The following is a 143,884-nucleotide window of genomic DNA, read 5'->3' as shown; positions in this document are numbered from 1 at the left end:
ACACTCAGGGTGGGCTGCAAGCTGGCCAAGGGACCATGCACTCTGGGGGCACAGCTGGAGCAGAGCACCACTGGATGGCCCCCCAGCACACCTGATAGAAGGGGCTGCAGGAGCAAGAAAAAGCAAACCTCACAGCCGACCAGGGAGAGGCCCCGTCCCGTCAGTGTCCCTCCAGCGCCCTCTACTGGCACAGTTTAACATGGTGCACAGGTCCAGTCCATAAACCAGGAGGAGTGACTCAAGGGGAACATGGACCTGAGAGGCAAGAATAAATCGGGTCGGCAACCTCCTGCCCACAGTTCACATCTGACCTCTCACCCGTTTTCATATGGCCTGTGAGCCAAGAATGGTTTTGACATTTTTAAAATGCGTGCAAAAAACAAGAGAAAATTTCATGACATGAATATTTCATCAGGAATATTTCATGGTGTGAACATTATATAACATTCAAATTCCTGTGTCATAAATAAGTTTTAAATTGTGTCATTTAAAAGATTTTGGAGACTTTTTTCCTCTCTGCTTGCACTAATACCTATATTGTATCCTTGATTTACCTCTTGGCCCACCAATCCTAAAATATTTAGTATCTGGCCTCTACAGAAATCATCTGGCAACTCTGGCAATGACTTGGTAGCTGCCTGGCTCCCTGGTCACCATGAATTGCGCCCCCTGCCGCCCCCTGGCCTGGAGAAGCCTGCGGACAGCTGAAGGCCAGGAGGTGGAAGAGGAGCCCAACCGGCACTTTCACACAGACACCAGGGGCTGGGAAATCCAGGATCCGGGGTGGAGAAAGGGCGCCGTCTTCTCTGAAGGAACAGCCCTCTTCTGGGGAGTTCTCCCCGTGAGAGAGATGACTGCCCCCCTTGGAAGGCTTTTGGAGGAGGAGGTTAAATGGATCAGGTGCTACTGATGTGCCTCAAGTGACAGGTGAGACCAGCTCTCTCTGCCCAGGTCTGAGCCCTACTCCAGGTACTGGGGACTAGAGGCCCCGGTTCCTGGACGACAGAGCCCCCTGGTGGCAGCCCCTCCAAACCAGCCCCACCATCTTTAAAACACACCACCCTAAAACCTAAAATGCCCTTCACACTCAGCTGGTCCTATCTCTGGGCCCATTTCACAGATGGGAAACCGAAGCCCAAAGAGAGCCACCAGATGGCAGCAAAGTGAGAGTAGGAACAGTGGAAAAGAAAGGCCTGCTTTCCAATTCCAGCTCCAACTCCCATGCCTTAGGCAAGACCTGTGTGTCTCTGAGCCTCCTTCGACACCTGTACAATGGCCACAACCTGCCCTCTCTGCGCCCAGCCCAGTGCCTTGCATCTGTCTGCTCTAGTTCCTCCTTCTGACAAATGGGTCTGTAAAACAATGTGGATGTGAAGTTTAAGTTAGAAAGTCCATGTAAAACCCCCAGCACATAGTAAGTGCCCAAGAAATAGTAGCTCAACAGAAGATCGAGTCCACCCTGACCCAGACCTCCAGGGATCACGGCCCCTCCCAAAGCCACCGTGCCTAATGCTGCCCAGGCTGCAGGGACCAAGCCTCCCAGCTATGAGGCAGTTCTGAAGAGGAGGGAGAAGCGCTCCTGAGCAGCTCCTATCACCCCGCATGTTAATTGAGTTTGTATCTGGAACAGATGGGGTGGTGGGTCTTTTCTTTTTCCTTGTTTTTCCAAGAGCTTTGGTCCCAGAGATAAGTGTGTAATTAAACAAGACAATGCAAACAATCCTCTTAGAAGGACCTCACATCTTCTCTACTTATAAATCTATTAATGAACTGTAATTGCAAAGATTAAACCCTGACTGAAACCTGGTAACCAGTTCACCATGGTGCCGAAAGATTGCCGTCCAAGACTTAAAGAGGGAAAGAAAAATATATTAATTAGCTCAGCTCTGTTTATCTATGCCAAAATGAAAGAAATACACATATACAGCTTGCATAGTAATGTGACATTTGCCAGTAGCCCGGCTGCCCCAGAGACGAGACACCGGTTTTCCTTCTATCTAGAGCTTGTTTATAACCTTCTGTTAATCAAAGCGAAAGCTGAACAAGATTTGGAGTTCGGTCTCCTAAGAGCAGATGTGGGAAGAATTGAGATGAGTGAATGCAGGAGTCTGGGTTTGAGATGCTGCTGCCCGCTGGCTTCCTGGGGGTGGAATGGGGGGCCTGGCAGGGAGAACAAATGCCCCCAGGCAAGGAAGGAGATGGGAAGGAGGAGCCTACAGAGGGCAGGCGTGAGGGTGTGGGCTCCAAGGGAGCTGTGAGCAGCCAACACTCATGGCAGGTGGGGGAGGGATGCCCTGACCCGGCGATGGGCACCTTCATCCTGCCCCCACCAACTATTAGCCCACCGGTCGTGGCATGTGATGGCTCTGCCTACCTGGCCTCATTTCCCTTGGGAGTGAGCCACTGCCCAGCCTTCTCATTGTTCTGGAAGAACTCATCCCCCACCTCAGGTTCAGGGGTGTGCAGAGAGCCCCAGACCTGCTTCCCCAGGACACAGATCGCCTGTGGGGTCAGAGATCGGGGTGGCAGCTGAAGTAGATGCTGACTCTTGTGCAAACAGTTTAACAAGGGAATGCCTGGGGAGAACCCTGAAAGAAATGGGCATTTGGGTTGTTTCCATTTTGGGACTTATACAAATAAACACGCACACACATTCCCAGAATAGACTTTTTTGAGGACATATGTTTTCTCTGGGGAATTAAGGAAGGTGGAACCACTAAGTCATAGATTAGGTGTATGTTTATAAGAGGCTGCCAGATTGTTTCCCGAAGTCCCATTCCCCCGGCATCCCCAGCAGCGGCGCCGAGAGCCCCAGCGTCCCCACTCCTCACCAGCACTTGGCATGCTCGGTGTGCTCACTCCAGCCATCCCAGCAGGAGTAGTGTCTGTCGTGGAGTAACTAGATGTGGGAAGGTTGGGGGCTCTCCATCCTCACCCTCTTCTGGGACCATCATTGTCATCATCTGCAAGGGGTAACTGAGGCTGACGCCCTGGCCCACGCACCAGGGGACCACAGAGGTCTGGCGGGCATAGAGGAGCAGGGGCTGGGGACCCATGGGGAAGCTTCCTGTTGACTGGGTGTGTTGGGGGTGTGCCACCAGCCCCCACCCTGAGGGTCCCTTCTAGCCCTGGCGCCAGGCCTGCAGCTGAAGCCTGTGGTGGGAGGGCTGAGACTGTGCAAACAGAGAGTCCTGGCCAGAGCCCAGGCCTGCAGGGAGGAGGCGTCCCCGTGCAGGGAAGGGCGAGTAGCAGCGAGGCTGTCCCAGCGGGAAGTGTGTCTGCGAGGGCTGCATGTCCTGGTGCACTTGGCAGTGGGCAGCAGGAATCCCAGCACATCTTAGAACCCAGAGCTCAGAAACATGGAGTTTTGGAGTTTCATAGACCCAGGGTTTGAGTTTCTAACAATCTCGGAATTGAGAATTATAGAGGCTCAGAACCCAAAAAGTGAGAGCTGCCAGGTAGTTCAAGGACATCTAGTATAGTGGGTTTCAAATCTTTTTAAAGTAACAGAACCTATTTTCAAAACACCAAATAAACCTTCCCGGGGAGCCCAGTACATGGAGCAGCTGACACTGAGCCTCTCATTGGAGCCTGATGGGAGTTTCTGAGACCCCTCTACTTGCTGCCCACCTTCCTTATTCCTCACCAGGTAGCTCTAAGATACTCAGGTTCACACCCCTTAACTGAAGGATGGAGATGCTGAGGCCCAGAGGGGGTATGGACCTGCCCAAGGTCACCCAGGGAACCAGAGGCAGAGCCTACCCCGTCCTCTCTCCACCTGGGCTCTGGCTTCTGTAGCCCCTGCTGCTGCCAGGCTGGGCACACACGGATGGGTTGGCGCCAGGTCTCTGGGCTGCCAGCAGCAGATAAGCAGGATCCAGGGGAGGACGGAGAGCTAGTGACTATCCAGCTCTCCCTTCCTGAGCCTGGCTTGAGGCCAGACACTTGTCAGGAGAGAACCTGGGAGTGTGGTGGGGAAGGGGGGTGCCTGGGGGTGGGAAATCTGTCCAGAGCGGTAGGTTTGATTTTTCCCTGCCTAGCTCTCAGCACAGCTTCAAGATACAAAATAGTTTAAAGCATCATTTGCTGAGGAATTACTATGTACCAGGAGCTTCACACACAGCACCCTGTAGGATGTTAGGTGTTGGGCCCCCGCTGTGCGCCGGGCACCATCTGGCACTTGGGATACATTGGAGAACATTTCCTTCCTGGATCCTGACCCGCGAAGCAGGTCTGACTCTCCTTTCACGCTGAGGGAACTGTAATGAAGTGACTTGCCATGTCACTAGAGTGACAAATGGCAGGGTCTGACTGGAACCCAGGCCCAACGACAGAGCCCATGCTCCTCATGTGGCTGGCACACAGTAGGTGCAGTAAGTGGCAAGTCCCTGTCCTTCTCCCCAGCAGGGGGCCTGGGAGCTGACTCTGGTGGGCTGGGGAGTGAGGCAGGTAGAAAAGGGTGCAGGAGAGGGGTCAGGATTGGGGGCTGTATGTGGCATTACTTGTCACCTTAAGACCCCACTCCCCTCTCCAGGACGCAGGATCAGCCATGCGAAAGCCTGGGGAGGAAGGCTGCTGTCCAGCCCGGCCAAGACATCACTGACTGATGCTCAAGTCTTCACAGAGTCCTCACAGCAGCCTGAGAAGTAAGAACCATGATCCCATTTTACTGATGAGGAAACCGAGGCTGAGGGAGGTTAGGGGGCCTGTCAGAGGTCACAGGAAGTGCACATCAGGGGTTACCACCAGGTCCCTGGCTGACTCCATGGCCTCCTGATGCTACTGTGTCTTCCCTGACTCTGCAAGCCTTCTAGAACATTCCCCCTACCCTTGCTTGTTCTCCCTCCTTGCAGAGCAGGCTCAGGTGGTCCTGGAGCAGCCCAGAGGACAGTGGTCTCTCGCCTCCTCCTCCCTGGACCCTCTGTTTGCATCAGCGTTACCTAGTGTCACACTAGCTTTTCCAGCAACCACGCCCACGTCCACTCACTCGGGGCCTGCAGCTCAGCTTTTACAGGAACTGCTGACACGGCAGTTCTCCTCCCTCTACTTGTGCAGTTCGTTTTTGAAGCAAATGTAGAACTTTTCCAAGTGTCTCTATTACATTCCATCTGCTAATCCCACCCCCGAGATCAGCTGGAGGCCGGCCCTGTTCGCGGTGTCCCTCCCAGTTCTGTCTCCTGTGGATCTGATTGGCTGGTGTTTGTAGTTCTTTCTAGAAGGCTGGGAGGGTGGGAAAAGAGCCATGTGGTCCACCACTGGAGACTGCCTTCTAGGCCCATGCCCACGGATGAAGGGTCCTCCTTGGGCACCATTGTTCAGCCAGGTTGACCCACTGTCCTCTGTCCATGGTCTTCTGTTGTCCCTGTGGCATGCTGGTGTCTTACCTATCCCTCCCTCTATTTCTCCTTCCCTATTTCTCTCTCTCTGTCATTGTCCCCTTATTCTCTCTCCCTTTCTCCTGCCCTCTCCTTCTCTGTATGCTAATTCTTTCACCCCTCTCTTTCTCCTCCTCACTTCCTTTTCATTCCCTCCTTCCTCCTCCACCTCTCTCTGAGGATGATGGTCAAGGTCACAGCCACAGAGGCTTCTCTTTACCTGCCCCCAAAGGGGTCTCTGGCCCTGCCCTGGGCCACAGTGAGGGTGATGCCCAGAGCCCGTGGGTGGGGCGGGAGGAGGAGGGAGTGCTGCTGTATGGACAGAGGCTGTCCGAGCAGCCTCCCCATTTACTGAGCACCTGCTGTGTCAGAGGTGGGATCCCATGACTGAGAGGGACACATCTGGAGCTACACAGATCTTAGCTGTGTGACCCGAGGCAAGTCACTCACCCTCTCTGGGTGTCTGCTTCCTCGTCTGTAATGTGGGGTCGGTGCCATAGGGCTGCCGTGAACACTAAACGAGTCCGAGCGTGTAGACGACTTGGTGCCATGCCCCACTCCTGAGAGTGCACGGGCAGTCCTGGCTGGCGGTGTCTGCATGAGCTGGGCCTGGTGCCAGGAGCTTTTCACATACCACTTCATTAAATCTCCTCTTTTTACAATGCAATAGTTTATTTGTATAAAAACTCTGTATAACAACTGTGAAAATTGTGAAGCATAATAATAAAATAAACAGCCATGGTTCAGAGCTTGGGAAGTAAAGTTTTCAGGAGAACTGGGACCCCTGGGCCACCCTCCCCAACTGCATCCCACATGGTCTCCCAGAGGGGACCACCGTCCTGCATTTCGTGTTGTCCTCTTTGTTCTTTTTAACCTGACCAAATATGTCTGCACCACTAACAAGGCGTTGTTTAGTTTTGCCTCTCGTGTGACCTTCATAAAAATGACCTCACTGCGTATGCATTTTCCACTCAACATTGTTTCTAGATAGGCTCGTATAGATGTGTGTACCTGTGGTTCACCCATTTGACTGATGTTGATATTTCCTCATATGATCGATCACACTGCGAATGCATCCTCCTCTCCGTAGATATGAGTTGTTTCAGGGTTTGTTTTGTTTGGGGGTTTTGGGTTGTTCTTACAGACATTCTTGCATATGTCTCCTGATGACCTGCATGGGAGGTTTTCTGGGGGTGCATCCCACAAGGGAATTGCCGACTTGTGGGGTGTGTGTTGGATCAGTTTTACGAGACAGTGCCAAGTTGTTCTGTGACACGGTGACAACCATTTCCACCCACAGCAGCGGTGTGTCAGTCTGCTCCACATCCAGACCCAAACTTGTCAGCTTTCTAAGTTTTTGCCAGAATAGTAGGTGTAAAATGGTGACTCTCTGTGTTCACAATTTCATTTCTCTGATTATTAATAAAACAAAGCATATTTTCAAAACATTATTGACCTTTGGGTTTCTTCTTCTGTGAAATGCCTCTTCGTGTCTTTGATCTAATTTTCTGTTTGTTTGTTTGTTCTTATGGTTTGGAGGAGTCCTTTATTCATTTAGAATAATAGCCACTCATTGATTCCATGCCGTAAATATCTTCGCCCCATTTCAGGCTCGTCTCTTCACGTCATCCGTCGTCTTTGGGTGAACAGAAGGTCTTTATTGCAATCTAGTCAGCTTTCAATCTTTTCCTCTTGTGGTTCTCATTTAGTGCTCTGGTAAAGAAATCCCTCCCTACCCAAGGTCATAAAAATAGTCTATATTTTCCTCCCAAATAGTTAGAGCTTTGCATTTCACTTCAAATCTCTATCCATCTGGAATGGATTTCTGTAGTGTTCTGAGTTTGGGGTTTGATTTTCTTTTCCCATGTGGGTAACCAATTGTCACAGGACAGTTTGTCCCTTCTCAGGGACGACTCCGTCACACATCCACTTCCCATAAACGCATGGGTCTGCTTCTGGGCACTCTGCTCTCTGCCAGCAGGCTCTGCCCATCGCTGCGGCCTGGTGAGTCTTCAGATCGGAAATGACAAGTCCCTTGCCTTGTTCTGCAGGTGTGTCTTGGCTATTTTTCTCCTTATTATTTTTTAATGAATTTCATAATCAGCTTGTCAAATGCCTTAAAATATGCCATGAAAATTTTATTGGAATTTTATTAAATCTGTAGAACTATTTAAGAAATGTCTTAGGTCTTGAGTATCTTTTAATAATTTTCTCCGGAAATGTCTCAAACATTTTTTGTTAGATAGGTTCTTATGTCTCTTTATAATTTTATTGTTACTGTAAATGGTATCTTTTGAAATATGATTTCAAACTGTTGCTATTAACTAGAAAAAAATGATGTTTTTATTTTGACCTTCCCTTCATACACTTTGAGTGCCCTATTAGTTCTAATAATTTGTGTGAGGATTCTTTTGGATTTTGAATGAGTAGAGTCAACCTTAGAATAATGGCATTTTGTTTTTTTGTTTTTTTAATATATTTATTGATTATGCTATTACAGTTGTCCCATTTCCCCCCTTCACCCCTGCCTCCCTGCACACCCCCTCCCTCCCACATTCCCCCACTATAGTTCATGTCCATGGGTCATACATGTAAGTTCCTTGGCTTCTACATTTCCTATACTATTCTTACCCTCCCCCTGTCTATTTTCTACCTACCATTTATGCTACTTATTCTCTGTACCTTTCCCCCCTCTCTCCCCATCCCACTCCCCTGTTGATAACCCTCCATGTGATCTTCATTTCTGTGGTTCTGTTCCTGTTCTAGTTGTTTGCTTAGTTTGCTTTTGTTTTTGTTTTAGGTGTGGTTGTTAATAACTGGGAGTTTGCTGTCATTTTACTGTTCATATTTTTGATCTTCTTTTTCTTAGATAAAGCCCTTTAACATTTCATATAATAAGGGCTTGGTGATGATGAACTCCTTTAACTTGACCTTATCTGAGAAGCACTTTATCTGCCTTTCCATTCTAAATGAAAGTTTTGCTGGATACAGTAATCTTGGATGTAGGTCCTTGCCTTTCATGACTCGGAATACTTCTTCCCAGCCCCTTCTTGCCTGCAAGGTCTCTTTTGAGAAATCAGCTGACAGTCTTATGGGAACTCCTTTGTAGGTAACTGTGTCCTTTTCTCTTGCTGCTTCTGAGATTCTCTCCTTCTGTTTAATCTTGGGTAATGTAATTATGATGTGCCTTGGTGTGTTCCTCCTTGGGTCCATCTTCTTTGGGACTCTCTGAGCTTCCTGGATTTCCTGGAAGTCTATTTTCCTTGCCAGATGAGGGAAGTTCTCCTTCATTATTTGTTCAAATAAGTTTTCGATTTCTTGTTCTTCCCCTTCTCCTCTGGCACCCCTATAATTCGGATGTTGGAACGTTTAAAGATGTCCTGGAGGTTCCTAAGCCTCTCCTCATTATTTTGATTTCTTGTTTCTTCATTCTTTTCTGATTGGATGTTTCTTTCTTCCTTCTGGTCCACACCGTTGGTTTGAGTCCCAGTTTCCTTCCCATCACTATTGGTTCCCTGTACATTTTCCTTTGTTTCTCTTAGCATAGCCTTCATTTTTTCATCTAATTTGCAACCAAATTCAACCAATTCTGTGAGCTTCCTGATTACCAGTGTTTTGAACTGTGCATCTGATAGGTTGGCTATCTCTTTGTCGCTTAGTTGTATTTTTTCTGGAGTTTTGATCTGTTCTTTCATTTGGGCCATTTTTTTTTTTTGTCTTGGCACACCTGTTATGTAAAGGGGCGGAGCCTTAGGTGTTCACTAGGACGGGGTAACTCTGGACGCTGCACTGTGACGCTGTATGTCGGGGAGGGGCCGAGAGGGAGCAATGGTGTTTGCTCCACTCTCTGGCAGATTTCAGTCACTTCCTCCGCTACTCACAATCAAATTGGGCCCTTCTGGTGCTGATTCTGGAGCGGGTGGGCTTGTGCACACTCTAGGCCCCTGTGGGTCTCTCCAACAAACTCTCTTGTGAGGCTGGGAGTTTCTCCTGCTGCCGCCTCAACCCCATGGGTGTTCTCAATCAGAGGTTTGAGGCTTTATTTCCCCACGCTGGAGCCCTGGGTTGCGTGGTCTGTTTCCGCTCTCCCGCGGTTCCTCCCAGTTTACCTATGCGCGAATGTGGGGCCGCAGGGTCTGCTAGCTGTCGCACTGCGTGCCCCATTCCACAATCCACCACCTCGCTGTGTCCGCCAGCCGCCGGCTTGCCGTGAGTCCTCTCTGTCTGGCTGACCGTCTCCACCCCTCCTACCAGTCTGGGTGAGTGTGTCTTCTTTATCTCCTTGGTTGTCAGACTTCCATGCAGTTTGATTTTCTGTCAGTTCTGGTGGGTTTTTTCTTTTTAATTATTGTTGTCCTTCTTTTGGTTGTGCAAGGAGGTGCCGTGTGTCTACCTACACCTCCATCTTGGCTGGAAGCCTGTTTTTTCTTTTCCTATTCGTCAGCCTTTCATTTCATTTTCCTACCTTATCGCACTGGCTCTGGTTGACAGGCTGGAACCTCGAATGCAATATCAAATGGACATGGTGAAAGAAGCCATCTTGCCTTATTTTCCTGATTTTAAAAGAAATTCTTCTATATTCCAACATCTGCTGCAGGCTTTTGACAGAAGCATTTTGTTGGGTTAAAAAAGGTTCCTTCTGTTTCTAGTTTGCTAAGAACGGTTTTTATTAATGGTGTTAAATATCCCAGAGGCATATATTGAGATTAATCTGTTACTATGGCAAAAAGTTATAGATTTTTCTAATGTTAACTGGAACGTAAATTTCTGGGATAAACCCAACTCGGTTATAATTCATGATTTTTTTTCCAGTTACTTAAGAGTGTTTATGACTTTTACAACTATGATCATGAGATGTATGTAAACTGTAATCTTTCTTTCTTGTGATAATACCCTTGCATGATTTTTGGTATCCCCATTATAGGAGTCTCATGAAATTTATTAGGAACTGTCTCCTTTCTCTGATTTCTGAAGGTCGGGGATAATGTGCTGCCTAAAAGTGAAGTTACCTGTAAACAACCCAGCGTTTTTTTTTAGCTCAACATCAACGTGTATGTCATTCTCACCAGCATGGTGGCAGTGTGGCACAAAACTGGCTCAGCTGTGCCAGTTTCACTTCTTCATGCTCACACATTCTACCAACACTCTCTACATTTCGCTTACCGACGAAAAGACCTAAAAAGTAAAGGGGCCATGGGTGGCTCTGTCTTTCCCTTGGCTCCTATGGTCATCACTGTTAGCATAAGCAGACTGCTAACGATCTTTCCCACATTTAAAATTTGATGAAAAAGGTGGCCCACTCTTTCCAGGCAGGACTTCCTCTGTCTATTGACATGGGTTAGCTCTTCCCTGGATGGTCATGCAGGACTCTGTGCCTCCCACACTCTGGGCAGCGCTAGGAGCCAGAGAGAAGGCTGGAGGTAAACCGGGGTGCATGGAATATTCAAGGCTCTCACATCTGCTGATAGTCCCTGCTGTTCCTTGTTCTCTAACCACCTAGCCAACCAGCTCGTGCTATGCCCAGAGATCCTTGCAGTCACGAGAAACCTTAGATCTTCTCCCTTGCTCTGTTAGGAAGTGAACTGAGATAGTTGTAAGAATCTCAAAGACAGTGGTTTAAACAAATTAAAAATTTATTTTTCTCTCAGGTAAGAGAATTCTGGACATAAGAGTTCCAGGGTTTCTATGGTAGCTTCATGCACAATTTTGTCCATGTTCCTTTCTTGATTTTGCTCCACCACCCACAGCAGGTTCATTCTAAACATTATCTCATGGAAATATCACAGCTGCTAATGCTCCAACAATCACAGCCACATTCTAGACAAGAAGAAAAAAAAATGAGGGAGAGCATCGAGGCCCCTGCCAGCTACATAAGCTCCCAACAAGATAGCTTTCCTGGGAGCTGCACCCACGACTTTCACTCATACTTAATTGCCACCCCTTCCCTAGCCATCTACAGGAGATAAGTGAGAGATTTGCCTTTTTAGCAGGGCACACAGACACAGCCAACTGCATCAGCATTCTGCAACTAAGAGAGAAGGAAGTGTAGAAATCTAGGAGATGAAAGACAACCTGTGCTCCCACCAGAACCAAGATACTTTAATATGGATGAAGCAATCCTGAGATTAAACCCCAGAGTTTAATCCAGAAAGTTTTCTCATGAGATAAGGAGATATAGAGATTCTTTCTTACCTACATCCATTTAAAAAAATTAAAAACTATATATTAGTAGTAGATGCTCATTACAGAAAATTTGGAAAGCATAAAAAAATAGAATAGAAAATTAAAATCCCTGGTAATCCCCCACCAGAGACAACAACTGTTGGTGTTTTCGCATGCGTCCTTGTGGGCTTTATTAGTCCCATGCGTGTGTCAACACAAGTTGTAATGTGCTTTATGTTCAGTTTTATGGGCTGCTTTTTTCTCTAGCTCTTAATTTATAAGCACTTCCCAACATATATTACTTTTGAAGGTTTCAGTTTGAATGGCAGGACAATATTTCATCATAATTATTTTTTATCCATAATTGATTTAGCTAATCCACCACTATTAGGCATTTTTAGATGGTTTCCAGAATTTGGCCATTATCAATGACACTGGGTGACCAACTCTGCTCATAGATCTTTGTCTCTATCTCTGATTATTTCCTTATGATGGATTTCTGGTCTCAGCCAGGTCAAAGGGTATACACATTTTTAAGGTTCTTGATACTCATTATAAAGTTGCCCTCTTAGAAAGCTGGTCTGGGTACCACCCCCCACCCATGTGGGGTCTAAGAGCATCCTCAAACAGGTTTCTGAGATCTCCCAGCCCCTCCTTAAGCATCCTTGCCCTGACTTGCCTGCCTCAGCCTCCCCTCTCAGCTCCCTTGGGAAACACAATAGAAAACGATTATATTCTGAAATACTTAATATGTTTTTATCTGAAGGTATTCTAAAAAGTCAACATAATTACTCTAGTCCCAATTAAGTTCAATTTGCAGCAAATTACACAGTTAGCATGAAGTGGGGGTTGCTTTGCTGGCTGGAGCAGAGATGGGGTTTGGCTGTGGATAAGAGAAGAGGCTGGGGAAGCTGCACTTTCTTAGGAAGGTGTTATCCCCAGTGGACCCTCAGTGCCTTGGAGTCCTGGAAATGCACCAACGCCCCAGGAGACCCTGGAGATTGAGTGTACTCCTCATCTATTGCTGCATAACAAATTGCCCCCAAATTTTCAGTGGTTGAAAGCTATGAGCTTTGTTTGTTTATTTGTTTGTTTGCTACAAACATTTCTGATCTCATATATTCTGTGAGTCAGGAATCTAGGAGTAGCTCAGCTTGGTGGCTCTGGCTCAGGGTCCCCCAGAAAGCTGCAATCAAGGTGTCACCATGTTGCAGCCAGCTGAAAAGAGAAGCCGCTCCAAACTCACACACGCAAGTCTCTCCAGAGCTTCTACATCCTGTTCTTCCCATGGGTGAGCTTGCCCTGTGTCTTCCCTGGTATCCCGGAGCCAGTCCCTTTATGTATAAAATGGAGAGGATGGATGGGAGATTATGGCACAAGCTGAGCACATACTAGGTGTTCAAGCAATGTGAGTTGTGGTCATTGTTAGGAAGGTCACTTTTCCAAAGGCCCAGAGGCAAGACCTGGACCCCTGTCTCCTACCCCAGGCACAGTGCATGTTCTAAGCACCTGACTTTGGGCCCTACCCCTGAGAGAGGACAGAGCTCGTGTGGCTCTACACATGAGGTTATCCAAGCTGGGGCCCTCCAAGGCTCATCTTGCTGAATATGGATGGAGACAGTTTCCCTGTCTAAGCCAACTTTTAACATGGTACAGCCCAGTGAGGCCAATGGTTGTCGTCTGTGGCTCTACTGGAAGATTATTTTCATGTTGAATGGAGCTTCAGTCTATTTCTGTGTCCTCCCAGCCTGGTACCTGGACATCATGCCTTCCTCTGCCCAGATCTCTGGAAAAGTCATCACAACTGCCAGACCAGACCATTCTGGGCGATGGATGGTCTCTCTTTAATGCTGGCTGGGAAATGGGCTCCCTTTAATCTTCTGCAGGGTCATTAGGACAGAAAAACGTTCGGGCTTTGGGTGGCCTTTAGAAATTGCAAGTTAAACACCAACCAGAAAGGGCTGCTCAAGACTTAACCCTCCCCTTCCCAGACAGGCCCAGGTCCCAGTCAGATGGGTTTGCAGATCACTGGCCTGGGCTCACAGGCAGCCCCCCAGGTCCTTTTTCATGGGTCTTCTCAGCCTGGTGAGTGAGTGTGTGTGCAGGCAGAGGGAGGACAAGGGAAGAAAAGGAACCCTTGAGGCTCTCTGTTCCAGTATTTGTAGACAAAAGACCCACCCCCCTTCCCAGGCTGGATAGAGAGCAGAGCAGTGAGGGGTCTTGCTGGGAGCTGGGTGACTTTGGGCCACTTTCTTAACTTCTCTGTGTCAGATTCATACAGGGTGAAGGGGCTGAAGGGCCTCCCAGCTCTGAGTTCCTGGGGTTCATGTTTCATGGCAAAAAGAGTATGGTGGTCTTCCCCAAGAGGAGTGACATGTCCACAGTCCCCTCAGGTCTGTGCACTGGTACCCTGTAGACCACACATGACCAGGTCAGAGGGCCACCCCTGGAGACATGGGGGAGAGTGTGACCTAGGTAAGCTGACAGAGTGGAGGGAGCCCAGCAGCCCCTGGGAACCCAGCACTGTGCTGGGACACCCGCCCCCCCCCACACACATACAATATCCCGTGTAAGCCTCACAACAACCCTGTGGGGAGGGGGTGTCATTACCCCACTTTACAGCTGACAATGCTGAAGCTCCAAGTGGTGGAGGGATCTGTCCAAGGTCATACCCCAAGCAAGTTATATTCAGGTCCCTCTGATTTCAAAACCCAAACTCTTACCCATCACACCACTGGCAGAAGAGCATAAGTATTGATTCCCTTACTTCCCATCTTCCTGTTTTTACACATTCAATCTTCCCCTCCTAGCATGCCTTCCTATCCTCTATCTAAATCCTACCCAGCCCAGGCCTGCCTCCTCCAGGAAGTCCTCCTTGATGTCTGACAGTCAAACCTCTGATGGCTTCACCCCACTGATCCTCCAGTTGTTCAATTTTCCAACAGTTTTAGATTTTGCTGCCTTGAGGCCCAGACATAAGCATAAGCTCATTTCATTGTCTCACTAGGTTAATCAGGGTTTACTGGGCACTGACTTGGAGCCAGGCACTGTGGGGGCTGCAAAGGGGGATGGAACAAATGTCCAGGGAGCACCTTCAGATGACCCTCACTCCCATGCTTAGTGGGAACCCACGTAGGGTCCTGGAAGGCTCCTCACCCTGTTGGGAAGATGAGGAACCCAAGACCCAGCAATGGAGAGGAGGCTGCTCAGCTCCCACAATGAGTCAGTGACTGGAATTCAAAACCAGGCCAGACTTCCAAGATCCACCCCACCCTGTTACCTGCCCCAGAAGTCTTTAAACCCCCTTGGCTGGGATAGGCTTTGTCCTTTAGCTTGGAGCCCTTTGGTCTCACAAGTGGAGTTCAGATGGCCACAGCTGTGCAGAGGACTAGACAGGAAGCAGCAAGGCCAGGCCTGCACACCACCCCTCGCTGACATGCCGGGCCTATCACCTCCGTGGTGAAACGCAAGGCCCTGTCACTCTTCAGCAACACGCAGGGCCCTTATGACAGCTCCCAGCGACTTCCAGGGGCTATATATCACCCGTCAGAGACACACAGGCCCTTTAGGTCACCCCTCAATAGTATGCAAGGCCCCTGTCACCCATAAGTGGCATGCAAGGTCCTTATGATAGCTACCAGCATGTCACCCATCAGTGACACACAGAGCTGTTAGGTCACACTGCAGTGACACGCAAGGCCATGTCACCCCTCGCTAACATGCAGAGCCCTGTCACCCAGTGACATGGGGGGCCTTGAGTCACCCCTCAGGGACATATTCACCACCTGTCTTTATTCTCAGCCTGGCCTTCTGGCTGCACCTCCACCTGGGGACTCTGTCCACCCCTTCCTCCAAACTATCCCTCCGCTATAGCTGAGAAGCCACAGGACATAAATTGGCCTGCCTCTAGGCTTCTGGCCCCAGATGCCCTTTCTCCAGCCTTCTGGAGCTGGTCTTTGCCAGCTAAGCGCTCAGAGAAACATCCAAGGAACAGATGGCGCTGCTGGTCCTGGGCCCAGGAGGGTGCAGTCTGTCCCCAGGAATGGTGCTGGGTGATATCTCTCATTCTTGGAGCTGGTGACAATGTTCCCCAGCTGAAAGAGGTGTGCATGCATCTGTGCATGGGGGCAGGAACGCCCTTGGTTCACCCTGTACTGGAGCTCTGGGGCCATGTGGGTAGCTGGGAGGACTGCCCAGTCCTCAGACAGAGAACTTGCTTGATAGGGAGCACCACCTCATGGGCACCGCTGGGTGACCTCTGATACTTTGTTTTCTCAGTCAGCCTTGACTTGAAAGAGAGAGAGTTTAAGAGGGGAACATCGAATTCTAAGCTGCAACAGCTGGAATGAGAGCCCCAGATCAATGATAACTCTTCTGATTACAGCTGGGGAAACTGAGATCCAAAGGTCCCCCAGCCAGTTAATGGCAGAGCCCAGGCTAACCTAGGACTCCTGCCTGTCAGTGCATCCCTGTGAGATGGTGTGTGTGTGTGTGTGTGTGTGTGCGTGAGAGAGAGAGAGAGAGAGAGAGAGAGAGAGAGAGAGAGAGAGAGAGAGAGTCAGAGTCCATGGCTGTTCTAAGTTGTGGGTGACAGCCCCTGTCTCCCTGTGCAGCTGGTAGAGTGACTGTGTCTGATGAACCAGTGCCCCTTCTCAGGAAACTCTCCGTCCTCATCTGGTATGAGGTGGAGTGAGGGGGAGAGGGGAGGGGGCAGAAACCCCGTTCTTCTCTATTTGGTCTTTAGATTATGGAATGAAAATTAAATTTAGATTTAAACTCTTTGCAGGGAGGTAATTTTTCCTAATCACTCACCCTGCTGCACAGATCTCCACAACTTGATTATGTCTAATTAGATTAATTGGATGGAGAATGATTTCTTTTCTCCCAGAAAATGAATCATAGAGAAGGGGGACCGCTTGAGGCCCACTGATGCCCTGCCTCCAACAAGCCCCTCTGCAGGGTCAGGTCCTGGTGAGGAAGGGCCAGGGCTCTGGGCCAGGGTACCCCCTTCCCAGGCCTCCACACCAGCTTTGCTCATGGTCAGTAATGACGGAAAGTATGTACCAAGCACTTACCACATCCCAGACACTGTGCTGGGTGCATCACCTGATCATCCTTTAGTGCCCTGGCCACACTTGGAGATCCTTCTAACCCCCGTTTTACAGATGGAGAAACTATGGTTCAGAGACACGAAACGCCTGGCCAAGGTCACTGGGCTGGGAAGTGGTGGGACTGGGATTTGACCCCCAGTCATTCACATGTCAGCCCTCCTCATCCCACCCAGCCCCTCCCAGGTTAGGGCTCCTTCCTCCACACTGCTGTTTCCCTATACAAGTTCTTTCCTGACTGTTTCCCCCTCTGCCCCAGGCCTTGGCTTTGAGCCCCCCACAGCCACCCCAGATCTCAGCTCTCTTTGATCCTCAGAGCCCAACGCGAGGCCAGGCATGTGGCGGACATTTGGTCAGAGTCTGCTGCCCAAGGTGTGGGGGTGGCAGCCCTGCTGGCTGCTGGGCACCCCCATAACCCTCACCCCACAACCCCACCTGCTACCAATACCCGAATTTGCCTTTAAACCAAGTAGGGTTTCACAGTTCATTTGAGCTGATTGCAGCTGCACTTTCTGGAAATCTCTTCCACAAATTGCCTGCAGAGTGGCAGGCATCCTGCTGGCAGCTCCTCCCACCCCAGATTCACCCCATCCTAGTGCCCTGAACCCCCAGAAGAGGGCAGAGGGGGACATAGGGCGTCTGGAGAAGGTGGTTACACCAAGCCCAGGATGCCACCAGATGAAGAGGTGTGGCCCTTCTGGACTCTTGGGCCACACAGATGCAGCAGAGAGAACCATTGTGTCCCTGAGCACACGGCAGGAGCTCTGGGATGAGTATGGTGAAGCCCCACTCTCATCTTGACCTCACTGCCTGCCAGCACCCCGTGAGCCAGACCCAGGAGCTCCTTGCAAGTCCTCCTCCCACACCTAGCCCCTTCAATCCTCAGTTCTCTTTTTCCTCTGCTGACAATTCTCCCTGGAATCCCCTGCCTCTACCTATCACTTGTCTAATTCCAGCTCACCCTTCCAGGTACTCTTTATTGTATTCTGCTCAGGTACCACCACCTCCAGAACCCCTTTTCTCACCCCCAGGTGAAGTTAGGGGTACCTCTTTAGGTTCCCCACAACCTCTGGGTTTACCCACCTTTAGCACCCCAGCCCTAGGTGGTGATGGCAGGTCTACCTTCATCCTCCTCCCCATTGTCCAATTTCTCTAGACTGGGAGCTCGTCAAGAACAGGGAAAGCCTGAGACAGCCCTGCATGCCCTCCTGGGCTGGGCCTTCCAGAGGAGGCACATGGGAGAGGCACCAACCCCAGGGGCACACCTGGGGGTTCAGTATCCAGGGAGGCCGAGGGGCCCAAACCTGGCATGCAGAGCCATGAGCTGGCCTCCCAGATGACCATTTACTCATCTCTCACTGGGTGTCTTACACCATAAAAAAGATGGCAGAGGGGAGAGTGATTTTAGGAAATCTAAAATCCCACCAAGGAATTCAGAGACACTGGGAGGGGCTGGCACCTGGCCTTTTGCCCCAACTCCTCCTGAGCATCCTAATGGATGTAGGACACCAACAGAGCCAGTTAAACATTGCCCGAGTAACCTCAGCAGGCTGCCCCCTCCTCTTCCCCATTGCTAAGAGCACTTGGCCCAACCAGCAGGCTCACTGCCCAAGCCCTGGATCAGCTCTGACCTGTAGCAGGAGCATGTGATGGCTCCAGCCCCAACCCCTGGGCCTCCTCACCAATTGCTGCACCCTAAACTTTGTCCTCTGTGCCAGGTATCCTGTATTTTCTATCACCAATCTCCCCACTCCAGTCCTCCCTGCATTCACCATGAGTTCACTGAGCCCCTGCCCTATATCTGCCAGGGATACAGGGGAGGAAAAGGCATACAAAGTCCCTGGCTTCTTGTTGCTAACATTTAGTTGAAAGATACAGACTAGCAAAAACAAGAAGAGAGAGAGAGAGAGCGAGAGCGAGAGAGAGATAAGGGAAGGGAAGGGAAGAGAAGGGAAGAGAAAGGAAGAGAGAGGAGAGAGAGGGAGGAGAGAGAGAGGAGAGATGGGGAGATGGAGGGAGAGAGAGATTAAGTTTAGAGCATGATCGGTACTGGGAAGGAAATAGGACAGGGGCATGAGATGGAAAGACTTTCTCTCTCCTTGGCCAACCACCATCACCTCTCATCTGAACCTTCCAACAGCCTCCTCAATGATCTCCTGACCTCCAGCCTGGTCCCACAAATCCACATTTAGTTGTGTCAATTCCTCACATAAAACTTGTTAATGGCCTCCCACAGCCTTCAGAAGAAAAAATCCTTCAACAAGGCTCATAAGGCCCTGACCTTGCCCCTGCTCATCCCCCAAACCCATTAAGCAGCAGCATGTCCGTGTTAACTGGACACTCTAGCCTTACAGGTCAGATGGAGCAACACGTGAGTAATCCCAGAGGTGAGAGAGGAGTCCTGTGTCCAGAGAGCTGCAGGCACACAGGCGATGTCAGAGGCCAGGGATGACTTAGAGAAGATCCTGTAGGACCCTTATCTAAGGTGTCCTTGGCCACATTATCTCCCCACATTGTGTAGCTCCTTGGGGGCAGGGGCTATGTTTTTTCCTCTTTCTTTAAAGCTCAGGAATGAGAAAAGATTTGGTTAGGAGGAAAGGCCAACAGAGATGTAGCCTGAAAACATTACTCTTGATCAGCTTGGGCAGCTCATGGGGGGAAGGAGTGATCTGAAAATGAATGTGTTATTAAAGTAGCCAAAACCAAGGAGGGCAGCTTCCAGGAAAACAAACGCTGAAAGGAGCAGAGCTTCCTGAGGTTCTGTTCAGCACCACGGAGAGCTCTGAGGGGCACCGGCAGGCTTTCCTTTTCAGTATTCTGGGGCAGCTCATTTGTTGCTGTCTTTAGGTAGAGTTATCTGGCTGCTAAAGGAAGTTTATAAACTGCACTAGGTCATCAGAAACAAGGGCACAGACTCTGAAGTCAGACTACTTGTGTGCAAATCCTGCCTCTACCATGTACCTGTTGTGTGAACTTGGCCTCATTTCTTAACCCTCTATGCTTTGGTTGCTGTGTCTAACTAATGAAGATAGTAAGAGTATTTACCTTATAGGATTCAATGAAATGATGAAAGTGAAGAACTTGGCATAGAGAGTGGTACATGGAAAGTGTGATAAAAGTTTATTATTATTGTCATCATTGTTATCCCCAAAACCTTTTCTATATAGGGGGGAGGATCGTGCTTCAGAAGGCATTCATGCCCCCAAGGGCCTGTCAACCTTTGGGGGGATGTGGTTTCTGGGTGGTAGCCGGGATATTAGGATATGTCTCAGTCATCTCAGGTGGCTATCACAAGTACCATAGACTAAGTGGCTTAAACAACAAACATTTATTTCTCGCAATTCTGAAGGCTGGGAAGTCCAAGATCAAGGTGCTGGCAAATCTCGTGTCTGGTCAGAGCCAGCTTCCTGGCTTGTAGACGGCTGTCTTCTCATTGTACCTTCATGTGGCAGAGGGAAGAAAGAGGAAGCAAGCTCTCTCTTGTCTCTCCTTATAAGGCATTAATCCCAACGTGAAAGTCCCACCCTCAGGGCCTAATTACTTCCCAAAGGCCTCATGTTTGAATACCACCACAAAGAGGATTGGGGTTTCAACACAGAAATCGGGGGAGAGGGGCAGAGGCACAGACATGCAGTCCACAGCAGGATATTTAATGAAGTAAGAAGTGCCAACCAGAAGCCTGATACCAGCTACTTTTAATGAGCTGTTACTTCAGATGAGTCATGTAATCCCTCCAGCTTCTATTTTCCATGTGAAAAAAAGACACTTGTTTAATTCACATGGCTATAATTTAATTTTTCCTTTTCCTTTTCCTCTTCCTTCCTTCCTTCCTTCCTTCCTACCTTCCTTCCTATTTTCAACTGTAAGAATAGATTCATGTATTTCTTGGTCAATTAGAAATAAAATAACATAAATGGGCATGATGGGCTGCATGTTTGTGCCCCCCCCAAATACATACGTTGAAACCCTAACCCTCAATGGGATGGCATTAGAAGGTGGGGTCTTTGGAGATAATTAGGTTTAAACGATGTCATGAGAGTGGAGCCCCTATGATTGGATTAATGTCCTTCTCAGAAGAGAGACTAGAACTCACTGTTAGCCAAGGGAGGATTCCCCAACACAGCAGCTACCTGTTAACCAGGAAGCGCTTTCACAAGAGCTCAACCATGCAGACACCTTGATCTCAGACTTCCAGAGCTGTGGGAAATAAATTTCTGTTGTCAAGTCACCCGGCCTGTGGTACTTTTGTTATAGCAGCCCAAGCTGATGAAGACAATGAGGATCTTCGACTGTGGCATTTAAGGGCCTTTTTAGACCTTACCTTTGATTCTGCCTTTCCAAGAGTGCATAATGTGTTGGGCTATGATGAGCAGTGAAGCCTTTGGGAAGGCCGTGGTGTGCACTTATGGGAGGAAGCTGGATGCCTTTGCTTTGGGCACTTCCAGCCTCTTAATCCAATGTTGGACTCCCCCTCTTTTCCTAATTTCCACTCAGGCTCTTTGGGCCCTCACAACCTTGGTACTCAGATGGTCGCCACTTTCTACCTGCTCACCAAGCTTCAGCCACGATGGCATTCTTTCATAGGCCATGCTTCTCGCCCTGGGTCTTGTCATATGCTGTTCCCTTTGACAGGAATGTGCATTATCACATAGGATTCTTTCGGTTGCAGGGGACAGAAACCCAACTCAATATGACTTCAATAAAATAAAGAAAAATAAGCAGAAGGGAGACAGTTTAACTGCCTCTGTCACCTGAACAGTTCGGTCTAGGTAGGTCTGGATCCAGAGAGTCAAACGGGATTGTCAGGACTTTCCTTTTCGACCTCTCAGCTGCATTTTTTTCTTTTTGCATTCTTGATTCTCAGGAAGGTTCTGCACCCTAGGTGGGAGATAACCACAGGTGGCACCAAACTTATATCACACAGGCTACCACACATTTTTGCTGATAATTCAAGCAAAAGTCCCTGGTATTTTCCCTTATTGGCCCACCTTGGATCACATGGCCATCTATTAACCACAAGTGACCAGAAGCAGAGTTCGTAAGTAACCAGGCCTGGATGGTGTGGCCATTCTGGAGCAAGAGCTTTCGGTCAGCCCCACCTGCAGGGACTGCAAGTGAATGGGAGGCACTACTCCCTGAAGGAAAATTAGGGTATGTTAACTGAGGAAGAGATCAAAGATACTGGGCAGATGATAAAAAGCAGATGGCCATGGCTTTTCTTTGCAGTTCCCTTGTCTGAGTTCCATGCATCCCTTCAGGCCTCCCTTGTGTGGCACTCACTGAGAGAAGACCTCTCTGATTTAATTATTTAAGCTGGGATCCTTCAATCATTTTTCCTTCCATTTTTAGCTTTTAACATATTAATAGCTAACATTTATTGAGCCCTTACTATATATCAGACAGTGTTCTGAGTGTTGCACAGGTATTAACAAACTAATTTCTCATAACAACCCTAATAGGGAGTTATTTTATGATCCTAATTTTCTAGTTAAGGGCCTGAGGGCTAGTTAGGTCAAGGAGCTTGCTCAGGATCTCACAGCCAAAAGGTGACGGCCAGGATTCAAACCCAGGCAGGCACTCTTCAGAGCCCATCCTGTAGGAAAGCTATCCACTCTCTTACAATAATCACACAGCTTACTTCTACTTGCATATACTAGTGGTGTGATTATTTGCTCAATGGCTGCCCCCTCCACTATATTCTGAACCCCACAGATACAGGACCCCGTCCGTCTCAGCCATTGTGAGGTCCCCAGCACCCATCATGATACACAGAGGAGGGCTTGGTGTCTTGACTTTTCCTGTGGAAAAAATGAGGCTGCCCAGCCCTGTCTTCCAACAGGGGGATTTAAAGAGTCACTACAAAAAATGAGCCCATCTCTCCTCTTCCTCCTTTCCTTGCTCACTCTCTCTGTCCTTCCCTGACCCTCTCCCCTCTCTATACTGCTCCCTGGCGCCCCACCCCTCTCCCCATCTCTCCTATTTTTCTGCTTGTGTTCTATACTATCTCCTCCTTCTCCCCATCCCCTAGCCCCCAGCTAATTAAATGATACCATGAATGTGTTTTATTTGCATTTAGCTCAGAGGCCTTAGTGCTGTTGGCTGCATGTTTATTAAATCGCTCTGCATAGAGGAATGTAATGAACCAATTTTATTACAACCGTCATCTCTGCCCATCCTAGGAAGTGGTTATGTATTCATTGGGAAGACAGTGAACTACAGACTTCAGCTACTAGTGAACAGGGTTTGGGAGTGAGGAGAGGGAGGAGAGTGTGGCTCTGACTCAGGGAAAGACCTGAGCTGTTTGTGATGGCGGAGGGAAAGCCAGGTTGACACCTCTATCACTGAGGCATCCCCATGACTATCAATGTCAGAAGTCCCATTGGCTTCGAATCCCAGGGTCCAAAGCTCCTGAGGGTAGTTATTGCAAGGAGTCCCCTGAGTCTTCTGTGTACCAAGCACTCTCTGTAGACAAGATTGGCTTGGCACACTAGGATGACTGTTATTGTGTGTGTGTATGTGCTGCTGTGATTGTGATGACAGAGGAATTCATTGAGAAGCATCATGGGAGAGCGTTCCAATGAGCATTTGTCCATCGTGTCTTTCCTCTTTGAATCACAGATGAGCAGCATTAACGACAATAATAGTATCCGCCACACTGAGCCAGGCACTGGACTTGGTGGTTCCCCTGGATTATCGCATTTAACCCTCACAAGAATCAGATGAGTCAGGTATTGTTATCCCCATCTTATCTATAGAACATGGAAGCTCACAAAAGTGATAGGACCAAGGCCATGTGGCCAGGACACAGCGGATTCAGAGAGTGAACCCGGGGCTGCCTTCACCAGAGCCTCCCCCTCTGCGGACCACCACCTGCAGTTTCAAAGGGAGGGCCACATAGTCTAGGAGTTCCACATCTTATTTTATTAATACTAAAAAAGTGCCCTAAAACTCAAATACCGTAGTGGTAAGTAATGGTTTCTATAGAAGACTCACCTTCCTCTCCATGGTTAAGTTGGGCTGGGCAGTAAAAGCATCTGACTTGAAGCAATGAGTTTGCATGGAGGCTGAACCTGTGACAAGGGCAAGGTCCAGGCCCCCAAAGGAGAAAGACTGAAGTTCAGTGTGCATCGTAGGTCAGCCAGCCTGTGAGATGAGGCCCGGGTTTGGTGTTCAGAAACCTCAGCACGGTGACTACATGAGATAAGGGATCTTGGGGACGGGGGGAGGGGGGGCAGCAAACACAGAAGCTTTCAGGTTATTTATACAAGTCTTGAGCTAGGAATTAGAATCCCTGAGCTCATTCTTTGTTTTCTCCACTTTTTTCAGCAACATTACGAGCAATCACCCAATCTCATTATATTTGTTGGTTTGACATAAATGTTCAAACGTATCATATATGTGGTCAGTCATCTCCTCGCCTCTTGAAGTGGTGATTAAGAGTATCCAAAGGCGATGTTATGCATATCTCTATTGCCGGCTCGTGTCATGGACAAATCAGTGCTCTCTTTCCTATTGGGAATAGAGTTATTAGCATCTTTAAATCTAATCAGATTAGACAGCCAGTTCCGAAAACCTCAAAACTGATTAAAAAATAATTTATTTTTGACATTAAGATTCTATTTCTCTAGAACCACTTTTAGTACCCAAACCTGTATTAGCTGGCACTCTCTAGAGAAACAGAACCAATAGGGTGTGTGAGCATAGCAAGAAGGAAACTTATTGTAAGGAATTGGCTCATGCGGTCATGGAGGTGGCAAGTCCAAACCTGCAGTGTGGGCCAGCAGGCAGAGCCCCAGGAGAGCTGACATGTGGGTGAAGTCTACAAGCAGCCCGCTGGAGAGCTTTCGCTTACCTGGGGTGGGGGCTAGTCTTTTTGTTCTATACACGCCTTCAACTGATTGGGGACAGGATTTTATTGTCTTTCTGGGCACATTGCGTCGGGGATGGTCCTCATTTGCTGTGCACAGGTTCTCCCCAGGTGATGGCCTTTTACAGACATCCAAGGGCAGAATGCTGCTGATTACTTCAAAGAGAAGGCTGTTACAGCTCCAGGGGGAAAGTAGTCGAACTGGTGACACTCCCTACTTGGGTGGTTTAGCACAGACTTTAGGAAGTTAAAGATACTCAGTGAACATTGGCTTCCTCCATGCAGGGTGAGGGACTTCCAGCGAAAGCAAGCCTCACAGCAGCCCAGGTACAGTGCAGGCCCAATTCCCGATGGGAGAACGGTTCCATGGGCGTGGGTCCTGCCCACCAGCCCTCGCTCCCACTGGCTTTTCCGAGTGGGTGCTGGGCTGCCTTTTCCCCGTGTGGAACAGTTCCCTGTACGCCGTCTTGGACTGAGGGCCCTGGTTCTTCCCGTTTGCACTCTGCCTTCCTGTGGGCAGGAGACATGCTGGGAATTGTGGACTCCAGGAAAATGTGTGGTCCTCCGGACAGTAGGGAAAGCATCCAGTTCTGTGAACACAGTCACAGTGACACTGTGATCCTGGAATGAGGACTCAGGAGTGGGGGACACTGCCCTGGGAAGGGAGGCATTCTCTGTAGGGAGGCATCTGGTGCCAGGGTCCCCACACCTCCCTGGCCCTGGGCCTGCCCTGAAATGAGCTAGCCGTGTCTTTGTCTAAAGCCATCTCCTGGGAGCCTCCTCTGTTTTTCCATCCGTAAGGGGACTCCCTTACGGATGGAAAAACAGAGGGACCCTCGCAGTGGTGAGGACTGGAGTGGAAGATGCGTAAGATTTCCCAGAAGTTAGGTGAGTGATGTGGGTCCCAGCCCACGGGACCCGAGTGCTGTGGCAGCAAAAGACCACTTCATGTGGACTACAGACATCCTGCAGGGGATCAAGGGATGGCATGGCCACTCTCTAGGCGAGAGAGGGCTCGAGGGCCTGGGAGAGCCCCTGGGAAAGCCTGAGCCCTGGCCCTCAGAGGGTCCTATTGCCTCCCCGAGCACATTACATCATGCATGGTCCTCCTCGACTGTGCCCAGGTTCACCGCAGGGGATTGCCTTTTGCAGACAACCAAGGGCAGAAGACCACCGATTCCTGCACAGGGAAGGGTGTTAGAGCTGGTGGGGGGGGCGTGGTCAAAGCGGTTACACTCCCTTCTTTGGTGGTTTAGCATAGACTTCAGGGAGTTCAAGACACTCCGTCAACGTTTGCTGCCTCAGTGCAGGGTGAAGGAGTTTCAGCCAAAGCAAGTCTCATAGCCACCTAGGTAGAGTGCAGGCCTGACTCCCCACGGGAGAACTGGTCCATGGGTGTGGGTCATGCCCGCCGGACCTGGCTCCCACTGGCTTTTCCGGGTGGGAGCTGGGCTACACTTCCCAGGCGTGGAATGCTTCCCTGTATGAAATAATTGTCATTGGCCCCAATTCAATGGCAGTAGGAGTTTCAGAGTTGGGGTGTGGGGAAGAAGGAAACTTTATTTAGTGCAAATAGCTCCATTTGGTACAGAATGGCTGGGAGAGCAGCATGGCTGTTAGGAAGCTCATTATTGTTCCAGGTGACTCGTGAAGCAGCACCACTGTGGGTCAGTTGAGTAGTGTTGCTGCTTAGTTTTGAAGCATCATGGGTGTGAGGGGGCCCTGAAGTGAGGGAGCCCCGGGGCAAGTTCCCCCTCAGACTGTGCTGCTCAGCTGCTCTGATCATTCTGGTCTGGTCCTGTCATTTCCTCTCTGCTCAGCTGCATTTGCAGACAAAGAAACGCACATTGGAAAAGGAGCCCGTCTGAGCGAGGAGATGGGGCTGGGTGGGCAGAGAAAAGGCCTCTGGTGTCGTCACCACAGCAGTCTAGGTCACTGTTCTTAAATTTTGCCATGTTTTCCTCTAGTCCTTTTTTTAACCCAAACTGAGGCTGCCTTTTTTGTTGTTGTTACAGATTATTTTAAATTATACAGAAAATTGAAAGTTAATTCAAAATTCTACCCACACAGGTAATAAGTGGTATTGTTTTAAGTATATACCCTTCTACTTGCCTATTTCCATTCTTCTACTTGCTCTGGATGTAATTTATTATTCTGGGTTTGTAATATGGATGCAAACCTTGTGAATTTTTAGCTGTTTCCCCCTAAGGTACAGATTCATCACTACTTCTCCCATAGGTTTTTAATGTATTATTTTTATTATTATTCAGTTCAAATTATTTTTTAACTCCAATTTTGATTTTGAGGGTTCTTTAGAAGTGTATTTCATCACTTTTAAATGTAAGAACTTTCTAGTTACCTTTTACAAATGATTTCTAGATTATCTACAATGAGAGCTAGAAACATACTTCATATAATTTCAATCCTTCGAATTTTTATTGACACTTGCCTCATAACAATATGGTGGATATAAAAAAATCTTCCAAGCATGCATCTCTGTTCATTTTGGAAGTATCACCTTTGTGCAGGTCAGCAGGAAAAGTTGTGTATACTCGGTTATCTGTGAATGCTGAAACCAATTTGCTGCTCTTGGTGTTTCTTACATCCTTACCGAATTTTTTGAGGTGCTCTCTTGTTTGTGAAAGAGGAATGCTCTATTCCTGATGAGAGAGGTTTGTTAAATCTCTTATGATTATAAATATTTTTGTGTCTCTATTCTATATAATTTAAGTTTATGATATTAAGTATATGGTGAATTTGGATCTTCCAGGTAAATTAAACCTATCGATAAAAAGTGCTCTTCATCTCTACTAATTCTTTTTACCTTGAAGTCCACTGCATGTTATTATGGAATTTTCATGTGGTTTTTGTTTGCATAATACAGGACGGGATAAAAATAGGGGTAGAGTTGTGAGTATGAGAAACAAAGTTTATTGTTATCTTATTGTGTAATAATTACGATATTATTTTCCATGTGAACAACTGCAAAGCTGCTTTTGCACCATCCTGTGTATCTGGTCCCATTCTTTCGCTGTCAGTCTTTTTGTACCCTGTGTTTTAGGGAATTCATATTTTCTCCCACTTTATGTCCTGTCCTTTCATGCTCTTAACTTTTTCAGAGTACTCTTTAATTTTATAAAGTATACATGATTTATGTATGTCCACAAGTATAGTCGATTCCTGACTGTTTTTGTTTAAATGGACCACTAAAAATCAAACCTACAGATGAGGGGCAGGGTCTGTCTAAGGTCAGAGGCAGGACTGGGCTGCAGGTGAGAAGGGTGGCCAGGCCAGAGATGTGGGTGGGGCTGGGTGGGAGGCAAATTTAGGATGGAAGGCCTGAGGTGCTGGCAGTTCTGGACGAGAGATGAGCAACTACACGGGCTGGAGGTTAGGTGCTGCTGCTGGCCGAGGGTCTCCCTGGTCACGAGGTGATGCTCAAGGCCAAACGTGATGCAAGCAATGCAATCCAGGTACAAGTGAGTTGCGGGGGCGCTGTAAGGTGAGGGGATTGGGGGCAGATATAGCCATCCTGTGGGGAGCAGAAAAGGGGTCCAAACTATTTCTGGGTACACATCTTGGGTCCCAATTTAAGTGACCACTTCTTGTGGGACTGTTACAGAACAGACAGGGGGGTGGTTGACAATATATTATTACGGAAAGGATCCCCCCTTTCTCTCTCTGGGGTCCCCCCCCCCAAACACACACCTACTAGGTTTGAAATGCCCGCCGGCAAGGAAAGACGTCTCTCAATGCCAGAGACTGGTGAAAAGGAAAGAAATTACTTATTTAAAAGTTACACAGACTTAGAGTAATGACTTAATGTCTTCATTAAAATACTAAAGTCCTCTGGAATACCCACAGATGCACAGTCCTTCCCTCTCCCTCTGCCCAGTCGGAGGTACAGTATCTCAGGAAAAGAAGTAGAAGTCTGTGATTCAGGCTCCTGGCACCATCAGCTGTGTGGCTGCTGCAATCTCCAGTTATTCCAAAGCCATGTGGCACCTTCTCATGGCCCACCAGCAAGAGTCCTCTCTCCCCTTTCTCTATGGCTGCAAAGTCTCTCCTGCTGCCTAAGCTGCGTGGCAAAAAGGCGCACCCCAAAACCACGTGGTCCTCTCTCTTCTCCTTCAGAACCACGTGGTCCTCTCCTATTCACTCTGCCAAAGCTGCGTGATCCTCTCCCTTCTCCCCCAAAACCACATGGTCCTTCCTTCCTATGGCTGCCGCGCCTAGGTTTAAATCCCAGTGCCAGTCTTCCTCTGCAGCCCCATCTCCAACTCCTCCTACAATCAGTTACACCTGCCAGCATTCCCATATTCTTCCAGCTTTACTGGGCTGCCATAGTAAGTCTGGGCAGGTGTAGCCCCATGGCGTGGAGCCAATCTTCTCCAAGCTCTCACACAGGGGCTGTAACCAGGGGGAGTTGCCTCCCAGTTACCTCCTGGGTGGAAGTCACTCCCATCTCCCTGGCTCACAGCACGGCACAGGCCACAGCTGCTTAACATATCTATGAAACTAGTTAAAGGTTATAGATGTGTTAAATGACCACACCAGTGGCAAGCTGCAAAGCTGCTGCTACCCAAAACAGCTCTGAATGGCCCTGCTCCATGTGTCCCTTTCTCCAGCTCAGGCTTGTGGGGGTGAGGACATCCTATATATATTTTTCTAATATTTCCTGGACACCTTGAGTTCTGGACCTCATTACAAATCCCTTCTTGGGGCCCTCCTATTGGCTGCACCCTTTTTCAGGACCACTTTTCTATATTAATCTAGATTATATTATATTTATAGACAACTTTGGTAAGTGGGTATACAATGATACCCAATTTTTAATCCAAGAACAAGATGTTTTTCATTTGTTACAGTTTCTGTTATTGGGGAGCAGTTTCCAATTTTGTTCATACAGATCCTGCACATTATTGTTAAGTTTATTCCAAGGGTTTTTTTTTTTAACTGTTTTGTTGCTATTGAGTCCTTAAAAAATTGTATCTTTGTTTTACTATTTCTACATGTTTATTTCTGCATGTTATTTCCCCACCACTGCACTAAATTCCATTTGTGATACTTTTCTGTTGATTCTCATGAGTTATCAAGGTAAACTTGCTCTCATGCCATATGATCATTACATTTTTGTAGCTGCATATGACATAGAAATACTTAAAGCTTGAAAGGAAATAGCAAGATGTGAGGTAATGTGAGGAGCTATAAAAATTCTTTTTGTTAGTCATAGATATATTTATGACTAAGTAAAAGTAGCATCATTCTTAGCATTTTAAGGGAGTTTACAGCCTGGAATCAAACATGGTGTTCTAGAAATCTCAAGTGTTTTGTTAGCAGAAATGTGCCCCCGAGTTGGTAATCTGAGGGACACACAATGTAGCAAATGTCCACATTTTCAAAGAGGAAAACTTTAGATGGTGAATTCTGGAATCTAACAGAGTAAGATTCTTTGTTCTAAGTGACATTATGAAATGGTTATTAATGTTGAAACAGGGTGCAGCCAAGAGGAGGGCCCAAGAAGGGATTTGTAATGGGGTCCAGAACTCAAGGTGTCCAGGAAATATTAGAAAAATATATATAGGATGTCCTCACCCCCACAAGCCTGAGCTGGGGGAAGGGACACATGGAGCAGGGCCATTCAGAGCTGTTTTGGGTAGCAGCAGCTTTGCAGCTTGCCACTGGTGTGGTCATTTAACACATCTATAACCTTTAACTAGTTTCATAGATATGTTAAGTAGCTGTGGTCCCAGCTGTGAGCCAGGGAGATGGGAGTGACTTCCACCCAGGAGGTAACTGGGAGGCAACTCCCCCTGGTTACAGCCCCTGTGTGAGAGCTTGGAGAAGACTGGCTCCACGCCATGGGGCTACACCTGCCCAGACTTACTATGGCAGCCCAGTAAAGCTGGAAGAATACGGGGATGCTGGCAGGTGTAACTGATTGTAGGAGGAGTTGGAGATGGGGCTGCAGAGGAAGACTGGCACTGGGATTTAAACCTAGGCGCGGCAGCCATAGGAAGGAAGGACCATGTGGTTTTGGGGGAGAAGGGAGAGGATCACGCAGCTTTGGCAGAGTGAATAGGAGAGGACCACGTGGTTCTGAAGGAGAAGAGAGAGGACCACGTGGTTTTGGGGTGCGCCTTTTTGCCACGCAGCTTAGGCAGCAGGAGAGACTTTGCCAGGAAGAAAAGGGGAGAAAGGACTCTTGCTGGTGGGCCATGAGAAGGTGCCACATGGCTTTGGATTAACTGGAGATTGCGGTGGCCACACAGCTGATGGTGCCAGGAGCCTGAATCACAGACTTCTACTTCTTTTCCTGAGATACAGTAACTCCCGGCTGGGCAGAGGGAGAGGGAAGGATTGTGCATCTGTGGGTATTCTGAAGGACTTTAGTATCTTAATGAAGACATTAAGTCATTACTCTAAGTCTGTGTAACTTTTAAATAAGTAATTTCTTTCCTTTTCACCAGTCTCTGGCATTGAGAGACGTCTTTCCTCTGGCAGTGGGCATTTCGAACCTAGTAGGTGTGTGTTTGGGGGGAAACCCCAGAGAGAGAAAGGGGAGATCCTTTCTGTAATAGTATACTGTGAACCCCACCCCCGTCTGTCCTGTAACAATGTGACTTATGAGGAATGAAAAGAAGCAGGGATCCTCAGATGCTGACTCAGTTTTATCACAGTGCGATTCAGTCTCCTAAGTCATCAGATCTTCGTCTCCTGAACTTTTCCAGACATCTTCTCAACCTAGGACACTTCTCCCCAATATTTGCAAGATGTCTGGCATTTTTTATTCTTTAAGTTTTAGCTTCCATGCTGCCTGTTCCACGAAAGGCAGCGTTTCAGATCTAGGATGCAAAGGGACCTGCTGTTTGTATTCTAATGGACTCTTCAGGATACAGAGCAGGGTTTGTCATTCTCAGCACTATGGACCTTATTGGCCACATAATTCATTCTCCTGGGGGATTGTCCTCTGCCTTGTAGATGCTTATTCACAGTAACACCCTCGCTTCCCCTCAGGACAGTCTAAAATGGCTCAGCACATTGCCTAAAGCCCCCTTGGGGGCAGAAATAACCTTTGGTTGAGAACCACTGAGTTTGAAGCCTTTATCATTTTTGAAAACAGAACTGGCTCTGGTATGCAGTGTTTTTATTATTTTTCTATGCTAATTATTTTCCAAGTCTGACTGTGATTTATTTTGAAAAGTTATTTAAAAGTGTATTTTAAAACATCTAAATGTAGGGACTTTCTAGTTACCTTGTGACTGGTTTCCAGATGAATGACAAAGAGAGCAATAAACATACTTTATGTATGTTTATTTGTTGGAACCTGCTTTATAGCTTAATATACTCAGTTTTTAAAATGTTCCAAGTGTGCTTGAAAAGCATTTGTAATTTATTTTTTTGTTGCCACTTACTTAAGCAATGAGAAAAAATTTTATTCAAAATTGTACACCAAGAGTTAAAAAGAAACTGCTAATGATAGGGGACTCAAGAGTTGGAAATTTTTAGTTTAAGGTAAAAAGATATAAGCCTAGCAAGTAATGTATATGTTAAAGCTTTTGTTTCAGAAACTACGGATAAGGCCTGTCCTGGCTCCTGGGAAAACAGCTGACCTCCTGGGGCACTGCTAGAGATTACCCCCTGGGGACAAGTTGGAAGCATCCAGACCTTTGTGTTCCAGGGAGAGACCTAAGGGACACAGTCAAGAGGAAAGGTGCCCTGGGGTGGGGGGGAGACGGAGACCCTCTCGGGCCAGAATCCAGCTGCTGAATGGGCCCAGTGGCCGAGCCTCATGGGGCAGGCAGGGCTGCCAGCAGGCCTGAGGGCCAGGAGGGGAAGGAGCCCGCTGGTGTGGCCCCTGCTGTGGCTTTGCTCTTGGTGGGGGGCGGGCCCTCCGTTTAGCTCCCCCTGTTCTCTCACTTCCTTGGAAAGAAGAGCCCATACCCTGGCCGCTGGGTCCTGCAGCAGCCCCCGCCCCTGGCAGGAGCAGCCTGCTCACATGGACTTGGCTGCAGTGATTTGGGGGACGAGTGAATATCCTGGACACCCAGCGGCCACATGAGCAGCTCCTCCATGCGAGGCTGGGGACGGTGGGCAATTGTGCTTTGAACGAGGTGGGCTCATCTGAACCAAAGACCCCAGGGGAGCAGAGGAGGGTGGTGGGGTCAGTGTGGCAAATGCAGCAGTCAACACCACAGCCAGCCCCCACCTCCGAGGCCCCTTCCTCACTGGCCCTCAAGCTTGGGGTCCCCAGGGCCTGAGTAGGGAGGCATGGGCATGGGCACCACACACTTGCGAGGAGGAGGGCAGAGCCCCCCCAGAATCGCTGCTGCTGCCTCCAGACCCATGGCTTCTCTCTGAGAATGATGACCATCCCCCGCAGTTCTGGCCCCTCTCACCTACTCAAGGAGCAGGCAGAGCTGTTTCCTTTTTATAGCCCAGTTCACACACTCACACCCCTGTCTGCCCCTGGGGAGGCTCTGCCGCCCTACCTTCTGGGGTGGGGGGCACGGACTACCTAGAACCTGGGGGTCCTGAGGGCACTCCCGTTCTGGCGGGGTTCCCGAGGTCACAGGCCCAGCCCCTTCATTGAGCGGAGGAGGAAACTGAGTCCCGACCAGGGCAGCCCCAGGCCAAGGTCGCCAGCAGCCTGGCTGGCCACACCCTGCCAGGCAGTCCACCAGGCCTGCTGTGGCACATTCTCACTAGGAGGTGGGTCCGAGGAGCTGGAGGGCTGAGTCACCAGTTTCGCAGCCCAGGCAGCCTCGTGCTGAGCTCCCCTGCTCTCTCCACAGCGTGGGGCATGGGGACCCCGTGCCGATCCAGGGGAACTGGCCCTCACAGAGCCCTGCACCATGCAGGGGAATCTTGCCTGAGAGCGAGGGGGTGTTTTCACATCTGCAAGCCCTCTGGGCTTACCCCTGCCTCGGCCCCAGGCTTAGGCATCACTCGGGTGCTGGCCCCAATTCAGGACGATCCCGCCAGCTCTCCGAGGCTTCCAGGTTGTGCTCAGGGCTGGGTGTGTCTGGCCCAAGACACCACACTGGCCCAAGACGCCAAGCTGCCACATACATTTGATGCCAAAGAAGGGACCCCCCAGAGTTCCCTCAGGTCCTCTCTCTCTGACAGGGAGCAGGCTGGGTGGGTTTCTGCGGCTTTTGTTTAGGGAGATAGAAGAGGCTGAAGGACTGTCAGGAGCTGATTCGGACTGGGCTCCTGAGCAGTGATGGTGGCTGGGGAATGAAGGCCACACAGGGCGAGGGCAGGCGGGGCAGAGGCGGGCTGTCCTGCACTCAGGGTGAGCCTGGTGTCCCTTCCGTTTAAACCGGGCTGGCGCACACAGCACAGGTGGCACCGCCCTGGGGACAGCCGGCCTGCTTCCCACCAGATGACACTGATCGAATTTTATTGCGGTGACGAGGGGAAGCTTGTAAAGCCTGCAGCACAAGGATGAGGCATCAGCTTAGATTAAAACCACCTGCCTCCTCTGCCTCTTGAGAAGCCTGGGTGTCCAGTGCCCCTGCGGCAGATGCCCATGGGGTTCCAGAAGGAACAGGCCATCAGCAGGGAAGGTGGGTGCCTGGGGCCAAGGCTCGGCTCTCGGGGGGCCTGCTCAGTGCCCCACCCACAGGGCTCACTTCTCTGCACCCCCTCAGCAGTAAGGCCAGACCCTTCTGGGGCACAGGTTGGCTTTTTATACACGTCCCCCAGTGAACTCTCACAGAGAGTATAATACAGATAAACAGGAAGAAGCAAAGAAACCAGGAAGGCGTTGGGGGAGGCATCTGGAGAAGGGAGAAGAGGCCTTTGGGTACCAGGGTGAGCAGACCAGAGCCCCCCACTTCTGTTTGTCTGTTTTCCTGTCGAGGCTCAGGCCGGCAGGTCTCTGAGCGCCCCTCCCACCCCCACCATTGCTCTGTGGCCACATGTCACATCTCAGGTGCTGGGGTGGGGCAGGTGCAAGGCACCCTGGACCTGAGGGCCCGGTGAAGCCCCATCCATTCAGTCCTTTTAGGGTTAGGGTTAGGGTTTCACTACCTACGTCTGCAGGATTAGCAGCAGTGTCCGGCAGTGCCCTCGCTCCCGATGCACACACATCTGGACCTGCTGCGGGGAGTTAGAGAGAGGGATTCTCGACTTGGTGAGGCCCAGGGGCTGACAGGCCCCACTCTCTGACCCACGGACACACACCTCGGACAGGGCCGCCTGACAGACACCACCAGCCACAGGTGGGGGTGTGGCCAGCAGACGTTTAGGGCTCAGGGTCTGGAGGCTGCAGGTCCCAGGTTCGGGTGCCGGCATGGTCGGGTTCCGCTGAGGGGCCTCTTCAAGGTTGCTGAGGGCCCCTGGTACCCCCTGCCGTGTGGCCGCAGAGAGGGCTCCATGGGGTCCCCTTCACAAACACACTGGTCCCATCCTCAAGGGCCCCACCTCCCAGTGCCATCCCATCTGGGGTTCAGATTTCAACCCAGGAACTGGGGGTCGCACATGTGAGTCTAGCACAGACCCCGGGCCAGGAGGCTTCAGCAGCCACAGAAGAGGGGAGCGACCAGTGGCTTCAGGGACACGTGTGCCTCTGTGGGGCTCACCTGCACCATTGGGTTAGGTGCAGCTGTGACCCTGGAGGGCACCTGGGCAGGGCAGGGGCCAGCACGTGGGGGTGCCATGCAGCCATGTGCTGCTGTGTTCTGAAGGTTAGTGATGATAAATGTTGCAGTCCTGTGTGTACAGGACAGGGTAGATTTGGGCAAAGCTACAGAAAGGAAAAGCAAGCTTCCTTCCTACTGACAGGAGATAGAACCTGTGTTTCAGAAAAGTAAAACACATTTGCGCAGCGCACCGTAAAACACTGGAACGCAGAAGAACCGCAGAACCACTTGGGAAAACAATGTGAAGGGAATGGCAGAGAAAACGCTGGCACCTGAGTGCAGCTGTGGCGTTGGAAGCGAAGGTGTACAGCCCATCACAGGGATGCTTCTGTAATGCGTGTGTCTGACTAAGAAAGTGTACACATGCATGCCCACGGGGCCACACACATGCACACAGGTATAGTCTCATACGACCAAACAGGGCGATTTGCCAAACAAACGATGACAGGATGCTCACCAAAGTTTATATCAGGCCGTGAAGAAAGCTCAGGAGTTCCAGAACCACAGACCAGTCAACGTGTATGACAAACAGAAAATAAACCTGGAGTTGAGGAATAACCCCAAACAGAGAAACCAGCAGAACTCTGGTTTCTGGAAGTGCACAGCACCAGTGTTAGTTCCAATAACTGGCCAAGGAGGCTGTGCGTTTGCTCGCGGACCATCTGTGACTGCTGAGTGTTTATCAGCAGGAAGGGCACGTGAGACATGATAATCGGCCAAACCTGCACTTTGAGGCACAGCTGTAGCCTCAAAAAACCAACAGTAATATTACAACTGAGAAATTTAGAAAAATAAAAAAAAAATCCTGACTAAATCAGGAGGAAGGGAAGAATAAGAACAAAAAAGAAACAAATGGATTAGAAAAGAGTAGATTTTATAAACATTCATTGTGCTGCATGCTTTAAAATGTTAAATTCCTAGGAACTCTAACCAGAAGGTGAACTGTGTACAACTGGAAATGTAAACTGACAAAATGATAAATGGATGTGATTTCAGGAGAAATAGAAATGGTCAAGTTCATCCCAAGAGGTGGAATCCCCGGGGCTCCCAGAGCAAAGGAGAAGAGAGCCCTGTGGGAGCTTCCTGCGTGTGGGATGCTCTGCGTGTGGCCTCAAGGGAGAGTAGGAAGGCGCCAGGTTGAAACTGGGAATGGGACGGGTGAGCCAGAGCCCGACAGGTGCGTGGTGCAATGACTGTATTGGAGTGAATGAATGAAGGAAGGAACTGAGGCTGGCAAAGGAGACAGATGTTCAGAAAGACGTGAGTGCTGCCGTTCACAGAGGGATTTGGGGTCACATGGTGCAGAGGGCGGCAGTCACAGCTCCCAGAGGATGACCCTCAGCCCCTCCCCTTCCAGGGCCAGGCCCGCCCTGCTCCTTCCTGCAGGGCAGCACCCTGCACATTCCAGCCAAGGCAAGAGTGTAGACGATGCCTGAAGGCGCTCCCGTGACACAGGACGAATGCTGCTGGGAGGACGGGGGAGGCAAGATGTCCACCGCAGCCCCACCTCGCCCACACCCAGGGAGGCCCCCACCCCACAGGCAACCCCTGCACTCTTTGTAAACATTCCTGCTTCTGGTTGTTATGGTGGCAAAGCCTGTAACCCATGAGATGGCCCCTCAGCCCCATGTGCCCACATCCCCAGGCTGTGGGGACCCTTCCCACAGAGAGGACCCATCTCCATGTCTCTCTGTCCACCCTTCTGTTCTCTTTGGGCACCTGTAAGTTTGCACCTGACACGCAGTGCTGTTCTGTGATTGCAAGCTACCACTTCCCTGTCCCCGGGAACCTGTCAGCCCTCCAAGTCAGAGAGAGTGCGCTCAAGGTGCTGCCCGGGCCCACCATTGTTGGAGGGATGAGAGAGTGCATGGATGGATGAGGGCATCTTCCCTCCACCTTGGCCCATTGGCTAGCAACACCCCCTCATCCCACGGTGTTCTCTGAACCCAGTCCCGGGGGGCGTCCTGAGCCCCACTCACCCAAAGGGGGGCTGGCACACACTCACCTGTCTAGAAGGCTACACTCCACAGACTCAGCCACGGTGGGAGGATTCCTTTTTCTTCCCGAAAACCTGGGCAGTCAAGGCCTGCAGAGCCTATGCAGGACAGGGGCCTAGGAGACACAGACATGGGCACAGAATTGGGGGTGTCGCGGGAACAGCCCAGGGAAGGGGAGGCTGTGGGCAGACTGCTGGTGGGAGGGGCTGGAGCCCAAGCAGAGCCTGGCCAGGAACCAGGACAGCCCCGGGAAAGACTGGCTGGCCCTGCCAGGGGCGCCTCATAAAGTGGATGTCACCCTCGGGCCCAGGCAGGACTTCCCACCCCCACACCAGAGGATGAAAGCCATGCCCCACCTCCCACTTTCTAAAGTTGCAGCAGCCAAGTGGGACCAGGCAGTGATGGTGTCCAGTTCTGGGGAGTCTGAGCCTGGGAGGGTCCCTGGACCTGGGGGCTCAGGAAGGGGGTGGCCTGTGTGGGCTGAGGGTGGGGTCCCCGAGGGCACACAGGTACCCCTACCCTTACAAACGGGAACGGCTGAAGCATGGGTGTGGGCATGGGGAGAGATTTGGGGGCTGGAGCGTCTACAATCCTAAGAAAACTCTGCCCTCCATTCTCCATCCTCTGTGGAGAATGCGACCTTGGTGGGAGCAGCTGGCCTCAGAGGAACAGGAACCGTGAGTCAGCAGCAAGCTGCTCCGTGGCCCTGCTGGAGAGCACTGGGCATACACTGCTGGGCAGGGTAGCCACAGCCCAGGGTGCACAACTGGCGAGGCCCTGGCTGTCCCTACAGCCCCTTCCGACTGGGCCAAGGGGCTCCTGGGGACAGATGTGCTAACAAGGCCGAGTGCACAGCCTCCAGTCCCTGGAGGGCCAGGAAGGGAAGGCCACAGGCAGCGATGGCACAGGTACTGTGACAAGCCAGATGGCCTCGCTGCTGGATGCTGCCACCTCGCCTCTCTGTGTCTGCAGCTGCAGGACATGCTGACCTCTGGCTAATGTGCTGCTGCTGCTATTTATAATGTTGTCTGATTACCCAGCAAGGGTCCAGGGGAGCCTGGGCCAGACCCAGGCCAGGGCGCTGGGAGGAGCCCTGTCCACCCTCTCCCTCCCTGTGTCCCTGCGATCAGCGGCCGTCCCCTGCACCAGCAGCGGTGGGGGGGGGGGGTTGGTATTCATCCTTTTTAAACGGAAGACAGGGAGCCTATCCCTGCTCTGGGGAGCTGTCTTCAGGAACCCCCACCTCCTGGGCAGGGCCCGGTCCCACCCTGCATCACGTGGGGTGTCTTCTGCCTTGGACTAGCCGCCTCCTGAGCCCGCCCCCTTCAGGACACTGGACATGGCTCTGCCTGGGGGGCAGGTGGAAAATGAAGGTGACGTGCAGACTGAACCTTGGCCTGCAGGGCCCAGGCCACAGAAGGGAAGCCTGCTGCTGCTGCGCTCAGGCCCAGGCCCCCGGAGTCCTCTTGCGGCAGGTACCGCAGGCCCTGTGGTGCCTACCAGGCCTGCCCAGACCAGGCCTGGCTCCCCGTGGGCAGCCCTGCGCCCGCCTCAGCTTCCAGCCATGTGCAGCCCCGGGACTGGCACCCAGGGCTGACACGCTGGACCCCACGGCCCTCACACACCCAGCCCTAGATCATCATCCGACACCTGGGTGTGCGGGGGTGAGGTTGTTGCTCGTCCTCATGGGGAGGACGACCCTCCCACAGGTGAGCCTGCAGCTCCCAGTGTGTGGGGGACCAGATGCCCCGCAGGCACCTCAGCACACAGGGGCAGCACAATGGGAAAGGTCAGTCCCTGACTTGAATGCACAACCCCTGTGGCCAGGGCTCTCGGACACACCGCGAACGAAAGTGGAGTGAGAGGAAGAAGGGGAGGTCAGCAATTGGTCCTTCTCAGGGAAGGGCTCCCGTGGGGGTTTTCCTTGACCAGTGATGCAGCTGGTTGTGGGGTCCCTTGTGGGGTTACAGCAAGGAGGGCTCCCCTTTCTCTGGACAATCAGAATTCACAAGGAGAATGGACACAGGTCATACTTCTTAGCTTTTACTTGGAATCGATGTAGAAACTCCCAGGCTGTGGGAGAAGGCAGGACAGGTCCCCTCGCGCCACCTGTGAGTTCTCACTGTCCCCAGGCCTCTCCTACCACAGCCTCGCCATCAGCGATGGCCTGAGGTAGACCAGGGGCCCTGGTCACGTGGATCTGAGGTTCCGGGAAACATGTGGTGAGGGCTTATCACCACAGGAGCCAGTCTTCAGGCTCAGGAGCCACAGCCCTGGCGTGCTGGCTCTTCCCCTTCTCGGTGACCTTGCTGCTCCCCAGGACTGGTATAAACACAGGGACGGGGGTGCTCCTTACAGCTGGTCTGCTTTTTTCTCCCCACGGGACAGAGCTGAGGATTTTTTAAAACACAAGCCCATTATACCTCCGACTTCAACCCACCCCCACAGCATTTTCCTTAAACTCTTCCACCCCAGAGTGAAAAGCTCAGCGCACCACTCCCTGGCTCCATGCTACAGCTGCTCAAACTGTGGGCAGAGATGGGATGAAACGCCACTCCCACCTGGTTTGTTATCCCCTTGGAGGTCTGGCACCCAGGAGGCACACCCGAGCTCGGGCTCGGCCCATTTCCATGGCCTGTGGGGCGGCCCCAGAACTCCATGTCTCTGCCCAGTTTCAGGCGTCTGCACCACCCTAGTTAACCCAGGAGGCAGGTGGCCCGACGGCCCACAGCCCTTTGGTGAACAATTTAATTGCTTTTGCGGGGAGCTGTGGGGACCAATGGTCTTTTATGTTTTAGTTCTCTGGCGGAAGCCCATTTAGATGGTGCGGGATCCTCGGTCTTTGATTTCCAATAAACACTGATCTCCATGAAAAGACCCCTAATTATCTCTGTGTATTCCATCCCTCTGGGCAGAGTCACCAGGGAAGGCAGTGCCTGCCCTTTGGCACCACGGAGGCCCTCTCCCACCCTGGTAGCTTGTAGTGACACTGAAGTGCCCCCACTCCCCCCCCACCTGCCCTGCCTTGGGCAGTACCCTCCCCTCCCCATGCCCAGGGCTCGGCTGACACAGACCCAGCCTCTGGTCGCTGTGGAGACCTGCGTCTATTTGGAACATATTCCTGTAGGATCCCCTGAACCCCGGTTTTCTCCCCAGTCATTGTCTCTCTGCTTCGATGGTTCTAAGAATTTCTGTCTTTTAAACCCCAGGGGACCAGTCTCTGGGAGCAAGAAGGGTAAAGATGATGAAATAGGCCTTTTGTGGTTGGGTTTGTGTGTAGGAGAAACAGTAGTGAACTTGAGCAGACAGCATTCTGGTTTGTACCAGTACAGCGTCTGTGAGGGATCTGCACCCGTGCTCAGGGCCAGGCTGACCATTCACCCCGCTGCCCCTGCCAAAAACATTCAGGATTTTTTTTTTTTTAAGCAGCGAGTTGCCACCACGTGGGGAGGGCGGGAGGCATTGCAGAGAGCCGGCTGAGACGGGGTCTGCTTGGCCCGTCCTGTCCAGGGCACCTCCCTAGACCCCCCTGCAGAACAGGGTACACACACAGCAGGTCTCTCCCCAGGGCTGAAGGAGGTTGGTTGGGTTGCCTGAGCTTTGGGGTCCTGGGTTTGTCCTATTGCAGTAACAGTAATAATAGTAATAATAATAATAATAATAATAATAATAATAAACAATAACTAACAATACCTCTCATTGTCATCCCCGGTGTTGGCTGGCTATGGAACTGCTGAGGAGCGTTTGTTTTAAAATTATTTTCCACTTGTGATGTTTTCTGGATGGAATCCCATGCAGATGTGACATTAACAGGGAGCCACTGTCCTCGGCTGGGTGACTGGGGCTCGCCAAGTGTCAGGTCAGATCCGGCAAACTCCCACCTGGTCAGGACATGCTCCAGGTGTGCATCCATGGAGGTGGCTCGGGGGAGATGGGGTCTCCTGTGTATGCAGAAGTCTGCGGCCTGAGCCCAGGCCATGGACTCCCATGGGCCAACCTTCAGCAAGTGGCCTTGGAGGCAGAATGAGGTGAGAGAATGCAGTTCACTCCTCCTGGTCAGCCTGGGGCTGACTGTTGCACAGGGTTGGCTGTGGGTCAGCGGGACGGCCTTGCAGGCACAAGAGGCCATGTGAGCTGGGACACTGACCCCGCTCCCCTGCAGGGGACAATGTTGGGGTGCACGTTCCCCTCGGGGGAACCATCCACACGTTGGTGACGTGCTATTTGAATGAGGCCCCCTCTGACCCTGTATGTGGGCCCCTTGGAGGACGGGCAGCTGGTGTGGGGGCTTGGCCAGACCAGCAGAGGCTTCCTGTGGGCACATCACAGCCACCTAGAGCCCAAGAGCCTGGCACACAGTCCCCGCCGTGGGTTACCCTGAGCTTCATCCAACAGCAAAGGCAGTGCGGAGAACAGGGTGTTCTGAGTCAGGAACCTCTAAACAGGAGCCAGGGGCAGGAGGACTCAGAGACCCAGAGAGGGGTGTGTGTCAGAAGCGAGGCCAGGCGAGGTCCCCTCCTCGAACTGCAAGGTCTCCAGCGAGGAGTCAGTGGTGGCTTGGGGTGCAGAGGTGGCCAGGAACTGAGGGGCATTGACAGGCCTCGGGGGCCTCTCGTCTCGGCGGAGTTAATGGATCGAAACACTCAGACATGGGCATTAAACACACTCGTGAAATCCCCAAACGAGAGCCGAGCTGAGCTTCCAAAGTGACTGAGATGAATGGCAAATAAAAGTCTGAAATTACAGAAAGCCTTTTACAGAGATCACTCCACAGGGCCAGCCAGGCAGCGGCCCTTCTGCTCTCTGTCAAGTTATTACAGATTCTATATTTTTTTAACATCATGGTTTTTAATAAGAAACCATCTGGTAGCATCTCTCCCCACTGAGCATATCATATTGTGACCCTTTAGATCTCGAAGGCTGATTTTGTAATAATTTACCAAACAGAGGTGTCCTTTTCCTAATGCGGAGACACAGGCACCTGCAGAGGATAACACTCTGTGGAGCGTGCCCAGGGGTCCGTGTCCTCGTCACCCCTTAGCAGGGGTGGTGAATCCCATGCCTGAACATCTCCCAGTGTCTCAGCCGAGCACACGAGCTATTCCAGAAGGGGGCATGAGGCCACTCGGAGCAGAGGCTGAGGGGCAAGGTAGACAGCTGCACACTGACTGGGGAAAGCTGTGCCCTCGTCACGCAGGGTACTGGACACAGGGCTCCTAGGAGACTGGGCTGAAGCAAGGCAGGTAGCCCCTGCTAACCGCAATGCTGCCATTCACATGTGCAGCACCTCAGGAGGCACAGAAGGGAGTGTGATGCCCCATTAAAAGTGAAAACTGTGCCAAATACACAGCTGCCTCAGAAACTGCTTCCAGGTTCGCGAGAGGTGTGAGGATGTCAGGTGGGAAGTGCCACAGAGTGGAAGCAGGGTACCCACTGACACTGGGCCTCCAAGGAACACAAAGGAGCCATCGGCCGACAAGCAACACAAAGGAGCCATCAGCCGACAAGCAACATGGGTGTAAACTGAAAATATGAGGGAGGGACAGAGAGGGACAGGTGACACACGCGTCTGTATACAGGATCCACAAATACCCCAAAACTGCCCGACTAATGCGTGATTTTACCCAACCCACTGGGTTCAAGGCATATTTATAAAAATCAAACAGATTTCTTTAGAAAAGCAACAAATGGGAAAAAGTTAAAGTGCCCCGGTCCCCGTACAGACCTCCACAGGGAACAAGGGAAGCCCTCACAGAGGGACAGTGAGGATTGCTAGTGACAGGGGACAGAGCACCGAGTTCACCCCACGTCCACCTCCCACCCCCGTTAAGCCGCATTCACGCAGTGTTCACATGCCGCCCATGCACTGATCACATGCCGTTCACACGCTGTACATGATCCGTTCAGGGGCCGTTGATACTCTGATCACGTGCCATTCACCCACCAATCACAAGCCATTCAGGTGCTGATCACCAGCTAATCACGACCTGATCAAGAGGCAATAATGAGCGGATCACGTGACAGCCACAAGCTGATCGTGTGCGAGTCACGAGCTGATCACGTGCGAGTCACGAGCTGATCACGTGACGGCCACGAACTGATCACGTGATAGTCATGAGCCGATCACGTGCGAGTCACGAGCTGATCACGTGACAGCCACGAGCTGATCACGTGCCAGTCACGAGCTGATCACGTGCCAGTCACGAGCTGATCACGTGACAGTCACGAGCTGATCACGTGCCGTCCATGCCCTACTATTGTGCTGATCATGTGCCATCCACTGCTTTGTTCACATGTCCTTTACACCCAGTTCCCGTGCTGCCTGGTAGGGGACTTAAGAGTTGGAACATTTTAGGTTAGGTAATAGCTAGTAAGCTTAGTAATCAATGCATGGAAAGGCTTTGTTCCAGGAACTGAAGGTGGGACCCACCCTGACTCCAGGAGACCACAAGCAGTTCCACCTGTGTGTCTCAGGAGGACCGCACACGGTTCAAGGTGGTGTCTGAGCCACTGTGCTCCAGGGTGAGATGCCCACTGCCCAGGACACAGCTAAAGACCACCGCCCAGCGTGAGAATGCTGAACTTGTCTGTTTTTAATCCAATTAACTGCTCTCTGAATTCCAAAGGCCTTACCTACACTTTGTTCTCCTTCTAAAAAGGGCCGTTTTAAAATGTAATTTAAGATGGCCTGTTAGGGTACGAACCCGCCATCTTCTCAGGTCACTGGCCATCTGAATAAAGCAGCATAAACATTCATTCCCTGTCTCTGCTTATTGGGTTTGGTAGTGACGGGCAGCCCAAATGCCAGTCAGTGTCTTTTGTGGTTTCATATTTTGGCGACTCCACCGGGACCCACTTTGGGACTCTCTGGGAAGTGTGGGTATTTGGTGGGGCGCCCCATTGGCTGCCTGGGCTGCAAGGCCCCGGGGGGTTTGGGTTCCAAGAATCCCAAGCAGCTGCCAAGTGGTTTCACCTGGGGATTCTCCCCCTCGCTCCCGGAACTTCCCGCACTTCTCGGCATTTATCACATTTGATTGAATCCTTGTGCTTTGTGGTTCAGGTTAAAATGCGGGGTTTCGGCTTAGGTCGTCTGGTCTTAAAGGTACCTTTGTAGGTTACAGAGTTCGGTCTGAAAAAATGATGTCCCATCTGGTGTGCTTTGGGTACGCTCTGTTTGGGGCTCCATGTGGTAGAATGGGGGGAACAGCCTCCGTTCTGGGAAACAGCCCTTTGGGGCCAGTTCTGGCTCATGCCAGGTGGGCGGTGCCACAGAACCAGAGTGCCCACTGACACTGCGCCTCCAAGGGACACACAGGAGCCGTAGGCCGGTGAGCCACACGGGAGCAACTGAAAGTGTGAGGGAGGGTCAGAGAGGGACACGGGACTCGGGCGTCTGTACAGAGGACCCAGAAACATCCACCAAGTGCCCGACTAACGCACGATTTTACCCAAGTCACTGGGTTCAAGACCAATTTACAAAAATCAAGCAGATTTCTTTAGGAAAGCAACAAATGGGAAAAAGTTAAAATGCCCCGGCAACGGCATGTGGACGTCCATACCTGGGAGGAACTCCCCGTACAGACCTCCACAGGGAACAAGGGAAGCCCTCACAGAGGGACAGTGAGGATTGCCAGTGACAGGGGACAGAGCACCGAGTTCACCCCACATCCCCCTCCTCCCCATCAAGCCACATTCACACAGTGTTCACATGCCGCCCATGCGCTGATCACGCGCCATTCACACGCTGTACACGATCTGTTCATTGCCGTTCACACACTGATCACGTGCCATTCACCCTCAGATCACAAGCCATTCACAAGCTGATCACGAGCCAATTAGGAACTGATCATGTGCCATTCACGAGCCGATCACGAGCCGATCACATGCCAGTCACTAGCCGATCATGTGACGTCCACGAGCTGATCACGTGCTAATCACAAGCTGATCACGTGACAGCCACGAGCTGATCACGTGGCAGTCACGAGCTGATCACGTGCTAATCACAAGCTGATCACGTGGCCGCCACGAGCTGATCATGTGACAGCCACGAGCTGATCACGTGCGAGTCAAGAGCTGATCACGTGCGAGTCAAGAGCTGATCACGTGACAGCCACGAGCTGATCACGTGGCAGTCATGAGCTGATCACGTGCCTCTGACATGCTGATCACGTTCCCTCTGTGCCCTAGTCATGTGCTGATCATGTGCCATTCGCGCATTGATCACATTCAGTTGTACACTGTTCAGGAGGTGTTCCAGAGGCATTTACACACTGATGACGTGTGATTCACATGCTGATCACGTTCCATTCACACGCTGGTGTTCTGCTGTCCATGCCCTGTTCACGTGCCATTCACATACTGGTCTGTTCCATTCACGTGCTGATCACGTGCCATTCATGCCCTATTCACGTGCTGTTCACACGTCATTCATGCACTTATTACATGCCTTTGACATGCTGATCACGAGCCGTGCATGCCCTGTTCACGTGACTCCCCGTGCTGATCTGTACCGCCCCAGACACTGTTCAGGACAACTCCACCCACATTATGGAGAATGAACTGCTTTACCCAATTTCCTAATTTTGCCCAATATTTAATAAGTATTCTCATTCGGAAACACTCCAGTTGTCGCATAAAATTAACCATGACAAGGCCTGACCCCAAAATAATGAGGTGAAAACATTGAGCACTTACTGCATGTCCATCTCTGTACTTAGCACTTCAAATACTTTACTTTAACCCTCCCAACCCCCTATAAGTTCTGTAAATGGCTCCTCTTATTTTCCCCCACGAAACCAAGTCTCAGAGAGGTTAAGTTACAAGCCCAATGTCACACAGCTTTTCAGTGGGAGACTTCTAGCTTGTACTCTGTGCTGCCTGCTCCACAGCCCATGTACCTGGCCACCAGACAGGACTGGCATGTCTGGGAACTTGGCCTTAGGGGTGCGCGGTACAGAGCGCTGAGAGTCTGAGCTAACACAGAGCGAAGCTGGCCAAGACTTGGAGTTGAGTATGAGGAATAAATAGGAGAGAGGTCGGACTTGAGAGGAAGAGAGTGAGCTCTTTCATGTTAGAGGCAGAGACAAGGCCAGGGGCATTTCTCTCTCTACTCTCTCTCTCCCAGGAGCATCTAATGGGGGCAGGTGGGAGAGGAGGTTTCTATCTCTTCCCGATGACTCCAAAATTAGCATCTCTAAGCCCAAACACTGTTCTTTGTATCAGTCAGGATGAACAATACCCGACGCCACCTTCAGCTCCACACTGTAATAATCACTCGCCTATTTTTGCCCAGGCTCCCTTGTTCCCACCCCCTCACCTGATCATGCCTGAATCTTGATTCTGCAATAATAGAACCAATAATTTGACTAATTGTATGAGTCTTAAAATCATCCAATGGGGAGACCAGGTAGGCAGCCCTCACTTCCACTCCGTCCCCCACCCTAATGTATTGCCTGACACTTCCCATCTATTTTTCAATTCCTTTACCATCAGAAATGACAATTAAATTTCCGATGTAAATACCTCTTTACCAAACTGAATTAATGTGGGTGATGAGGGGCAGGCAGGCTCCAGCAGTGTGATCAGAGCATCTCAGTCATCCACCCTTGGTCCCCATCGAGGCCCCTAAAGGGAGAGCGGGAGGCTCTAGGGCCCTCATTGGAAGGCACCACTTGAAGCCTCATTGGGGGCAACCTAACCCCATATCCCTTTGCCCTCTTGCAGCCTTTCTCCTGTTCGGAGAGCCTGAGGGCAGCAAAGTCATTTCTCATTGGTAGAGCTTTGGATCTAATCAGACTAGCGAGGAACGTGGTCACTTGTAGATGAGGAAACTGAGCCCCAGAGAGCAGAGAGGTTCCCCCTCTGTGTGACTCATCAGAGAACTGACATCACCATGCAACCAAAAAACCTGCATTTGGGAAAATACGAGGGCCTGCAGGGAGAAATACAATACAACCTGAGTGTTTACGTATCTCGGGTAAATGTAAGAATGTTAACCTATGAGAATAAACAGATGAACTTTTTTTAAAAAACCAAGTTGCTGGTTCCTCCTTCCCAAACCTGGAGCACTCACAGGGAAGATGAGGGAGATGCTTCAGAACGCTTCCCCGTGGTGCTGGCTAGGAACCGGGTGCTGCCCACCATGAAAACTCCACCAGACCAACTTCCCCCGAGGACCGCAAGCCTTGATCTGCAGAGCAAAGAGAAACAGACACGGTTGCCATGGGCACTGATGCAACTTGAGGAAAGGAAAGAGGATAAAAATAAATACTAGCCCTGGGGAGGGGCAGGAATACGTTCTTGTGATAGGCCCCGCGTTATAGCTGAAGACAGAAACACTTGTGAAGTCTGTACCTGGAGACCCAGGGACATAGCACTTGCCTAAAACTGAGAATTAATCATATCATCAGAAATATACCCTCCCACACTGGCTAACAAGCACTGAGTAAAAATAACAATGGAATATGTGTGGGAGAGCTTTAAGAGACAGGTTATTTCTGGGGTGCAGCAGAACGGAAACACCCGAAGGCAGGGATATGGGGAGCTGACATTGGAGACCACAGAGGTAAAGGCACACAGCTGAGTTTCACAGCCAGGACAAAGTAGGGCTGGGATTCTAACCCTGATTCCATCAGCGAGAGACTTGCAGGGGCTTTAACACATCCCATAACCTCCATCTCCACGCCTGCCATCTCACATAGAAGCATGATCTACGGTAAAGCAGTGTGCTTGCCATACGAGAGCAAGACCTGGCTTCCCCCAGATGGATCTCCCACCCAAAGCCCTGTTGCGTGAGAATCGTGGTGCACCCCTCCGATGTCTGACTTCAGAGATGCCCTTCTCCAAAGCCCAGGCTCCTCTCCAGCTGGTCTGGGACTGGGCCTTCCCAAGTGACGAGCCCACGACCTGACTGACTGAGGCTTGCTCTGGTGGCATCCTTGGATGATTTGGGAGTGGGACTTGGGGAGGGGTGATGGTCCTGTTGCTTCTTAGGTGCATTGAGGACCCAAGCTAAGAACCAAGGATTTGAGGATAGTCCTTAGAGATCATCTTTGATGACAACAGGTTGCTCAATAAACCTAGAGCATATTCTAATCAAGATCTCTCCAAGCTGCTCTCTCTTTGGCCTTCTTAGGACCACCTTGGGGAAGCCAAGGCAGCCCACCTAAGTCATCTCTCATTACCAAACCAGAGAGTAGATTGGGAAGCCTGGTACTTCTACTGAACTCCATCCCCATTCCTTCTCCATAGTACAGTGAGTAGAAAACCAGAGTCCTGGTCCTCGAGGTCTGGGACCGGGTCTGACCTGAGCAGGGGCAGGTGAGGGTGGGGAGGAGGAAGAACACGCTTCGTGCCTTCATTTTATTGCAGATCACAGGTTGACAATGAGGCAAATTGCAGCTTGTCAGATGCCGAATAACTTTAGTGCTGTTCAGCGGTGGTTTCGGCCTCAACTGCACCTGGATGGTTCTTCTCAACTGCTCCTCCTGCTCTCCTTGAATTGGGAGAAAGGAAGGAGAGATGCGAGCATCAGCGAAAACTCTGCAGTGAGAGTTGCTGGTGGGAGCTAGATATTCCTGGAACTTGTGGAAAGTAGAGCAGTTTAAAAGCCTAATAGTTTGATTCAAGGAGGCTTACCTCCCCCTGCACACCTCATTTAACCCTCACCTCCTCAGCCATGCTTCTGGGGCTCCTGTCCTGCTCCACTGCCTCTCAGCAGCGTGACCCTTAGCCAGCCCCTCCCGTCTCCTGAGCCTCAGTTTCCTCATCTGCAAAATGAGGATAACAGCCCCTCCCTACAAGTGAAGGTGAGGAGGCAGTGAGATAATCCTCGAAAAGTGCCTGGCACAGGGGCCAGCACAGAAGAGGCAGAGTCAGCAGCCATCACCCCGAGACAGGGCTCTGCAGGACCTTTTAGACGGCGAAGCCCTGGCCCCACGGGAGGGCTGTTATTTCCACAGTAGCATTAGCTCTGGTGTCCCTTCCAGGACCCTACACGGGGCTGTCCCTCACCTGCCCTTTGCCATCTCATGTCTCTCTGTCCACCTTTGACAGGCAGGTCTGGCCTGAACTCAGGCCGCAGAAACAGATTCTCCATGCTCATGAAAATTGATGATTCACCCCAAGAATCATAGAAAATAGTTCTCTTTTCCCCTTAATGACAGAAGCATAGCTGTGCCATGGTCCAGCTCTGTGCCTCGGTGAACAATTGAAGCTGCACACACCCTCCTCCACCCCCTCTCCACCAGCCAGGGGCTCGTGGCTGACAATTTGGGGAAATACAGCCCATCCTTTTAAGACACATTATGTAAAAAGCAGTTTCCACCGAGCAAGCTGTTACCTTTTCTTCTTTCTTTTCATTTTTTCTGACCTCGCGCATTTGCACATGTGTTTCAAGCTTCAGAACTTCCAGTAACACTTGAAAAAATATAGGTAATTTAATTTACACCCTAGCACATTTCTTTTTTTTTTTTTTTTTTAATTATATAGCCTTGTTGTACCAGAGAGATCTGCCGGGGAGACTGCCCCTTTCAGAAGGTCCACAAACGCTGCTCGTGGGCCAGAGGCTTTTTTCACTTGCCAGCTTCCAGCCTGTGGGGCTGCCAGTCTGGGGGATCGTGGTCCTCAAGGAGAAACCTGTGAAGCTTTGTGTCCCTGGCTGTGGTTGGGGTGTCCTTACTGGGCAGGCCCAATGGCTAATTAAGAAGAACAGAGAGTGAAAAATTGGCCCAGTTGCCTCTAAAGTCACTTCTCAAGGGAATAAGAGACACTGTTGAGAAGATGTTGCTTGAAGATGGTGCCGTAGCATTGGATTTCGTCACTGTGTTTGGTCTCTCCTTTCTCTTCTTTCAACGACGATATCTCTTGTTCACTCTCCTGTCTTGGGAAAGAAAGACAAAGGACGATGGCTCTATGAAATTCAAGAACTCCTGGAAGACATGGCTCTTCAAATTGCACTCATCTGCCGCGTGAGTCGCCGGCCAGTGCGAGTGTGTAAACTCAGGCAGTGTCACGGGCCAGTGCACGGTCTGCACTGAGATCTGTCGGCAAGTCCCTGCTCCTAACTGGGGCCCACAGCTCGTGTTTTGAGCTGTGGCGCTCAGGGCGGTGCTGCTGGTCTGGCTGGGCGCATCAGCCCTGTCCCAGCCCTCTCTGGGAGCACCAGACGGCCCCACTTGTGCCTTCCCACCTGTCCATGTGGACTTGGGAGGAGGCCGGGGGCTCCATCTGGATACTTCTGCTTCAGCCCAGACCCCTTTTCTGGCCAATATTATCTTGAGGCTCCGTAGTCCAGTGCTGATCCTTTGTCTGGACCTTTGTCTTTGGCCTTGGCATTGGGTCTATGAGTCTTACTCTCCCTCATGGCTCTCTCCAGCCTCATGGGGCCTTCCCACTGCAGAACCAGGCAGATACTCTGGTACATGGAGCAGAGCTGAAATTTATACCATATTCAGATATGGGCAAGGCCCCCGACTCCAGGCCTTGCACCTTAGAGAACTCCAGTCTGGCCCTCCTCTGGGCTTGCCTCTCCCCATCGAACGTGGAATTGGCATGACCCCTGAAACCAGGGTGCCTCCCCTATCCCCAACCCTTCCTGCTTTCCCAGCCTTCCAGAATGAACTAGCCTCCTCTCAGTCTTCCAGACTGAACTGGTTGTCAGCTCTGCTTCCCTCCGCGACTCCCTCCTCGGGCTGACTTTCTTCTTATTGCAGGGATGATGGTCACCAGCAACTCCAGGTTTAAAGTGTCCTTATAGCTTGCACACCCAGAGGAAGAGGGACCTCCCCCTTCACGTGTACATATGCCAACACTCAGGGACAGCTCTGATGTGCCTGCCCCAGGGGGGACCCCAGCTCTACCATATGAAATTGGCTTATTGCAAAGGTGAGATCCTATTGGCTGAAGAGGGAAGAGGGGTTCTGCACAAACACTCCAGAGGTCCTTCCCATGACCTGGCACACCCCCTGGCTCACAGAACCCTGGGAGAACAAGGGTCTCCCTGATGTGACTGCATCCCCTTAAACTCACAGAAGGTGAGAGTGGGGTCCCCTAGCTGGTGGCTCAGTTCAAAGGGCTCAGGGACAGCACTCGTAGAAAAAGTAGGAAAACCATTTCAAGTTTTCTCTCCCAGTTTTCCACTTGGTAGCGGGAAAAGAAGTTCTGGAAGGGCTTGAGTCTGGGACTCAACCCCCACTACAGGCTCACTGGACCTCGGAAGGGCCAAAAGACCCAGGGATACGTTGACACACTCGCATCTCCAGGCCCCTGGGGATGTCAAAATGTTATGATCTTCCAGGGAGAAGTGATGAGTGGAACAAAAGGAATTAAATACAGGCCTGAAACGGGCTGTGGATTCCTAAGTGTGGAGGTGTGATAACATCATCCCTGTTGACTTCCAGTCACTGAAGGAGACACGGCAGCTGGGGAAGAAGGTACCTGTCAGGCCCTCCAGGGAACATAGCCTCCAGGTCTGTCTCACTCAGGGGTCCTGGGGACCTTTACCTTTGTTCATTCAGTCTCTCACTCATTCGAAATCTTGGCTTATGTTCCCTCTTGTACTAGGCACAGTGAAAACAGGATGCCCCCTGCCCCCACTGAGCTTAGATTCTTAGGGGTTGACAGAGATAACCAGACATTCAAACAAATGAACATATAAATTAAAACTGGGGTGCATAGAATTAAGGGAACAAGTGGGACAATATGTGAAAAAGAGCTGGGCCCTGATTTGGCAGGAAAGAACTTCCTGGGGAACCATTTGTACTGATAGTAGAAGGGTCAGGAGCAGTCAGACAGAAAAGAAAGGAAAGAACTTTCCTGATGGTAGGAACAGCCTGTGCAAAGACCCTGAGGCTGGAAGGAGTTTGGGGCATATCAGGAACAGCAGCCCCGGGTAGCTGAAATCAGATTGGAAACCCAATAAGGACCAAATCAAGCAGGACCACATCAGCTATCTCCAAGTCTAGTGGTTCATCGCAAGGCAGTGCGGACCACGGGAGAAGTTTAGGCTGGACTGTGACCCCACTGGGTTTGTGTTCTTGAAGTCTTGTCTGCACCGTGGAGACTGGACTGGGGAAAGGGAGGGAAGGAAGAAAACCATTCCAGGAAGAGGGAGCAGCTCAAAGGCAGGTCAGGACTGAAGTTCTAGGAACTGCCAGGAGCAAGTGGCATGGAGCACGGAGGGAGGGGGAGATGCAAGTGAGGGTGGGGATTTGGGTGGGGCCAGGTTGCTATTGTAGATGATAGATTTGAGGACATTTAATCACTCGGCCACTCATTCATTCAATAATTTGCATGTGTACAGGGTACATTGGGGTTGGACTAGTTCTTTGGCCACATTCAGGGCAGTAGTGTAACAGGACTTGATGGATAACGGGTACAGGTGCAAATGACAGAACTGGGCCTGGGGGAAATTATGTCTCTCTTTGTCTCAGTTCTTTAAGGTTTTTACCTGGCAGGGAAATGGAGAGTAGGAGGTGAACTCACTCGGAATAGGACCTGGGCAGTGAGTAGTCAGGCAGACAGTAGGTTCCTGGTCTCCCAGGAGAGGAAGGGAGGGAGAGAGGGATCCAGCAGGGTTAAGGTTTGTCCTCAGTGTTTGGCCCATCAGTTCAGCGCCCAGATATTCAGGGGTTAGGAGCTACTGGAAATACTGAGGCCGTAGCCCCGAGCATAGGGCCCCACACTATGGAGCTGGGAATGGCCCACAGAGCATCATACCCAGAGTGACACCACTATTTTCATCCTTCACCTGCTCAAGGGTCTAAAGCAGCCAGGATACTCTCTAGCCTGAGCCGGGGACTCGGAGCCTCCAGGTCAAGTATCTGAATGACATCTGTCATGTGGGGCACATGGGCTGGGGGCTAGGATTAGCTCTGCCAGGGCAGTCCTGAGGAAGTGGCATCTGAGTATGGTCAGAAGTTAAGCAGGAAGTTTTTAGATGTGGAATAACATTCTGGTTAGAGCCAAAAGTTGCAGAGTGATGACAGGAAAGAGCATACAGGCCTGACACATTGCAACACTGTGTTTGTTGGGGGAGGGAAAAAGTATCGGATGCCCTGCTTTGGACTGTGGGCTTTCGTTCTCACATTTTGCAGAGAACACTTATATTTATTATATTAGGCTGATCTGAAAGAATGGCAGCCAACTCTGGCTATCCTAAGCAAAAACGAGAACTTGTTAAAGGGACATTGGGTATCCAGGGCTTGCAATTCATGCTGAGAATGGGCTGGCACGGAGACAATCCCAGAAAATGCTCTCTTCATCCATTTCACCATTTCTCTTGAGTTTTTCTTTTTCTTGCTTTCTCCCAGCAAGTGCTTCCTGTGCCTTCGCCCACCTAGAAGAACATGACCTCCATTAGCTCCCAAGCATACAAGAGACAAGATGAAACTTAACTTTTTCCACTTCTAATTCCAAAATCACGGAAAGATTCTATTCACCCAGCTGGAATCAGAACCTATGTCCAGAGAGTGGGTCCCCATTTACTCATAGGGCAGATTCTAAGGTGAACAAGTGGGTGGATTGGAAAGAGTAGAAAGAGGAACTTCCTGAAGTTACTTGAGAGCTAAGCTTTTCTGGTGCTGCATTAACTCATCCACAACCCTGTTTCAAAGGGGTTCAGGGAGGTTTGGTACCTTGCCTGAGATCAGACAGCCAAGAAGTAGTCAAATCAGGACTAAACCCTGACAGTGGGCACCAAGCATCTCTATAACCTATTTTCCTTGACTGTTTTGGTGATACTGGACTTAGGCAGGATTTAGTGTCTAGAAGAATCTCCCCAACTCAGCAGTCCCAAGTTTTCAGGAAAGAACATGTACATGTCGGGGTGACCTCTTCTTTCTGGATGTCGAGGTCTTAGTCACATGGAGGAAGGAAGCACAAGGTCACTGAGCCTCAAGGAGCAGGTGTGTGTCTCCCACAGCCAACCCCCCAGCTGGCTCTTCAGGTAAGGGAAGCAGTGGAAAGGTGTGTGTGCTGTCTGCACATAAGAGCTATGTGATCTCAGGCAAGTGTCCCAACTTCCCTGAGTCTGTTCCTCCATGTATGAAATGGGCTTAATCATGCATAATGACATATAAACACCATCTACCCCATCACCTGGCATATAATTCAGTGTATGTGGTTCCCTTCCCTCATTACCAGGCCCTTTGGGGTATCACTTTTGATCTTTGCCTTCCCTGGGAACACGCTACTAAGGCCTACCCTCTTGGTTCACAAGAGACTGAACTGGATTCAGGTAAAACTAACTGAAGGATGGCAAAGCTTCCATGGCAATGAGCATCAAACAGGTTGTCCTGGGAACCCTGACTGATGTTCTTGATGATGGAGGTAGTGAGTGGCCAGAGCCAATCACAGATGGAAGGTTCACTCTCATTGTGGGAGCCAGAGGCCCCAAAGAGCAACATCATTGTGGACTGAGCAGGTAGGGGTGGTAGAGAGAGTTCAAAGGAAAGACAGAGATGGGAGGGACTTTAAGCCCAGCAGTGGACAGCCCCCACTTCAGCACCATAGACAGAACCTGCCCTCCTAGAGAAGGCTCTCTGGGAAACAGCCTGAGGGAATCAGAAACCAGGACAAGGTAACTTCCAGCTAATGACACCCAGGTAACTCCAGGTCACAAAGAATCCACCCGGCCTAACCCACTGCATGAAGGCAGCTCTTTATCAAGAGCACTACATACTTACAAATACGCAGAAGTCATTAGGCTGGTGTGAGGAAAGAACTGGGGAGGGAAACTAAGGGTCCAAGCCCTCTCTGAGACCACTGGCTCACCCCACCCCCTGTCACTCCCAGCCAGATGGTCCCTAAAGGCTTTTCCAGCCAGGACACTTCGTGATCTAGGGATATGTCAACCCCTGTGGAAATATGCTTCCCCGTTTCCAGCCTTCTGGCTTTGCTTTCCAGACACATTCCCTGGTTACACGTCCTGTCCAGTCCATCAAGACTGCAGTGGAAGGTCCCCTCACCCCAGCCAGCTGTACCCCTAATCTTGCACTGCTGTGTCCCCCCGCCCCGTGACCTCAGACTGGGATGCCTCGGAAGATCCGGCCCGAAGACATACTGTTGGCCAACCTCGAGCAGTCAGAGCCTCAGCTTTCGATGGCTGAGTCACAGTCCTAGCTCCACTCGCCCACTGTGGGATTTAGGGGATGTTGTGTCACCTGCTGTACCTCGCCGGTATCGAATGCTGGCCCCAGCGAGTGCCCCGGGTGGCTGCACATGCCGTGCCCTATCACCCCTCTCCCGCCTCACCAACATTCACAGCCACCGTTAATGCCTGTGACACTCATTCAATCATGGTTGACATTTCTTCCTGAGTGACCTATTGAATGAAATTTGTCTTCAGCTTCCTATTATAATAATCATTATAGTCACCACTAGCACATGAATTCATAACTATTCTCCACACATATAATTGCTGTTGGGCAGATGCAAAGAATTCCTGCTCTTATTAATATAATAAAAAATTAGCTGCATTGCCTCACATATATCATCTGGGTCCCCGTGACTCTTCCAATTCCCTCTACTTGGGAAAATTTATCTTTTTCTCTCTGAGAAGAAGTCCATTTGTCTTCCTGTCCCCACGGTCAGCAGGATACTGTAGCCTCCCCCTGAAGACACATCACTTTGCAGATTTACAGCGACTGTGCCTGCTTTGCCTCTGCCACTGCTGGTGGCCGAGTAGGGAGAATTTACACGGGACTACATGCCTTGTCAGCATTATCCCCATGGGGGAGGCACCATGCTCATTCCCGACTTACAGATGGAAAAACTGAGGATGACAACTGAGGAACTTCCCCTCTTCACTCAGCCAGCCTTTGGTCTCAGGTGTTTCCATAGCTACAGCCCACACTTGACATTTTGCACCAAAGCCTGGCCCCATCCTCCCCTTCATCTTCTCCCTTTCCTTTCCCACCTTTCCTCTTTGTTCTCAGCTCAACACTGCCAATGCCCGTGGGCCACAGGTGAAAATAGTGAGGGGATGTAGCTTCAGAGACCTACCCCCAGGGGTCTATAGCCCACCCTGAGGTCCATTCCCAGTTTCAGATCTACCAGACCGAAGGGAAGTGATGCATTTGTTTCTCCTTTAACTAGCAGCTCATACGTGGATCTACCTCTATAACAGCACCTCATACTGCAGATGTGTGAGTGATGATAATGCTGTTCCAGGGTTACAGCTGTGCCAAGGAGCTTTGTGTGGCCCCCACTGAGTCCTCACAGCATCCTAGGAGGTAGAGCATTATGCCCACTTGAAAGATGTAGAAACTGAAGCCCAGGATGTCATGGATTGTTTGAGCTGGAAGGTCCCTTAGAGACCATCTATTACATCAATTTACAAATGAGGACACTAAGACCCAGAGAGGGGAATAAACTTGCCCAATGTCACACAGCCAGTGAGGGGCAGAGCCAGGTTCCTGATATCTAGGCCAGTGTCTCTAACTCATTGTCAGGCCAGGATGTTTCTTGGATTCCTTCATGATTCCCACCCTGTCTGCCTTTTAGAGAAATCAGCGGGGTGGGGAGGATGGTGTTGACCAGAATCAGACTCAGATTCCCAGCTCCACCACCAACATGCAGTGTAAACTTGGGTCACCCCCACCCAGTCTGCAAGCCTTTTTCTCACTGTGAAATGATTGTGGGGAAAGGGTGCTACACTTGAGTGCCTTGGGCATTTTGGAGATGTTCAGCATCCTGCCTCCTCGCCCCCCCCACCCCCCACCCAGGGAATAAAAGACTTTTTTCAAAGAAAAAAAAAAGCATTTTGACCAACCTTGGCTTGGAAGCAACCACTTCAACTCTGCAACAATGAATTTAATTGCACTTCCTGGAAACTGTGGACCCATTCGAGCCGAGTAAACTAATTGGTAGAAATGATCATTCCATAGTGCTCTTCTCATTGGCCTCTCATCTTCAATAGATGGTTCTTCTGGGTGCTTCTCAGTGAGCCCTGAAGTCCAGCTGAGACGAATCCATCCCTCTAAAGTGGCATCTACTGGGAGGCGGCATGAACTATGTCAGAGTGTAACAGCATATCACTGTGTCCCTCTAACTTGTACTTACCTGGAGTTGGAACCTCCCACCGAGAGGCTCAACGTGCTGAGGGTTTCCTCAACAGGAGGGTTTCCTGGACTGTACAGGAGAGATTGTGTCATGGAGGGGTGGTGAGCCGAGTGGAGGCCTCCAGGGCTGGATGCGACATGCCTCACGGTGTTGCCAAAGGCCATCTTCGAGGGGACCGGAGGCAGTGGTGCGACTTGCCCTCGGAGCCTGGCCAGAGGGCCTAGATGACTTCGGGCCTCATTGTTCATTCATTCATGCAATCTTTCATTTTCTCACTCTCTCAACAAATATTTAGCAACCATTTATTTTCTAGGGCAGAGTGCTTGGTGATGGGGATATAGAGCCAGGAAAAGCCTGCTTCGGCAAGATGCTTGAAGTCTTGTACAGGTCACAGTAATACCTAGTGAGCCTCAGAGAGCAAGAGGAGGGAGCACCCAACTCCTTGGAAGTCAGGTGCAACAGGCATCTGTCCTAGAGTGGACGCCCCCAGGGCGGACTCTGAGAAAAGAACATGGGAGTAGCTCATTTGGGAGGTGATTCCAGGGAGCGTAGTGAGAGATTGACAATATTGATGCAGGGAAGGGAGAGAAGCCACAAAAGGGAACATCAATGAGTGGTTACCTCTATGGGAAACTGGGGCTCAGGCTCCCTGGGGGCACCTGAGGAACTCAGGACCGTCCTGAGGCTGGGGAGGCTGGGGCCTTAACCCACTGACCCTCATGCACCACAGTGCAAGAGTCACTCCCGGGTTGTGTTAAGCCCCCTGTGCTTGGATGTGTATAGCCCACAGATGAGCCAGCTGGTGGTGGAGAAAGTCAGCAGGCAGAGGAGAAGAGGGAAGGGACATTTGAGGACAGAAGCTGTCAGTGTGCTAGGAGCTGACGTTGCCTCAGGGCAACACAGGATGGGCCACGGGGACAAGGGGAGGCAGCAGTAGCACCTGCTGTGGTGCTTTCGAGGAAGGGACGTCTGAGCAGGGTCTGGAAGAATCAGTAAGCATAGGCCAGTGGAAGTGGGCACGGGGGCTGGCGCATCCACACTGTGAGAACAGGGAAGACAAAAGTGCAAAAGAACCAAGATGATTCCTTTAAATAACAGCTGCTGGCCAGGCAAGAAGGTGGTGGCTCCAGGGACGAGTGCACCTGAAGGGAAGGGCTTGCTCTAAGGCCCAGGTTGGGGGAGGTTTGAGTAGCTTCTGCACAGGGAAGGTAAGTGGTGCACTGAGGAAGCTGAAGACATGGGAAGAGAGAGGAGAGAGGAGAGAGCTTCTGCAGAGCTGGAAGGGGGTGGGATCTGGGGGGAGGTAGAGGGACCAACCTGCTACCAGGGGATGGGTGATGAGGAAGGAGGGAGTGGGGCCTTATGGCCTCTCTCTCCCAGTACTGAAGGGGCTGAGAGGACCTGCAGCTAGTGGCAGGGCTGGAGCAAGATGCAGACCCCAAGCAGGGCAGGATCTGGAATAGTTCTAGAGGGGAAGGGAGAAGGGCAGACCCCGGGTAGGTGAGACGATGAGAGGAGGGGTGGCTGATGGGGGACCAGACCTCCCTGATGCCTGGCCCATGCGCAGTGCAGACATGGAGAGAGCAGCGGCTGCGCTGGCCCCCGGCTGGGTTGGCCGGCCTGGCTGGGCAGGAGTGGAATGAAGAGATCATCAGCCCAGTACAGGCAGTGTTCCTGGGGCAGAATTGCCCTGCCCAAAACACTGTGAAGCCCAGGGCCTGGCACAGAGTGAGGGTTCGATCAACACTGGCAGTGCTGTGCGGGCTCTTAACCACGCTGCTCCGTGTGTGTGCTCTGTCTCCTGCATTTGTCTGGGAGCCCTTAAAGCAGGGACCCAGTCAAGCCACATCACCTCAGAGCCAGCGCAGGATGGGCAAAGGTTTACAGGATGGACGCGTGAAGAGGGTGTCGAAGGGGACATCGGGGGACCCCAGAGACTGTCTCTAAGGACAGAAGATGGGTAAGGAGATTCCCCAAATCCTCACCTGTCACATCCACAAGGCGGGCAGGAGCCACCCTGTGCTGGGCCAGCAGGATGTGTCCCCATGCCCTTTGAAGCCCAGCATGGAGCCCCTCTAGCGGGAGAAGTGAGCAGAGCCACCCTCTGGCCTTGGCTCAACTCCTGCCTCTGCCTGGGCTGACTTTTCCGGTCACTTGTCAGCATAGACCTGGCCCCGAGGACCTCACGACCACACTGAGGTGAGGACAGCGGTGTTAGGAACAGGTGTGTTCCCTGTGCCCACTAACGGCCATTCTGCACCTGGACGCATCTGAGCAATGTGGGGTCCCCTGACCAGTGCTCTGCAGGCCCCGCACCTGCCTGCGCCCTCCTGTCTCTGCTGGGGGAGCTTGCTTTTCAAAAATCCTTTGGACAGTCTGGTCCCACAAAAAACAGCTTGATTCAGTGTTCACCATGTCCTGCCAGGTAAATCTGTGCATATTCCTCCTCCCTCTCCCCCTCCATCCCCCTCCCTCTCTTTCTCCCTCCCTCCTCCTTCCCCCCAACAATATGCCAGCACAATCTGTCCCCTCGCAGAGGGACCATCAAGCAATATTTCAACACGTGTAGCCAGATTGCCCGGCCCTCTAGTCTCAGTGCAGAGCAAGGGGCATGGTAAAAGCTGCGTGTGACGGCGCCTTGCCTGGTTCCACCTTGTCCGAGTGCTCTTGCGCTTGCTCCGCTGAAAACAAAGTCCCTGAGCACAGGCACCGTGTCTTGGCAGAGGACGGGGCTGCAGAAAGGGGACGCACAGGCAGGGCTGCAGGGGCATGGCCGTGTGTCTCGGCCTCACGGCTCATAGCCATGGACTGGGGGTGAGGTGCTCACCTGGCAGAGACGCAGTTTCCTCATCAGCAAAGGGAACAATGGCAGCACCTACCTCTTTTGGAGCATTCAGAGAAAGGTATGAGAATCCTCAGCACTGTGCCCAAGAAACGATGGCTCTGGGTGGAGGCGACACATCTTGTCCTCGGGGCAGCTGGTGTACTAAACTCTTGTGGCCAGAAGGGAGCCAAACGTCAGAGACATTCGCTGTGGGGCCCCGGGCACACTCCTCAGTGACAGGAGGCAGTGGGACTTCGGCGTGGTGTGCTCACCTCCAAAGCCTGACCAAACAGTCGGATGCAGCAGTGGAGGGGACACCGGACCCCTTGGGCTGGCCACTTCTGGGGCTCCTGAACCGCCAGGATGTAAGCTCTGCTGCCTGTCATTGTCCCAGGCCAGGTGGTGGCTGCAGACCACAGCGGGGGTGGCTCCAGACCACAGCGGGGGTGGCTCCTAGCAGAGGAACAGAGTCAGGGGAGGCAGAGCCAAGAAGGAGTGAGAACCCAGCGCGCCAGACCCCCCTCCCGGCACTTCCACCTGGCCCCGGGCCTCCCCCTGCCTCGTGGTCAGCCCTCACGCTGCTCCGGACATGGCCCTGCAGCATCTGGGTCTCCCAGTGTGCCTCCTCCATGGTGTCATGCCTGTGGGTGGCATGGGGGTGACACTGATCCCCAAGAGAAGAGCACGCCATGGACTGCCACCTCCCAAACTCCCAGTCAGCGGGGCCTCCGCATGAGGGAGGCCGATGGTGCAGCCCCCCTGCACTTCAGTGGGTGTTGTCTGCGAGAGTCAAATGGCGTTTTCTGTATTTAACACATAACAACGGTCCATAAATCTAAATTATCTCTATAAATCTAAATTAAGTGCCCAGGTTTTAAGGTATTTAGAACACCTAATTAATAAAGTGCTAGTAATAACCACTACTCATCTGTTTACTTCAAGCCAGGTTTCATTTTCAAAGCGTGTATTTCTCCGGGGTGTGTGGGTGGCAGAAGGAAGGATCCCAGGGCCCCTGGGCATATGCCCGCCTCTGTGGGCACCACTCACCTTTCCAGCCCCTCCAGAGCTGTCCACGCCTCCCTGTGTCCCGCTTCCTTTGGCCTCTGTGTCTCCCTCCTCCTGCCAAGGAGAAAGTGACCAGAGTGGGCTGCAAGTGGAGAAAATCAAGCAAAAATCGGGAGTAATGTGCTGTGTGGCCACTCATGGCTTGCCTGCCCTCTCTGGGCCTCGATTTCCCTTCTGCAAAATAAGGGAAGGACTAGACCCCCACGGAGAGCCTTTTGAATGCTGTGGGGTGAGGGAGGCTTGGTGCACAAGCTTCAAGCAGTGTGACCTTGGGACAGTGACTTACCCTCTTCTTGCCTCATTTCCTGGTGCAGGCACTGGATGGGAACAGCTCCCACCTCACAGGGTTGTGAGGTCCTGGGATGAGGTCATGCCTGTGACAGGGTCAGTTCCATGCCTGATTGGCCGAGTGCCCTGTAATGTCTGCTATTATTATTCTTCCAAAGTGGCCAGTCCTGGGCCGTGGTAACAGGTCATCTAATCTGTGATGGATTTGGGTGGAAGGGGTGTGACTGCCAGGGACAACGTGGAATGGGAACACTGGTGGTCATCGCTGGAGACAAGTTGTTAAGGTATCGAGGGGGTGACTTTGTTCTGGGTGTGTCCCCTAGGGATGTGCAGGCCCCTTCCCTGGCACAGCTCTGGGGTCTGTCTTTCTATGTCGGACCTGCCAGGATGCCAGGACACGACACTGAGTCACTGAGAGGTGGACAGTATCAGGGTGATGTGGCCTGTAGTGACTCATGCATTTGTACCTGTCACTAAGCACCCACCCAGTGGCCCAAGCCCAAGATCTGCATCATGTCACCCTCCAGCCACATCGAAGCGATCACCAAGTTGTCCCCATCCCTGTTGTTCCCACCTTGGTCTGGGGAACCCTCAATCTGGCTCCAAGGAACACAGAAGCCTCCTAAATCATCCCTTTCTCCCCAACCCCACGCCCCCAGTCTACCTCCTCACTCCCTTCCCCAACCACCCTCCCTGCACCCTCCCCACCACCACTAGACCAGTTTGGAGGGGGCCCAGAGGAGACCCCGCTCTGGTGGGCAGTGAGCAATGCCCCTGAGCCTACTTCCCACCCCACACACTCCCAAGGCTGCATCTCCCCAGGCTCCTGGGCCCTCAGCTGTGTCCTGGGCTTGGTCCGCCTCACTCCTTAGACACATTCTTGGCTCCTTCTGTGATTGAGATAATGCATTTGCTCTCGTGTTAACTTTTATTACCTATTGATTTTCTTCACCCTGTCTCAGCCACATCCATTTTTATCTGTTCAAAGTAGGAAAGTCATTCAGAGAATGGCTGGGGGACCTGGAACGTACATTCCATGGCCATAGACAAGGACCCATATTAATAGGACCGTCACCTTTAAGAGGACAGGAGAAGGGCCCACCCGTCACAGGCCACAGTGCTGGCCTAGGAGAGCTGAGAAGGGGACCCATTCGGCCCCCCACAAAGAGGCCTGGGAGTAGGCTGGAGGAAGCCACTCGGAGAAGTCCTGGGTCTGGGTCTAGACCAGGAGTGTCCTCTGTGGTGACCAGAGGCAGACAGCCCTGAGGGTACCTGCAGGGCGTGCCTGAGGTGGGGCTCCAGGAAAGTGTCGGCTCGACAGCCTCAGCACTGGTCAGGCAGGTGGGCAGCTGGTTACAGGGAAGGAAATGGTAGGTGCAGCTGGAGGCCAGGCCCTGGCAGAAGCTGAGGGGTACAAGGGGGGCTCAGTAGTGAGGTCTTGTTCACCCTCCCTCACCCACTGAGGGACTTGCCCAGGGCTCAGGCAGGCAGGGTGGAGCTGGGCTGCAAACCTGCGGTCTGAGTCCCTGTCCCCTACACTCCCCCTGAGGTGGGGCCATCTCAGTGTTTGGCCTTTGTGGACCTCCAGGGAGAGGTCATAGGGGAAAGGGCACTGTGTTGGAGGGTGGAGACCTGGGTCCACCTCTTCCTAATAGGCACCCTGGCCAGGCCCTCACCTCTGTGAGCGGGTCGCCTCTTCTATGGGGGAAGAAGGGTAAGCAGCTTCCTCTGGGGTTATTGGGGAGAGCAGGTAATGAGGTCTTGTCAGAAAGCACGTTGCGGCACAACACCTGCTGCTCTAACAGACCAAGGGTGGCTAAAGTCTCCCAGGCCCTCTGTCGGGCCTGCTGCTGCAGGACACCTGTGTCCCTCCGTGGTCCAGCCACTAGCTCCACAGCCACAGCTCCCACACTCCCACCTCGTATGGCATGCTCCCCCGCATCTCTTCCTCTCACAGGGGCGTCATGGTGTCATTGCAGAATGAATGGAATTGTAAGACCCACATAGGCAGACGTCTTTGATCACTTACCCCCAGGCCCTGCCATCAACCCAGCGTGAAGCAGCTTGGGGTTTACTTTACTCACTTTTCATAGACCACCCCCAACCAGGCCCTGCCCCCCACCCAGAGAGTGCCATTTTTATTAAATAACAAGGTTCCCCCCCCCATCAAGGCTGATTGATGCCACCGGGGGCCACACTCCGGGGGCCCATTGTCTAGAGGGGCAGAAGGACATATGGACTCACCCTAAAGATGCAAGAGATCGATGCTTTCACAGAAGGTCAGCCTGATGAGGTGCTTGTGGAGCAAGGATGAGGAGGCTCCCCAGAGCAGGTGGCATTGGATTTGGCCCTTGAAACAGAGGTGTTTCCTCAACAGAAATGCAGCAGGGGCATTCCTGAAGGTCCAGGTTAGTGCAGGCATCAGAGTGAGGTATCAGGGTGGCACCTGGTGATCTGTGCTGGGTGACACCTCAACTGTGGATCCTGATGGCCCCTCCCCAGAGGTGCCGCGAGGACAGAAGGAGTCAGCTCGGTGAGTGCACTTGGAGTGGTGCCCAGAGCCAGTGCTTGGTGTCATTCGTGTTTGGTGTGGGGACAGAGCCCAGAGGAAGGGGTGGGACAATGGCAGTGCAAAAAATGTGCAGGCTCTGACCCAGATGGGAGTGACCCTGACCCAGGCCCTACCTAGTCTCCTCTTCCAGTTTTCCATCTGAAATGGCAGGGGGGCGGGGGGTCAGGCCCCCCTTGCAGGGCTGCAGGGCACAGCGACGACAAACGTCCAAGCCCCAGAGCTCTGAGCAAGTTTCCAGAACATGAGACTGCAGGCAGTCCAGTCCCCTCCCTGAGGCTCAGTTTCCTCATCCCCCGAAAGGAGACAGAAGCAGACTGCACAGTGTGTGTGCCCGATTAGAATCTTGTTATAAAAGCAAAGCCCCTGGCTCCTGGATCCTGGCTCCGAGGAAAGGCTCAGTAAAGGCTCTCTTCCCCCTTCCCCTTCTTCCATTTCAGTGAACCAGAAAGAGTGTGGCTTTTGACCTCAGAGAGCCCTAGGCTTGCATCTTTAGTCCACCACTCACTGCCCCCAGCTGTGTGAACTTGGACAAGTGGCTTCGCCTCTCTGAACTTGTTTCTTCTTTTGCTAACACAAACGAAACTGAGCGCCCCTCGCTGAGTTGTTTCGGTGAGGGTGAAACACATCGGCGGGCACACAGCAGCTGATCCCTCCGACTCTCCGCTCCCTGTGCCCTCTGCATGGGCAGGCCAGGTCCTCACCAAGCAAAACACCGCAGTGACTCCGCCTGGGCCTTCTCTCTTGCGCCTGCCCTCCTGGCTGCTCTGAGCCGGTTTCACAGCAGAAATGGCTGTTTTTACAGAAATCGATTGTGAGGAAGTCTGAGAACAATGATTCTGACACCGCAGGCAGCAGCTGCGACACAGGCACAGGTGTGAACAGTGCCTCTCTTGGGAGCCTCCTGGGATCTCAGGTGGGAATGGGTCTTCCCTGTCACTGGGGCCCCATGCCTGGAGTGGCCCTGTCTAGGGGTCATCTCCTAGAGCTTGGCTCCCTGCAGAGCAGTGGCCTCAGGCAGACCTGGACTCCTGTTCCAGCTCCTCCACTTTTGTCCCAGCGCCCTCTTGCCCCCTGGTGGGTCCCTTCCCCTCTGGGGCACAGCTTCCTCCCTTTCATATGGTGATGCTAATGGCAGCTCCCACTTCAGGGCCCATCTCCCCTAAGTTACTGATTATTATTGTTATTGTTATTTAAATCCAGCACCCCCCCCCATTACCTGATGATCTTGGGTCATCCCTTACACATTCAGAGCCTGTTTCCCAACCTGTAAAATGGGGATACATTTTTTTACCCTACAAGACAAGAGGACTTAAAGCACCTATACCGGGCCTGGCACACAGTCAGAGCCCAGCATACAGGCAGTCCCTCTTACTCCTTTCCCCTCTCCCTCCGGAGGCAGCCTGTTATACCCTTGGACAACTTTGACTTGTAGAAAGTCCTAGAATTTTTCCTCATTGGTTCTTGCCTGTGGAGTAGGAAGGAAACAGGGCGGGTAGCACTGAGTTACAGAAGCCTAGGTGAGGTGGCATTTCCAGCAAAGAGTGGTCTCTTGGGTCAAATGCCATGCAGAAGTAAAGGCCGCAAAGACAAGCTGTGTCCACAGGATGTAGGGTTATGAAGGTGACCTAGACCTTGACCAGACGGACCAGACTGTAATGGGCAAAAATGATGGGAGGGGAGGGGGAGCGAGCCTGCGCAGATTTTCCATTCCAGGGGATGGGGCAGCGAAAGCAGGAGACGGTTGGAGGTGGACTTGGGTGTTTCTCTTCCTTTCAGAACTGAACACGGGAGCTGCTCCCTCGTTCTGTGAGCTTCATGAAGACGGTGTGGCATTGGGAGGAAGGGGCAGCACACAGGGTGAGGGCAGGGTCCAGAGTGAAAGCAGAGGGCTTGGCCTCTGAAGGAGCAGAAATGTGGGCTCCAGGGGGTCTCAGGGGATGATAAGATCTAAGTGAGTGTAACCTAGAAGCCAGCGGGGGCTCCCTGCCCACCGGGAGTACCGGGTCTAACTGGCTCAAGCCCACTGAATGGCTTTGACAGTGCCCGGTCCCAGCTCTGGATCCAGGTCTGTCCATCTGTCTGGGCCTTTCTCCCTTGGTCATGCCCAGGGCAAAGCTCAGCTCCTTCTCTCCCGCACACCCCCCCACCCCACCCCACCCAGCATCCTGAATGTATTGCTGTTAGATATTTGTGGGTTGAAGGGAGGGACACCAACTTGCTGCCTCACCAGCTGTGTTTTCCTTTGCTCCCCCACTTCTCAGGAGGAAGCTGGTCTTGTTTTGTGCAGAGCAGTTTCTCCTGCATCCCCCCAGATGCCTCCACACCAGCTGGTTCTGTGCCACCGGTATGGCAGCTTTTGATCCAGATCCAGGCAAAGGCTTAGCTCTCCACCAGAAGAACTGTGATGATCAGAAGTGTCTCTCTCATGTTCTGCAGGTATCATCATCACTATTTCAGACGAAGAAAAGGAGGGTCAGAGAGGCTGAATCACTCGGCCCCAGGAACACAGCCAGGGAGAGATTTTGACTACAAAGATCCACCTGGTGAGCTGGGTGGGGCGGTTGAGCCCTTGAACTCTGCTGAAACAGACCGGGGTCTGACCTTGGCCCCACCACTGACCAGCCGGGATAGCGCCCACATCCTGGGCCACTTGAGACATAAAAGAGATGTCACATCCCAGGCACATAGTAGGTGTGCTGCTGTGTTCATTGTTCACACAAGGCAGCTGTTGTTCTTATTGGTAAGCTCACTGCACCTGCAGACTCTCCCCACCCCAGGTCTACACCTGGACTTTCCTCTCCCCGTTCCACTCCTGTTCATTCCCTTCTCCCAGAACCACGCAAACCTCCCTCCTTGAAGGTAGCCTCCCTGATCTGCCTCCCTTGAGCCTTGCCTGACAGCCTTTTAAGGATGGGAGAGTGAGATGTGGTGTTAGGCCTGGGCTCAACTCTTCTCTCTTCTTTCACTATGAGGGGGCCTTGGGCCGGTCCCGTGGCAAGTCTCGGTTTCCTCATCTGCACACTGATGGCAGCTCTGTGTTAATTCCAGGCTTGTTATGCAGACCAAAGGAAACAGCAGGTATGAAAACAGCTTTGCAGATAGCGAATGGCAAATCAGCGTATGAAATCTGCCTGTCATTTCCACCTGTCTTCCTTTGTGCTGTGTCTCCTCAGCAACCCAGAGTTTGATGACTGTTTTTCTTCCACATTTCATGATCTCTTTCCATGCAGAAACTGTGGCACTCAGGACTAATCAGATAGCACAGGATGATGGAATGAGCCCACCGTGTGGAAGCATCCAGGCTAAGCTGCTAAATAGGACACGGACCCCAGTCTCCCCTGAGAGCCAGAGAGGCAAAGGAAACACTAGCTGTCCGGCAGAGCCTGGACTTGAATCTGGACCTTTGCTGCCAGTGTTCTTTGTGCTGAGAGGGAAGTCGGGCACAGCTTTGGGATGATGAATTCCAGGCCTTGAGGCAGCCAACGGGGCAGCTACTTCCTGGCGCTGCCTCAGCCCCATCCACCAGGCCCATCAAAGTTGCCCAAAGATCCAGTGTGTTTTTAGTTAAGGTTCTGAACCCAAGAGAAAAGCAGGAAATGATTCATTCTCTTTCTCAGCCAATGTACACAAAGGCACACTATTAATATTTACTTGGGGGCTTCTCCAAGGACCCCAAACAGCAAATCATGGGGAGAGAAGGGAATGGAAGGTGGACTTTGCCAAGTGTGCTGGCTGCCTTCAGATGGAGGGAAGGGGCGCTCACCAGGGTCAGGCCTGGCAGGAGCCTCACAGCTCACCCTGTCCACCCCAGAGAGGGCAGGGGACTCAGACATGGTGACCCAGCAAGATCTCGACAGAGGAGGAAACACATCTGGGAGCGTGGAGGGATGAAAAGAGCATGGGGCTGTGAGCCCCAGGGCCCTCATCTGTATAAACAAGTACTGCCCGCACAGTCCGCAGGAGAGGTGAGAGGACTGCCCACCGGACGGGGCCAGGAGCAGGTAATAGCATCAACAGAGCAGTGATGATGCCAGTCCCTGCCCCCATTACCCAGAGCGCTTTGCAACGGCCTTAGGTGCCCCTCTCAGTGGGGGAGGTCGGGCTCCCCCGGCTGGACTGGTGTAATGAAAACCAGATGGAGAAAGTATCAGTAACTCGACACAGGAAACATCCTCTTTCAATCCATTCACAATTTCCTTTCTGGAGCCAGGCTGCAGCACCCCAGCCCTGCCTTTCCCACAGCAGCCCTATCCCATGCCCTTCCCAGGCTCAGCAACCAACCCCCACCCTGCTATGGCCCCCTCGGTGTCACCGCCATGAGGTTCGATGTCCAGATGTCATGGACCTTCTTCATGGCAGGCCCCGCTGACAGCTTCTGTCACCTGGCAGCTCTAATTGCAGCATCCTCTCCTCCTTCGTGCCCTGGCCTTCACACAGTCTCCTCTGCCTCTGCCCGGGAGTTTATTAAATAGTTTATTAAATCTCTCTGCCTCCACTTGCAAACTGTCTCTTTTAGGTATGAAAAAACACTAAGGCCCGAAGAGGCAAGGTGAACTTCCTGAAGGCCACGCGACTAGGAAATGAATTAGCTGGGAGTCTGGGAGTGTCACTCCCTTCTGTGACGTCCGCAGGCCAGTGAGGGAGTGGGACAGAGGACAGATGCATGTCACTGAAACCACAGGGTCAGAGCATGGATCCAGCCTGACGGTGTCAGAGCGAAAAGGACTTTCAGAGGTAGGCGAGGACACCAGGGGCCCTAGACGGAGTGTAAATGCTTCATCCAATAAATGCTCGTTACACACATAGCACCTGCGAGGGGCCCTGGAGATCCCATTACGATTCGCTGCCCCTGTCACTGTCTGTCTCATCCTGCTGGAGGTGCACTGGGGTCATACAGCAGACGGTCGAGCGGGGCTGTGCAGTTGGGACTTCATCCTGAGGGCCCTGGGGAGCCATGGAGGGATGGAGGAGGGGGCTTAAGGGAGGAGTGAAGGCTCTGCAGGCAGCAAGGGAGTGGGGGATCCTCAAAGGATCCAGCACCTCCAAACCTCTGATCTCCCCACCCCACCCCAGCATTGTCTCTCCTTCCCTGCTCTGTTCCCCCTGCTTCTCTCTCTGTCCTCTCCTCCAGTCAGTCCTTTCTCTTCCCCTTCTTCCCATCTCTCTCCCTTTCCTCCTTCCCGGCCCTCAGTTCTCTCCAGACCTCTTCCCACCACCGGCACCAGAGGCTCCCCGCTGAGCTGCACTTGCGAGAGCCTGCAGCGCCACCTTCAGGCCGGATCTGGAACCGCCGCGGGATCTCCTGCTCCAGGAGGAAGACACTGGTCCAGGAAGGAAGGGGGTGCCCGCCTACTTGGTCAGGTCCCAATGTCCCCACCCCCGCAGGCGCCCGCAGCCTCGGGTCTGGCTGCTCTGGGTCGACGCTGACATCACTATGAGCCCCGTCTCTGTCTCCCCTAAAAACCAGCCAGGATCGTCTCCCCAAAGACCAGGAACCAGAACGGATGAGCTCAATAACAGAATCCCTCCCCTTTCACGGGCCCTGCTCCCAGTGCCGCTAGCCTAAGGGTGCCAGCCTTCTTTGCTCTCCTGGCAGTGTGGGCCCCACGGGGGCAATCATACCCATGTTTCGGATGGGGAAACGGAGGCCTGGACAGGGGAAATGAGGGCTGAATCCCTCAGGACCTAGGAGAACCTGGCACAGAGCGTTTGTTTACTATGTGTTCGACTGCCCCTCGTGGACACGCACACCGTTGTTCCAAATGGGTCCCGCAACCGGGGACACAGATGAAAAGCCAGCGGAGGAATTCCCTGCCTGCGGGATGTGTCGGTGACGGCTCTGGTGCTGGGTGATTGCAGATGTGGCAGGGATGTGCCAGCTACTGTGGGAGCCCAGAGAAGGTGCTGGCAGCCCAGGGGGCTTCCCGAAGGAGTGGAGGAGGGGAGGTCTGACCTGGCTTCACAGAGCAGGTAGCATCTGAGCTAATTCATCCACTTAGAGTAAGAGTTTGCCAGGGAGAGCTGATGGAAGGGCCTTCCAGGCAGGGGGACACCATGTGCAAAGGCGTGGAGGCCAGAGAAGCAGAAGGAGGGAAGTTCCCGGTGACCTGATGAACTAGGGGAACCTTAAGCTGGACAAAGGGGCCAGATCAGGGAGGGCTTTGGGGACTCCCTCAGTGGGCAGTAGGGAGACAAGGTATAAGTAACAATGATGATATCAATAGCCACAGCTAACACCAGGGATTCGCCTGCCAGGCACATTTTGAACACTTTGGACTTAGACATGCATTTGTTTTACTAATACTGAGAGGTAGGCATAATTATTGCCACCTCTCTTTTATAGAAAAGGAAGCTGGCACAGAGAGGTTGTTACATGCCTTGGTCATTCAGCTAGTAAATGACAGATTTGCCCCCTGCATCCTGGCTCCAGAAATTGAGCCCTAAACAAGGACACTAGAAAGGGGGTTCAGGGCTGGGGAGGGAGTGGATTCTCAAGCTCTTTAGGAGACAGGGCCATCTGGACTGAGCAGCTGATTAGGTAGGGGAGGGGGAAGGAGGGAGGAGGCTAGGGTGACGCCTCCATGTTTGTCTGACACCCACTCATCCAGAGAGCAAATCCCTGCTCCAGGTCCTCCCAGACTGGGTCTCTGCCCCCAAAAGTACTGCTGTTTCAGTAGGGATTGAGGCAACAAGCATCAACGCGTGACTGAGGAAGATAATTTCAGACAGTGACACATGCTATGACGAAAATTGAACAGGGGGAGGGATCGAGTGACCAGGAGTGGGGACTCTGCAGGGGAACGCCTCACTTAGGGCCAACCTCCGGGGACACACTTTGCAGCCCTTCCCCTCTCCCACTCTCCTGGGCCCTGTGGGGGCTGCAAGGGGAGGGGGTTCCTGGTGGCCCACTTCTGGGAAAATGCTCCTGAAGACCCTCTCCGCTTTCTGGGTCAACCACTCTCTTCCACATTCACAAGCTTCCAACATCCCCCTTGGAGCTCTCTCACATCCGCGTGCCCAAAATAGCAGAAGTCTGGGGCAAGGGATGAGCAGGGACAGCTCTGGCCTTTGGAAACATAGCATTGACCTCGCTCTCCAAGGGGAAATGAGGAAGTGAAATTGCCTACCACACACTGTTTAGATTTGAATAACCCCTGTGTTACCTATAAAATATTAGGCACAGAGAATCTTAAAGGGATAGAGTCTTAGATCCTTAGACTTAGCATCAGATTATAGACTCCAAGGCTCTTAAAATGATGGAGTGTTAGAAATAGAACCTTAGATGTATGGCATCATTAAATTACAGATTTTTAGAATGAAAATGTAAGATCTCTAAAATCTCAGGAGCCTAGGATTTTAGAATTTGGAGTTGTAGGGAGCTTGAATCTCATCCCCTTGCTCCATCTTTCAGCAGCTGATGTCTTTGGACACTGACTCAATCTGCCTGTGCATCCGTGTTTGTTAAGAGGGGACAGTAATAGCTTGACGCTGGTAGGGTGCCTGTGACAATTCAATGACTTGCTCTCTCTGCAGAGAGCTTAGCCCAGTGCCGGCCATTGTTAAACTTTGAGCTGAACTAAGACTTACAACTAATCTGGTTCGCCTCCCTTGGTAATATACATTAACCAGCCTCTCACCCTCTGCCCACCCAGCTTCTGCGGAGGGGCCATCCAGCCTAGGCTTCCTCCTGATACTAAACAGTCCCCTCCCGGGGGCACCCTCCCTCCTGCTGCACGGTACTGTCTGCTGTTGTTTTGTTTTATGTTCGTGTCTTTGTTTTTTCCATCGCTCCCAAGTCCCTCGTCCCCCAGTACTTCCTACCTCCCTCGTGCCACTGCTGCCCTCTAGTAGTGGAGACCTCTTCCTCTACATCTCCACAGCCCCGGGGGCGGGGGCGGGGGCGGTGTGTTCAGCCTGTTCAGCCCCTTCACCCGGTGGTTTGGGGGAGGTGGTGCTGTTTGTCTGAAACCCTCCCCCATCCAACTCTGCTTTTCTTCCTTTCTCAGTAAGGTGAGAGCAGCGCCAGGCTTTAATGATGGGGAAGCAGGTGTGAGGATGGAGAGAGGCTTAAGAGGGGAAAGAACACCTAGACTCCAGCCCCCTCCTCCCTGACCCACCCCACTTTAGGGTACAAGTGAAATGAAGGGTCCCTGTTCCTCAGGCAAGCAGGCTCTGCCGTGTCCTGCTCCTTTGCACCTGCTGTGCCCCCTGCAGGAATGCCCTTCTCTCTGCTGGTAACAGCCCCATCCTCCCTCCAGCCACATGCCCCCTCCTCTGTGAAGTCTTCTGAGTCTGCTTTCCACCACCCCCACTTGTCCCCAGCCCCCTGCCCCAACCATTGTTGTTTTAAAGACTTTTCCAGCCCCAGATATTCTTATTTTTGGAAACTCCTTTCTTCATCAGATCAAATATATTACAATCAGGTCCCATATTAAATCAATGTACTGTAACAATGTAAGAGCCAAGTAGAAGAGAAAGTGACTCTTTGACGACGTTACATTTTGCAGACAGTTAATTAGACATGCCTCAATTTCGATGTTGCAGCTTTCTGTTTACATCCTGATACTATGCTTTTTTCCAGCCTTATACATTTTCATAGGTCTTTAAGAGCTCCAAGGCCCTGGCACTGTGGCCAGTGGAGTGGCTGCTGGAGAAGAAAATGCTCCCCTCCCCACCCAGGTGGACCAGCACCTCCTCCAGACTCGGAGTAGTACCACGTGGTGATGTGGTGGTCACCTGTCTGTCCTAGGCTTCACTGGACAAGGCAGGGTCATATCCTGTCTTTTCTGGATGCCACCGACTCAGCCCAGGGCCGAGGACAGAAGGATCAGTACAGTGGTTGAGAGAAAACATGAGGAAGTAAGTCAGACCTCCCAGCAGAGCCTGTAGGAAGCAGTGGACCTGAAGGTCTGGATCAGGGAGTTCAGTAACACGGGGATGGACTCTCAGACCCCACCTCTCAGCACTTCTCACACCGGAGACCAGATTCCCCACCCAGGGGCCCAGGCATTTTCTTCCCCACGGACATGTTAGTGGGTTAGGATGTTACTGAGGTCTTGCTACAAGCCAAGTGTGAGGTGAGCATGGACCTCTCCCCCTCACACTGGTCCGCTCTACACTTCACATCTTGGGCAGGGGCCTGGTTGCTGGGCTGGCACAGGCCCTGGTCTGCTTTCTGGCATCTTCGTCCTCTCTCCCAGAAGGTCAGGATGGTAGAAGGGAGAGATGGGGGTAAATCTGGACAGTTTCCTATCCTCTTCAGGGGAATGGGCATTCCAGCAGTGACACGGCTGGGTAGAATTCGGACGTCGAGGGATCACGCTATGTCTGACCCTGAGAGGAGTGACCCCCCACATACACACTATCACATCGCCCCAGCCCCCACCAGTAAACATCAACAGGATGCCAGACCCCTCCTGGCCTGGCCTGTCTGCCTCCCCACCCCCATCTCACACCACACTCCCCTCGCTCACTCCACTCCACCCACACCAGCTTCTTGATGCTCCTGGACCTCCAAGCACACACCTACCTCAGGGCCTTTGCATGAGCTGTTCCATTTGTCTGGAAGGCTCACCCAGAGCCTCAGATGTGAGCACCTCTAATTGGTCAGAGCCACATCTGCGACCTTATTTGATCAGTCCTTTGAGGGAGGAAGTTATCATTTTCTCTTTTTCTGAGTGAGAAAACTGAGGGTCAGAGAAACGAACTACCATGGCCTTGGACAGACTGTAAGTAACAGAGTGAGCCCTCACTCTCCGTCCACTGCCCTGGAGATGAAAGTTGGAGATCCTCAGCTTTGGAGCTGGCAGCTGATGCCACAGCTGTGGACAAGACTATCCTGAGGAAGTGTAAATAAGGACAACCCACTGTTTAAGTTACCTGGTAGCTAAGATGATAATGATGATGATGCGGTGATGATAACAGAGGTTGAGCTGAGTAAATAGGGAGAAGAGAGTTGATAAAGGAAAGAACCTGTCCCCACCAAGAGAAGAGACGGGGCTGATTATCTCTGGATGCCCCCACACGCCCTGCAGGAGAGGCTTTTGGAGGCATCTGAGGAAGACGCAAGGGGAGGGCGGCGGCCTTCCCACAGCCGAACATCACTGCCGGGCTTCCTCACACAGGAGACTTGCCCGTCATCACAGACATGAGAGAGATGCCCGGTCTGCCCTCCTGTGGGGATGAGCGTTAGGGTGATGAGGGCAGGCTGGGCGGAGCAGGTGTAAGCAGGAGGATGGCATCTGCTGCGCGACCTCTATGACTTGTTAGTGGTACAGCCCACAGCAGTCCTGCTCTGAGCCAGGGCCCTTCTCTTAACTTAATCACCCTCAATGAAAATTAAACTGCACAGCTCTGAGCTGAGCCTGCTCTCCCGAGAGCATTCCAAAACTAATACTGATTAAATATGAAATGTTCCTCTTTTCAGAGACAAGAGCTGAAATGACTAAATCTGATCATGCAGTGTGAGTTTTAAAAATGGGATAGAATGCGGTGGAACGGAATAGAATGAAGTGGAGTAGCATGGAGTCGAGTTGAACAAAGTGGAGTGAAATGGAATGGAGTGGAGTGGGATGGAGTGGAGTAGAATGGAATGGAATTTACTGGAGTGGAGGGAGCGGAATAGAATGGAATGGATGGAGTAGAATGGGGTGGAGTGGGATGGAGTGGAATAGAGTGGAGTGGGATGGAAAGGAGCATAGTGGAGTGAAATGTGGTGAAGTGGACTGAAGTGGAATAAAATGGAGAGGAAGAGTGGAAGGGAATGGAATAGAATGGAATGCAATGGTGTAGAATTGCCCAGAGTGGAGTGGAATAGGGTGGAGGGAAATGGAATGTAATAGAATGACGTGGAGTGGATTGGAAGGGAGCATAACAGAGTAGACAGGAAAAGGGTGAAGTGGAATGAAAGAGAGTGGAATATAGTGAAGTGGAATAGAATAGGATTGAATGGAGTGGAATGGAATGGAATGGTGTAGAGTGGAGTAGAACATGGTGAATTATAATGGCATGGAATGGAATGGAGCAGAATGGAAGGAACGAAATGGAATGTAGTGGAGCAGAGAAGAATGGAAGGGAATGGAATGGATCCAGATTGAAATGGATAAGATGGAATGGAATGGAATAGATGGAGTAGAATGGATTGGAATGGAGTGGAGTGGAGTGGAATGGAATGGAGTGAATTGGGATAGAGTGGAGTGGAGTGGAGTATGGTGGAGTGGTATGGAATGAAATCAATACAGTGATGTGGAATGGGATGGAATGGAGTGGAATAGAGTGGAATGGAGTGGAGTGGAGTAGAGTGGATGTAAACCACCCCTCCCAATCCACAAGTAAAAACAATTAGCTGCATTCTGGGTTGTTTCTGTCCCATTTAAAGGAACATGAGCATTTTTATTCTTTACTCCTTTCCTATTCTAATGGTCGTGCTTTTTCATCTAGGTAATTTTGCTAGGCAGCTACTTTGTGCCAGGTGTGCACTGGGTGCAGGGATGAGAAAGAAACAAATCAGCCAGTCTCCCGGGCTCACAGACAGGAACAAACATGGCCTTCCAGGGCAAGTCTCAACAACTCAGTGCAGCTGCACTTTGGCATGGGCCCAAGCATGCCAAGTACAATAGCTACCTGGGAGGATAACGAGGGGCAAAAACACACAGGGTCTCAGGACCTGGCATTTACGCTGAACCCAAAGGGCTTTTGCACTTACTGTTTCCTCTACCTGAGTGATCTTCCTCCGATATCCACATGGCTACCTCCTTCATCTCCTCCAAGCCTTTTGAAAAGTGTCAACTTGTCAATGAGGTCTTCCTTGACCATCTTCACATGTACTACAACCCCCAACGTTGCTATACACCTCTCTGCTTTATTTTTCTCCTTGTTCTTGTCCCCATGTTAATACTACATGCATTTGATCTGTATGCGTGTTGCCTGTCTTCCCCAGTAGAGGATAAGTTTGCTAAGGCCAGAGATTCTTCTTGTCATTTATCTCTGTTGTAAGCCCTAGCACCTAGAGCAGAGCAGCGCTCAGGACATTTGCACAGAATGAATGAACGATCGCGTCATGCTAAGTAAGCAGCATGGCCCTTAATCTTAGGGCAAAGAATTGTCCCAGGCTCTGGACAAGGTGAGTGCCAAGGTCTGGGTCAGAAAGATCATGTTACCTGAATTGAGGGAGACTCAAAATGGAGAGGTCCCTTAGGAGTGTGTGATGGGGGTGTGGGTGACTGGCAGAGGAGATAGCTAGAAGGAGATGGCAGCAGAAGGAATAAGGAGTAAGGGTGACACCCAGGAAGTCATAGCTCTGGGGAGTGTGGTAATGGAGGGTAGAGGACCAAGTGTAAAAGCCCGAGTTCTCTATGTTGGCGACCAGCTAGGAAGCAAAATGGCAGAAAACTGAGGATACACAGGGGTTCATACTCAGGTGGGCTGCCGTGGAGGGGCCCGTGGTCGTTTGGGCTCACACAGCAGAGCCCAGTGTAACCAACAAGACGAGGAGTGAATCAGAAAGGAGGAGCCAAGAGGAGATGAATGATGCATTAGGCCTCACAGGCAGAGAAAACATAAAAGGATGCATCTCCCTGTCCTAAAACCTTCCTGATTCATATCAAAAGCAAGCAGAGGCAGAGGCTCGACATAACACCCGTTCATGGATTTCACAACCTGGTGACATCTGCCCAAGCCAGGCTGTAATAATCACTTCCTCCCACCTGCTTCTCCATGACAAGGGCACATTCCTAGTGGCAGGGTTTGGGTGGGTGGGGGAGGGACAGAGCTCCAGCCAGAGGGCTCTGGTTGCCATGGAAACAGGGTGGCTGGGGAAGGCTGGTCCTGAAGGCAGAGGCACCTCAGCCAGGCACCAGTCTGCAAGGCTGGGTCTACCTGAGCCCAGGCAAGGAATGGGCCCCCTGTTCCATTATTATTCCCATAATTCCACTTGTGAAAGTGAAAGGGACCACTCCCCCCTTCAGAACCCCAGGCAGGTCACTCAGACACCTTCTGAAACAGCCTCCCCTGCCCCTTCAGGTCCTGGCAGCACTGATGACTGGTGGGAGGAGGAGCACAGGCTGCACCAGTGCCTTTGGGTTTAGAGACCACACTGTTGGAGCAGAGAACAGGCTGCTGGGGCAGGCCCAGGTGGAAGCCAGGACTCGGGGCTTCCAAAGGTCCCATGGGAGAGCTGAGGTCAGAGGGGCGCCCTTGCAGCACCCCAGCACCAACACCGACTTCCTGCAGATGCTTCTTCCTGGTAGACAAGGCCATCTCCTGCCTCCTCCAGGCAGGTGGGCTCTGTGCCGGCCATGGTGATATGGACCCAGGGTCTGCCGACTTCTTGAGTGGCAGCCAAGGCTCAACTGTCCACAGGGAACAATAGCTCCAAACTGCCCATCCCGTGCCTGGCCTGAGCCCTCCTTCCCTGCCCTGGGGTCTGGGAGCGCCAGGCCTACTGCGCACCAAGTCTGAAAGCCTGGTTTGGGTACAGTGGGGGACAAGGGGCACAGTCTAAGGCTTTCATAGAGTGTGTTTTGGTGTCTAGACCTGAGATGCTGCTGGAGATGCAGGAAGAGTCACGGCCCCAAGAGCCCTGCGAGCCAGGCTCAGCGTGCAGACGCCTGCGGGAGCCATGAAGGGGGTTAGGCAGCAAATCAATGAGACTGTCCTGTGTCTGGGATGATCACCCTCTCTGGTGGCTGGGGTGTCGAGGCAGGCTGCCCCTCAACACTTCAGTAGCCGGGGGCAAGAGCACCAGTGAGGCCCACAGGCCAGCTGATTAAATATTTAAAAGTTATAAATCAACTAACAACCTGTCAAATAAAATGAGTTGATCCTTCTACCTGGACAAATTCCCTAGCTCTGCACTGGAATGTGGGGCCAGCCCTCCTTCCCTCCCTCAGCTTGGCCACACCACAGTCTCACACATACCAGCCTGGGGTCTCACACACATGGGCTGGGGTCTCAGACACCCCAGCCTGCAGGTCCAGGCTCTATCCATACGACCCCACAAACAGCTGCCCTTTTGGGGTCCGGGAATGCACACACTGGCCGTGAGGTTCACCCTTGAGAGAACAGACCCAGACAGGCCCTGGAAGTAGGTTCCGGTCAATCAGGAAGGGAGTCCTGGGGTTGGGGCAGTAGAGCTTGTCCTCTTGTCCCCTAAGACTCCTGATGGGAGGGGCATGGATAGAGCAGGCTAGAGTGGGGGCCCCTTGCTCCAGTCTCAGGGCAACAGTGTGGACAGATTAAAGAGGCACCAGTGAAGCTGAGGGACCAGGCAGGGGACACAGGGTGGTCTGGGCCTGAGATGGGGCCTGAGTTGGGGCCTGAGATGGAGCGGGGTGGTGCGTGTAGGGGGAGGGGGTTCTAGAGGTTTGAAGTTAAAATTGGCAGGACTGGATGGTCCCTTGGGAGTAAGGAGAGGGCGGAGTCAGAGATGCCCCCTTGCTTCCAATTTGGGTGAGCGGGCGCTGCTGCAGGGGAAACACCCAGATGGGAACAGTGGAGAGAAGCAGGTCTGATGGGAAGATGGAAGGTTTTAGCTTTGAACACGTCCAGGGATAGGAGGCCGTGTGTTGCCCAGAGGGCAGAAGCTGCAGGGGCCCAAGGTGGAAAGGTCCAGGAGAAAGGGTGGCCCATCCAACTCAGTCAACACTGAGTGTCCAGCACGTAGGACAAGCTGGGAACACCAAAGACCCTCCACATGGGTCACGGCTTCAGGGGCTTGTCAGCACATAGAGGCCTGGGGCTGTTAGCACAGGGACGAGGAGGAGGCTTGGCTTCTCCCTGGCTGGGTCCACAGAGCTGACTGGTCTCCTGGCTGCAGGCAGTGGCAGAGGTGGTGGGAAGGGACAGCGGTGGTCCAGTACCACTGCCTTTCAAGCACTGACCCTGCCCACTAGTGAGTGTGGCCCAATCAGTGTCCCACTTCTGACCAACCAGATCTGTAACCGAATACAGGTCCAGCTGCCCACCGCTCCGAAAGCTAGTACTCCAGAGACAGGTGCTGATGTAAAGGAAAGTGGTTTTATTCTGGTGCCAGCAACCTGGAAGATGGGGCACTCTTGTCTCAAAGCCCATCTCAGCATCTCGGATGTCCTGACTAGTTTATATAGGGGAATCGTAGGAAGAGGGGGACTAAGGAATTTCTGGAGAAGTGCAGTCTCTCAGTGCGCCTCCTGGGTGGTGTCACTGTCCTCTCCTGCAAGTGTCATCGTGTGGTTTCATCACTCCGTCGGTTTTACTGCTGACGTCTGGGAATAGGACGTGCAGGCTGCGGGTCTGCTGGTTCTGACCCGAGTCTCTGACACCCGCCCAGTTTCTCGTGCTCAGGGTCACTCCTCCAGTAAGCAGGGGCTGCAACTGCTGATGCCTATATAATACTTATAAGGAAACTTTAATACATGAATCTTCTGTGAGTATGTTAGTACATTTTATTCTCATTCCATTCCATGGTAAGTCAGAGTAGTATAAAGTTTTTACTCCCTGTTACAGGTCCACACCTCTTTCTTCTGGGAGCAGGAAGAGGTCTCAGAAGTCCAGCAGAAGTGGGTCTGCCTTGGGGCAAAGGGCGGATGTTTCTCCCCAACAGGAATGGGTCAGACTCTGTAACTGCCACAATAGGATTTAAACAAAAACACAGTGCAACACAGAGACGAAAGACCTTCATTTCAACGGGGCGGTGAAGAAAGCCTCATGAAAGTTTGGCCTTTGACTTTGGCCTTGAAGGTGGGGGAAGATTTCAATAGGCAAAGGTGGGGTTTGGTGGGGAGAGTGGGAAGTGCGGGTACAGCGTGTGGAGGGTGTCCGCCGGCACAACTCAGCCACACCGCAGAGAACAGAGGGGCAGTGCAGCAGGCTGGGATTAGAAAACGGGCCCCTGGAGAAGATGGGCCAGCGGGGGATAAAGACGGGAGGTTTGAAGTGGAAAGAAAGACAGAGATAAATGCCCCCTCTGCCGCAGACAGCCCACGGCTGGGACCAGCTTCACTGGTAGAGGGACAGGTTTAGAATGCGAATCTTAAAATCACACAGCCTTAGATTCCTAAGGAGCCTTAGATGAGAAGAATAACAAAATCACACTATTTTAAAAACTTAGAATCCTAGGGAATCCTATCACCCCACGATAATTGAATTGTTGGATCTCAGAGTCTTAGGCTTCTAAAACCACAGCAATTTTGAATCTTAGACAGCTTAAGGTATCACACAACCCAGCCTCCCCTCCCCGTCCTGGTAATGAGAATGTACACTTCGTGCTCAGTGCTTTGCACACATTATGTTGTTTAGTCTCCATGACAACCCTGGGAAGTGGGACTATTATCTTGCCTAATTTTCCAAATGAAGAAACCGAGTTTGGTGAGTGGAAGTCATTGCTGAAGGTCAGACACCTTGCAGGCAGCGTGGCCAGGACTCAGCCCAGACCTCTCTGCCTCTCTGCTGAGGTCACCCATCCTCTGTGCACACCTCCAGTGACAGGGAGCTCATTACCATTCCAAGAGTGACAAGTATGTCCTTCACAAAGCATTCATCCATTGTCCCCAAATCTGCCTTGGGAGTCCCTGGATAAGAAGACAAACCTTCATCCAAGTCTCCTGTAGTGAGAGGGGGCAGCTCCCCAAGGTGGGACAGCAATGACACAGCAAAGGAGAGTCTTGCATTAGGGAAGCCCCACTGCAGCCCGTCCTGGTGAAAGGAGGGGAGTTTGACCTGAGGGAGGGAGTCAGCCGGGGACACTGGAGCAGGCCCACTCAAAGACATGGAGATGGGGCCCAGAGCACCGGGTCATGGGGAGAGGCAGGATTTATAACACAGAACCACGATTCTCCAACGGTCAGAGTCATGGGGCCTAATAAGATTGGAATCGTAAGTGCTGTGCCTTTAATTTCTTGGCTCTTCTCCCTGAAAACTTATTCTACAAAATGTGCCTGTGACATCCATCCTCCCAGATGGCTTTTTAAGTAAAGCTGTTTTTGTTAAGTAGGAAAAGGAAAGGGAGAGATGGGGAGGAGCTGCTGCAGACCCCGGGGAGGAGACAAGTGGGAACAGGGCAGGGAAGGGTGGGACAGGGAGAGACCCTGTGGTCCAGGAAAGGTGCAGAGCACGGCCTCCCAGGATGGGACCTCAGGCGCAGTTGCCCCACATGACCAGAGTCCCGGTGACAGTCACCGACAGTGACAGTTACCGACAGTGCTTGGCCCTACTGTGTGTGGGTCCCACTCTGAGGTGAACACTTGGTCCCTGATGTCTTCACACACCCTGTGCAGCAGATCCCGTCACCATCCCCATTCCACAGGGGAGGGACTCAGAGAGGTGCAGACACCTGCCCAACGTCACACAGCTGGTGAGAGGCAAAGTCAGGATTTACACCTGGCTCTGGGGGACTCCAGAACCCTAACTCTTAACCAGGACATCACCCAGCCCCCACCCCAGACTGTCAGCTGGCAGGACCGAAGAGACCCCACCAGAGCACTCAGGCCCCAGGCAGCAGCTTCTCCATCTACACAGTGAGGCGGTTGGTATTGGTCGTGGTTCTCAAGCCTGACTCTGCATCAGAATCTCCGGGGCCTTTCAGCAATGCTGAGCCCGGGCCCCACCTCAGGCTTATGACGTGAGAACTCTGGGAATGGAGCCCATGTATCTAGAAGTTTTTTTTAATATCCCACCCCAGAAAATACAAACTTCCGGAGAGGGTGCTGAGCAACATGAACTCTCACTCACTGTTGGTGTGAATATCAAATGGTTCAGTCTCTTTGGAAGATAACTTGGCAGTTTCTTACAAAGCTAAACATAGTCTTACCGTAGGATCCAGCAATCACACTCCCAGGTAGTCACTCAAGTGATTTGAAAATGCATAAACACACAGAAACCTGCATGCGGATGCTTGTGGCAACTTTATTCATAATCGCCAAGAACTGAACACAACCAGAAAGATGCCTTTCAACAGGTAAATGGATAAATGGTGCTACCTACCCACGATGGAATATTACTCAGTAACGAAAACGAATGAGCAATCAAGCCATGTAAAGACATAGATGAATCTTAAATGCCTATTGCTAAGGGGGAAAAGGCCATTTAGAAAGACTACATTTATACAGCGTTCTGAAAAAGAAAAAATTATGGATAGTGAACAGATCGGTGGTTGCAAAGGGCTCGGGAAGTAGGAAGATTGAAGAGGTGAAGCACAGAAGGGATTTTTTTTCCAGAGAGTAAAACTGTTACAGTTAATATTATAATGGTGAATAAATGGGATAAATGATACCATGTATTTTTCAAAGTGGAAAATACACGGAATTTTGCAGTAGAAAGAATGAGCCTTAATGTTTGCAGATTTTGAAAAATTCTTTAGGAGGTCAGGGATTTCAGGATGCAACAAAAGAATCGAACTGTATTACACATGTATTAGACGCCCCCAGTGAAGCAGGTAGAGACCAAAGGCGTTGACCCGTGTAACTTTGGAGATGATGGTGTCTGTAAGACTAAAGGCAAAAGGAAATGCACAGAGTTGTTTTTTCAGGGGGTATGGGTTAGCAATTTTGAAATCACTGCACATGTCTTCTGGGCATGAACATTCCTGACATAAGAATGGCAGGTGGTGGGAGCAAGGCTTCTCACTGCTGAGGGGGGAGGTCCCATACAAACAAGGGGAAAAGTCAAGAATAATCCATGTGGTAAGGGATGAGAGCTGGAGACAGCAGTATGAACTCCTGTTAAGCTGAATATAGATCAGCTGTTTACATACAGAAATATTCAGACGTGTGTGTATGCACGGCGGAGAGTACAGAGGTGTATTGATCGCCTTGCTCTGCAAGCTGACAGAGCCTAGAGGCAATGGTGTCTCAGTAGCAACAAGCACACCTAGTACCCAAATCTGGGGTCCTCATACTGTTCTCCAATAAAAGGAGCCAGGGCTCCTTGGAGGACTAGGGCAGGAAGTATACAAAATGAGCCTGGCATGTATTTTAGTACCAGAAAGTACAAAAAAAAACACAACCTCACAATAATCACAATAATGGGCCAATATCAAAGAGACACAAGAACCGGCTGAAAGACCCCTCAGTGGTCAAGGCTGGAACAATATGTGCAACAACCAAACAAAAAAATAATATTAGATTATCATCCAAAGAATAAAATAAATATCCATAGGCTCATACTGATATGAAAGAAAAGAATGAATGAATAAAAAGTGATGAATAAGAAAAGACACCTCACTTGCCAAAGCACTCTGAATAATTTGCGTAGAATCTGTGACGTCACTGCTCTCATTCCGGACATCGGTCACTTGTGCCTTCCTGTTTTGCTTCCTGATCAGTGTGGCTAGAAGTTCATCCTTTTTTTTTTTTTTTTTTTTTTTTTTTTTTTTTGTCTTCTCAAAGAATCACCTTTGGTTTCATTGACTTTCTCTATTGCCTTTGTCACTGATTTCTACTCTGATCCTCATTTCCTCTCTGTTACCCACACGAGATTTAATTTGCTCTTCTGTTTCTAGTTCCTTAAGAGGGACGAGGAAGTCACTGATCTGGGACATTTTTTCTTGTCTAATGCAGGCATTTAGAGTTATAAATTCCCTCTAAGAACTGCTTTAGCAGCATCCCACAAATTTGGATATGTCGTGTTTTCATTTTCTTCCAGTAAAAAATACCTTCGAATTCCCCTTTTGATTGATTCTTTAACATGTGTGTTATTTAAAAGCCTGCTATTTCATTTCAAAACATTTGGAGATTTTTTCCAAGATCACTCTGTTACTGAAAGGGATCTTTCTGTTAAATTACCGATTTCCAATTTATTTCTGCTGTAGTTAGGGAACATACTCAGGACAACTCGAACCCTTTAAATTTTATGAGATTCGTATTAATGACCCTGAATATGGTCTCTGTTGGCACATTCAAACATGCACATTAAACGAGTGTGTGCTCTGCTGTGGCAGGGTTGGCCTGCTCGGTAGATGTCACTTAGGTCAAGTTGGTTGATACTCTTGATTGGATTCTCTATATCCTTTAGGATCTGTCTCCTTGCTCTGTCAGTTATTGCAGAAGGGTATTGAAATCCCTGACTGTCATTGTGGATTTGTCTATTTCTCTTTGTTGCTCTTTTTCTTCCTTTCTTTCTTTCTTTTTTTTTTTTTTTTTGGTTCATGTATGTTGAAGTGCTGTTACTAGGTGCATAAACACTGGGATTGTTAGGTTGTCTTGATGGATTTACAATAGGGTCTTCTTTATCTCTAGTCATCTCTTTTACTCCCAAACCTCCTTTTTTATTTTACTTTCACCATTCCAGCTGTCTTTGGCAGGCACTGTGAATTTTACCTTGCTGGGTGCTGGATATCTTTGTTTTGCTATAGATATTCTTTAAGCCTTTGTTCTGTAATTTGGAAACAGGGCAACCCTTTAGGATCTTGCATTAAGATCTCTTAGGTGAGAACAGAGCAGCCCTCAGTCTAGGGCTACAGGGTCCCTGACCCAGGGCAAGACCCTTCTGTACTCTCCAGAGCTCTCTCTTTCTCTCTGGGCAGCTCTCTTTTCCTGAGCACTGTGTCCTGAGAATTCCAGCCACTGTGGTCTCTGGAAGCTCAGCTCTACTTCCTCAACTCTGGGACCTCTCTGGCTCCTCCTGGGCTCCTTCTGCCTGTCCCATGGCCTGGAAATTTTCTCAGGGCTGGAAGCCAAGGCTGTTGCAGAGCTCACCTCGTTTACTTCCCATCTCTCCTTCACTGCCTGATGTCCAGTGTCTTGTGAACCATTGTTTCCTCGCTCCGTGTTTTTGGGTCACTTCAGGTGGGAGGGAAAATCTAATCCCTGTCACTCCATCCTGCCTGAAAGAGGAAATCTCCGCATCTCTGGGGTGAGAACAACTGAGCTGCACTGATCCCCTCATTGTTCAGATAGGGACACTTGTACAAGGTCACACAGCAGATTGGAGGGTCTAGAACCTGCATATCCCCATCTGTGGCATTTTCATGAGAAACCCCCAGGTGATTTCTCATGGAGGCAACGGCCTGAGCGTGATGAGGAAATAGAAGTTGCCCTCGCCACCCATCTGCAGCAACCAGGGGTGAGGGTCTGTGACAGAGTCTGTTTTCCTCTCTGCACCCCACCGTCCTCTGTCTTCCTCCTCCCTCAGAGCCGCCCAGCCCGGGACTGGGTGACCTCTGCCAACAGCAGCAGATGGCAGATCCACCGCTCGCGCCAGCCTCCCTACCCCACGTCTAGGACTGCAGCCCAGTAAAGGATGATGGAATTATACGCCAGAAGGCAGAATGAACGCCTGAGAAGGGGACAATGCTCCCAGACAGGAAGACACAGGAAAAGCCACACTGGCTCTTCTGGAGACCCGCCTAGCTCCAGGCCCATCATGAAGTTCTCCTCATTTTAAAAACCTAGATCTGGACCTGCAGTCACACAAGGAGTTCACAGCCTCTGGTGTGTGTACTGTGCACAGCCTTTTCCTATCAAATGGTGATAAAGAGGCGATTTAGGTTTGGGATAAGAAAATATAACAAAATTATGGAATAAATGTACAAGAATGGACTTCCGGCCAAGATGGAGGCATAGGTAGACACACTGTGCCTCCTCGCACAACCAAAAGAAGGACAACAACAATTTAAAAACAAAAAACAACCAGAACTAACAGAAAATCAAACTGTATGGAAGTCCGACAACCAAGGAGATAAAGAAGAAACATTCATTCAGACTAGCAGGAGGGGCAGAGACGGGCAGCGGGGCAGAGAAGACTCACTGCAAGGCAGTGGCTGGAGGACCCAGCAAGGTGGCGGATTGTGGAGCAGGGTGGGCAAAGCTGCAGGTAGCCAGCAAGGCAGCCATTGGTGGACCCGGTGACAGGCCCCACAACCCAGGGCTCCAGCAAGGGGAAATAAAGCCTCAAACCACTGACTGAAAACACCTGTGGGGGTTGAGGCAGCAGTGGAAGAAACTCCCAGCCTCACAGGAGAGTTCATTGGAGAAACCCACAGGGGCCTAGAGTGTACACAAACCCACCCACTTGGGAAGCAGTACCAGAGGGGCCCAATTTGATTGTGGGTGGCAGAGGGAGTGACTGAAAACTGGCAGAGAGTAGAGCAAGCACCATTGCTCCCTCTTGGACCCCATCCCCACATACAGCATCATAGTGCAACGACCAGCATGACCCTGCCCTGGTGAACACCTAAGGCTCCGCCCCTTTACATAACAGGCACACTGAGACAAAAAAAAATAATAATAACCCAAATGAAAGAACAGATCAAAGCTCCAGAAAAAATACAACTATGTGACAAAGAGATAGCCAACCTATCAGATGCACAGTTCAAAACACTGATAATCAGGAAGCTCACATAATTGGCTGAATATGGTGACAAATTAGATGAAAAAATGAAGGCTATGCTAAGAGAAACAAAGGAAAATATACAGGGAACCAATAGTGATGGCAAGGAAACTGGAACTCAAATCAACGCTGTGGACCAGAAGGAGGAAAGAAACATCCAACCAGAAAAGAATGAAGAAACAAGAATTCAAAATAATGAGGAGAGGCTTAGGAACCTCCAGGACATCTTTAAATGTTCCAACATCCGAATTATAGGGGTACCAGAAGGAGAAGGGGAAGAATAAAAAATTGAAATCTTATTTGAACAAATAATGAAGGAGAACTTCCCTAATCTGGCAAGGGAAATAGACTTCCAGGTAGTCCAGGAAGCTCAGAGAGTCCCAAAGAAGCTGGACCCAAGGAGGAACACACCAAGGCACATCATCATTACATTACCCAAGATTACAAGAAGGAGAGAATCTTAGAAGCAGCAAGAGAAAAGGACACAGTTACCTACAAAGGAGTTCCCATAAGACTGTCAGCTGATTTCTCAAAAGAGACCTTACAGGCAAGAAGGGGCTGGAAAGAAGTATTCCAAGTCATGAAAGGCAAGGACCTACATCCAAGATTGCTCTATCCAGCAAAGCTATCATTTAGAATAGAAGGGCAGATAAAGTACTTCCTAGATAAGGTCAAATTAAAGGAGTTCATCATCACCAAGCCCTTACTATATGAAATGTCAAAGGGATTTAGCTAAGAAAAAGAAGATAAAAAATATGAACAGTAAAATGACAGCAAACTCACAGTTATTAACAACTACACCTAAAACAAAAACAAAAGCAAACTAAGCAAACAACTGGAACGGGAACAGAACCACAGAAATGGAGATCACATGGAGGGTTATCAACAGGGGAGTGTGAGGGGGAGAGAGGGGGGAAAGGTACAGAGAATAAGTAGCATAAATGGTAGGTAGAAAATAGAAAGGGGGAGGATAAGAATAGTGTAGGAAATGTAGAAGCCAAAGAACTTACATGTATGACCCAGGGACATGAACTATGGGGGTGGGGGGGAATGTGGGAGGTAGGGGGTGTGCAGGGAGGCAGGGGTGAAGGGGGGAAATGGGACAACTGTAATAGCATAATCAATACAATAAATTAAAAATATATAAAAATAAAAAAATAAAAAACTAGATCTGGACCTGCCCCACGGAAGGGGTTTGAGGCTTGTGTTTGGTAAGAGAGTGGGATGGTTTTCATACCTGTGTGCATTGAGAGGTGGCTCTCACAGCCTGGTGCTGTCCCCAGTCTTTCTCCAGGGCACCACGGGAGATTGCTTGTGAGGAAATGTGAACTCGCCTTGTGTCTTGGGCCCCCAGAAATGCGAAGCTCTCAGGCCAGTCCACATTCTGCCTTTCAAAATTCAATTCATTAAAACGTCAGCTGCTTGTTTCTGACCTGCTGTTACGACAGCCAGTCCTCCTTCCGGGACTCTGCCAAAGGTGTGACAGGTTCTCTGCTGCGTCGGTCCTCAGAGGATGCTGTCGTCCCACGGATTTCAGTTCATTCAGGTGCCTCGCAGTCCCAGCGCCTGGACGGACTGAAGAAAAGTAATGATTGTGTAGATTATCTGGCATTTTCTTCACTTTCTCTCTTGTGTCTTTTCATATCTTAAGTCAAAGCAGAAATTCATGCGAAGACCAAGTAAGTAAATACAATGTTAGGAAGTTTGAGCAAAGGTTGAAAGCAGCATAATAATGTGGCAAAACTTTTCCTTTGGAAAGGTCACTTTGGCAGTTCAGTCTTCTGCAAATATTTGCTGTGAACATATCCTGTGTCAGGCACTGTTCTAGGCGCTAGATAAACTGCCGGCCAGAGACGAGCTGGGCGCTGCTGCATTAGACTGATGAACGAAGGCCCAGAGAGGACGACGTGATACACCCAGGTCTCTCAGAGGTGGGACAGGAACCCAGAGACTCCGACTCCCTTCCTGGGGCTACGCCGCCAGGGCTGCCTTTCATCCTGACGTTTGCTGGAAGCCCTGACTAGAATTTGACGATCACCCTGCTGGGAAACAGAGGCCACAGGTCATGGCTCTGTCTCCAAAAGACAATGACATATAACTTTGAGCCAGAGATTAGTAAGGGCTAAATAAAAAGAGAATAGCCAATGCTGGTAAACGTGTGGTGAGACAGGCACTCCCATGCACTGCTGGGACCTTTTGGGAAGGCAATCACGTAATAAAAATCTTGAGACTGAGAAATGTCAGGGCCCTGATGAGGTGACTCCACCTTCAGGAGCTGGTCCCTAGGAAGCAGTCGGGGGTCGGGGCGGGGGTTGTGCCTGTAAGTGTGTATTGCAGAGCGAAAACCTGTAATGTACCATTTCATGTGCAGAATGACAGTGAGTGATGGAGCATCTCGGTGAAAGACTATTGTGACGCTATTAACACTTCGTTTTTGAAGAACTTTAATTATGTGAGAAAAGTTTTGATATAGCAATAAGAAAAGGAAGAAAGAAAGGAGAGAAAAAGGACGGAAGGAAGGAAGGAAGGAAGGAAGGAAGGAAGGAAGGAAGGAAGGAAGGAAGGAGGAAGGAAGGAAGGAAGGAAGGAAGGAAGGAAGGAGAAAAGAAAAGAAAAGAAAAGAAAAGAAAAGAAAAGAAAAGAAAAGAAAAGAAAAGAAAAAAGAAAAGAAAAAGAAGAAAAAAGGACAGCTAGCTAAATATATAGTAAGACCTCAATTAAAAAAAACTATTTTGGACATATATGTAATATATGCCTATATAAAGGCTAAGTAATCATACTAACAATAACAATAGTTAAAAGAAAAGCTTTTATTTGAGTCCTTGCTCTGTGCCAGGTACTGTGCTAAAGGTTTTAGCCCCACAATAGGCATAAGGCACACAGAGGTTAAGTGACATATCCAGTGACAAATGCCAAGTTTCTAAACTGGGGTTTGCACTCTGTCTGCAAAACCCCCACCCCTACTGGGGTGGAGGAGGGTCCAAGCACAGCCTTGAAGGGACCACGTGCTGCGTTCGGGAGACTGTGGGGTGTCTCCTGACTCAGCCCTGATAAACTGAGGCCCAGGTGCCCCCCCCCGACCATCTCCCTGCTAGGGGCAGGCTCCTGCTCTCTATTTGGCTGCATCTGCCTGCCCCTCAACCCCCAGTCCTCGGAGTTAATCAGTGTGTTTCCCAGATGGGCCACGCTGACAGCAGGGAGACGCACGGAGATGGACGGCCTTTGTGAATGTCTCCAGGCCCAGGTCCCCGCTCATTAGAGCTGCTTCTGCATCTATCACCTTCAGGAAAAGGCAAACACCAGGGCAGACGGATCCGGGAACCATCACTCAAGGGTTCCTCAAATGGGCAAGGGGGTGATGGTCTCTTCTCTGATTTGTTGATAAATGTTTTCTTTAACGCCTCGGTTCTGGTGCCCTGCCCTGCGTGGGCTGCTCCCATCTCTCCCCACCTGGCCTGGGGCTCTCGGAAGATACATGGCCTGTCTTGGCCTGTCTGCTCGCTCGCACGTGGGGTGGGGAGTCTCATGAGGCCCCGGGAGGTTTGACCCTCCCCTCCCTGAATGCACAGCCGTCACGTCCACCTGTTGTGTTGATGGGTCTAGATGTTCTGATCCGAAATGTGGGGCCTCGGCCTGAGCAGGGGGGGAGCGTTTCTGGAAAGAGGGGAGAGAACAGCAGAATCACCTGCAGCCCATCTTACCCCACCCTGCCGTCCACCTCTACCATCCACACCTCCCCTGTGGGGCCCTGGAATAGCAGCTGCGATGGGGGTGTGCTGGTGTGCTGGCCACTGGAGTCAGGCTGCCCAGACCTGGTTCCCAGCAGGATCCCAGATCCAGCCAGGCCGCGTTGCTTATAGCTCGCAGCTTTTACCCGAGGCAGAGGCACAGGTGCAAGCGGAGAGATTTTTAATTAAGTCTGCGTATGTGTGCTGTCCTTTACAAAACGTCCTGTCTATTCTCCACAGCCCTGCAAGGCTAGAGGATGTATCAGCCCCATTGTATAGATGAGACAACTGAGGCACAGAGAGAGGAGTTGTTTAGCATGCCCAGCTAGTTAAGTAACAGACATTGGTTTCAAACTCAGGGCTGACTGATACAAAATCCCTTGTTTCCTCTGTGTCACCAAATAGATCCTGGAAAAGCAGTCACGGAGTGGAGCAGGGGATGAGAGATGCAGACTAGGGATCAACCACTGTGAAAGGAAACAGCCTGGAGGAAGGAAGTCAAACCACGATGCAGGGCTGGCAAAGCCTCCGCCAACCTCGTCCTGAGCGAAGGAGCAAGAGGGGGATAGGAAGGCTGAACCGTCGGGGCGTTGGAGCGGGCCTCCCCACTCCTGTCACAGTCCACCCCTGTCACAGTCCACCCCTCGTGCGCTCAGACCCCTTCTTCATGTGGATGCCCCTTAGGGAGAGTCTTCTCAAACACTCCCCTAGTCCCTCTTCCAGAGAAAGAGGAGGTCCGAGGGGCAGACGCAGCCCTCGGCCCCAGATCAGGACTCAGGCTGCCACAGGTGGTCATCGTCTCCCTCCTTTTCTGCCCACTCCAGACGTCTCACCTCCTCACTCTGGGGGCTTGCATGATAGCACGACCCAGGCTGTCCTCCCCAAGGGGCCCGAGCTTCTGGCCATCAGGCTGTCCCCGGGCAGGGATGCTGTGCCGGCCCGTTCACAGTCAGTTTGTCAAGAGAGCACCAGGAGTTGTCCAGCCGGGTTGCCTGAGCCCCACGCATTTTCCTCCCTCCCAACGGCACTGCAGCAGCCCTGCCCTCCCCGATCAGGGGTGACTGATTGCAGTCCGTCACCCTTGACTTCTTCCGTGTTCCCTGGCCCGTGTGGGTCCTTCGGGGAGCAGGATGTCTGACCCCGCAGAGCCCAGAGCTGCAGGGAAGGGGATCGCCAAGTCCCCTCGTAGTTCACTGGGAGTGCCGCTAAATGGGGCCACTCGGGCTGTTGAACCCTTTATGCTCTTCTTACTGGGGACACATCCTTTTTTAAGGGCTTTGATTCAGTGCATAACTGCACCCTGCAGGATGGACCCCCCCCCCCAGAGCACTTCCTCCCACGTGGCACTTCAGCTGGGCCTGCAGCAGGCCACTTTCACACTCTGCAAGGCTGGCAGCTTCTGGGCGGCTGGTGTGTGGTACAATGGGCCCTTGGTCATGAGCCTGCTCCTGCGTCTCTTTCACAGTCAAGGGCATCCCCTGGTCTGACACACCATGCATGACGTGGGACCCCAGGCCCATGGAGCAGACCCTCCCTACATCCAACGGTCAGCAGCACAGATCGTGGCCGGCAGGACGGAGTTTAGAAGCGGCAGCAGCAAGATCGGCCTTGGAAAGTGGAGCCCACGCTGCTACTCCCGTGCCTGGCCTCCATCTCCATCACGCCGACAGCGGGGTGGCCCATGGCTGCTGTCAACTGCTGGGTCATTTTATTTACTTGGTTCTCTCCTGCCTCTTCCTTGCGGATGGTCTCTGCTGAGCATGAACACCTAGTACGAAGACCTGGGCACTTACTGACTGCCTCTCATGTACGTGCTGAACTTTATGTGTACGAAAAGTGTAAGATATGAACTCTCACTGTGCCCATGTGACAGTTGGAGAAATGGAGAAGCAGAAAGGGCAAACGTGCCCAAGGCTACTCAGCTACGGGGTAGCAGAGCCGTGGTTCAAGCACAGCCATCTGGCTCTTCAGCCAGCACTCTGAGCCAGGGGGTCACATGGCCTCTCCAAACACCCAGACAGATCCTGGTCCTGTTCTCTTCCTCCCCCCCAGAGGTGTCTCAGCCCAGTGCTCCTCAGTGGATGGAAATAGACACAAGGCAGGGGAAGGTCCCAGCCATCTGAGGATGCCATGTGCACACCACCCCCAACATGGGCTCAGCCAGGGCCCAATTACACAGAGATGAGGATGCCTGTGATCCAGCCTTACGAGCCAGAGGGCAGACCCATTGCAGGTGGGGGTACAGTGTAGCCTTGCACTACACATTCATTGAGCATCGACTGTGTGACAGCTCTTGGGCAGGGATTTGTGAATGAACAAAAGCAGACCCTCCCCTCCCCTACAGGGCTCGCAGTGAGGGTGAGGATCAGGGTTAAAATGACATCCCTGGTAGGTCTCATAAGGAAAGCAGATGAAGCCATGAGCGCCTGTGATGGGAGCTCTGACCCAGCCGGGGGAGTCAGGGAGGGCTTCCCAGAGGAGGTGATGCTAGAGCAAGAGTAGAAGCTTGGAAACGCACTGGCCCTGCTCAGAACCCATTGTGGAAGGAACTGGGTGTCTGGGCAAGATGATGGCTAAGACCCTGGAATCTTAAAACCCTATGATTTGGACTCAATATTTTATAGTTTGAAGATTCTATTAACTGAAGATTCTAAGACTAGGGAATTTAAGATTCTGGGAGTCAAGGCCTGTTGGGTTCTAAGGTGCTGAGACTCTCACATGTGAGTCTTTGCTGCTGCTGAACAAACACCAGTCAGAACCTCCCATGGGCTGGAAGCTGGCTTTCCCCGTTCCTGGGCCCCCAGCCAGGCCCAGAACACAGATACACACACAGCTCTTTGTGGCTTAGAGAATGTAAATTTATTCTGCAGTTCCAGCGTCAGGCACTCACTTTATCTGCATGTTTCAGTCCTCAGAATAAATATTAGGAGACAAGCCTGTGGAGATTTTCTATGTATACATGAGTTAAATCCTCCAGCCAGTGGCTAATCCAGGCAGGGATTTCTGCAGAAATGCTCTCCTTACATTGACTACAAGGAGGGGCTGGTAACCTGGCCTCTGGAACACTCTGCGAAGACCCCGTCCCCTGCGGAAAGGGATGAGAGGGCCCTTTGTACACAGAGGCTTCGTAGAGGCGGGAGGAGGCAGGAGGGTGAGTGTCCCCCAGCAGGTCCGGGCCGTGTGGGCATGCGTGGCCCTTCCTAAGTGCCTGGGGGTCTCTGCATGAACCCTTTGATGTGGGCTCATAGGGGCTGGTGCTCTACAATCCCCCCAGAGGGATGGGAGAGGAAGGCAGCCCAAACCCTGAGTCAGAGGCCATGCTGAGCCCTGGGCAGGCTCCAGATCAGACGAACAGGGCAGTCACAGCCCCCAGTCACCAGCCATGTGACCCTGAAAATGCTACCTCACCTCCTGGAATTCAGTTTCTTCAAAGGGACCAGTGGTCCTACCGCCCCACCCACCTGGGGTTCTGAGGAATAGAGGGACCCACAAGCATGAGGCACCCAATGAGCTGAAACCCTGACAAGCCCTCCCATAAAGCCTTCAGGGGCCGGGCACCTCCTGAAACATTTTATACAGGTTCACTCCTCACCCAGCCTAGTGTTATTGCCCCCCATTCGCAGATGGGGAAACTGAGTCCGAGGACGGTTAAGTAACTCGCCCAACATGCCATAGGTAAAAAATAGCAGAGGCAGGATTTGCAATTAAGCGGTTGGTCCCAAAGTCCATGAACTTAACATTTTTTTCAACAACTCTCCTAGCCAGGTGCCTAGGAATGGCCCACAGTTCAGCACCGGCGCCCTGGGATCTGACCCTCATCTTTCTGCTGGGACAGGTGCTCAGGTTATACCCAGGAAGCAGTGAGACACAGCTGATGTCTCTGGGCCCTCGCTCATGCTGGACCCCTCTCTCTGGAACACCTTTCTCCTGCCTGGTCCCTCCACAGTCACCAAGTTTGTCCCCCGTCCTAAGGCTTGAATTCCAGGGGGAAGGTCACAAGGTGGCTACAGCCACTTTGGAAGACAGTTTGGCACTTTCTTACAAAAGTAAATGTACTTTCACCGTATAATCCAGAAGTTGTGCTCCTCGGTACTTTCCTAAGGAGCTGCCAGTGTGCGTCCACACAAAACCCCCCACACGGCTATTTATAGCTGCTCTGTGCATAATTACCAAAACTTGGAAACACCCAAGGTATCCTTCAATGGATGAACGGATAGGTAAACTGCGGTACACCCAGGCAATCAAACGTTATTAAGCATTAAAAAGAAATGAGCTATCAAACCGTGAAAAGGCATGGAGGAAATTTAAATGCATACAACTAGGTGAAAGAAGCCAAACTGAAAAAGCTACATAGTGTATGATTTTAACTATATGACATTCTGAAAAAGGCGAAACTATGGAGACAATAAAAAAGATGAGTTTGCTGGGTTGGGTGGGGGAGGAGACTGAAAAGGCAGAGCACAGAGGATTTCTAGGGCAGTGAGAACACTCAGTATGATAACATAGTGATGAATAGATGTCATTACACATTTGTCCGAACGCACAGAAGGTCCACCACCCAGAGTGAGCCCGAAGGTGCACTGTGAAGTGTGAGTGATCAGACGGGTCAGTGCAGGTCCGTCCTTGGTGAACGTGGTAGCACAGCGGTGAGCGATGTTGATACCGGGAGGCCTTCGTGTGTGGGGACAGGGTGCGTCCGGGAAGTCTCTGAGCCTTCCTCTCAATTTTGTTGTAAACCTAAAACTGCTCTAAAAATTCGTCTTTAAAAAAACAGGCAATAAATGTAGAACCATATTAGTACAGTAACCCGGCAGGCAGTATTTATGTTCTTTTCACTCCTTCACTTCGAGATGCTCTAACAACTGCCCGGGTCTTTTCTTTTTTTTTTTCTCTCCTTTCCTCTCTCTCTCTCTCTCTCTTTGAATAGGGAATCTGAAGTTGGACTGGGAAGAATGGGCTTGGCCTATAATATAGATTTTTTTTAAGATTTTATTTATTTTATTTTTAGAGAGAGGAAAATGGAGGGAGAAAGAGAAGGAGAGAAACATCGATTGGTTACCTCGCATATGGACCCCAACAGGGGACTGAACCCACAGTCCAGGTACGTGCCCTGACCAGAAATCATGCTGGCAACCTTTTGATTTGCAGGGTAACGCCCAACCGACTGAGCCACACCAGCTGGGGAGACTGCCCAGTTCTTACTGATTAGCAAACCTTTACAAACTGAGGGCCACATGGAATGAACTGGCCACAGTGAAGGGTGAGTTAGACCCAGGCCACGGCTCCGTGGTCAGACAGAGATGCACTGGAATCGAGAAAGCTCTGTAAGGGAAGCACCAGCCACACGGACACCTGGGGTCATTGTCCCACAATGGCTCTCATGGGATCTCTTGATCCAAGCCCAGGATCAGGCCAGCTGACGGGCAGGAGGCACCCACTGGGAAAAGATGCTCAAACGTACATTGCCGTCGTGACAGGCCATGACAGTGGCGTGTTCCCACGCTGGGAGGCCCACAGCCAGGGAGAGAGCCAGTCAGGGAGACAAAGAACAGAGGGTGCCAGCCAGCACTCCCCAGAACCTCCCTCGTCCATTCCACTCATGCTCTGAGTCTCAGCAGATCAGGGTGTCCCCCCACCTCCGCCCCTCAGCGCTGCCCCTACAGGGGGGAAACTGAGGCTCTGAGGGTGGTGCAGCCTGGAGGCTCAAATCATGGAGTCCGGGTGGGCACCACTTGCTCCTGCGGGACCTGGGCAGGTGACTTAACCTTTCAGCACCTACTTCCTCATCTGTAGAATGGGGATATTTAGGGTACTTACCTCATGAAGTTGTTGTGTTGGATTAAACTGTATAAATGTCTGTGAATAACTCGGCGCTGGGTCTGGCACACTGCATGTGGCTCGGGAAACTTGGTAAATATAACGATAACAAGAATAATGTTATTCTACGAAAGTGAGGTGGCCTCACTTTGGATCATGGCCTGTTTGTAGGGTAACCCTGACACCCCCAAGGGATGGCACCAGACATTTTTATTTCTCTCTCCTGCCCCGGCCGTGGCTCTCAGGGGCCCTAGAGCCCTTGGCTCCATGATTTCAAGGCCATTTCATTTCATTTTGAGGAAGAACGATTGATTCTGCCCGATGTTTCCTTGGCCACAAGTTTGTGAATCTCCATTCATCAGGAATCCTTTCTTTCTGCCTCTCTTACTCGGATTCCTTGCCAAGAGCCTCTCACCCTCAAGTATCAGAACTATGGCACTTTAAAAAAAGTATGATTCAGCTTTGTAAACTATTGATTTATTTTAGTAAGGGGTTGACACTTTCAGTGTTTTAAAAGGTTCATTGGAAAACCTCACAATTAATAATGCAACTTTCTGCCTTTTCTTTGTTTGCGCCGACTGTGCCTGGCACTGCTTTTACGAAAAGCACTCAGTGGAGAGTGGAGCAGAAGGGTTCCCTCTCGGTGTTGCTCAAAGCTTCATGGGAGGGGACAAGCAATGGGGAGAGAGGTAAAGATGGAGAGTCACATGCAAAGGCCCAGTGGTGACAAGGGGCACGGTACAGAAGAGCAGCTGGAGGAACAGAAAGGAGCCCTGGGCAGCTGCCGAGGGGTGACTGACAGGAAAGTGGCAAGGCCACGTCTCACGGGGCCTGGAAGGCCCCCATCAGGGTCCCACTCTTCAACCCAAATAGTGGGCAGCCAAGGAGGGAGACAGCCCTAAAGACTAGGGGACCCCCCTCTCAGAATGGGGCTACTTCTGGCAGAAAACAAAGGGGGCAGTCCAGACCTCCCAGCAGTGACACGGCCCCTCAACTTACCACTAGACTCCAGTCCCTAAAGCCAGGAGCAATGGCCCCTGAGAGGGGCTCCTGACACGCCAGTGACCGTCCCCCTCCCTGTGCCGCTGGCACCTGCTCCGGAACCTGTCACGTCAGGTGTGAATGAGAAACACTCTGAATGAGACAGAGAAAGGCAAATTGACCAGCTAGGATTTGGGCAGGTGTGGAGTTCTTACAGGGGCTGAAATGTCCCTTGGGGATTTCACTGTCCTGTCTGGACTAGGAAGGCGGGGCTGCAACTTCACGGTGCCTCTGAAAGAGGATTTGCGACCCCAAACGGCAGAGTCCTAGCAGAGCAAACACACACCCGCGCAAAGACGCTCCGGAAAGCCCAGCCACTCCTGTGAAGTTCACTGCTAAATCACACTTTCTCCATGCACTTCCCAGCTGGGGCACACTTAACACCTCCCCAGTGAGAAGACCCTCACTCAACTCAGGCAACAGTTGGGAACTTTATACCCATAGGCTACACTGACCTTTCTTTTTCTTATTTTACCAAAAACCTGTGGCGGTTTCATCCCAAGTGGCCATGACATCAGGTTCAAGTCTGTCCACCAGCCCCTACCAGGCCTGGGGAGACCCTCATTCACTGGCCCCTCCAGAGCCAAAATGGTCCCTGAGTGAGGACTCGACTCCACGAGCTTCATTTCATCACTTTCTACCCAAGTCCATGCCTCCTGCCCAGTCCCCCCCACCCCGCCACCCCTGCCATCTGTTCCAGGTTTGGAGAGCTGGCCCCACCAGCCCCGGGCCTACAGTCCATGTGGATAAAGCAAAAACAAGAGAGCAGCTGTCCTGGGTCAGGAGAGCGAGCCCTGCTCCCCATCCCATCACTCACTCTCTGCGTGACCTTGAACAGGTCACCTCCCCAGCTCTGGACCTCAGTTTCCCAACCGCACCGTGAGGGGGTTTAGCCAAACGATCCACCTGGTTCCTCTCCACTCCTGTGATTCTGGGCAGGAAGGTCTGCCCAGAAATCTGGAAACAAGTGGCACAGTGTCTGTCGATGGCGGTCTCCCTCTGGGAGGTGAGAGAGGAGAAAGCAACATCAGCCAAATTGTGAACCAGAACCAGAAACCAAAAGACACAACTGCATGCTGGCCACCACTGATCTGACAGAGGGACACCCTGTTCCCACAGTGACTGAAGTCCGCTAAAGCAAGATGACACGCCAAGATGATAAGAATTCAGCCCCAACTCTGATATGTGGGGTTTAGTATTAACTGAGCCAATGAAAAGGAATGAAGCCCCTACTTGATGTAAAAGCCGAGGGAGAGATGGGTCAGGGAGGAGGGGGCCTGGCTTTTGATGCCAGGACAAGGGTGGTAGCATGGGGGGTGGGGAGGGTGAGCATACAAATAACAACAACAATAATAATATGTATCATGCTAATAGGTATCATGCACCAGCGTCCTTCTCAGGGCTCTTTGTAAAGCGGCTAGCACAGGGCTCAGCACACAGTAGGTGCCCATGCTGGGTGTGATGATTAATTCAGAGGCCACCAGTGAGGTCTATTTTTGATGCTGCTAAAAGGACACTTCCTATCATATCTGCCACATGCCGCCCAGCTCTCAAGGAATTTCTACAAGTGATGAGATTAGAGGAGAAAGTAGACAAGCCTCCCCACGCCCCCCGTCACAGCAGCATTCACAAACGCCTGCCCACTGTGAGCACAAGGCTGCCCCTTCACACCGCCATGGTCACACTGTCCTCACATCCTGAATGTGGCTGCAACACAGGCATCGCTGAAAGGCTCAGAAGAAATCCCGCCTGTGCAGTGCAGCCCATCGCAGGCACCTCTCCCGCCCCGGCAGCTACAACTGTTCCTTTGCCGTCAAGGTTCAGCTGTTTCCACGGGGACTGCGAATAACACTCTCTGCTGCCAAGAAATCCACGTCCTGCGGAGACGTGTGTGGCTGCGAGCAGACGTCCGAGAAGGCCCAGCGGCTGTTGGATGTGACCACACAGTGCCCTCCCTGTCCTTCCGTTCCTCCGGGATGTCAGCTTCCAACAGCTCAGCAGCAGATAGCTGCCACCCCAGAACGCCTGGCCACAGGCAGGGCTCTGGGCACGGACAGGAAGATCGGACACGTTCCTGCGCTCGAGAGGCTTCTGGGAACATTCTGTTCTCTTGGTTTCCGTCCCAGGTGCTCCTGACTGGGAGCAAGGATGCCAGTGGCCTTGCCCATCTGCTGTGAGGGGACAGAGGACTCACAGGAGCTCTGATGAGGCCATTAGACCACATTCCCTCAGCCAGTCAACGCCACCCGACACGATCCCCATGAAGTGTATCATCAGCCCCAGGACCGCACAGCCCACAGGCCCTGGGATTTCCCTGTCAGGTCCCCGTGGGAGCAGCACCCTGCGAAGGCAAGAATCCCCCACTATGTCCACAATCAGGGAAATTGGTCCATTTTCCTCCCTGTTCTCCTCTGAAGCTGTGTTAACAGCCCATTTCCCCATAAGGAGCCCACAGAAACAAAACACCACGAGGCATGAAAATATACACCCACTCGGCTGCTCTGTGGGGTCTTCTCTGCATGCCAGAAGCGGCTGGAGCAGCCAGGACTATTTCGGGAGCCAGATGCTGGTGTGGGTGGGAGGCGTTTCTATTTTCCGCGCTCTGGCTTTCCAGGCAGCCCAGAAGCTGAGTCAGCAGTTCTTCTAAATCTCAAATCCCCTTTGCCTCCTACTTGCCATTCTTTGACAAGCGTTTACGGATGCCACTTAGGTGAGAACTCTGAGGGGACACCTGGCTACGCAAAGACGGATTCCTGTGCTTTGGGGTTTACCTGTCCTGGGGAGACATGTACAAGAATTGAGGGAGACCCTGCAAGGGGACAGCAGTCTTCACACTCCCAGTCCCCATGCGGCGCCCACCCCCACCCCGGGGTCCCAGGAGGGAGCCAGACTCTGGAAGGCAGGCGGGCCACCTCTTGACCTTCTGTCATCTTCCCTCCACACAGCAGGCTCTAGGACGTCCCTGGCCCGGGACCCTGCAGAACTCACAGCAGAAGCTGTGACGGAACGAAGAGGGGACAGGGACTCTAAGGGGCCTCACTTCAGAGGCACCAACAGAACTGGAGGCAGAGAAGAAGCCTGGAAATTAGCAGACTGTGGGAGCAAGGGAATCAGAAGACATTCAACATTAAAAGTGGTCATACATGACCTGTGACATTTTGTTAATCGGGAAGAAATCGCTCTGCACCCCAGTAAATCTGGAAGGTTCCTGGAGAAGAATATTCCTTACATTTCTCGTGTTTTGTGCTGAGCTGGACACACCCCAGATTCCGGGAGCCAGAGAGAAACCCCAACACCGGGCCTGGGAGAGAGCAGAGGCTCTGAGATGTGGGTCCAAGGCCACTCTCTCCTCACCAGCCCTGTGACGCCCATGAGTCCCCTTCTGGTGGACAATCCTCCCAGGATTGGTGGGGTCGGAGTGACAGACGCAGGACCGAGGACACAGGGCCCATGCACTGCCACAGCTCAGGAGACCCCTGTGGGGTGAAGGACAGCAATGGGGACGGGCTGGGTTCTGAGGTCTCAGAGGGGCTGACTCACCTCCTCTCCCTCACTCCTTGCCTCTCCCCTGAGGGTTGGAGCTGCTCCCCCACAGGCACGAGGAAACTGAGGCTCAGAGAGGCCAAGTGCATTGCCCCAGGGCACACAGCTAGCCCAAGAGTCCCAAGTCAGATCCTGGCCCCATGCTCTCTCCATGAGCCCAGATTGCCTTTCTGGCTCCAAAGGTGCCTTCTGCAGCCCTTGGTGTCATATCCTGGGGGGTCAGAGGGGCTGCTCAGGCCATTCCGCAGGACACTGACACGCAACCCAACCAGGCCACCAAGCTCTTCTTCCTCTCCAGCCCAGACCCATCCCTCTCTGTGAGGGCAGATTGATCCTGGGAGGCCCCTTCTGGACTGGGTGACTTGAGCCCATCACTCCACGCCTTCCTGGGGCTGCAGTCCACCATGGGTCCTCCAGGTTGCTCTAAGGGGGCAGTGAAGTAATTTGCATAAAGCTGGGAGCATGTGACCAGCATGGTGGGGACTGCACCTGCTCTTCCTTCCCCAGGAAGCTCTTTTCACCCTGCCACTCCCTCCTCCTCAGGCACACCCCAACCCCTCCCCCAAGGACCTCCCATCCACCACTTTCCCAAATCTAGTAACTGTTTCTCATCATTGTTTTTTTTCCTTTGCAACACTTTGCATACCATATAGTTTTTTTAGGTTCATTTACTAATTTTGTTTAGCTGTTTCCCCAACTGTGCCCAAGCTCTCCCTCGGGGTCATGTTCATGGCTGTGTCCTGGTGCTCAGCACAGAGCTTGCACCCAGAGGAGCCTGATAAGTACTTGCTGGATGAAGGGTTAGATGAAGAGAGGGACTGGGTCGTATCAGCCAGGATGGGTGAGGTGCTATAACAAAGAGCCCCAAATCCCAGTGGCTTCATGCAGGAAGAGCCAGTTTCTCTCCCACGTGAAGTTCAAGTGGTTGTTGTTGGTCAGAAGGTCTCCAGAGAGGCACCTCCTCTGAGCAGTGATACAGGGATCCAGCTTCCTTCCAACTATGATGATGTCATCTAAACACATGGCCTCCAGAGTCCTCAGGGAAAGGGAGTGAATGAGGGGAAGGCCACCAGGTAACCAACCAGATTAGCCCAGAGGGGACCGCATCATTCCCACCCACATTTCATTAGCCAGAAGTACCACCTGGCCCCACCAGAGGGAGCTGGAAAACATGGGCACAGCATGGGCAGCCACCTCAGCACCAGCCCTGCCTGTGGAGGGGAAGTGTGAGCAAGTGGCGGGCGGCCGGCCATCTCTGCTCCTCAGCAGTGGTGATGGATGACTCTGTCACTTTGGTCCTCTTCCCAAGACCCTTGGGCCCTGATTCTTCCTTCTGTCTCTGGCTGACATGACGCCTGTTTCATGAGGGCAGGAAGGGAGGGGCCAGGACCTGGGAAAGCACTCCCCACTCTTGTCAGGGGAGGGGAAGTTCTAAGCTGTTTTGAGCTGATTGTGTTCAAAATCTTCTGTGTCTCCTGAGCTGCTAATTCCAGTGCCATCTGCCTGTGTTCCCAGCCCCGAAGTCCCCAGATAAACAGTTTTCTTCTGCGGTTCTTAAATAAAGTTTTGACAGGGGGTGGAGAGAGAGAAAAAGGGAGAACATCTTGTTCTCAGAGGAGGAGACACTGCCCCGCAGGGGGACATTGGAGGGACTAGAGTGTAGCTTACCAAGAACCCTGAGCGTCCTAAGAACCTGCTGGGGTTGCTGGGACTAGCCCCATTTTACAGACAAGAGACCTGAGGCTCAAAGAACTTAACGAAGACGCTGAAGGTCAAACATCCTTTAGAAGCAAGCAGAGCCGGGGCTGCTCATCTTCCATCGTGCATCTTCATGCCTCCATCCCCCCTGTCTTTGGAGTCCCTCCCCTCTCCCCAGAATTCGGGGAGTCAGAGACACTCAGAACTGAAAGGGAGTCTCAGAGGTGTGGTGGGCCTTGCAGGTAGCCCCCCCCCCCCACCCCGGCCAGGCGAGGCTGGGGTGGCGTCAGAACGGCTCAGACTCTCTCTCGAGGGGCAGGACTGAGGATGAACCCTGCTCTGCCCAGAGCTGGCTCTGCGACCCCGTGGGCCTGAACCTCCCTGAGAAACGGTAGTAACACTTCTCCCTTCTTCACAAGCGTGGGGGCACTGAGTGACGCGTGGCCTGTGGGACCGGACGCTGATCCCTCTCCCGTTCGGGGGTTCTAACCATCGCCTCCAAAGACACACAGCCTCTACTCCCAGCGCGCCACACAAAATTCCTCAGGAAATGTCTTCACTTTCCAAGGCTGGGTGCAAATGTCACTGTGATTGAGGTCAAAAATAGTAACCAGACTGGGGTTTGTATGCTGCATCCCAGGTCTCAGCCACCTTGTTTCTGGAATAAGATTGGCTCGGGACAGGGAGCTGGCTCTGTGCCCTAGCTACCCCTGACACCACACTAGTCATTGCACAGTGCCTAAGTGCCCTTTCATAAAGTGGGGATAACAATGGAAGCCCCTTCGCATTTCATTTAAAAATAAAAAGTAAATCCCAAAAGTATGAAAGTTCTCAGTACTAGACCAGAGGCAAAATATTAGCAATAGCTAGGATCTCATTTTAACAGATTTATTGAAGTAAAATTGGCATCCAATAAGCGGCACACATGTAAGTGTACGCTTTGTAAGTTTTCACATATGTATACATCTGTGAAACCATCTCCCCAATCAAACTGATGAGCACACGCGTCACCCCCAAATGTCTCCTCAAGTCCCTCTGGAATCCCGACCGACCGCCTGCGCTCACCCTACTCTGTTCCCAGCCAGCCACCCATCTGCTTTTCATCACTATAGATTGGTTTGCACTTTCCAGAATTTTCTATCAATCTGGAAACTATACCTTGTGTAATATTTTTGCCTGGTTTCCTTTACTCAGCATAATTATTTTGAGATTTATCCAGATTGCTACATGTATCAATAGTCTGTTCTTTTCTAATAAATGAGTAGTTTTCCCTGGCGTGGATACTTTGTTTATCCATTTATGGCTCTGTTAATGAACGTTTAGGTTGTTTCCAGTTTGAAACGATCACAAACAAAACTGCTCTGAACACTGGGGTAATTTCTCTCTAATTTGTTTCAGCAGCGCCTCACAAATTTTGATAGGTTCTGTTTTAATTTTCACTCAGTTCGAGATACTTTATAATTTTCCTCTATAATTTTATGCTTTGGATTTTCTTTGTTCTATGGGTTATATGGAAGGGCTATATGTAGTTTCCAAATACGTGGGCATTTTCCAGATATCTAATTTAATTCCCATGTGGCCCGCAGAACACACAATGTATGACTTGAATGTGTTTAATATTTTTGAGATTTCTTGGGCATAGCCTAGAATCCCATCTGCCTTGGTAAATGTTCCGTGTGCCCTGGAACAGAACCCACATTCTGCTGTGCCCGGGTAGAATGTTCTGTAAGTGCCAATTAGGTTAAGTTTGTAGATGGTGCTGCTCAAGTCTTCTGTATCCTCACTAATTTCCTGTGTATTCGTGCTTTCAGTGACTGAGAGAGGTATTTCCATCTCTAAGTGTGATTTGTTTATTTCTCCTTGCAGTTTCATGCATTTCCTTCATGGATTTTGGACCTGTTATTAGGTTCATAAGCATTACTGACTGATACGTCCTCACGATGAATTAACACCTGTATCATTACGCGACGGCCCTCTTAAACCCTGGTAACGTTGTCGGCGGTGACGTCCACTCCATCTCTCATTGATGCTGCCACTCCGCGTTCTTTTGGTTAACGTTACATGATATATATTTTCCATCCCTTTCTTTTAACCTATCAGCCTTTATATTTAAAGTGGATTTCCTTAAATACAATGTTTCAAAAATGAAAAGAAAGAAAGAAAAAGCCCTGGTTGGTGTGGCTCAGTGGATTGAGTGCCAGCCTGTGAACCAAAGGGTCGCCGGTTTGATTCCCAGTCAGGACACATGGCTGGGTTGCAGGCCAGGTCCCAGTAGGGGGCACATGAGAGGCAACCACACATGGATGTTTCTCTCGCTCTCTTTCTCCCTCCCGTCCCCTTTTATCTAAAAATAAATAAATAAAATCTTAACAAAAAGTGAAAAAAGAAAAGAAAGTGGGTTTCTTGTAGGCAGCTGAGCATTTCTTTTGTATTTAATGACGATCTCTGTCCTTTGCTTGGAAGTACTCAATGTGATTGATTACTGATGTGGTTGGGCTTAAATTTACCATCTTGCTATTTATTTTCTATATCTTCCATCTGTTCTTTGTTCCCTTTTCTGTCTTTTTCTGCCTCCTTTTGGATTAATTGAGTAATTTTTATGATTCTATATCTTCCATGGCTTTTCTTATCACCTCCAGGCTTTCTCCTATATACTTCTGAACCTAGGAAACAATGTTATAATAATTGGCTTTATGACTTATCTGCTAATTAAATCACTTGTGTCAGTTCTAAGTCAGTTTCAATTGATTGATTTTTATACTCATGTTTTCCTGCCTCTCCGCTTGCCTGGAAATTTTTTACTGAATGCTAGTCATTGTGTATTTGGTCTTTCAAGGTACTTGACAGTTCCGTGTTGTGTAAGTTCTGGAACACAGGTAACATGGACACATGCATTGCAAGTCTTGCTTTTAAGCTTGTGAAGCATGAACAGAGCAGCATTCATTTAGGCCAGGGCCAGCTTCCCCCACAACTAAAGCAACACACTTCTAAATACTGTAGCCTATACCCCGTGACGGCTTGGTTTTCCACTCCGGTGGGAGCAGGAACTGTTCGAGTTTTGGGATTGTCCCTTCCAATCCTTTCGGCTGTGTTCTCCGACCTCAGGCTTCCTCGCACTCCATGACTTGAGCAGAACCTATGCTAATCCCGTGTCATCTCTCCATGAGGTGCTCTCATCTCCAGCGCTCTGCCCTGCAAACTCAGTCTCCCCCATATTCCAGCTCAGTCTCCTTAACTCAGGAACAGAACCCAGTTCTGCCCAGGTTCCCCTCTCTGACTCCTGGCCACTATGTCTGTCCACGCACGTCAGCAGTAAGTGTGGGAAATTTTAGGTCTCTTCCCCATCTCTCTGGGATCACTATCCTTTGTTGCTTAGGGCAAATGTCTTAGAAACTGTTGTTTCATATATTTTGTCAGTGTTTTAGTTGTCTCAGGCAAGCAGGTAAGGATGGCCCCCGTTTTTCCACCTTGGCTGGAAGCAGAATTTTTTATATTGTTTATTGAACACTAATATAAGCCAAGTCCTGTTCATGGGACTTTACTTGTATTAACTCATTTTATTCTCCCAACAAAACTACAGTGTAGGGACCATTATTATCCCCATTAACAGATGAGGAAACTGAGGGGCAAGAGATGGCATTACTCTCCCAAGGCCACCCTGCTGGTACATGGTAATGCCAGGATTCCTACCTGGCCAGGCTGCCCCAGAGCCTGCCCTCTCCACCCCACCCAGCGCTGCCTGACACTGGGGTCCCAGTGGGTCAGGCATGGGCTCCATTTAGGCACCGGGCAGAGGGCTGGCCTTCTCACACAAGCAGCAGCATTGTTTCTGGGAAAATTCTGTCTTTTTCCAGGGGGCCCTGACCATGGGAGGTGCAGCCGGGCTCTGCGATGTGCACCCTCTCACAGTGGGCACCTAATAAGGCAGCTATCACTGATGTTATCGCTGTTGTTATCTATGTTATTATTATCATCACTAGAGCCACAGTCAGCCTCGTGCCTCAGGATGCCCACGCATACCAGCCATTCAGGAAAATGTGCACCATTTAAGAACACAGAGGTGTCGGCGGCAAATTCCCACTGGGGCTCCTGCTCTGGAGGACTCGACCAGGACACCTCTGACTCTCCCAGGCCCCTGGTACCTGTTAGCTCAGGTTGAGAGGGGTCCTTCCAGTCTGCTCTGGGCCTCAAAGGAGTGAGGCAGTAATCTTGTTGCCAGAAAGGTCCACTGACCTCCCCTGGGGGTTTAAGGAAGAGTAAAGACACCCAGGGAATGTTTGCTACATGGACATCAGGGTCAGAGGCACACAGGCTCAAATGCTGAGTCCTTCTGAGTCCCATGAGGCTGAGCCTCTGTTTCTTCACTTATGAACTGGGAGTGGTTACAGCTGTCCCGTGGGGCTATGGAGAGGGAGGAACCAGATCGTGGTCAGGCAAGGGCCTAGCACAGTGCCTGAAACAGCTGGCTCTGGTCAGAACTTCCGCAGTGATCACCCACTTGCACAAGTTGTCTCGCTTCTCCTAGCCCTGGCTTCCTGATCTGTAGAGCGGGGAAAATATAATTTCCCTCATTGTTGAATTATAAGAATGACATTAGATAATCACACCCCTCTGATTCCTACAAAACTCACCTCACCTACCCCTTCGGTTGCACTGACCCCACGCCCCGCTTCTTGATGCCACTGTCCACAGGTCCCCCTTGCTCTGAGGCTGCAGTGGCAGAGCAGAGGCGAAGGGTCTCTGCGGCCCTGCTCCAGAGCAGACTAGGTGGCCCCCGTTACTGGAGTTGGCTGGGTGCTGGAGTAACTGCTCATAAAGCCAAACTGCCTGTTGTAGAAACACTGTTACCGTCTCTAATTTCTCCGATGCTCCGTTTACACACAGCCGTTACCCAAAGGCCCCAGGTGCTCAGAGAGACGCCTGAGCAGCGTGGCTCCTGCCTCCTGTGCCTGTGGAATTACGCTCTCCCTGGGGCCCAGTGTATGTTATACGTGTTTATTTGAAATAAGATGGGTCTCAGCCATAAAAGAGAGAGGATACTCTGCTGCCACAGAACATCTCGATCGGCCTGAGTGGAATGGAGGGTCGGGAGCAGGTCCTCCGTGAGACTCACAGGCTGGCCTGGCAACAACACACATCAGATGTTAAGGGCCACATCCAGCACCTCATCCCAGCCTGGGGGCCTGAGTCAGCGGCATGGGCCAGAGCCCCAGCATCTGCAGACACAGCAATCGGCAGCCACGATGTCAGCTTAACAATCAGCAGCACTTCTCGTGTTCCAGTCACTGTTCATTGCCCCCATTTAGCAGATCAGAAAACTGAGACCCAGAGAGGTCAAATGACCTATCTGCCCAAGGTTCTATAGCTGGTAAGTGGCAAAACTGGGATTTGAATTCAGGCCAGCTGGTTCCAGAGCCTGCAGTAGAGTCACTGAGGTCCAAACTCCTCAATGTGGAACAAAAGGCAATGCCCCTCCCCAATTTGGTTCCTTCTTACATGTAAAATCCTAAAACTTGAAGCTTAAGACACAAGTGTGTGTATTTCTAATTATTCTGTTGATTAGCTAAGCAATTTTGCCAGTTCAAGCTGCTTCCCTGGGGCTGGATGGTTTCAGATGACCTCGGTCACCTGTATTGGCCTCAAATTAAACAGCTGAGCCCTGGTTGGTAAGGCTCAGTGGATTGAGTGCCAGCCTGAGAACCAAAGGGTTGCTGGTTTGATTCCCAGTCAGGGCACAAGACTGGGTTGTGGGCCAATTCCCCAGTAGGGGGCTTGTTAAAGGCAACCACACATTAATGCTTCTCTCCCTCTCTTTCTCCCTCCCTTCTCCTCTGTCTAAAAATAGATAAATAAAATCTTTTTAAAAAATAAATAAACAACTGAGACACCTGGGACACCTGTCCACACGGTCTCTCATTCTGAAGAAGGCCAGCCCAAGCTTGTCCAATGGTGGCAGTCACAGGTCCCCCAGCGGCAGGAAAGGGCCGGCCCTTTGCACAAGCATTCTTCAAGTCCCTGCTTATGTTATGTTGTGAATGTCATCTTGGCCACAGCAAGTCAGCAGGCCAAGCCCAGATCAAGGTAACGAAACAGGTCCACCTCCTGATCAGGGGGGCGGAAGCATTGCACAGCAAAGGGCACGCATTTGGGGTGAGAGGAATTTGTGGGTGTGTCGTGACCTGCCACACCGCATCTCCAGCTTCACCTCCTGTCATCCTTCCATCACAGGTCTCCCTCTGAACTTGCAAGAATGCTCTCAACTTCCATACATGCTGCTCTCTCTGCCTAGGATGCTGTTTCCTCTGCTTTCCCTGGGAAGCGCTTGTGTATCTTTCAAAACTCAGCTCAGGGGACAAAGCCTTCCCTGTTCACCCACCCCAGACACCAGCAGGTTGGTTAGGGGGTCCTTTCTCATCCCTCTCACAGCACTTACCACCCTGTGGTGGAGTGGCCCCCTCTGGTAGTCTGGGACCTCTGAGGTCAGGTGCAGCATCTCAGAACCCCACTGCCCCGCAAAGGGCCTAGAATAGAAAGCTCATTCACTGCTTTGGGGGGTGGGGGGAGGGGAGAAAGGACAATAAATATACCAAACATGACAACTTGACCAAGGTCACACAGCTAAGAAAGTAGAGAGGCTGGGCTTTAACCACAGATCATGTCACTGCACAGCCTGTGTCTTACCCACTACCCTCTTCCACCTTGTTATTAGGCAGTCATTCCACACATTAATTACCTCGTGTATGCAGACGCTGCCCTTGGTGCTGAGGATGTGGCAGGGAACAAGAGGGAGCTGGTCGTGGGCTCTCGGCACTGGGGCTGTGGCTGGACAAAGAAGCAAAGCAGCAAATGGCAGGCAGTAGTGTGAGCTGTGATGCCAAGGAAGCAGCAGTGTGACAGAAGTGGTGGTGAGGTGGGGTGTGGGGACAAGGTTGGTTGAGTGAGATATCCCTCAGAGGGACTTCTCTCCTCTGCTGCCTCCAGGCCCCAGAGGGCCAGTGCTGGGACCAGAGCAGGAGAGACCATCTGGTGCTGGGACCTCAATGCCATGAGATGAGGAAGAGGAGCCTCCCAAGGAGAAGAGCAAGTATGAAGGCCCTGAGGCAGGAACGAGTTCCATGTATTTGAGAAACTGAACAAAGGTCAGTATGGTGGAACCAGAGTGAGGGAGGGGCAGAGGGCCGGAGACAAGGGCCGCTGGGTAGGCAGGGGCAGATCTGGTTGAACCTCAGGGACCCCAATGCTGCTGTCCTCCGTGTGTCCCCCCAGGCCCACCCTCATTGCCTCCCCTGCTCCATGCCCAGTGCTTGGACCAGGGTATGCGCCCTCCTGGGCCTGGCTTCCGATGGGTCCTGGCAGCGCAGAGACCAGGGGTGGGAGGGGAGGTCAGGTGCTCATCCCTGGCTCCTCCTGCTGGGCAGTGACTGTCTTTCTCTCTCGTGGCCCTGGCTCCATCAGATGCCAATCGGCCATGGCTACAGCTCTCTCTGAGTCTGGAACTGTTCCCTCCTTTGTCCCCTTCAAGACTGGCACAGACACTGTTAGCGCAGGTGCTGCCCACACTTTGGCGAGTCATGCCTCCATCAAACTCCCTCTCATTACCCTCTCCAGTTGGCCATCTGCTCCCTGCAAAGACCAACACTCCAGTGACTTCTCTATTCTGTAACTGGGAGTTTGTACCGTTTGTACCATTAGGCCCCCATTTTGCCCACCCCTCACCCCCTCTAGCCACCACTCTGTCCTCTGTGTCTATGAGCTATTGTTGTTCAGCTTTATCATTGTTGCTTAGATCCACATGCATGAAATCACATGGTGTTTGTCTTTGTCTGACTTATTTACTTATTTCACTTGACATACAGCCTCAGGCTCCACCCATGTTTTTGCAAATGGCAAGATTTCATTCTTTTACCACTGATAACACCCCATTGTGTGTGTGTGTGTGTGTGCGCACACCTCACTTTTCCTTATCCATTTGTCTACCGAGGCACACAGGTTGTTTCCACCTTGGCTATCGCAAATAACACTGTAAGGAACATGGGGGCGAAGATACCTGTCTGGGATAATCTGTAGTTCTCTTCCATGAATGCCCCAAAGTGGAATTGTTGGACCCTATGGGAGTTTTATTTCTAATTTTCTGAGGAACTTCCACAGTGTTTTCCACAGTGGTTGCACCAATTTACCTCCTCCTCGTCCTCACCAACACAAGCTGATTCTTGTCCCTTTGATAATACCTCTTCCAACACGTGTGAGGCGGTGCCTCACTGTGGTTTTGATTGGCATTTCCCCCAACGACCGGTCCTGTTGAGCACGTTCTCTGTGCACCCATTGGCCATTGTATCTATTCTTAGGGAAAATGTCTACTCATACCTTCTGTCCATTTTTAATCACATTATTGGTTTTTTCCTATTGTAGGAATTATTTATTTATATATTTAGGATATTAACCCTTTATCAGATATATGATTTGCAAATATTTCCTCCCATTCAGTAGGTTGCCTTTTTAGTTTGTTGATGGTTTCCTTTGTCCTGCAGAAGCTTTTTAGTTTATGTAGTCCTGATTTACCTTTTAGGAAGATCCCACTGGCTGCCGTGGAAATGGATGAGAAGAGGAGGTAAGGATGCACCAGGGGCCCACTAGGGTCCAGGCAAGTTGAATGAAGTTGGTCTAAGTGGAGGAGGTAGAAACAGGACCCTCACCAGTCAGAACCAGCTGCTACAGCTACTGAACCTGTGGCTCCTTGTCTAGGGTCCTGAAGCAGCGAGTGAAGAGGAAGTAAAGGGTGCAGAAGCCTGCTGAGTTAGGGGACTTAGTGTGGAGGAAGGGCCCCTTGGGTGCAGGGAGGCCTCTAGGATGTAAGAAGGAACACCGCCGGGAGGCAGGAGCTGCTCTGGGCCTTGGGGGAAAGCCACCCCTACAGTCCTACAGGTGTGTGCAGCCTACCTCTGGATAAGGGACCATTAAAGCACTAAACCTAATGGCTTCAGTCTCCCTATTGGGGGTTGGGGGGAAGACCACTATGCAGGGCAGCAATGCAACTGGTCTTCCATCACCTCCTAAAGAGCAGAACCCAGATTTGCATCTGAAACACCAGCAAAGCTCCCAGGTCCTGCCTTGCATCCTTCCCTCCAGCTGACAGTCCTAGGGGACAGGAAGTGGTGCAGTTGGGGGACCTCTGATCGGTGCAAAAGCCTGGAAGTTTGGGTATCTTTTCCAACTGGCCAAATTTATGTGGAAGAGGGATCAGCTGTGGGACTCTGGGCAAGTCGCTTAACCTCTGTGAGCCTTGTTTTCCTCTGGGAAGTGGGCTGACAGCTGCCTCCCAGGGCTGGTGTGAGCCCTGGGTGACACAACACAGATGACATGTCATCTCACTCAGGGACAGTGCGGACCTGGGCAGGTGCTCCACAGGGGTGAGCCCCGACCCCACTGCCAGGAGCTCAGCACAGACACTTCTCCTAGAGCCCAGTCCCCCACGTCCTTCTGCCCTCAACATCCCTACATCTGCCCCTCCCCCACCCTGACAGTCAGGGTACCAGTGGATGGCCACCACGGCCCTTTGCAGCTCGGACGGTGTGGGACCCTTGTTTCTTTACTGAAGGGTCTCGTAGCCCGAGCTCTGACCACAGCACCTCAGCCTCATGAGCCTGTGGGGCCTGTTCGGAGATGCTGCAGCCCCTATGGACCCCCCGAGTGCAGGCAGGAGAAGAGATCCACCCCCCCCCCACACACACACACTGCTGTGTCTGGGCCCTGGGTTCACAGGGAATAGACGTGCCTTACTCCCTCTGAGGTCGTGTGTCAGCAGGAAGGGGGCAGAGACTGTGAGGACGGACACTGGACGTTCCAGGCCACCCCTGGGAGCAGGACGCTTACCTGGGAGACCAGAGAATAGACCCCGCCGGGTACACGTGTGAGCGCTGAGCAGGTGGCTGTTGATGGCGCTGCAGCCTGTCAGCACTGGAGATAATTAGAACCCTAACAAAGCCTCATTATTTCTCCCAGGGCCATGGCGCCCTTTGGAAAAACGGATATTTTCTGCCAGATAGTTTCCCAAAGATGCATTTGTCACAGGCTATTGTGCGAATCCATGTTTGGCCCATTTTAAAGGATGTGATTTACCCACTTGACTGGGCTGAATGCTCCTTCTCCAAACCCTCAAAATGTGGCCGCTGGTAGGGCCTAGAGCAGAGCCGTAAACATTACAGGGCGGGCCGGCATAGGGCCTGCGGGCTCTGAGCTGCAGAGGAGAATGGGTGTGGGGGGGGGGAGCTGGGGAGGGGGACTCGGACGGTCTTGTTTCTCAGGGGCTGCAAGCACTCAGGACACTGGTCAGTCTTCAAAGACAGCACCTGGGAGGCCGGATAAAGCCACCTTCAGGTTCACTCATTCCACCAGGCTTACAAGGCCCTACTATGTGCAGGCCTGTGTGGGGCCACAGTGAACTGACGAGGTCCCTGTCCTCTGACGTTGGGAGGCAGGGAGGGACAGGTGAACAAGGCACCCGCAGGACTGCTGGGTGGGAGAGGTGCTGGGAAAAACGTAAAACGGCGCCGTGTCCTAGAGTCTGGCTCCATGCGTGGGGTCAGGCAGTGACGACCTTAGACGACGGGACAAGGAAGGTCTTTCTGAGAAGGGGCCTTTGAGCTGAGCCCTCCACGATAAGATGGAGAACAGAGCAATCAGTTCGGCCTGAGGGGAGGGAAGAGGCTCCTGGAGGAGAAGAGAGAAGACACCTGATTCACTCTTGGCGGGTGCTTAGAATTGCAACAGGTGGTAGAGAAATGAGAATTCCAGACAGGGAGCCAGGAGCAAAGGCCCAGGGCAGTGCAGGTCACAGCACTTTAGGGAAACATTTATTGTGTCTGGAACTGGGGTTGTAAGAATCCTGGGGGTGACATGTCACAGACCTCAAATGCTAAGCTAAAGAGACAGGACTCTCTCCTAAGGCGAGGGGGCCCTTCACAAAAGGTTAAGTGGTGACTCACACCTCTGAGGAGGACACACTCTGTCATTTCTAAGGCCACTTCCAGTTCTAAATTTCCATGAGCCAGACCTGCAAAGGCTGTTGACTTCAACTGAGTAAAAATTGAGTGTCAACAGACTTGTACTCAAACAGATTTGAGTGTCAAGAAATCCTGGAGTTCACAGAGACCAGAGCTGGTGGGGGCACCTGAGCCTCCACGACCAAGGATCCATCATGTGGGGGCCTCAATAGATGGGCACAGCCAAGGGGGAGGATTTCCATCCCCCTCCAACAGCCTCTGCGCTCTGCTCTCCCCACCCACCAAAAGTGGCAATATTCTAAGTGAAAATGGGGTCCTTCGTAGAGTCACAAGAAAAGCATTTCCAGGGACCACACAAGCGAGGATAAGGTAAAGCGGTAAACTTTATGGGGGTTGACATAAATGACTGCCCCCAGGTTCCCGGTGTCTCATCTCCACCCATCAGCTGCGGAGGAAGTCCATTCTTGTCTTCATTAAGCCCAGAAGGGCCATGGTCCAGAGATTCTGTGCCATTAGTTCAGCCCATGTCAAAGTTCAGTCTGTGTCCCCACTTGGCTAGCTTAACCTATGTTCCTGGGTGCTCTCTAGCAAGCACTGAGTTGCTGGAGCCAGTACCCAGCCTTGTGCTTGGAGCCCACTTGGGACCCACGCTGGGGACCCTTGCAACCGCTAGGCCTCGCATGGCTGCTACAGAGAGAGAACGTGCTGGCTCACGAGCACTCGAACTGTGCGTGGAACCAACCCAGAGACCTTTGATAGGCTCTGATTACATTACCTCAGGCTTGGGACCAGGCGCTCTTTCACACTAACCAATCAATTTCCCCATCCTTCATGGGCTTGTGCTGGGTCCTCTCCCAACCAGTGCAGTCTTTTTCCCAGATTAGACACCTCCCCTTTATGGTCCCTATCTTGGCTTCTATTGCACATGCACCCAGCGGAGGGATTTCCCTGCTGTTTTTATTTTTCCCTCAGTAATCTCAGCTAATGGCCAGTAATAGATTCTTCCTGCCCACTTCGGGTATGAGGTCCCCAGGGCCGAGGATGCAGCAGTTCCCGGGGGGAGCCTATGAATGCTGCAACTTGCTCGTGAAGCAGGCTTACTGCCCAACTCACCTCCCTCGTTACTACGTTTACTTGTCTGATTCCCTTTGCTTCCTTCCTTTATTTATAACTAACGAGCTACATACGCTAACACCAGCAGCACCTGGACCTCCCACTGCTCCTGCCTCAAGTCTTTGCCCAGCACCCTTGGGAGCACCTCGGAAGGCCAGCCCCAAATAACCAGCCCAAACCAGGTCAACCTTTCCCCCTTCTATTTCAGATCAGCCCAGCCAGGCTTCCCTTTGGGAGCTGCAGACTCTGATTTCTCTCCAGGGCTCACGAAATTGGTAGGACACTGTAACTCTCCCAGCAGGCTCTTTGATGAAGAAGGTCTACCTAATAAATAATTGAGAGGCACCTGGGCTTCCTGAGAACTATGTCAAGCAGCAGTGTCCCAATTAATTCCTCCAGTGAAGCAGAGCTTCAGAGCACTCCAGCAGAGGTGAGGGAAAATGTTTACTTAAAGATGAGTCAGGAAAGGCAGGAGAGCTGGAAGGAAAGAGGCTGGAGGTGGCCAGGGAAGGACAGGGGGCAGGGAGGGGGCCTGCTTCAGATAAGGATGTAGTCAGGCAGTTAGTGATTGTAGGCATGGGGTCCACACTCAGACACACCTGGGTAGGATACACATTTGCATGGACATAATACAAGGTCAGATGCCCAGCTTGTCCTCTATTCCAAATGGCCAGATGGATGAAGAGGCCATGGCCGAAGACTTACAGACACCCAGAGGAGAGAGAGGCCTTTTTCCACCCAGTGTCCATTCATAAAACCCAGAGAAGGGCTCTGATTGGCCTGACTTGAGCCATGTGCCTACCCTTGTGCCAATCACAGTACCTGGAGGGTGGATACTGTGATTGGTCACTTCTGGGTCACATGCTCACTCCTTTGTCAGCAAGGAGGTCATTGATTGGCCAACCAACTAGAACCACAGAGTGGGGAAGGAGCAAACAAGAAAGAAGTGGGCTGTTAGAAGGGCAGGGAGAGGCGGGAGTGTTTCTGGGCACTTGGCCAGGCATTTCTATGCCCTCACGATCTGGCTGCAGACCGCCTGCCCAGTTTCCTCCAGCCACACCCCTCCTGCACGCTGTGCGGCAGCTCCCTGAGCACTTGCAGGGTCCTGATGGCAGCGCTCCCTCTCACCTGCCCGTTTGCTCCCTCTGTCTTGGATGCCTTCTCCCACCTGCAAGGCAAATGCTGTCACTTTTTAAAGTCTCCGGTGTCACCTCCTGCACACTTTGAATCCTGCCCCCTGCCATTCCCACAACACCTGTAAAACTGAGATGATGATGATGAAAATTTTTCTCATTGTTCTACCTCTGTTCACACCCCCATCCGCCTTAAGAACAGAGATTGCTCTCTGTTTCCTAGTACCTTGCACATTACATGGCATAAGAGACATCAGTGGCTATCTTTAGAATAAAATAACGGGGTGATTGTAGTTATTGGCAGAACTGGTCTTCTGCACCCCCGGAGGCTCTCCATGCGTTATGGCTTCATGGGTCTTGGGGTGATGTCCTCGTTCCAGGTTACATTCCTAATAGGCATCCTAATGAAGCTTCTTCCCCTCTCTGGCCTCATACTCCTCATCTGGGCTCCCTGACCTGTGACTCTGGCTCCAGTCCTGCAAGTCAGGGGAAGGACCAGCCTTGGGAAACAGGGCCAGCCTGGAAGCCAGGCTTTCTGGGCAGCAGAGGGCTGGGAGCCAAAATGAGAGAAGTTTCAAAGCATAGAAAAGAAAGATTCATACACTGAATTTATAATTTGGCTAATATTAGAATGATGTCAGATACCTACAAAACTCAAGAAAAGGGAGCTATAAACCTTTAATTAGTCTTTGCATCTTCATAGGAAAATTTAGACCTCTTTTTGAAAATACCATAAAATCTCACTAATAGAAACTGGTCATAGCTCTGGGCACCTTCGCATTCACTTGGGGAAAATTGTTTTTGCTAAGCCAATTAAGCATATAAACAGGACTCAGGACTGGAGGCGCGAGCACTTACCCTACGAAAGTTAGCAAATTGCTCTCAAGCCCCTTGTTCACAAACTCACGGGTCTGGAAAGGCCCTCAAGGCCCTCTCACTGATCTCCTCTCTCATCCCACTCATGTTGCCTGTGTCCAGGTGAGCTCTCAGAAACAGGAGCCCGTTACAGAGGACCTGTTGTGTGCCAGCGGCCGGGCTGAGGACTTTTAATCCTCCCAGTTCTACGGCTCTGACCGAATATCCTCTGCTCTCCCCTCCCTCACTCAGCCCCAGCCATGCTGACATTTCCTCCGTCCCTAGAACATGCCCAGCTAATGTCCATCTCCAGCCCTTCGCACACACCCTCCCCTCTGCCTGGAGCCCTCTGCTCCCAGACCTCCGCACGCCTGGGTCCCACTCACCGTTCAGGCCTGAGTTCAATATCGTCCCTCTAAGAAGCCCTCCCCGGTCATCCTGTCACGTCTCTCCCTCCCCCGGCCTCACGGCATGCGGCCTGTTATTACCTTTACGGCCTTCATCATGGCCTGAAATCAGTCTACTTATTCATGTACTTGCTTCACACCTGCTCCCCCTCCTGAATGCAGGCATCTGCAGGGCAGGGTCCTTGTCTATTTTTGTCAAAATTGCATTCCCAGAGCCCAGAGCTGGGACTTTATAGCCATATGTTCAATGAGTAAATGAATGAGTGATTGAATGATTTCCATTTCCTTAAACCCTAACCTTGTCCAAGGTGCTTTCCAATAAATGGCTATTAAATTAACAAATGGATGCAGGAAGAACAGCAGAGTCAAATAACTCAGAGCATGTCACGCACTAGGCATGAGGTTCCTCTCTACTCCACCAGCAAGTTTTCTTGTGTTGTTTGAACGATTGCAAAGGGCACACCTGTTCTATTTAAAGGAGGGCCTTGTATTCTGGCCATTCCTATGCACAAACTCGTCACATGGGAAGGATTTCAGGGATCAGGGACTGTGGGCTCTCTTCACAGATGGAAAAACCGAGACTCAGAAAGGAGGACAAGGATTCAGCAAATCATCTGTGTGTCAGAGGAAGACCCAGGACAAGAACTGACTCCCTCCAGCCTGTCCTAGCCACGTCTCAAACACTCAGGTGGTGCAGTCGTGAAAACTGCCACTTTTCTGGAGACCCTCTGAGAATAATAATACAATAATAGTGCAGCGCCGAACATTTCTTGAACGCTTTCTATTTGTTGGACACTGCAGTAAACACATTAATTCTTCACAACCACCCAGGGGGGTAGGTACCATTATTGCCCCCATTTTCCAGAGGAGGAAACTGAGGCACACAGAGGTGAAGCCTGGTGCCTATGATCACATAGTGAACAGATGGCAGGGCCGAGGGCTGACCCAAGGCATTCTGGCACTTTGCATCAACAGCATTGGATTTGACAAACCCGCTCCTGGAGAGTCTTCCTAAGGACATGACCGTGGTCCAGGGCATGATGCATATTTAAAATAAGTGACCCACTCTGAACAGCTCCCTTTACATGGACTTCAAGGCTGCCCATGGGGAGGTTCCATACGAGCCCAGATGCCCACGGTGGAGAGGGAGAGGGACGTGGGTGAGCAGGGTCGAGCCCCCCCCCCACACAACACCCTGCCCTCCAAGACAGGGACGCACGGGGGGGAGAGCCTGGCACACTTTCCGCAGGAGGGCCAGGTGTCGGTCCTATCTTCCCGCCTCACCTGGCTAATTTACAGAGACATGAGGGAGCACCAAATGCTGAGTTCTCTGAGATTTCTCCATCCTTCAGTTTCAACTGAAAATTATGTCTCTCACTTTTCTTTCTTCACCCTTCTGAAATGTCAAGTAGGTCTTTTCTAGAAGCACTGAATGGAAATAAAGGGGATTAGAGGATAATTGTATCCCTTTTAAAGGTAACCTGGAGGGAATGGAAGTAAACGACCCACTTGGCAGCTTCACCTCATCTCCCTTCTCCCTCCTGGCTCCTGCCCTCCTGCTCCCCACCTCACCCTCCTGCTCCCCTTCCCACCCCTCAAAGGCACCCTGGGAGCTCCGGACATCAAGAGGATTCGGCATCCACCAGGGCCCTCACCAAGGCCTGCCTTTCAGAAGTCAGGCTCCGACATCGCCTGCCCCGAGGCAGGTTGCCAGTGAAAGGGTCCAATCTTCTGGAAAGGAAAAGGGAGGACTCCCCTTGAGAAAGCAGAAGCCCCCCACAGCTGGACGTGGGATGACTTTGCCAGCGCTCCTCTCTGTGAATCCTGCTTCACAGTGAACCTCAGCCAGGAGATGCGAACCCGCTGTTTCCTGGATTTCATTTACCTGCACGGGCCCACTTTGCAGCCTGATACTTTGTGAGGGTGATTCTGCAGCACTGGCCAAGAAGCAAAGCTGAGTGTGAGGGCAGGGGGTGTGCCAGAAACCCAGGCAGGGGGGATCCAAAGGCACAGAGGTGTGGCCGGAAGTGAGAAGGAGCTCCTGGAGCCCGACAGTGAAGGACGAGAGGGCAAGAGTATGAAAAGCTAGGGGCAGGCCGTGAGGCTGCAGTCTTGGGCCAAGGACAGACTGGAAGTGCCAGGTTAGGAGGTTTGTCTATTCTGGAGGCCAAATTTTTGCTGAGGTGTTTCCTTTGAGGTGACTCCAGGGTTGGGCTGCCAGATTTAATAAATGTAAATAAAACACAGACTCTCAGTTACCTTTGAATTTCAGTTAAACAATGAATAATTTTTTAGTCCAAGTATGAGCCACACAAATTTTAGGGTATACTTAATCTTTTGAAATTCCATTGTTTCTCTGGAATTAAAATATAACTGGTGGCCTGTATTTAATCTGACAAGCCCATTTGAGGGCAGAGCCAGGCAGGAGGGGAGGCCAGGAGCGGGTGGGCTACCCCCTCCCCACTGCATCTGAGATTTGCTGCTGTCAGGTTTAGATAAGAGGGAATCCATGTCAGTTTCTATTTGAAAACCAGTGTCTGAACTTAATAATAATATTAAATGTATGTAACATCTCTACATAAATTATGTGTAAGATCCCCTGAGGCACGTGTCCACACCGAAGGTCAGCGGATGTTTTCTGTGCAGGGCCAGACGGCAAATATCTCAGGCTTTGTGGTTCGCACCATCTCTGTCGCAGCTCCTCACTCCGCAGGCATGGAGTGAAAGCAGCCTTAGGCAGCACGTGAACATGTGAGTGGATCTATGTCCCAATAAAACTTTATTTACAAAACCAGGTTGTGGGGCCAGATGTGGCCCCTGGTCTAGACTGGCTTCAGGGCTGGCTGAAGGAAACTGTATTCTTTCCCCAGTGCTCCGTGCAGAGACATCTCCCCTTCGGGAGCTGAAAATATAACTGGGGACACCAGCAGCTCTCTCTCTGCCACTGATCAGCGGCATGACTATGGAAGAGGCTGCCTTTCCCTCCCTGGGCCTCAGAGGACCCATCTGTAACATAAGGCCGTTAAACCCTCAGGATCTTCCCCAAATCAGATCTGATGATCCGGTCCTGCCAGAGTCACAATACCTGTGTCCGAAGTGGCAGGTGCTTTTTTTTCCCTCTCCCCTTTCCTGGAACTGCCCGCTGCCTGGGCAACACGTTGCAAGATAAAGACACGCTACTTTTCTGTCCACTCCTACCCTTGAGAACAATGTTTTGTTTTGCTTTGTTTTTCCCCGGAGCTTCCAGTCCCTCAGGAACCCTCCACTTCTGCCACCCCTTAGCCAGTTAGCTGGGTGGAGCACCCCATGAACAGGAGCACTGAATCACCCTCCTGCTAACCCTCATGCAAACAAAGAGGTGTTAACTCACTGCAGATGGCCAAGGGCCCTTGCAACAGGGAGCTTGCCCATCGTCTTTCACCCTATTGATGCTTTTCCCCTACTGCTCTGTGACAAAGTGGGGACAGAACAAGGCATAGATTTTCCAGGTCTGACCGTGAGGCCAAGATCAAAGCAGAGAAGAGGTGGGAGGGCAGACTTTACAATGAAATTCTGATTTCTGGTTGCTGTTCTGGTAGCATTTCTCCCGTGCCACATGGCAGACAGCTCTCTGAGTAAGAGCAGGTTTATATTTCATGGGGACGCTTGAGTCTCAAAAGATCGACGATGCTCTCAGAACCGCTCTGCCAGGCCACGGGGGCCGATAAGCCCAGTGAGCAGGCAGCAAAGATCCAGCTAAAATTAGGCAGCTGTTGGCAGAGGCTGGATTCACAATCGCAGCCCATCGATTTCCAGAGCGATGTCGAAACTGAGTTTCATCGGCCTCCGAGTTCTGTCAGTGTGGAGAGGGGCCTTTTCTAATAAAGTGGCTCTTCTTTTGTAATGAAATGGTTCCCTCCCTGGGGAAATGGAGCTTTTTAAAGACAAGTTTGGCAGAGTGAAGAGGTGGGGCGTAGTGGGGTCGGGGCAAGGTGGTCAGGGTGTCAGGGTCTATACATAAGCCTTCAACCCAGACCTTGAGCCCCAGGCTCTGAGGCTCATAAGGAAAGCAAAGGGCCACAGGTGGTAAGAAAAAAATTAGCTGCTGACTCGCTGAGTGACCTTGGACATCAACATCTCTGGCCTCCATTGTCCTCATCTATAAAATAGGTATCTCATCCATTGGTACCACCCAGTGGTACCTCATCAGGGTGTTGTTTTGAGCATTCAGTGATTTAATTCATGCAAAATGATTGGCTGAGGGCCAGGCACAAAGGAACCGCTCACTATCTGGAGGCCATGTTGATGCCTCTTACTCAGCATCCTCAACATCACATGCTGCGCCTTGTGTTTTCCTGACCTGATCTCCTGTAAGCCTCGTGGCCACCTTACATATGAGGAAAGGGTAAGCAAATGTAAAATCTGCAAGGAAGTGACAGAGCTGGGCTTCGGGCCCAGGTCTATCTAATGCCAAAATACACGTGTCTGGATGCAACCCACCCATGTCTACTTCTCCTCCTCTTCCTCTCCCATTGGCCCAGCCAGGCCATCTTCTCATGGCTCCTCCATCCCCTCTGGCCATCTCACCTCTGCCTGGGCACCTGCCAGCCCTTCCTTCCCTCTGGCCTCTCAGAGTCCCCCTGGCCATCAGGACAAAGCCCCTCCTAACACTATCCCCGGTTCTAAGGCCCACACTGGTCTGCGGCACTGACTGCCTGCCCCCCAGCGTCTCACCCTCATCTCTCTACTGCTTTGCCCAGTCTTCTGATCATTTTGAGAGGCACCGCAGTTGAGGGAGAAGAGCGCTGGGCTTTGGGCCAGACAACCTGGTCTCAGATCCCAGCCCAGACACTTCCAAGCGCTGTAATCACTCTGTTTATGTAGCTGCTGACTTTCAGTCTTTCAGCATAATTATACCCACAAGCCCACCTGGACTGAATGGAAAAAAAATCACCGTGGTCACCCTGCTAAAACTATAAACCTCCTGGATATGGGCAGGGTGGGAGATGGGGGCAGAGTCATTACCATTTATACTCCATGGTACCTGGAATAATCATACATTTTGCCAAATATTTCCATATCTTCCCCCTTCCAGGGCCAGTGGTGGGAGTGACCTTCCCATCCCCTGTGGCTTGGTGGGACCGTGTAACCAGTTCTGGTCAATAGGTTGTGTGAGAAGAAGTACGGGTGTCACTCCCCTGCTGAGCTTGTAATGGCTGGTGTGAAAACCCCAGAGCTCTCTTCATCACTGACGTGATAGCTGCTCTGTCACCCAGGGTCCACATGTGGCCTCGATGAGTAGAGCCGCCCCCACCCAACCCACAGTGGACATGTAGGATTAGCAAGAGATGAATATTTAGTTTTTTAAGCCACAGTGATTTGGGAACTGTTTGTTAGTGAGCAGAGCCTGTCTGGTGCTGACTGATACAGTGCTCAGCACAGACAAGGCCTCAAACAGGTGTCCTCCATGATTGGCTATTGAATTAATCCACGAGACGCCTCTCTGATGCTGCTCCAGTGGGGCCAGCGATAGGGGCAGCAGTGGCTGGAGGCCTTGGTCTAGCCCTGGAGAGGAAAAGGCAGTGATGTGCTGGTCCCCTGCCCTACTGGGGAGGCTATCAGAGTCCTGGCGAAGACAGCTCTAAGTGACACAAAGCACATGGGGTTGGCAAGTCAAAGCCAAAGCCCTTTAACCACAGAGGACACAATCCAGGCAAGAAAGCCACACAGGCTACACCCCACACAGGGGCTCAGTCCAGGTGTGGGTCCGCCAAGAAGAGGACCCACCAGCCTCCCAGGGCCCGAGGAGCAAGCAGGAGGGAGGCGTTTATTTTCGAGAAAGGTGGTTGATCATTCCAGAAAGGACATGGGGGAAGGGGAGAAAAATCACATCCCTCCCACCTGGCTGTGTAAGCATTATTGATTTGAGGTGAGATCCCATGGTGCTGCGAGCATTTCAATTGATGAGGCTGGGCCGGGCTTCACCGGGGAGTAGGGGCCGCACACATGGCTGGCCCTGTCCCTTCCCGGCCCCGTCCCTGCCCTCCCAGTGCAGTGCTTGCAGGATTAAAGGCTCCCATAAAGCTTCAACGGTGCAGATGGCTGCCAGCTCTCACGGAGCCAAAGTGGGGGGGGTGGTGGTCAGTAGTATCGGTGGCACCTGAAGGAAAGGTGGTGCTCAGCTTGATGTGCCCCGATTTACAGAAGGGCACAGGTGCTGAGGCCAGCACTGCAGGCGGAGGAGGGAGCCACAGGGAGAAAGTGAACAGAACTCCCTGTCCACATGCAGCTTTCGTTCTGTAAATGAGAGTGACATTTTCACAGTTTGTAAGTGAATTTCCTGAATTTTCTCCTTCCAGAAGATACACTCCTCGAGGTCAAGGGAAGGGAATTACCTCCCCAGGACATAGCCTTGCGTGTGGAATATAGTCCATGGCTACTCGTTTCATAAATAAGGTCTGTTAGCTCCCATCTGGCAGGAACCTCGCACTCCTGGACTATTCAGACTATTAACATCAGCAATGATGTAGCACATACGGGGACCAGAGAGGGGACGTGACTTTCCCAAAGCTGTGCCGCACATTATTGGCCGCCCACCCAGGGCTGGACCGGGCAGTGCCCACTCCCAGTGCAGGGCCTCTGGCAGGTCCTGCTCACATCTGCCTGGCACGCCTGAGGCCACGGAACAGCAATTTTATTGGAGCATAAAGACAAAGTACTTCCCCCTAAAAATAACTGAAAAATAAATGTCCGTAGAAGATACCCAAGTGTTTATAAATGTGCTAAAACTGCGTTATCAGCACATAAAGCACAGACGCGTGAACAGACGAAGAAGCCCCGCCTGCCAGGCAGCGACAGGCCCATTCCTGGCGCCCACGACGGAGCAGGCTCTGTGGGCATCGATAACCCCAGTGGGAAATCCCACGCACAAGGGGAGCGGGACCCTGGAAAGTGAGCTTCAGATACCTTCTCTATTCCATCTTCACAGCAGCAAGAGCAGAAGACAAACCCTGCTGTACATTGCCTTGTAACAGTACCAACCTGTTACCTCTCTCACAGAAAATCAGAAACTGAGGGGAAAAACTGGGCACTTCTCATGCAGAATTTGACGGGGTTTGACATAGAAAAGAAAATGCGGTACAGAACAAGGAGAAAAGGCATCCAATTGATGGCCATTCTGTGTCTCACACAGACAGGGGCACTTCTAACTCTTCATTTAATCTACCCACAAACCAGGTGGATTTGTGGGTAGTCCCAGGTAATAGCAGGGACTATTATCCCCACACGTCTGCTGGTATCAGACCCACTCTTTAGCTGAGTCTGTGCAACAGTTAACAGCAGAACAGAGCCACTTGACCCAGTGGCATTCATCAGCCAAGTGTGACGGTATCTGTTTCAGCAGCTACCTGCTTGCTCAGCTCTGCATCCACTTTATCCTGGCGAAGGGAGTAGCCAGACATTGGACCACCGGCCGAGGCAACAGGCCCGCTCTTCTGTATGGGCAGGTGTGCCCAAGACCCACAGGGCATTTGAAGAGAGGGCACACTGAGCCCCTCGCAGCTGACTCACCCATTCTCTTCACCTTGTCGGAATCAGTGCTGAGGTTCTATGGAGAGGACACAGGCATCAAGTCAGCAGACCTGGGTTCACATCCTGCCTCTATTCCCTACTCACTGTTCATCTTCACTAGTCTTTTTGCCTCAGTTTCCTCATCTGTGAAATGGGATAATACTACTTGGCACTCAGGGCAGTGTGATGACAAAGTAACACAATAGATGCTAAACAACGGGTCCTTGGCACTTAGTAGATGCTTCATTAATGCTGCTTTTGGTTATATTTTAATTTTATCTCAGTAAGTAAATCAATGTTGCCTTTTCCTCCCTCTCTCCTCTCCCCCCATAATAGGAAGAATAATGCTCACCCCTCAAAGATGCCCACATGCTGACGATCCCTGGGACCTACGAATATGTTATTTTTACATGGCCAAAGGGATTTTGCGAGTGTGATTAAGGTATGGACCTTGAGATGGGAGATCATCTCAGTCTAATTTGATTCAGAGGCGGGCAATCTGGTAGAAGAAGGAGACAGAGAGATGAGACAGGAGAGATGCAAAGTATGAGAGACGTGACCCATCTTTGCTGGGTTTGAAGATGGAGGAAGGAGGACACGAGTCAAGGATGTGGGCGGTCCCCAGAAGCTGGGAGCACCCTCAACCAGGAAACAGGGCCCTCGGCCCTGTAATCACAAGGAACTGAATCTGTCAGTGACCCAGATGAGCAAGGAAACAGGTCCTCCCCCAGAGCCTCCATGTCTATTTTAGCCCAAGGAGACCTGTGTCCAGTTTATGACCTGAAGGGCTGGAAGATGTTAGAAGCTGCTAAATTTGTGGTGACTTGTTAAAGCAACAGTAGAAAACTAAGACACCTTGTCCTCTGCCCAGATGCTCAAGCAAACTGTACCCCAGGCACAAGCCGTCTGCACCACTTCCTAATCCCGTCCTTAGTGGCTCTGTCTGCACAGATGCCTCAGTGCTTCTTCTCCACCTGGAGAACTCTTACTCACCCTTCAGAACCCATCATACCACTGACCCACTCTCCACAGGACTCCAATGTGGGTTTATGTGTGCCGGGCCAGGGTCAGGCCCAAATGACTGAGAGTCAACCTTCTCTTGCCATGCTTCTTCTCAGAGAATGTGGCCTTTCCTTTGAACCTCTGCCACTTTATTAGGTACCCAAGCCCTGCCTGACCTGCTCACATGGTTGGGTTGCCCACAGGGTCTAGGCCTGCTGTGCCCAGGTTAGTGAATTTAAATCAGGCCTGGACACATGGGCAGTCCATTGGCCAGCAAACCTTGGCCATATTCTCCAACATCAGCTTCAGCAGAAATAAAGAAGGGACTTTGTTCTCCATCTGTCTGACTCCCAGGTATGAATTTCCTTCGGTTGGTTCCTAATTTAGATGGGGTAGGGGCAAGGGAGTGCAGGCGTTACCCGGCAGCGGTGCCTGATTAGATGTAGGGAGAGCTCCTGTGTCCACCCACTTCCTGCTGTCTCCACCAAGGCCACCCTGCTCTCAGCTGCACCCAAACCATCAGATGCCTCCTACCTGATCTCTTTGCTCCCAGACACTCCCTCCCTATCTCCTGTGCACCCATGTACCTTCTCAAGACTCAGTGGCCCTGAGCACACACTCCAGCTGAAACAGGACAGGGCACTGAGTCCCTGTGGTCTGCCACCGAACTGCAATCCCCGCATCTGGTGCTCCAGGCCCCTCCTGCTCTGACCCCTGTGGCTCCAGCTTCCCCTGCTGCTTCCTCCTCCCAGGTGCTGGGGCCACAGTGACCCTAATGCTCCTCCCTCCCAGTTTCCCGACTGCAGGGTGCTCTCTCCCCTGCACCTGGGCCTCTGCAGACTGGCCCCTCACCCTCCATGTCCTCCCCTTCTCTGTCTAGTGAATCTGCTCAGCCTCTAGGACTCACCCAGAGGTGGCCCTGCAGAGCCAACCCAACCTCCTCCCCACAGCCCATCAGGTAGTGCTGTCCTCTCTGCCCAACAACAACCTCCACCTGTGAGGGTCCACAAGGTGTAACATGTGAGCCCCTGAAGTCAGGGAGAGACTTTCTCTTCAGGATCTCTCAGGACATCTCAGTCTGGGGTCATAGAGCAAGACCTGGCCCCTGACTCTGCATCACGTGGGCACCCTCAAAGGCTCATGAATCCCACTTGTTTGTCTGGGCTCTTGAGTTCCCCTGCAAACCCAGCATCTTCTGGGTGATCTGGACTGTGAGGGCCATCTGTGAGAGCTTCCCAGCCATCAGTTCAGGGACACTGACTCTCAGCAGCACCTGTGTGCCTGCTTCTGGACATTTCTAAAGGCCCCACAAAGGACAGAGGAGACACATCATCTGTGCTGTCCTTGGCTCCTCCAAAACCAGCCCAATTAGCTCTTTAATGAGGAGCCAGGGAGCATCCACATGGGCCTCAGGCTGGACCCAAACCACCGTCGTTATGAGTCACTCATTCCCTTCAAAGGCTCTCATGTCCTCGACAAGCACAGCAGTGCAGGTCAGAGCCTGGGTCTGTCATCCCAAGAAGAGAGAGGGGCCCTGCGGAGTCTCCACAGAGTCTCTCTCTCTCTCTCTGCCTCTTCAGGCTTGGCACCCCATCTCTACCTCTCACCCCAACCCTTCCCCTCCTTTCTCTCCCTCCTCCCCTCCTTCCCTTCCATACCAGCCTCTGATACTTACTCTTTAGCATCAGAATATTTTCTATTTCTCTTTCCCAGAGTGAGGCTGGTGGGTGAGGCTTTCCCAGGGCTCCTTCCTGCGCTCCCGGAGGTGAAGTGCCGGTGCAGAACTGGCTTTTGTCAGCCCAGCAGCAATTTCACCAGCCAGCCATTACTAGGCACCCACTGTGCACCAGGCCCTTCTCATGAACTATCACATTCAATCCGTGCAAGAACCCTGTGGGGCCGCGTTACCATCTGCACAGGTCATATGAGTGGACCCGTTCTTGGAGCAGTTCAGTAACAAGTCTAAGGTCACACAGAGAGTTAGAGGGGGAGCGGGGATGAAGCCACACGTCTCTGACACCAAAGTCCTTTTCCTTCCTCTGGGCTCTGTCAAGGCCCATGGGTACTGGTGCACCAAAGGACAAGCAGCATTTGGGAGGGGGCACTCCAGACAGAGGTAACCTCAAGAACAAAGATACAAAGTGAGGAACAGGGGGGCCAGAAGGTGGGACTGGGCCTGGGGTTCAGATCCGGGAGCAGGAAGGGGCAAGCACGGCTGCAGAGGCAGACTTGGCCTTTGTGGGTCAAGGCTCTGTGGTTGCAAACGACAGAAAACCCAGCTCATCCTGCCTGAGTTTTAAAGGAAACACAGTTGTTCATCTGAGTGGTCAGTCCAAGGGTGAGGAGAGCGGAGGTGGGAGGAGGGGCTGCTCCCGGAAGGAAAATGTCCTGATCAGACAAAAAGAAGGAAAAGAGAAAGGAGAAAGGGAGAAGAAGAAGAAGCAAAGGAGCTAACACATCACAAGAAGGGGCACATGCTGGGAGCTTCTATGGATGGGCACAGCCGCAAGCATGTTGTGTGCACTAACTCACTTATCCTCCTAACAACTGCATGCGACACATACTATCATCTCCGGTTTATAGATGAAGAAACCGAGGCTCTAAGAGTTAAAGCAATCCATTCAGAGTCACTGCCAAGCCGAGATTTTTACCAAGGTGGCATGGCTTCAAAGTTGGGGTCTTGACCCCTGCACTGCACAGCCCTCCTGCAGGGAAGCTAATGGGCCCCCTCAAGGTCAGCCTCGGCTGCAAAGCTGGTGGCTTCTTCCTTCAGTTGGAGAGGAAGAGCCCTGGAGTGTTCCTAAGCAGGGAGGGGGCTGCGCTGGTCAGGGCTGTGCCTGAGAAAGAGCCCAGGGCAACTGTGTTTGAGCAGGTCTCAGGGGGCAGGGGGACTAAATGGTGTGCAGGCAGGGCCATGGGGAGAGAGAGGAGGGGACCCATGTGAGATGCTTTTTATTCTCCCCTTGTCCATTTGCCTCTCTGCTGGTTGAACAAGTGGTGAGCATGGGAACGGGCCTCGTTGATGATACACAGCCGGCTTCTGAGGGTGCGCCTGGGTTGGCATCCCTTCCCAGTGTTCCTTCAAAAGGAAGCAGCCAGTGCCAGGCTCTGCACACTTGCCCCATTGTTCTCAGGGGAATGGGCCTGGCTGCAGGGAAGACTCTGCTCAGGAGGGATAAAAGCACCTGAGCTGCCCGCAGCCCTGCTGTGACGTTCTCCCTCCAGAAAGGAAGGCCAGGGATTCCCAGGGATGGGGGATCTAGCAGGAGTCAAGAATACAGCTCATCTCCTGTGATTTCCATTCTGGACATTTGGCAGAAAAGCTGGTTGACTGCAGTTAAGATGGATGAAACCATTCACAGGGCAACTGACTTTGTCAGAGAAAGAAGCAGGTGTATAAACCATCTATCACCTGCCGCCCCATAGGGGAGACAGGGGGGGCGGGGGGGGGGCCGGGGTGAGGGGGGGAGCGGAGCAGAACCGCATTTGGGAAGGGGCACTCCAGAACGGGCTCTGGGGGGCAGATCAGGTTCTGTTCCACGGGCAGCGTGGAGGGTGGCAGGGCAGACCCACAGGCATTCTTCCTCCCTGTCATCCACCAGGGGACCCCAGGAGGCTCTGATCTGCAAGGAGCAATAAGGGCCATCAGACCAATCGCCTCCCTTTCCTCGGCCCCCAAAGGACCGCCGTAGCTGTGCTGCAGGACCTCGCTGTCTTTTCTTGCCAGACCTTGCCTCAAACCAAAGCCCATCCCTGACGAATAAAAAAATAAACCCGCCCCAGCGGGTTTATTCAAGCTCTCACCCTGCCATCCCAGGAGTCCCCACCAGTTCTCTGGGCTCCAGCCAAATCAGCCAGCCTGTAGTTCATTTGTTGTTACTTCTCCATTCATTCTGAGGCACAAGTGGAGTGGCTATTATGTGCCAGGCTCCGACTGTTGGTGTTAGGGGTGCAGAGGTGACCAAGGCAAGGTCAACTGCCCCAGCCCCGTGGAGGAGACAGATGTTTTACCCAGGTAAAAACTGTCCCCCCTATAAACGTCCCGACTCTGCGCTTTGCTCTTTTTGTTTCCTCTGACTAATCAAGCCATCTGTTGATCTGTCTGTCACCTATGTCAGTCATTCTGTACACACAGCTGTAACTGGGGGCGCTAAAGCAGAGACCGGAACAGAGGCGCTGTGCAAGGCCTGGGCCCTGCCCCCTGACGGACCCACCTCCCTCAGGCCGAAGCCTGTGTGCCATCAGTTCTCCCTCTCCTCCCCTCCCCTTTCCCTGACCTCAGTCACGAAGTCCTGTTGACCTTAAAATCTGAACTCTGCTAAAATCACCCCATCCCCTCTGCCTCAGTGCCACTCCCCACCCTTCAGTACCTGGGCCAGCCTCCCTCCTGATCTCGCCACCTCTGTGCCATCCTCCCCAACCAAGCCCTGCCTGGGGAGCCAGCTGACCCTTTCGAATGCACAAGTGTGGCCACATGGCTCTGCTGCTGAAGGCTTTCCTTGGCCACGCAGTGGACTCAAAGTGCTTCCCAAAGTCCTCCACATGGCACCACAGCCACTGAAGACCCCGCTCCCACTCACCTCTCTGCCCTCCGACCCTGTCTCTCCCCATCACTGGATACACTTGAAGCACAGAAGCTGCAGCAGGTCCCCGCTGCGCCCGCTTCTCTCCCACAGGCCTGCGCCCCTCTGTCTCCTCGGCCTGGCACACTGGTCACTGGTCACAGTGACCAGCCTCCCCACTGGTCACTTCTGACTTTTCAAGACCATGCAGAGTCCTCACCTCCTCTGGGAAGGCCCCTCTCCCTTGGCCAGGCTGCGTACATCCTCCCCCGCTCTCACAGCTCTAACCCCGCCAGCCGGCCGGGGTTAGACGTCTCCATGCAGTGATTTGGAGTCCACTTTGGGACTCGGATCTCCTCCAAGACCTCAGGTTTCTCTGCTTGCAGAGGGGACTTAGAGAGTTGAGAAGGCACACCTGCTTCTTAGCCACCTTGGCCTGGAAGTGACACTCACATCCCTTCTCCCAATCCCCAGATGAGAACTGGTCCCATGGCCCCACCTAGACACAGGGAACCTGGGAATGTGATCCCCCGGGGGGGGGCCCCATCTGATAGCATCCCCACACAGCCCCTCGGGGTCGTCACCACTTTGTCACCGTCACTGCACTAGTTTGCTGGAGCTGCTGTAACAAGACACAACTAGCTCGGTGGCTTAGAACAACAGAAGTTCATTGACTCAGTTCTGGAGGCCAGAAGTCCCACACCACAGTGTCAGCGAGGGCCAGGCTCCCGCTGAAGTCACAGGGAAGGATCTGTCCCAGGATCTGTCCTTTCTCCTAGCATCTGAGAGCCCCAGGTGTTCTTTGGCTTGTAGGTGGCCATCTTCTCCCTGTGTCTCTTCCCTTGTCTTCCCTCTGTCTGTCTCTGTGTCCAAATTCCCCATTTTTATAGGGCACCAGTCATACTGGATTAGGGCTCATTCTAATGACCTCATTTTAACTCAACTGCCTCTGTAAAGACCCTATTTCCAAGGAAGGTTACATGCTGAGGTCCTGGGGGTTAGGACTTGAACGTATCTTTGTAATGATAGCTCGCATCACCTCAGCCATTTCTACCACCATCATCACCTGCATCTGAGGGCCTGGAGGCAGACAGAGTGGATTCAAGTCCTTCTTTCCAGGGGAGCCACTGCCACAGAGAGAAAACCTAAAGGGCAGCGAAAAGGAGCGGGAAGGTGCTGAGGAGGGAAGTTAGCTCAAAACATGCCATTTCCAGCTGGTCTTTGATGCTGCTGATTTTGAAATGCGCTGCGCAGAAAGAAGAGAGCCTCCATTGAAATGGAAATGTGTTGTGGTGGGTAAACCGGGAGGAAATGGAAACTGCTTTCCTTTCAGGACCTGTTTCATGTCTCTCCTGCACGGATAGCTCCTAATAAAAGCAGCCGCGATGCTAATTGAGCTGATGGAGATGAGAGAGCACTGAGCTCTGGGTGGAAAGATGCCAACAGGAGTTGTGGCCGCTCGCTGAGAATCGCGGGGACACAGCCTGGAGATGAGGGTGTCACTCTGACAGTAGGGAGCCTGGAACGAGCAGGAGCCCCACTGGCACCGACTTGCCGAGTGACCCTGGGGAGGTTATTTCGGGGCTCAGAGCCTCCCTTTCTCCACCTGCCTCCAGCAGCCACAGTCACCCCCATCTCCCTCCCAGTGGAGAAGGTAAAAGGCACCGTGGGCCATGTGACTGTGCAGGGGACAAAGAGACACTGGGACTTAGGGACATTGTAAGACCCTGAGACAGGTCAGATGTCTCACTTCCACAGGCATTCGTTACAGGCTCACTGCGCCCCTGTGAGAGGCCCCAGGGCCCTCTGACATCGCACTCAGCAGGCGGCTTTCAGGGCCCAGAGACGAGGGTGGCCCCTTCCCTCCTGAGAACCCCTGTACGGGACAAACAGCGGTCTGTGGGGTCGGTCCATGGGGAAGGTGCGGGAGAGGAGACTCACGGTTCTGCAGGAATCGCCCTGTGCATGTCTACATGGGGTAGCTCATCCAGCACTCACAGCAAACACATGCTATCCCCATTCTGCAGATGAGGAAACTGAAGCTGGGGAGGTCTCAGTTTCCAAGTGTAAAAAGGGGCATTCCCAAGTCACACAGCAGGAGAGTGAAGAGCTGGGGCTGGAGCCCAGACCTCCTGGTTCCACCGCCGGTCCTTGTTAAGGCTCACGCTGGAGCTTCTGATGAGTGGGCGTCTCCCCTCCGGCCTGCAGGCTCCTTCAGGGTCACAGCTCTGCCTCACTCACTTCTGAGTCCTTGTGCATTCCCAAACCCCAGGCCAAGGAACCCCTGCACCAGGCTCCCCTGGGAAGTTCGTTAAAGACACAGGCACAGCTACTGCATCACACCTCTCACTTCTCCCCCATCTGCACTTTTTAAAAACTTCCCACAGGAGCATGTCCAGGGACCACTGCCCTAGGACCCCAAGGGCCACTCTCCCTGACCATGTCTTTGAGCCTGAGGGGTGGGTAGGCATCATTCTGAGGGCTTTACACGCAGTGAATCAGTCAAACCTCACGGCAACCCTACGTGGTCTGTACCGTTACATCCCCATCTTACAGAGAAGGAAGCTGAGGCATGAGCTGACGGAATAGTTTTTCCAGTGTCACGCAGTTGGTGAGCTGACATTGAGCTTCACAACCATGTCGGACACAAGCCAGAGTCAGTACCGCTAATCCCTGCACTAGTGCTGACCCTGACATGCTTCCCGTAATGAGAGTTACAGCCCAGCACCTCACGTGTGCCATCTCTGCACCAAGCACCCTGCAGCCTTTCTCACCGTCTCTCACCTCTGTGCGAGAGTCCAGTACTAGCAGTAACCCCTTTACACCCGAAGTGCTACATTCCCTGCCTGATGTCACACAGCTTGTACTTTTCAGAGCAAAGATTTGAACTTCCCCTCCTATCACAGCTCCACCAGTCTCTTCTCCTCTCCAGCCATGAAGCCCACTAATTCTTTGCAGATAAAAGAGAAATAATGTTTACTGAGCATTTACTAAATGTCAGACACATAGAACTTAATTCAATGACTGGTTATAGTCAGTGCTCAAAACATATCTGTTAGACTCACTTCATGCATAAGAACTCATTTAAGGCCCAAGAAAAGTACACAAGTGGATCTAGTTCCCATTTTCCAGAAAGGGAGCCCTGGCTGGTGTGGCTTGGTGGACTGAGTGCCAGCTTGCAATCCAAAAGGGTCACTGGTTCGATTCTCAATCCAGGCACATGCCTGGGTTGTGGGCCAGGCCCCCAGTAGGGGGCATGTGAGAGGCAACTACACATCAATGTCTCTTTCCCTCTCTTTCTCCCTCCCTTCCCCTCTGTCTAAAAATAAATAAAATCTTTTTTTTTAAAGAAAGGGAAACTGAGGCTCACAGAAGTGAAGCTACAGGCAGAGGGCAGGCTTGACAGAACCGGAGCTGGCTGTCTACAGGACACTATCCAAAGAGGGCCGGCCTCTCCCCATCACCTGGCCTGTGGGGTGGCAGCACAGACTGTGTGCACGTAGAGAGAATGGGTCCTATGGCTCAGAGCCTCCCAGACCAATGATGTCCCTGTGGCTTTGCTGAGGCCTGAGGCCAGGAACCAATAGCTACCAGTTGGGCAAGGAGTCCAATTGTAACCAGAAAAACTATTTTAATGTCTCATGTATACTCAAAAGCTGCAACTGTGCCATTTGCTTCAATCACCGGTTCATCCCCAAAATGCTCCCCCACCCGGGCTGGTAGTCCCTCCGGTGAGGCCTAAGTCCCTGCCCCAGTACCTCCATCCAGGCCTCCCGACTGGGCCTCCCACACCTCTGGGGAGGGGCGCGGATCACAACCTGCGCAGGGCAGCTCACCTGGTCATAAAACCCCTTCTCCAGAGCTGAACTCCGCCTCCCAGAGGTTCCTCTAAATGTCCCAGCTCTGCATCCAGGGACAGCGCAGAGCAGGTGGAACCAGCCACCCGGCAGCCTTCAGTCGCCCACCATATCAACAGCACTGACGGTAACAACAGCTGGTATTTATTGAGTGCTCACTGCCCACAAGGAATCATACAGAGGGATTCACAGCTCACCCAGCAGCCTCCTGACAACCCGGGAGGTAGGGGCTGTCATTCTCTACTTGTGCACATGGGGAAACTGAGGCTCACTGAGGCAGAAGGGCTTGACCATGATCATGCAACATGAGTGCTCAATAAACAGTAGCTGGTTGTACCCTCTTCTCCTTTCCCCTCCCTTGGATCCTGCTGACATCTTGCTGGGGTCCCTTTCTTAATTCCCCTATTATCCTGGAATGGCCCTTGGGCTGTGGAATGAACCACACCTGAAACCTCACCCACCCCTGGATTCGTCACATGCAGTGAGTGTCATCATTATGGGAAGCATTTTGAGTTGGGGTTTGATTGACGTGGCATCTGAGCATCATTATAAATTCAAAGGCCATGATAATGTACAAGACTGATGTTATTGCTGAAAGAGATTATCAGCGGAGTAGGCACAGAGACGGGAGAAAATAGAAACACCAACCTAACTCGGAAGTCTCACACCGAGGCCGCTTCCTGTCCACTTCCCATGTCACAGCTCTTGAAACGTTTTTTGCTGTGGACTCCATTCCCAACCCACTGAGGCAGAGACACGCAGGCTCGCCCTTTGCAGATGAGGAAACTGACACTCAGACAGCTGGAGTCACTTGACTAAGATGACTCAGCCAGTGAGGGACAGAGCCCAGAGTGGACCTGGGTGTCTGGCACCAGACTCAGCGAGCACTTCCCTGCACCATGGTCCTCAAATGGACCAATATTGCTGGAAATCAAACAATTTAATTGTGTGGATTACAGAACAGCAATGCCAATTGCATTCACTCACCAGACAAGGCCCTCCTCTTCTCTCAAAGAAGAGCAAATGAGAGGTGGAAACTTCTAGACAATAGTCCCATGGTGCAGGTGAGATGGGCTGAACCCCAAGCCCCTAGCCAGCTGCAAGCCCACTCTTTCCTTTCCCTCCACCCGGGAGAGCACAGAGGAATGCAAGAGAAAAGGCAAGGGAGACAGAGTGTCTCCTGGGAGTGTCTCCTGGGAAAGCCCACCCCAGGCTTTCCTGGAATGAGGGTGAGCAGTTTCCCAAAAGAGAAAGAGCTTTGGCTCTTTGCACCCTGGAAGGATTGATCTTTCTCTTTTATGCCGAGGCTCAAAAGGCCAACTGTAATCCAAAGAAGCATTTACCCTTCGTTATGAGACAGGAGTGAGGTCAGCAAGGGCTAATGGGAACTATTCTCATCCATGGTCTGGGTCACAGCAAAGGAGGTCTTTAGCAGCCAGGCCCTCTCCTGTGCTCGGGACTCCACATCGGGGGAGTGAATCCTGGTCATCGCTGCAGCCAATGCTTCGCTCTGGACTTTCTCTTCCCCTGTGGGCTTCAGTGAATCTGGCCTGACATGCTCAAATCCAGATATGTGAGACCCAATGGAACAAGGTCGACTGAGGACCCCTCAATGCCCAGGTGACAGATGCACCTTCAATGGGGACAGCCAAAGAATCACAATGGTCCCAGCAGCTGTCTCTAGAAGTTGAGGAGGGTCTGAGAGACTGCCTGACTGTGAGGCCCAGACTGGCCTGTTCAAATGCCTACAGAGGCTTTCTGCAGCCCTCACTGGAGAGACAGAACTTCCTAACATGGCCTATAATGCCCTACCTCACCTGGGCCCAACCCTGCTCCAGCCTCGCCTCTCCCCCAGCACCCTACTTTATCCGCTCAGCCACACTTGCCTCCTGGCCATGCTAACCGACCCATCTCAGGGCCTTTGTACATGCTTTCTTTGTGTGTGTGTGTGTGTGTGCCTAGAATATTTTTTCTCTCCTTTTACCTGAGAAACTCCTATTCATCACTTTCTCAAGAAAGTCTTCCTGGACCACTTACTAGAGCTGTAATTGTACATGTATCAGACGATTGATTTTTTATATTATCTGCTCCCACTATAGTCTAAGCACATGGAGGGCAGGAACTATTCTTCCCTCTGCTGTATCCCCAGCACCTAGCACAGTGCTTGTCACTGGGTGAGTACCCAGGAAATGTTGAGTAAATGCATGAATGAACAAATGGGTTCCAACCGTGGTTACCACAGATGGATGCAGCTCTGTCAGTGTCAACATTAACTAATTATCTAAATGTTCAGGTGGCCTCGCTAACTTGAGGGATCTCAGGGTTCAGAGGTAATCCAGAGAGCACTTTGGGAGATCCAAATGGAGGCAGTGAAAGAACCACCCGTCAATGCCAAGACAGAGAAACATGGAGGTCTTGAGGGAAAGAGAAAAGGTGGAGAGAACAGAATGAACCCACCTTCTTTCCCCTTCCACTGCCAGCCTCACCCCATTTCCCAGAAACACTCCCTTCACCTATATTCCTGCGTGTGGTGAAACAGTCAGTGTGCCCCTCAACAGATTCTCCCGATTTTCCCTTAGTAATTGAACCTCAAATTTCAGCTTTTTATATGGCCGCTCAGACTACATTTCCCAAGGCTGAGAAAACCTTCACTTCAGCCTATTCCCCCTGCCTTGACTTGGGTACAGCCAATCCACAGAGCAGGGAGCAGGGGAGGAAGGGAAATTGATGGTACCACTGATGGGGATGATGCTTATGAACAGCCTGGCTGACCATCCACCCACCAATCGCACCCACGAGAGAACCCACTGGGCAGACAAGCTCAGGGACCGAGTCCTCCTTACTGCAGGGCACACCCTGGCCTCTGTCACCAGGTCTAGTGGAGCCATCAAATAAATCCAACATTTAGAAAAAGGAGGTAGGGGTGGGGGACTGAGCAGACACTTTCCTGAAATCTGGTAGCAATAAAAGAGATAAATGGGCCAGCTCGCTCCAGACAACCAAGCGCCAGAGAAGTAATTATCCCACTTCTGGTCCTCAGCAAGGATGCTGGTGGCAAAGGCACCTGCCCACGTAATTCATCAGCCTCAGATTTATGGACTTCTCGGGAGCCTCCTGTACAAACACTCCCCTCCAGTTCACTCGAGACAATGCTATTTAGATTTTGTCAAGATTATTGCTCTTCTCTGTCCTACCTGAGTGGGGAGGCTGGCATCACAGTGTGTGGCACAAGAATATTGATTTGCCTGTCCAACCCACCCAGGAGAAAAGCTTTACAAACGAGTCAATTGTTTCCAACTGCCCAAGACCTCCCACGGTCTTAGTGCCCCTGTGAGTCACTGAGCTGCTGTTATCACACCAGGCAGACGGAGAACTCGGCTACATAATCCTAGGGAATAAGACTGTGTTGTGTAGAAAGTATAAGCCTTAGTTTTCTCATCTGTAAAATGGGAATAGGAGCATCGGATGATGAGAGTTCTCATTTTCAATGTTGCTTGAAGTCTTTTAGAATGAGCGTATATTTATTCTGTATGAAGAAAACTAAGCACAGCAAAATATAAAATATGATGAAGGTAGTACACATGTCATCAGATTGCAATGAGAGTTGAACTGGATGATGCTCACTCCGCCCACAGCACAGGCTGGGGCCCATGCTGAGGGTGTAATAGCAGCAGCTGCCGGAGCACTCCAGTACTGAGGCCAATGATGGTTGTTGCTGTTGAAAATCAGGGTTGTTGGCAGGGTGTTGGCTGTGTGACTTTGAACAAAAAATATGACCTCTCTGATTCATCTATAAAATCAGAGTGATACTACCTTCCTGTTTAGAGGCAAGGGGATGGACTAAAAGATCTTTTGCGCCATTTTCCAGTCCCAAAATCCCTTTTGCATCACATTGGGGTTGATGACCTTTGGTGCTAATGCTTCAGGATGACAAGAGATGGCTTCAGTGACCCCGTCACTTCCCCATGGTCCGATGCCTTCACTTACTCACTCACTCATTCACTCACCCATACATTCATTCAGCACTTTATAAGGTGTGGCTGGGTCCTCCAGGAGCCACACAGGTGAAGAACACACAGGAACAGGCAATTCTGGCACAGTGAGAGGTGCCAGCTGTAGGGACAGGTGTGGGGGCTGGGGGAGCTCCAACAGGGCTTGTCCACACCTGCCTGGGGAGGTCAGACAAGCTTCACAGGAGAGATGACATTGAACTGAGAAGGGAGAGGGGGAGTTTGTGGGGATGTTGTGGTGGGAAGGGCACTCCAGGGGGAATAGAACATACAGCGTCTCAGAGGCTCAGAAGCATTTGGCCAGTTCAAGGGAGAGCACCTGGCTTGGAATGACAGGAGAATGCGTGTGTATTTAAGGGGCAGAGAAGAGGTGAGAGGTGAGTCTGGAGAGGCCTGTGCCTGGGCTCCCTTCTCCCTGTTTTCCTATGAATTATGTCTACGGGATATCTTCCCATGTGTGAGTTCAAGTCCCAGCTCTGCTCTTGATTTACTACAAGACTCTTGGCGAGTAGCTTCCCCTCTCTGAGCCTTGGTTTCTTCTGTGATGAAGTGAGGACAAGATGTGCCTTATAACCTTGTAAAAGGAGTAAAGATCTCATTCACTGACTCAGTTTTCATTCATTCAGCAGTGTTTATTTTGTGGCTGCTCTATCTTCAGCTCTGTGCCTGATGTGGGGCACCAGCAGTGAACAACGTAGACCTAAAAAATTGTGTACAGCAACGGCATGGGCTCGAGCAGAGTCAGGTAAGTGAAAACTTACAAAAAGTGGGACAGGGTTAGTCCCTGTGAAACCCAGCTGGGTTTGCTAAGTGACACTTTCGGAAGTCAGGCTCCTGCAACCCAGAGAGCTGCCCTGCCTTCAGGTGTTGGCCAGAACAAACAGTAACTTCTTCTGGCAGACTTGAGTTCCCTCAGGCTCTTTAAGAGGGGCTAGGGTCACCCTAGGCATGTGGTCTTGAGCTGTGAGAAACTACATTAGTGTTTGTTCAGGTTTTCATAGGTCAAGGTTCGGCTTTGTTGAGAAGAGGGCTCAGAAGGTCTGGCTAGAGTTTGGTCAAAGAGAGAACCAGAGACCAGGGGCGTGTCTTCATTCTGGGCTGCCGGTCCCCTCTGCTTACAATGTGGAGGGTGTTCCCGAGTCTCCTGTGATATCGGCTCCCCAGGTAAGTTCTTCTTAAAATCCTCCTGTGTGAGAGTCAACGATGTCAGTTTCCGTGGGAACACAGATCTCACTCCGCCTCATCCCCCTGCAGTGCCAAGCACAGCATCTGGCTCTTAGTAGGAACTTGGAAAAATACTGGCTGAATTGGACAGAACTTGAAACAGAAATTGACCATGGATCAATTTTAAGGGTTGCATTGGATCACGAATAAACATATGGAAAGAAAAATGAAAGGTGGGAAATTGGAGGTAGCAAGAATGGAAGCTCTTGTTTTCCTGTGAAACGAAGCAAAGGTAGCAAGAGAGGTCAGATATTGACCTGTTTGCACTCGCGGGGTTGAGGAATTAATGAAGTGTTTGCGCACTAATTGGAGCGATCCAGGAGAAACGGGAACCTTGACGACGGAGGGGAGGGGAAAGGTCTCAGGCACATGGAGAGTGCACGTGGTCAGGGGGCCTCAGGGCAAGGAGAGCGTTTGGAGTGTCTCCCAATGCACACGCGTATCCTTCCAGACATTTATCTGAACAGACCCAGATTATTAGAATCTTCATCATGCTGCTCATATTTCTCAGCAACCTACTTTCTGTATTCAAACAACATATCATGGACATTCTCCCAAGTCACAGTATAGAGACCAAACTCAATCATTTTAATGGCTGCTTAGTATTCAATGGTATGGACGTGCCATAATTCAGGTAGCCCATCTCCTCCAGAGGGACATTTAAATTTCTCCAATTTTGCTATTACAAATAACATTGTAGTGAAGATCCCTACATAGCTTTGTGTTCTGGAGTATTTCAGAATGATTAGCTCTTAGAAGTTCAATGGCTGAGATAAAGGGTATGTGCATTTTGAATTTTGACAGACACTGGGCAAATATCCTCTGCTAAGTTTACCCCAATGAACAGCCCGCCTCAGCATGTGAGAGAGGGAGTGCAACATTGGGGGGCTGCTTTGAGTTTGGACTTTGATAGCAGACCTGCTTGAAAGTGGTTCAGCCTGAAAGCGAGTCAGAACCCTAATGGGTAAACCACTGCCCCCTCATCTCCAGGCTGCAGACATGTGCTTCCCTGGGCCAGTCTGGGGAGCTGGAGAGGCAGGGAACGGGACAGAGAAGAGAAAGCAGACAAAGGGAGATGAGCATACAGACCTGGGGAACTGTTGGGTGCTCCGGGTCCGGGAGCCAGGGCTCCAGCCTAGTTCCACAAACCACTCCTGTGGGGTCTTAAGCAAGTGGCTCTGCCTCTCGCTGCCCCATCACAGCAAATCTGCTTGTGCTGCTCCAAGGAGGGAACAAATGTGAAAGTGAGATTTTAAGTGTTGGGGCGGCGACTGCCGGCAGTCCACTGACAGTTATCTGCCTCTTCTTTCTTACCAACACAACCCCTATTTTGTCAAGGACGACAATTTCCCCCACTTAAAAATGTTTCATTCCCACCCCTCTGCAGGCAGTCACACAACACAGTTCCCACCAATGAGACAGGAACAGAGGTTACCGTGAGGCATTCTGGGAAAGCTCCCAGAAGGGCAGCAGCCGGCTGGACCAACACTAGCCGCCCAAGTAGGTCTTCTACTAATGAGCTGTGTAACCTTGAGACAGTTACTTAACCTCCCTGGGTCTCTGTTGCCTTATTTATAAACATGAGAATGTCAGACCAGGTGCTTTTTGAAGATCTTTTTGACATAGAAATATAAGATTCTAGATTTAGGGTACTGGTAGTTACACTGTCATTAGATTATTGGGGAGATGAAATTAGATCAGACACGCTCTGTGGATATAGGGCTTTCTCCCCTTATTCCTCTTGATTTCATTTCATGCTTTGCTCTTCTTGTCCTCCACCCCCAACGCAGTGGAGCAATCTGTGGGTTATTGCCATCCAGTACCCTGGCACCCTTTATAACTACTCTCCCCTTCTCTCAGCTTGTCTCAGGTTTAGGCTGAGTGAACCTCGCCCTGAGATTCTAGGGTGGTCCCTGATCAGATTAAGCCAATCACCACATTCCCTCTCACTGGCTTTCCAGATTGGTTCAGGATAGGAGCCAATGGGAGTCAGCCCAGGACCTGTGGGGAAGTTTTCTCTTCTCTGCTGGACTCCAGTCTGGATGGAAAAACATCTGGCCACCAAGAAGGGGGACTTGAGCGTGGTCTTGCATGGGAGAGAGGTGCTAAAAGATGAAGAAGGTCCCGGTGGCATCATTTGAGCCCCTGCAATAAGGTCTAACTAAAGGCCCCTCCCTGAGCTTTTCAGTGGCATAAAACCAATCAATTCCTTCTGAGCTCAAGCCAGGTTGCAATGAGGTTCCTGTCACAGGAAACGAAGGAGTCTAATGGCTGCCTCCCTTCCAGCATCTCCATCTCCAAGCTGAGACCAGCACAAAACTTTGCTGGCTCAGCTTCCTCCTCAGGGGTGTGAGTCAGGTGCACCTCCTGCTGCTCTTCTTCTCTCCACCTTCTTCTCTCCCACAAAGGAAGCTGCAGGAATGACCCATAATGGCATCTCCAAGAACAAGGGCACGTTACCCCCAGACTTTAACAAACCTCACAGCCCCATCACTGCCAGACCCGGCATCACGCAGTGGCCATGAGGGCTGCTGACTCAGCGCTACGGGTTCCTGGTGCTGACTTGCCTCCTTCTGGCCAAAGGTGAGTTTGAGCTGGGAAGCCACCAGTCAGATATAAGGTCAGGGTACAGAGGGCAATAACACAAACCCTCTAGAGTCAAGGCTCAAAAGGGGTCTTAGAAATGACCTTGTTCTGCAGATGTGCAGACTAAGCCCAGAGAGGCCAAGTGACTTGCTCCCAGTCACACGGTGGTCTAGAGACTGAACTGGACCCAAAACACAGACCTCCCGATTCTGAGTCCCGTTGTTCCCTTTACTCAGCCATAACATCCTCCTGGGATTGGGCCTGTTTCTTCCCCAGGTTCCCCCAGAATGTTCTTCTTTCTGATTCTCTGGGATAGAGTCCATCCTCAGCAGCCGTCCTATAGAATCCTTGCTTTCTCCCAGAGTCTGCACCACACTGAACACCCCAGTTATGCACCAGATCTTCTCCGTTCTTATTCCATCAGCAGGTCCCACAAGGCGGATGCAGAGAGGACAGGATGGGCACTGCAGCGTCTGCTGCGCTCTGCTTCCTGGGCCTGAGCTGAGCTCTGAGTTTAGCTCAGATCCCTTAATCACATCTTAAGGGTGCTCTTCTTCACCCCAAGTCAGGATCTCCTCTCATCTCCTGCTCCCAGCCCCCATGGTGGTTGGAGCTCTGCCTACAGGACACATCTGTGTTCTGTTTTGTGGCTGGAAGGCCTAGATGGACCTTTCTGGCCATCTTTCACCTGCCCCTAGTCTCTCTAAATGCCAAGCCTTGCTTCCTGTCACCTATGGCTGGGCTGTCCCCAAACCCTTCTTGTCTGTTTGGGCAGGAAAGTCTTGCTCACCTCCCTGAGGATCCATGTCTGGTGCACCTCAGTGCAGACCCACCCTCCCTCTGCTAAGTGCTGCCGGAACATGCTCAGGTGATCAACAGTGGGACAGGTGAGGGCTGAAAGCCAGGGCTCCACATTGCCACTCCCACCCAGATAAGAAGTTGTCCTTGCACCCAACTCCAGTCAACAGCCACATGTCCAAGCACCTGCTGCATTGCAGGCACCAGGCTGACAGCTTTCCATAGCCCCTCCTGGTAACTCCCACAACTGCCCATGAAGGAGGGTTCCTCAGCTCTACCTTCATGTGGGGAAACTGAGGATCTGAGGAGTTAAGTCGCTGCCCCAAGGTCACCCACCTGACCACTGGAACGCTGAAGGGGATCCACATATAGCCCTGCCCTCCCACTGCCCTATCTGCAGGGATGTGGTTTTCAGTAACCTCCAAGTACAACCACACTGTGACCCCCTTTCTAAATCCTTCCTGGCCGTTTTTTACCTGTAATCGATGCCAAGTGAACATCAGAGATCATCTCCTGGAACCGGAGGCTGGGGCCACATGGCTGGCAGGTGCTCAGCCCCGGTCCTGAGAGGGCCCAGTTCAGCCGGCAGTCACTGCTCTGCTGTGTCTGCGGGAGGCCTGGCCCGTGTTGGACCTCGCAGCCACCACACAGAGCTTGTTATTAAAACTGATTTGTGGAGGTTGAAAGGCTCCGGAGGAAGAGCTCCACAGCGGGACTGCTGGACTCAGGCCAAACCGCAAGGCCATCGGCTATTTTTGTAGAACATAATGGCTGCCAATCTTCTCGGGCAAGGGAAACAAAAGAAAAAATAAACAAATGGGACTCTATCAAACTGAAAAGTTTTTGCACAGCAATGGAAACCATCAACAAAACAAAAAGACAACCTACTGAATGGGAGAAGATATTCGCCAATGACACATCCAATAAGGAGTTAATATCCAAAACTTATAAAGAACTCAGAACAACTCGACCAGAAAAGCAATCAACCCAATTAAAATTTGGGCAGAGGACCTGAATAGACATTTCTCCAAAGAGGACACACAGATGGCCAACAGACATATAAAAAGTTGCTCAACATCACTAATGGTCAGAGAAATGCAAATCCAAACCACAATGAGATCCCACCTGACAGCTGTCTGAATGGCTGTCATCAATAAATCAATAAACAACAAGTATTGGTGAGGCTGTGGAGAAAAGAGAACCCCAGCGCACTATTGGTGGAAATATAGATTGGTGCAGCTACTGTGGAAAAGAGTGTGGAGGTTCCTCGAAAAATGAAAAATGGAACCGTCTTATGACCCAGCAATTCCTCTTCTGGTAATATGTCCAAAGAAACTCACAACACTAATTCCAAAAAATATATGCACCTCCATGTTCATTGCAGCATTATTTACAAAAGCCAAGATATGGAAGCAACCCGTGCCCATCAACAGACAAGTAGATAAAAAAGCTGTGGTGGGTATACCCAACGGAATACTACTCAGCCATAAAAAAGAATGAAATCTTACTTTTTGTGACAGCAGGGATGGACGGACCTAGAGGGTATTATGCTAAGTGAAATAAGCCAAACAGAGAAAGACAAATACCATATGATTTCACGTTTATGTAAAATCCAAAGTAAAATAAGCAAACAAACAGAATAAAAACGGACTCATAGACACAGAGAACAGACCGACGGTTGACAGAGGAGAG

Source organism: Desmodus rotundus, chromosome 3 (genome assembly GCF_022682495.2).
Source record: "Desmodus rotundus isolate HL8 chromosome 3, HLdesRot8A.1, whole genome shotgun sequence".
Lineage (NCBI taxonomy): Eukaryota > Metazoa > Chordata > Mammalia > Chiroptera > Phyllostomidae > Desmodus > Desmodus rotundus.
The sequence above is the reverse complement of the archived record's forward strand: the minus strand, read 5'-3'. Positions refer to the sequence as shown.